General features: G+C 44.4%; 2 protein-coding genes and 1 pseudogene across 2 annotated transcripts in view; 2 read left to right on the plus strand and 1 right to left on the minus strand.

Moving 5' to 3' along the window:
• The first annotated feature begins 31,646 nt into the window (after positions 1 to 31,646).
• LOC115332752 lies at positions 31,647 to 42,435 on the plus strand. Its single transcript, XM_029995196.2, has 5 exons — positions 31,647 to 31,695; positions 34,721 to 34,798; positions 38,432 to 38,493; positions 38,572 to 38,685; positions 42,256 to 42,435. The coding sequence occupies exons 1-5, from the start codon at positions 31,647 to 31,649 to the stop codon at positions 42,433 to 42,435; spliced, it is 483 nt and encodes a 160-aa protein (XP_029851056.2).
• Positions 42,436 to 55,614: 13,179 nt separating this feature from the next.
• Positions 55,615 to 93,093, minus strand: LOC121835669 (annotated as a pseudogene).
• Positions 93,094 to 135,938: 42,845 nt separating this feature from the next.
• LOC8023902 (solute carrier family 13 member 4) overlaps positions 135,939 to 144,179 on the plus strand; it is an 11,377-nt gene continuing 3,136 nt past the window's right edge. Inside the window, exons 1-8 of the mRNA XM_042290115.1 lie at positions 135,939 to 135,997; positions 136,402 to 136,551; positions 138,199 to 138,314; positions 139,355 to 139,500; positions 141,718 to 141,781; positions 142,306 to 142,443; positions 142,715 to 142,834; positions 143,549 to 143,737. Of these exons, the coding sequence (XP_042146049.1) occupies positions 136,432 to 136,551; positions 138,199 to 138,314; positions 139,355 to 139,500; positions 141,718 to 141,781; positions 142,306 to 142,443; positions 142,715 to 142,834; positions 143,549 to 143,737 (893 nt within the window). The 5' untranslated portion in view covers positions 135,939 to 135,997; positions 136,402 to 136,431. The remainder of the gene's footprint in view (positions 135,998 to 136,401; positions 136,552 to 138,198; positions 138,315 to 139,354; positions 139,501 to 141,717; positions 141,782 to 142,305; positions 142,444 to 142,714; positions 142,835 to 143,548; positions 143,738 to 144,179) is intronic.

A 144,179-nucleotide genomic window follows, 5' to 3' on the forward strand; every position in this document is an offset into this window, starting at 1 on the left:
AACCAAAGTCGCATTTCCAATTAACGACACGTCAGCAACCGGCTATGCTGACACACCTGTTTTGGTTCAAAGCATGGGAACGTCAACGCATCAAAACTTGGAGTCTATCCTTTCTGTTGTTGACTGAACGAGAATTTAGTTGTTTTGAAGAGAAGGATGTGACCAGCTGGAGTAGCTAGGCACGCTCAGGCAAACTCTATCGAGCGGCGGCAGACTGTTGGCTTCTGAACAGATGTCTCTTTCCAGCAAGACGGCTGCTCAGGGTACGGTGACGGTGATCTCAGCAGCTTCTACACAAAGACTGCACTAAAGACGCTCAGGAGTTCCGTGAAGCGAAAATCTCGCGCCTTTTGGGCCCGGTCGTGCGAACGTCAAAAGTGTCTTCCGAAGGAGGTTGAAATGACGCTGCTTATACATTGCTTTGTTGAGGTTTCTTTGCCACTTTTACATAATGTACACAATGAAAATTATATTGTTTTAAAACAATCATGCGGCCATTTGTAATCAAAAGTAACGAGTAACGGGTAACGAAATTTGAGAGGAGATAGGGTAAAATAATAACAACGTTACTTTACTCGTTAGTCATTTCGGATTCTAACGAGTACGTTAGAATACGTTAGTAAAAAAACTAACGCGTTACCAGTAACGTCGTTACTTGGAACGCGTTAGTTCTAACACTGCATTTTTGCAAGTGGTCTTTCTAAAAGATAACAGCGCCTTGAAGTTACTTTTTATGTACATTTTTTAAATGTTCAAAAACAAGCCTGGAGCTTCAGATAACATCTTGCGCGGTGTGCTTAGGAGTTATTCACAGCCCCTCTGATTCTTGATTGGTTTTCGGATCTGTGGAAGCTGCTGTAGAAAAAGGATGTGCATTCATCGTGGTAAATGACGTGCTGCTTTCTTAGCTGTGCACTTGCGCACAGCTGTACAGCAAAGCGCCGCACACATGTTTTAGCTGCATTGAGCTCGCCGATACAGACGCTTCTACCCAGGTGTGACTCGACAGTTGCCGGCGAGCAAATGCTTATATCAGCAACTGACACATAGCTCCTCCCGCGTCAAATACGTGGCAATGAAGTTTGTCACATTACGACTTGTACTAGAAACAAAAGCCAGAAATTTTCCTAAACTCTTAAATTGTCGGACATGCCCGGCATATTGAGGCGATTTCTTAATTTGTTCTGTCCAATCTTTACTACGAATTGTTTACACATTTAAGATATCTCGCTGAGAAGCGTATCACGCATTATGCGCATGTGAGTAGCAAAATTAGCAGCATCCTCGAGTAATTCCAATTTATCCAAGTGGTTCGAAGAACGAATTTTCTAACTATAAACCAATATACTTAACAAGCGTACCTTGGTAAGCTCATAAAACGCATAGCATTTTCAAACATAATGAACCACTTATGTACCCACAACTACCTTGTAAACCAGCCCGGTTTCCGGAGGCCCCACTCTTGCGAAGCACAGCTTTTTGAGTGACATACATGAAAACCTGCACTCCAACACAGAAACACACGCCATCGTTATCGATTTGCAGAAAGCATTCGGAAAGTGGCTCATCACCGTCTTATGTTAAAGATCCGTTCATTGAAATGAGACCTCTTTGTTATTTGGTGGATTTCAACTTTTATTTTTGACCATACACAAATCGTTCATTATATCAATAAAGATTCAGCACTGTAAAATGTCAAAGCGAGTGTGCCTCAGGGAACCGTACTAAGTCCGTTCTGTTGCTTATATATTGTTACGGTGAAAATGGGGTTTATTTACAGGTGATTGAGATGGTAGAAAATAGAGGTGACAGTGTCCGTTGCCAGCAAGGCCAAAAAACACCGATCCTCCTCTTCTTCTCTCCTCCAAATCGCTGCCCGACCACCTCTTCTTTATCCTCGTAATACTACCCCTCCAGGTAGAAAACGACGCCTCGTCGTTGAGTTGAAGGTGGTCGTGGTGTCACTGAGTAAGGAATGGTTTCAGGCGTAGGATGTGGACGGTTTGACGTTGTTTGTTGCGGCCGGTGTCGTTTGGGTGGATTGCTTCAATCACGTAGGTGACGTCGCTTAGTTTGCGGTGAATGCGGTAAGGCCCAGTGTAACGAGGAAGGAGTTTTTCGGCTAGTCCAACACGTCGTTGCGGAGTCCAGAGTAAAACAAGGTCGCCGGGAAAGAATGTAACGACTCTGTGAGTCTGATCGTAGCGCGTACACTGGCGTTCTTGAGAATCAAGGGTACGAATTCTCGCTAACTGTCGGGCTTCATCAGGTTGTAGAGGGAGGAGGGTATCGAGCATTAACCGGGGCTCCCGACCGAAGAGGAGGTAAAAAGGTGTGAAGCCAGTTGTATCGTGACGGGAAGGGTTATAAGCGAAGGTTATAAAAGGCAGTGCTGTGTCCTAGTTGGTGTGGTTTGAAGAGACGTACATGGATAACATGTCGGTGAGTGTCCGGTTAAATCGTTCAGTTAAGTCATTTGTTTGAGGGTGATAGGCGGTGGTCACCTCGTGAACTATGGAACAGGACTTCAATACTTCTGCCACGACTCGTGATAGAAAGCCGCGTCCTCGATCGGTGAGAAGCTCACTAGGCGCTCCGTGCTTTAAGATAACTTCTTGTAAAAGAAATTGAGCGATGTCGACTGCAGTGCTAGTGGGAAGTGCTCCAGTTACTGCGTATCGAGTTGTATGGTCGACTGCCACTGCTATCCACCGGTTCCCCGCCGATGGCAAAGGGAAAGGACCGAGTAGGTCTACGCCCAGGCGTTGAAATGGGGTTTCAGGCGGGTGTAGTGGTTGCAGGAGTCCGGCTGCTCGGGAAGGCGGCTTTTTCCGGCGCTGGCAGAGGTTGCAGGAAGAAACGTATCGTTTGACACATCGATAGAGGTCGGGCCAGTAAAACCGTTGTTTTACTTTTTCATAGGTCCGGACAACTCCTAGATGGCCAGCGGATGGGGCGTCGTGTAATTGCTGAAGGATGCTTGTCTGCAGTTGTTTCGGGACGACGAGGAGCCAGGGCAGTCCGTCAGGTCTAAAATTTTGTCTGTAAAGAACTTGATTATGGAGAGAATAGAGGCCGCAAGAAGGAAGATTTGTGCCAGCCGTCACGTCGTTAATGATGCGTTGAAGGATTGGATCGAGACGCTGCTCATGTGCGAGATTGAGGAGGTCAGAGATGGGGAGCACCGGAAGTTCGAACTCATCAGAGCCGATATCGGGTGGGTCCACAGGATGGCGGGATAGGCAGTCAGCATCTTGATGTTATTTGCCAGATTTGTATACTATGGTAGAATCGTATTCCTGCAGCCGGAGTGCCCATCGTCCGAGGCGACCGATTGGATCTTTTAAAGAAGCGAGCCAGCACAATGCATGATGATCGGTGACGATGCGAAAAGGGCGACCGAAGATATATGGACGAAATTTGGCGATTGACTATACGACGACTAGGCATTCTCTTTCTGAAATTGTGTAGTTCCGTTCCGCTGGAGAAAGCAGTCTGCTGGCATAGGCAATGACTTGCTGCTGGTTGTGTTGATATTGCGCGAGGACGGCTCCAATGCCATGGCCACTAGCATCCGCACGAATTTCTGTAGGTGCTGAGTCGTCAAAATGGCCGAGGATCGGGCGTGATGTAAGTGCTGCCTTCAAGTATGTAAAAGATGTCTGCTGTTCTTTGTGCCAGATAAAAGACTGATTTTTCTTGAGTAGCATGGTGAGAGGTTGAGCGATCTGGGCAAACTGTCCTATAAAGCGTCGGAAATAAGAACAGAGGCCCAAAAAGCTTCGGACGTCTTTTGCCGATTCGGGTAGAGGGAAATTGTAAACAGCGTTGATTTTTTCGGGGTCGGGTTGAATTCCGTTTTTGTCGACGAGGTGTCCTAAAATTTTAACTTGTCGGTGGCCAAAGTGACATTTGGATGAATTGAGCTGTAATCCAGCGTCTCGAAAGATTTGCAGCACTTGCGCCAAGCGGTCAAGGCGAGATGAAAAGGAGTCCGAAAAAATAATAACATCGTCCAGGTAGCACAAGCAGACGGTCCATTTTAAGCCTTTTAACAGACGGTCCATCATCCTTTCGAACGTGGCGGGTGCGTTACACAGGCCGAAGGGCATTGCTTTAAATTCAAAGAGTCCATCGGGAGTGATGAAAGCGGTTTTCTCCCGATCGACTTCATCTACGTTGATTTGCCAGTAGCCGGCTCGGAGTTCGATGGACGAGAAGTACTCAGCTCCATGTAAGCAGTCGAGAGTGTCGTCTATTCGTGGGAGGGGATAAACGTCCTTTTTGGTTATTTTGTTCAATCGGCGGTAGTCGACGCAAAAGCGCCAAGACCCGTCTTTCTTTTTAATTAGGACAACTGGAGCTGACCAAGGGCTTGAGGATTGTTGAATGATATCTTTAGCCAGCATGTTGTCTACTTCTTGCTGAATAATGCGGCGTTCGCTCGCAGAGACGCGGTAAGGACGCTGATGAATGGGGACTTCCATACCGGTATCGATGCGATAGGTAACGGCAGCAGTTCGGCCAAGAGGACGATTGTCAAGGTCGAAAATGTCGTGAAATCTGGAAAGTAGGGTGTGGAGTTGTTGTCTTTTGTCTGGGTGCAACTTGGCGTCTATCATATTTGTGAATTGTAAAGAGCCAGGGTACTGCAACTGCTGCGAAGTAGCAGCTTGAGAGCCATTTTGTGAAACAACTGAAATGACACATTGGTTAGTCGGGAAGCTCGTAGCTATTGTCGTACCCTTAGCTAAGGTTTGAGTAGACGTACCAATATTCGTTATCCAAATATGGGCTGTGCAATTACATATAGTGGTGACTGAGAGGGGTAGGGCGAGTTGTTTCGAATAACATTATGTTCATATTCGGTGCAATTACGTAATCACCACTTTCTGCAGGTAGGTTAGTGGTGACGTCTAGGGAGACAGTGGGAAGTGGTGGAATTCTCAAAGTTTCGGCACAACATAATTTATACTCCCTTGGTTTAGAAAGTTCACATGTGTCACCTTCGCCGAGTTTTATTTTTCCCTTTTCACAGTCAATAAGGACTGCGTGTGAAGAAAGAAAATCCCAGCCTAGGATGATTTGATGGGGACAAGTCGTCAGTACCGTGAAAAGAACAAATGCTGTGTCGCTATCGAATGTAATGCGTGCACCGCACATACCGAGTGACAAGATAAGTCGACCGTCTGCGCTCCGTAGATTTTTTGTGTCGGGTGGGGTCATCACTTTCTTTAATTGTCGTCGGAAATCTTCCCTCATTATGGAAATAGCGGCGCCTGTGCCTACAAGTGCATGCGTCGGTATACCGTCAATATAAATGAGCATTCGGTTACGAGCGGTGCCAAAAGAACTGTGGAGAGGATTTTCGGCCAATCCGTGGAATGCAGCCTCACCTCCTGAGGCTGCATGGCTTAGTGTTCCGAGCGCCTTGAAGTGAAGGGTGGCGACGAAGGGCGACGGCGAACAGGCGATAGGGATTGGCGGCGGTGTGGAGACGGCGATCGATGATTATGCAACGGGACATGAAGTGCGTCGTCTTGAAAATTGCGGCGATTGGAAAAAGAAGAAACCCGACCATTGTACGGGCGACGGCTTATAGCTGAAAATGGACGTTGTTGTATGCTCCAATTATTGCGGCAGTAGCGAGCGACATGGCCTGCCCTGCTGCAGTTGAAGCAGATAGGACGGTTGTCAGGAGTGCGCCACTCAGCAGGGTCTCGACGGCGGCGTGGTATAAACACGGGTGTAGCAGCTGGTGAACCCAAGCTGCAGCAGTCGGCCGCATGGGCATGTGCCTCCGGTGGGGTGCGGCACCATGGACGCTGAGACGAGTCATAAAGCCTGTCCAACTCTTTCCTGACGACGCTTTGCACGACGGAGATAGATACAACGTTCGTTGCCGAGTCGGAAGAAGGGGCAACGGTTTCCGACGGCATCGTGGCTTCAAGTTCGCGACGAACAATTTTGGTTATTTTGGTTGACGTTGTATCAGTATCATCGCATGATGATGTCGAAGGGGTGTTAGGCAGTCTCTCGAACTTGTGTGCAATTCGACGACTTTTTGCCGCCTCAAACCGACGGCATTCCTTGAGCACATCTTCGACAGTCGTACAGTCCTTGATGATGAGGAGCTGAAAAGCATCATCCGCAATTCCCTTGAGGATATTGGCAATCCGGTCAAGCTGGGTCATTTCAGGATTAGCTTTTCGGCAGAGGGCGAGGACGTCCTGGATGTATGTAACATAGGACTCCGTGGACGTTTGTACTCTTGATGCCAGTTTTCTCTTTGCAGCGAGCTTGCGTCCGGTTGGATGGCCAAAGAGGTCTTCCAATTTGGATTTGCACATATCCCACGATGTAAGTTCTTCCTCGTGGGTCTGGAACCACGTGAGAGCCGTATCCTTCAAGTAGAATGGTATATTTGCTAGCATGATCGTGTTGTCCCAGCGGTTGTGGGCGCTCACTCTCTCGTAGAGATCTAACCATTCCTCTACTTCTTGCTCACCCGTGCCGGTGAAAGGCCCAGGGTCGCGAGGCTTGGCGAGGACCAAAGGTTGCGTCTGTACAGGGGGTGGGGTTGACCCAGAAGCTCCGCCTTCAGGTGGGGTGCCGGACGCACTCGTCATGCTGGGCGGAGGCGGGAGACGTCGGCTTCGCAGGTCCAGGTCGGCAACCAGTGTACCCCGCACCTCCACCAAAAGGTGTTACGGTGAAAATGGGGTTTATTTACAGGTGATTGAGATGGTAGAAAATAGAGGTGACAGTGTCCGTTGCCAGCAAGGCCAAAAATCACCGATCCTCCTCTTCTTCTCTCCTCCAAATCGCTGCCCGACCACCTCTTCTTTATCCTCGTAATAATATGTAACTGACGTTTCCACGTGTATTCGAATCACAATGAGATTATATTCCGACGACTGCATGATCTATCAGAAATAGAAAGACCGGATGACTGTGCGCTTTTGTAGAACGACCTGACACGTCTCGAACCATGGTGTGAGGAGTGACAGGTAAAAATTAATGTTTCCAATACAAAATTTCTTAACTTTAATACTGAACGCTATTAAGCTAAACCATTTTCAGGATCTACTGAAAAAGTTCCTACATACACTCTTCCTACATGCGCTCTTTTTGTGCGCGAATTGTAAGTACATGATTATTTTATTTTTCCAATAAGGCATAAACAATGGACCTTTTCCACATACCGACGGCACCAAGCGGTGGCTGCACGAACTAAAAATCGAGGAAGTGACCTACCTGCGCTACCAATCGATAATGGGAGCTACGCTACCAGTTTCTTCGCTCTCTGAGCAGCGGCGCCTGCCCAACGCGACTTCAAAGAGGGGCATCCGTGCCGTCCACTTAAACGTCGTGTTTTCCTTTCCGTCGACGTTCTTTTTTTGTGTAACACAATTATATATATGCTGCAGTTACGTGTTCTACTCGCTGATATACAGCGTCCTTCCGAATTTCCTCGATTTTTCGTTCCGACTTCCGCCGCTTGGCATCGGGCGCTCGCGCGTGCGCAGAGCGCTTCTCGGAAAAGGTGCATTGATGATTAAACAAGGAAATATAAAAAAAAATGTTGTCTCGTTTTTTTTTAATTATCTTTGGTTGCGTGTTGTCGTCTGCTTTGCACTCTCTGGTTGTTACCGCGTCTCTTTTCTTGTCTGCAACTTTTGAGGCTGGTTCGGACATCTGCAACGAGCGCGTTATCTACAACTGCGTCCGTTGTGACAAAAAACGGCCGCTCTGCGCCACGCGTACACACTCCAGCATCAACTGCAAGGAGCGCAGCTGGTCGGCAGCACGGTGACCGCTTCTCCGCCGCCGTCAGCTGTTTCAGCGGGTGCATCTAAAAAGAATTTGGCGCTCTGTTACATACTGGCGTAACAAAAGATAGACAAACAATTTTTTATAGCCTCAAGTTTTTTGTTTTTTTTCTGGATATGTTTGCAGGGTAGAGTGGATGAAAGAAAGAAAAGAAAACGACGCAGTACGCCGTCTTGGACGATCACGACTATAACACACAACTTTGCCAATAACATAAACCTCGCCACACGCTTTTTTCTACGATTATAAAACACGATGAATTCTTAGCAGTGATATTGCAACGCAGATATGTGATTTTGTGATCACAATGACTTTGTGAACGCTTAGGATTGCTAAGACTAATCAGTTTTCTCGGGTGATGAAAACGCGTCAAATTTCGCATCCTTCATACACGCCTTTGAATACAGTACGCACCAGCAATACCTTGAATTTGCGCACAAGCATCGAATGAGCATAAGAAGAAATCCGGGCGATGTTCGAGGACACAAATGCTAAGAAAGGACCATTGTGGTCGAAGTAAACAATCACGACGACAGGAGCGTTTCTGCTGTCTTCAGGGCGCCGCCACAACATCGCCGCATGATTCGATGGATCTTCCCTTCTAGGACATGCTAGGCTATTATCCCGACACACGAAGAGAATTCACAGTCAAGGAAAGCGCTTTCTTCGGAACTACGAGCTTCCACCACGCCGACGATCACCACCGACGCCATGTTGATGTTAGCAGAAACCGCGACCGGCATGCAACGCGGGCGGTCGAGCTCTCCTCGATCTGTGATTGGTCAGTCGGTGCTGTGGCTCCCGTCGTTCCCAAACGTAGCGAAAAAAGTTCATCCCGGCTCAACTCCTTGCGTTGCGAACGAACACGAACGAAACGGCCGTTGGATCGCTTCGTTGCTATGGCAACTCGTCGTTCCAACCAGTTGCATTAGTTCGTAAGCGTAGTGGTCATCCGAACGCAAGTGTGTGAACAGGCCGTTATCCGTGCTGTTTTAAGGTGCAAGTCATCTTCATATTGCGCTTAGCTCCCGACGAACGACTGGAGATCGCTCTCTGGTACGAGGAGTGCGAAAGGATGGAATAAGCCCGCCGGCGTTCTCGGGTGGAGTTTCGGCGGCGACCTCCAAGCTGTCCTACCATTCTACGCTGGGTGAGGAGCCTCGAAGAGGAGGGAATTTATTCAAAACACGCCACCGACAGCAGAAGTTCCATCACCGAAGCAGACGCTAAAAAATGCGGCAGCCGATGCCTTCAGGGCTGACTCCCCCCACGCCGACGCGGAGAGCACTGCCGACATTTATTGGCAGTTGCGCCAATCAGACGTCTTTGGTTAGCAGACGGCCACTGCAGGTACAGATATTGTGTTTTTTTTTTGTTTCGAAAATCTTATTCAGCTAAGTTTGTTAAGTGAAATTTTGTACCCTTCATGCACGTTCTTCAGCCATCGCTGTGCAAAATGTTAGCTAGACAGGTTCAGAAACCAATTTTGGCCGTCCTTTCAAACATATACCTATCCATTGGACTCACCCTGTATTCTAGGTGATTAGTTTAGGGAGTAATGATGCATGGCTTGAATTAAAGGGAGATTTATTTGGAAGTATGTCGGGAAGGTGCCTTAAAAATTTGTTCTTTAACTAAGGAAGTCCGGTTCAAGACGAAGGCATAAGCCTTTTTGCCTTAGTAAATACTCGATTTATTCAGTCTCCTTCAAAAGCATCAGAAGAATCTATTCTAGAGGAACACAAGGGCTGCATACCCTAACCTACCTGACTTCACTTGCAATCAAACAAATATTTATATTCTCTCAAGACAAAAGAAAAAAGAAAAGAAAAAGTTGTTATGTCGCATAGTATATTTTTAAACGGAAAGGCGGATGCGGTTTCAACGTAATCGGTATTGTGAAGATGATTTCACCTTCAGAATCGCACGTGGCTCGCTTTTTCGTCGGCAAATTGGTACAGAAGAGGGACTATTGAGCTTAATAAGAATATGCGTTCTTGGAGAAAACTAGAAATAGCGTCATCATTTAGAAAATCATCGTCGCTAATAGACAGGCTGTTTATAATCAAGAGTCGCTAATTGACTCTCCTGCAGAGGGCAAATGCGGTCGATCGTAGCGTTTTAAATTAAGAATGTAGCAAAGAACTAAGTTAAAAGAACAATTCGCCGCCAGAATGCCACCTACGTAGGTGACACCTTTGTGTGGAGACGTTTTGTCATCCCCATAAGTCACTAGGTTTCTTCTGGCCATAACTGTGTTTGATAATTGAGCAGAACGGGCGAAGGCCTCGCTTATCAAGAATGGGTCCACTACTTAAGTGAATACGGCGCACTGTACAACTCATCTCGCACAAAACCAGTTGACAGAGAGCGCTTGATCTTTCCCGTTCCCTTGACTCGTCCTTCATTTTTTTTTTTCTTTTTTTTTTCGCTGTTTTTAGTTGATATACATCACCAACTAACCCAAGTGTCTACTATGTTCTACTCAATTTATTTGCAGCTTCCACGTGCTACTATACCCGTTGACAAAATGAAAACCGTGGAAAAAGTGGTCGTAAGATCTTGCCTTTACTTTTCTTTAATTACCTGACCGAGAGTGCTAAAGTACAAGTGCATGTAGTGTTGACGCGTTTTGTATAAAACTGTTTTTACGCGAACATGTCGAATAAAAAATCCTAGCTGTACAAGCGCGAGACATTAACTTTAGGAAAATTAAGCAACAGTCTAGTGTTTCTAATAGAATAGGATTTTCGTTTGTGGTAGTGCTTGGCCACAGGGAGATGAGATCAGAAACAATTCGTGTCATTTCGCAACGCTAAATCACACTCTTCTTTAACAGAGTTCATACGACACTCCCAGAAGCTCTTTGAATAATTTTGCACCGCAAAAGCGATCAACACACAACTCTTTTATTTTTTATTAATGGGTTTGACTACATAGAAAGAGGGACATCGATATCACGCGGTCTCGGTGAAAGATGTATTATACGTATTTATGCCTCAGATACAGCGCTACCTCTGGGTTTCGTTACCGCTCACGTATATTATTAGCTAGACTAATTTAGAAAAAGACAATGACTGATATTCAAACTAAATCTCCGCGCAGTAGGTTTGCAGGAGCTTTTGTGAGCCGAATACGGGCTCGTTCACGCCGCTGCGTCGACTGCGTTACGCTACGTTGCGTCGTACAGCACAAAGCCTCTCCATCGGCGCATCGTAAGAGTCGCCATAGCAAGAGCTCGACGCAAACACTTTTAACGCAATCAAACGAAGTCATACGCGACTGTCTCAAGCTACCTGAAGACCCACGGGGCTACAGAAAAATATATCCGTTAAATATGGCCGATATTTAAGTGTCGGTTGTAAAGGTCTCGTTTCAAAAACTCTCACAAGTCTAAATGCAATCTAATGTTTATTTTTTTAATAGTGTGTGGCTCCTAATAAATCCTATTTGGATTAGTTTGTTTAGTGCAACACGACATAAACGTTGACGTTTCTGGAATGTGTCCTTTCACTCTGACAGGAATGTACCCTCCCTTATATGACCACCGTCCAAGTGGCCAAGCATGTAATTGCATACGCTTTGAAGATAACCGGATGAAGAAGGTCTACGTTGAGGACAACGCTTCACGAAAATAATATAGTGGTGAGAAAAAGCTCTTAAGGATTTTAACATATTCAACGAAACCCTTGAGGTTTTGCGTTTATGATGTTTGACTTTGAGCTATCTCTTCTAATAAAAAGAAAATAATTTGGTTTCCTCTAAAAATATATTTCTGGAGTTCATCTTCAAATACTTTTTATGTCATTCAGAAGCATATCACCTGATTAGAGCGAACATGTTATCCAAACCAACTTGTTCCATAACAAAGCCCCGTATTCTTTCTTAATCAGGGTGTTCACCAATGCTGTAAAACTAGCCGAAAAAAAAAAAAAAAGAAGAACGATGCTCGCTCATAAAAAGCTTAAGGTATCGCAGCAAGTGCACTGAGGTGGTAAATTTTACCTGCTGAAAGTTCAAAGCTTAACTCAGTTTCTGTACATGGTGAGCAACAAACATACCAGGGTTACGGGCAGACCTGTTCGCAGACGACCCAGTTAGCGATGGCTGTAACTTGTGACGCCATCTTCCTACAGGAGGAGCGAGCAGACAGCAGGGAGTGTCATATACTCACAGTGCCTGTACAGTGGCTTAAAGGGGGTAGTGTAGTTACCGCGTAGCCTGCACCATGCATCGGGAACGGCCGCTCCTTGGAAGACGGTGTAGGTGGCGCTTCGATCCATAGCACCGTTAGGGTGCCTCCATCGAACGGCAGAAAGAGGCACCCTAACACACTTCATAACTAATATAAACACCTCAAAAACAATATTTGTTTCCAGTGAGCTTCCAACAACATGATTTGTGTTCGTAGGTGAATAAAAATGTTAAACTAGCAGACGACGGTGTAGTTGACAGCTGCGAATCGGCCGGAGCCAAGCTGGCCCAGCGGCCAAGCCGGAGCCTTAGCCGGACCGACGGTGCTGCAAGCGTCAGCGCCACCCGCGGCCGTCTTCCAACGCCGTGCCGCTTGTCCGGTTTCATTCGTTACACCACCCCCTTTAAAGGGATACTTCAACGAAATTTGAAAGATATCCGTCGTGTTTAAAAATAGGTTGAATATGATCCACCATATACGTAAATGACAATCGCACGTTTGTATTTTGAGCCTTGTGGCTGTATTTTTTGTTATAAACGGCCCACTCTAGCAAGCGCTCGGAAAAGGCCCAACTTAGAGCACGTGACATCCGACGCAATCGTGACGTAGGTCGTCTCGAGACGAGCAAAGCTACGGTGAGGCTGACGTCGAGGAGATGGCCTAGTCGTTCCAGCCACCGAAGCGGCTGCTTTGTATGAATTTTGAGTGACGGGTTAATGTTTTATAATCTTGTAGGGGCACAATAGCTACTTCTAGAACACACAAAAGAGATTCTCGGGAAAACGGGAGTTTGTCCTTCCACTCTTCTCTCGTCATGGCCGGAGGCGAGACACTCACTGTCACTAGCTGTCAATGATCCTAGACGGGCATTAAAAACGAGGCGTTAGCGACATCCACCAGGTGCTCTTTGCTAATCGTTTAATTCGTTTTAAAATTCCTTTTCGTAACTTTTTTAACAAGATATTGGTGTGTTCGATGTGATACTGCTCATTTGAACACATATAGACCATAAAATAAGCGCCGAAATTTCGTTGTATTATCCCTTTAAGCCACTGTAGCGCCTGTGAGGTGCGTCGTCTGCCCCGCAGAACCTCAGAAATCCTCGCAACTTATCACATGCCCTAAAGCTGCATTCAGGTGGATTCCGAGTACTCGGCGATGCGGAATTCATTTTTCCCGTGGGAAGGATTTTTTTTTTTTTTTTGCTTTTCTTGGCCCTGTATAAACGACACTTAGATGGCTTGTTTTCTTCCTTAAAGGGGCCCTCCGGAGCTTTCTGCGATCGTCTGTTTATATTGTTATATTGCGTTGTAGGTGCAAGTTAATATGTATACAAAGTTTTAGATTACAAAACCGTTTATTAAGCAGATGGCAGAAGAAATATATCGGGACTATTTTCTCTTGGAAGACAATCCCCCATTCCCTGCCCATCGCTAAAACTTGGCCAATGGAAATGCTGCGTCCCGCGGTGAATGCGAACGTTATTATTGCAACACTTTTTAAGCTTGTTGTGAATTCGAGTTTGAGAAAAACGTAAAGTGATTGTGGTGCGGGAAACACAGTCCGCAATTATCGCTCCAAAACCAGCGAACTATGTTTTCTCCCCGCAAGCTTGTTGCTAGGGGGTGATACGTCGGCGCGTCGGCTCGTCTGCTTCCCGGGGCGTCTGCAGGCGTGCGTTTGCGGGACACATGTTCCTTCTTCCCGTGGATCCCGACTCCGAAGCCAGCTTTGCGATCCTTCCACGTCAACGAGTCAAACCTTTCCTTGTCATCTGTGGGATGCGACTGCGTACTGCAGTAGCAGCGCGACGGTGCGGTGCGACGAACGACGACTGCAGAGCACAAAGTCCGGGTTCCTTGACGACGGTCCGCGCGTGTTCGAGAGATTCCTCCGCGGGTCGGCGGTCGGCGGCGTTGGTGACGCGCAGTGACGCCGGGATCCTTCGTTTGCTATTGGCTGACGCGTAAAGAGATGCCCCTCCCGTTTTCCGGGGTCATCTCAGAAAGGGGGGCGTGCCGGGGACTTTGATAGCAATTTTAGTAGGGAAATCCGCCGCGCATGACCGTAATTTTATGATTTTTAGGATCCTTAGGGCCTGCAGATTGAGTTACCGCCATAAATAGACCATCGCAGAACGCTCCGGAGGGCCCCTTTAAGTAGCAATGCCAGTGCGGGACCAGATTGGACACAAGCACCAGGTCAGCGTTTGGCTGAAGCTACTGGTCTCGCTTTTTGAGTTTTAGCTGAAAGCAGCACTCGCGGCCATGTCCCGCGCTCACCTTTTGTAGCTAACGGGGAAACTTCAGCACTATTGTCTTGCTGTCTATTGGCTGTTATATATTTGATGCCTGGCAGAAGAAGGTCACTGCGAATGCACAAAGCAGACTCCACAGCCAGTAGACAAAAATGACTGCGACTAAAAGGAAATTATAATACTGTTCCCTTTTTTTTTAATGTTGTCGTTTATTTACACAGCGGCACTTGAACTATCCACGTCACGGAAGGTCAAAATATCCAATTAGTTTGTGGTTTTGATCGGACATTTATTTATTTATTATTTATTTCAGATACTTCACAACGGTACAATAAGGGTGGAACTTCAAACAAGTAAATGACGCCAGAACGCATCAGAGGAATCACGCGCTGTATGCAGCGAACTCGAAACGTTAAAAACATTGAACCGGATAGCACAGGCTAATGCACTAAATAAAAATACAGTAAGTAAGTAAGATTAAGGAAATAAAAATACAAAATATAATGTTCAAGATGTATAATTTTAATTTGAACAGATTAATTTTTTTTAATTGTGTAAAATATACGCTAATGCAGTTTGTGCTGGTGAGCGTTACGGCCAGGGGGGCATTATATGGGCTGGAAACCTTGACTATTTCAAGTCTGATGATTTAATCATATTTCTTAATTAACTTTTACATTTTAAAAATACACATGTGCTTTCAATGAGAAGCTTGCGGATAACCATCGAAAACCATTAAATCGGTCAATTTTAGAACGACTTGAAGCACGTGGGAAACGCGGGGGTGCACCAAAGTTACCATTCGTACAGCAGGCACAGGGCTAGCGGTAAGGAGACGCAGATGATAATCTTATCACCGAAGTTTACACACCGCTAGCTTTTAGGGCAGTCACACTTTAAGGGGTAAAGAAAAGAAATTCCAGCGCTCATTTTTTAGCGTTAATCTGTTGCATGTTGCCAGCATTGCCTCAAACATACCAGCCTTTCGTTGAAAAGCACAAGAAAACTAATTTTGAAACAAATTAAACGATCTTTCAATGTGCACCTGGTGAATGCATGTCGAGCTTATTTGGGAGGTAATCTAGCAACGTTGGGGAACTTGGTACGTAGTCATGACGTAGCAAGTTCCATCGGAGCAGCGCGCGCTCTTTGGAATTAAACATTATCCTTCAAAGCTTTCTTCCTGAACTCACAAATCGCGCATTGTACCAAACAGTTCAAGAAGACGGACCCTCATCTGTGTGCCCGGACAGAGCCATTCTCCCCTTAGAAGATAAGTTCGTCGCTCAAAATTTTGACAAAAGTTAATTTCCCACACCGTTCAGCCTTAAGCTGACAGTGTTGTGGAAGCTACGTGCTCCTTGGGCCAGCCACACGCTCGTCACCCCACGGGTACTTCGAACGGCTCGGTTGTAACGCGTTGACGCTACTGACGCCACCACAACACTGACAACGTCACCAACGACAAAGCTCATAACAACGCCAGCCTTGCTACGTCACGAATTCGGGGAACTTTTTTTCTGTTTTTGTATGCGCCGGATATTCCATGACACATCGCGCCCTCCGTTCGCTTCTCTTCGAGCGCTTGCTCGAGTGCACCGTTTGGAACGAAACATAAAGCCAGTCGTTCAAAATACAAACGTGTGATTATAATTTACGGTTTTTATCCGTCATGCTTGACTCATTTCCGAACGAAATCTGAATATTTCAGTTTTAGTTTCCGCACCCCTTCCAGACTACCAGTAGGAACTAAAAACAAACCTCGTGTGTCTGTTTTTAATATTTTCAATGTTGTTGATCAAGTAATGCAGGTAAGTATCCAAGAGGTCGGAAACATGTTCGAGAATGGGTTTCATATTGCTAAGGTATAGTGTATTTTTATCCTCCTGAGGAAATCTCCAAGTTTGCGTTTGACCAAGCCTAATTCCCGTGTCAGACGACGTCCTAAAGATCCTTTCCCCTGAATGTTCGGTTCACCGGATGTCCGAATACTTAAAAGGATAAAATCTCGAGAACGGGGACGGAAGCAGGACTTATTTCATTGAGTAACAACATAAAATGGAAAAAAATATAAAACCGACTCCCCCCCCCCCCCCCCCCCCCCCCCCCCCCGCTCCCCAAGGCTCCCACGTTCTCGAAGACGGAAAGGAGAAAAATGTTAAAAAGGAAAGGGAATCTACTATAAATATAATAGTTCAAAAAGCGCTGGCGTCACGACGAGGTCTCACTAACCTAGATATCTCTGGTGCTAGGGGTTAGACCTCTGTCATTTTCAGTGATAATGAGGTTCAGAAATGTTGTTTTTTACAGTACCAAAGGGAAATGTACTATACATTTAGAAGTTTTAAAATCACTAGCGTCACGTTGAGGTATCTGTAATCGTGACGGAGTGGTTTTTAGACTATTCAATATATAGTAAATTTCCCTTTGAGACTGTTAACAACAATATGTATGCACCTTCATTTTCACTGACAATGAAAGAGGTCTAATTCCTTGCACCAGAGATATATACAGGGTGTCACAAATGAAAATTTACACGGTCTTTTTTACCGCAAAAATAAACTAGGCATCGCCGAACGCTCATTCTCCGCACAAAGGTAGTGCTAGAGGTCACAACCAGATGCCAAAGTTTTAGCCCGATCCGATAATTTAATCAAAAGTTATAACTGATTTTCTGAAAATTTCAATGGGAAAATGGAGCCCATTTTTGACCTTTTTCGGTTTCTGGTGCCATAGAGCCCCATGTGTTCGAAAACTCCGTCGGCCGCCATTTTCCGATTGAAATTTTCAGATAATCATTTATAACTTTTGATTAAGTTATCGGATCGGGCTGAAACTTTGGCATCTGGTTGTGACCTCTAGCTCTACCTTTGGGAGGAGAATGAGCGTTCGGCGATGCCTAGTTTATTTTTGCGGTAAAAAAGACCGTGTAAATTTTCATTTGTGACACCCTGTAGATTACTGGTACGTCGTCGTGACGCCCGCGCTTAAAATTATATATTTATGGTATTGCCATTCCTTTTTATCAATTTTCTTCTTTCCCTCTTCGAGAACGTTGGAACCTATGAGGGGCGGTTTTATATTTTGTTCCATTCTATGTTGTTGCACAAAGAAACAAGTCCTGTTTCCGTCGTTGTCCTCGATGTTTTATCCTTTGAAGTATTCGTATATATTCACCAACATGCTCGTTTTTAATTATTACCACTTAAGGTCCTTCCTTTAAAGGAGACCCTGCTACACGAGTGACAAAATGGCGTTTACCAGTGATGTTTACTACTTCGGGGTTGACTACAATCAGATGAAGCCGAAAATGACAATATTATTGCAATACGTTTTTTTTTTCTTTTTCGTAAACAATATTATTCCGTACTTTAAATTATTATAACGGGTTGCTAGATGACATTATGCAAATACAAGCTTTCTATTGGAGTATTTGTTTTTCATAACCAAATTTATGATTGTATTTAGCAGAATGATTAACTGCAGCTGGCAACCACGCTGCCGCTTGTTCCTACCCTATGGTGCCTATACTTCGTTTCACCCAACGTTACTAAAACACTCAGATGGGAAACTCGCCGTCGAAACCTGGACCGCTGGCGTCCACCGAGACCGAGCTAAATACGACAACAGCTCCACTCTTTAGCATTTGTCTGTACTGTGGTCATATCGAGCTTTTAAAAAGCATGTTTTTGTGTAAAAACAAACGGAAAAAGACTCTTTTTGTATGAAATGTCTTGGAGTTTAGTACAAAATGAAGGGCACGTGATGTTTTTATAATCTTTAGTTTGCAAGGTTTTGCGGAACAATTAATATTGTTTTTATACAACCATGCCTCAGCGGTGCTTTCAGGTAGCGCGTCCCGACCTAGGTGCATTTTAACTTCGGTAGTAATTCGCGGCGCGTCCGCTGGGGAGACGGGGGTGGCACCCCTGTAACCTCTTCCGCTGCATCTGTTTCGGCGCCAGAGTGGCCGATTAAAGCCAAAATAGAAGTAACGTGCAGTTCCTCGAGTGGCCGCTGCAGGAGAAATGGCGGCGTCGTGTTCGCCAATAGCTCGGTTCACGAGGACAGATCGGGGCCACTTTTTCAGAGCAGTCTCTATGGCAGTTTCCCAACTGAGTGGTTCTAGTAACGTTGGTTTCACCTTAGGTCCAAGCGCGGCTGATGTTATGAGCGGAAGAGCCAATCACACGGCGCGAAGAGCGCAACGTCATGGCGTGCTCTTTTCGCTTGATAGGACCAGCCGCCGGACGAGCACGCACAGAGATGGCGAACAACGACTGGTCCTCTCAGGTGCAGGGAGCACGTCATGACGTTGCGCCTTTGCGCCTTTTTCGCTGTCTGATTGGCCCTTCGGCTCGTAACATCGGCCGCGCTCGGACCGAAGGTGAAACGAAGTATAGAACGCATCTCCGACCGGCGTGTTTACTGCGTCCAAAAAATTGGTCCCTCGATTTCCAGTTGATAACATCATGCAAATGTCATGCTGTCGACAGTCGCGATTCTGGTGGCGTCACAACAGCTGTGGCGGATGTGACAGACACCTGTTCTGCTGCAGGACGCTCTCCAGTGTGAACGCCCGCGGACGTTTCGACAGCCAGAAGATGGGACGTCGCGACGACAGCGACACTCGCGTTCGCTCGGGCTTTTCGCCGGCATTTCTACGTCCAACATCCAGGATCGCGACATCCGACAGCGTGACGCTCCGGCTTTTGTGACATCATTTGTTGCCACTTTGGGACCACTTTCGATGCATGGGCGGAATAGAACGCTAAACACACCGGTCGTAGACGCGCTCTAGGCAGCATAGCTGTACTTCGGTACTGTGCTAGCTGTTCCTAGTTGCCCTACTTCGTTCGTTTTCCTAAATAGTTTCTTCCTGCGCTTGTCGCTAGTCGTCATTGATTGATTTGAAGTGAATAGTCTTTGGTGAACGTTTGTTGTCTAGAGGCACTGTGCCTCATGCAGGCGCGCTAGCGGCAGTTCCTCGTAATGGAGATGGAGCTAGACTTTATGAGGAGCGAAAGCGAAACTTTGGAGGTGGCGCTCCTCTTCAATCCCTTCACAACAGAGCCGTGTATACAGAGAGTTTGGCGATTCATTGGGAAGTAGAGCAGTCAAATGAGGAGACGCCATTCGCAGAAAGCGTGCTGGGCGTGTTCCAGGGCGTCTTCAGAAATTCGAATGTTGCCAACCAGAAGCCGGATGTAATACCCTGGCGGGCAGTCGCGAGGAACGAAAATAACAGGTGCGTCAAAGTAACTCGGTGACTGAAAATATGGTGCACGTGATGTTTCAATCACGGTCATCCAAAATCATGGAGGAAGAGCGCGACAAGCGGAATGATCGACATAATACGTACGCCGGGCACTGAGGGCCGGGAATCTGGCGTCTGAGCTGCCACACTCTTTTCGAGCAAAACCGAGTTCGAGCGGCACATTCGTTTCTCATACCTTCCTGCATCATTATAATCGAAACATTATGTGTACCCTATTTTCAACCATGAAATGTTACTATATTTAACTCTTGGACGCTTATTCAAACCACATATCTATGATTAAAACTGTCTCTCGCTACCACCGCTAGGGGATTCTTTTCGGCTTATGGTTAGCAAAGAAAGCATGTCAAGCCCACTTTCTGCGTCTGGTGCCACGCCCTGGTTCTGCCGGCTCGTCCCATTGACCAAACCCTTTTAATACACGGCTCTGCTTCACGATGGCAACCCTTGCCGTGGAGGGCATAGAGTTAACTGAGCACGAACTTTGGAGCCACAAGGGGGATTAGAGGTGGTTCGAGACCACCTCAAAGAGACTACACGGCGTGCTTCCGGGTGCTGCCGTGCACCTTTCGTTACCTCTTTGGCGTATGTCGTCCAGCGGTGGGAAGAAAAGAGACGAACATGCGAAACTCATAAGCATCGAGAAGCGTGTTTCGATAAAGCTGTAGAAACTCTTTTCTACTGCCGAGGACAGAACTATCGCCTACCATGTCTGGAGTCGGTCGCTGAACTGAAAAAGATAATTTACCGCGAGTTCTGCGCACCAGTCGTCGCCAACTTAGAGCAGTCTACGGTGACTATAGTGAGCCAGAGTGAGCTGGCAGAACCGCATGCTGGAGTTTGAGGCTGTGCGTGGCTTTCCTAATGACATCGGCGCTTTGGACTGTTTTCACCTGGCTGTGTCACCGCCGAAAGACCAGGATTCTGACTACCACAGTTATAAGGGATGGTGAGTTGCCAGTCAACCATTCACGCCATGCAGCACTTCAGCATTTTTTCTTTTTGTTAACAAAGACATATATATTGTAGTTTACTTCAGTTATTCAAATTGGGCATAGCTGATGCGCAGCTGCTGGAGTACCGTCTCAAAACTGTTTGGTGTTTTGCGGGGATCTACACAAGAATTGTTTTCGGGGAAAGAGGTGGAGGGGTAGGTAAGCTTGATTTTTGTTATCTTTGCATTTAAAATATACAGCACATTGCAAGCGTCACTCAGTTATTATTTTTTGGAAAGGGGGGGGGGGGGGGGAGGAGGAATTGGGAATTGAACATGGCTACTATTAGTGTTTGCAGCTCGTTGCTGGGCCTCGCGGCGGAAACGGGAAGCGCTCTAGCGAAGATCCACCGATTCGCCTGCTCAATGTGCGCGACAGAACTACTCGCGATGATAAGTCGCGAACAGCCATTTCAGAATGCAAAAAATGCTCGTCATTGTTTTAATGTAGTGCTGCAGCACGTATGACGTTGTACCTCACTGTTTTACCGGTTATCCAACGCCAACGAAGCTGGCTCCAGTGAACTCATATGCAAGGGGGTAGGTGTTCCTTCGAACTGGTAAGGCTGAGATTGGCCAAACCACGGCGTATAAAAGTTTAAAAAAAATGTTCTGGGGTATTTTTAAAACTCATACTGCCGCTGCAAAAGGTTGCCGACGTATGATATAGCGTAAGATTTCTACACGTTTTTATTGATAGCGGATGCTAGATAAAGATTCCTGTATCGGCAGCGTTGCTCACTATGTACAAAACGAGCTATTGCAGTTTCGGGCAACGCGGTCGCACAAGTGAAGTTACAAACCAGGTACAATGAAAAAGAGGCTGCAGAAAACACTTCTCTGCATATCTTCGTCAGGTTTCCAGTCTTCACCACTACCTGCTTGCGACTCTTTATTATCTACAAACGCTCAAAAGGCAGCACCATCGTGTCTTACACGCCCGCCTTATGTTTCTGGCGCCGGAGATTAGATGTGTTTTCCTCCCACACTTGGATCAGAGCGCGGTGCTCCCTTTCGGTCTAGTGGATTAGTGTCCTCGGCCTTTGAGGTTTGAGTGTAGAGCATCCTGGCGTCCATGTAAGCCGTCGCACTAAATGAGGTTCGAGAAACGCGCGCGATCGCGTGAACCACGAGGGCGTGAGTGTATTGGCGACGTGCGCGACCGAAAGCGTCGCTGTGGTCGGCCTTCCACGATTGGCCCAAAAGCTGACTATGACGTCGGAAAGGGTATACCATCGACGAAAATAAGAGGAATGAAAGAACTTGAATTTCGACGGTGTTGGCAGTGTTGCTTTGAGAGCGTAATGATTTCAGGCTTCCACCATGCTATTTACAAACACCATCGAACTTGTTCGCAAGGTAAGGACGTCACAAGGGGAAACAATAGGAGGGCGCCACCAAAACATCTCGCCGCTAATACCAAATTATTCCTCGCTCGCGGAGGCTCCGAAAACACAGAAAAATGCTATGGTCCCGTAGTTAAAGCTTGCACACTATCTATTCTCACGTTTTAATAATATATAACAGCAATTTTGTTCATGTCTACGGCACCTACTGTCGAGAGTACTCCCCTACGTTGGTAAAGGCCGTTGGCGAGGTCCTTTCCCGAAATTGACATTTTAGGTGGAAGGGCCCCTACGGCCATGTCGCATGAACTTTTTCCCCTTATGGTAAAATGTTTTTTTCTGCTAAACGAGTTTAGGCTGTCCGTCTGAAATGGTATAACATTCGTTTGCCTTAGCAGTCATATAATCTATATGGTGGATCCAGCAGAGATTGTGGGAGAAGTAGACACCTAAATATTTTACGTGCGCTGAGGCGCTGATGTCGATGTTATTGATGTTGAACCCGCTGATAACAGGGTTTTTGTTTTTGGTGAACCGCACAAGATTACACATTGAAACATACATATCCACACCCAAATGGAACACCCTTGCACTATGCGTGATAACCAACTGGAGAGCCACACAGTCACCAAGTGCACTTACTGCACGATACATAACAAAGCCATCAGCAGAGAGACGTATTGAAGACGAAATGTTTTCAATAATGCCATTTATGCATATAAAGATAAAAGCTACGCTTATATTATTTGCACTATTGGAGCAACCGACCCAACGGCCCTAAAAGAACTGTCGAGAGATTTCTGTAGTTTGCTTAGAACAAACGACGATGTGGCTTTTATGATGCTTCCTTTCATTATACTGGTGGCGACGTGGTGCAGACGGTTTAGAGCAACTGTATATGCACCGTTTGCTGAGCAGAAGATCACAACGGTCTCGAATGTTGTACTGGAAATATTGCGGGAGAAGTGGCCGTAGTGCTGGGCCATTGATCCATTAACCTATCGATTAATCGATTGATGCTTTTATCGGGATTAATGTTTTCAACCGGTAAATTGGTAAAATTTTGATGAACCGAAATAGACTAAAACTAAACACTTTCACTATAAAGAAGTGGAGTGGGGGGAGGCCTCTGTGAAAGGAAAACTGTAGGTGGAATTTTATCCTAAAGTATAAACTGTACGGGCGAGATTTCTAACACCACAGAAGTGCAGAAGCCTACACGTGTCCCGGTCAGGTCAACGCCATGCGAGTGTCTTTTGAACGCTGCAGAGACTATTGGGAACATTCGAAGGTAACCCTTGCCGGAGAATATCAACGAACCCACTTGCCTCATGCAGCTGAAGTAAGAACCTTTGGGTGTGACTATGTTTGGACTGTTCTCAACTAGATATCTAGTTTGATTTATAATCGAAGTTGTGTATTGTGCTAAATACCAAGTTCTAGTAAAGGCAAAAAAGAAAATAAAATGATTTGACGTTTTAAAGTTTGTATTCATAAAAATTAACAAGAACGCGATTAATCGATGAATTAATCGATTAAATTGGTACTCCGGCATTTTCTTCATAGTTCCCGATTCGCGTGAAATTCGCTAAACACACGCACACACACACACAAAAAACATCGCTGATTTAAAACCTAAGTATTCGGACAAAATAAACTTTTTCGCGAAGTAACTCAATTAATTATTCTGGTCCTCCCCGTGTTTTTCAAAGTGAGAGTCCCGACTAGCAAAAATAAAAAGCGACGCCAGGAAAAAGCAGCGGTACACTCTTTGTACTGTAGACTTTTGTTCTCAACTGATTACACGCAGTTTCATGACGTCAAATGAGTGCTTTGGGAAGCTCGCTCCAGCACCTGCGCAACAGCACGAGACAAATGCTCGGCCATTGTTAGACTGCGGGCTCGACCTGCGCGCCTGCTTTCCCCTGACGTCACGGCATTGAATAGCGGGGGTATATTTGAATCTTGGCCTTGGTGCCATGTTCACTTGTCGATTTCGCAATAATTTTACCGAATTTCGCGATACTAAATAGCATACCAAAAAGGGTAAAAGCCGGCGATTCTGAAAATATGGTTAGTTTGGGTAGCCCAGTATATATCGGGAGTACCCCTTTAAAGGTAGCGATTAATCAGGTTAAAATATTTATTCGACGCCCAGCCCTAGTTGTTGTAGGAGAGCAACGGGCGTTAATAGATAAGCTAAAAAATACAAAACAGGGCTGCTATGTTTTCTCCCGGAATATATGTGAAGTAAGAAGGCTGCAGAGAAACGTGGGTCGGAAAAATTGGCGGTTCAAATTTATGTTCCCAATAGCCAAATATAGAACTAGACTAACTAGACTAAATAGCAAAACTCACCTAAAGCAAACCTATTATGCATCTAGTCTGAATCATCATAGTCTTAAAACTGGAGAGTACCGCGCTAGGACAAGCATGTTTGCCAATTCTTTTCTTGTTCAACCGAGTGCCAATGGAATCGACTCGCGGAAGGACACGTGTGCTGTTTGAATGAAGATACTTTTTTTTTTTTATCTCTGTAAACTGTGACGTACTGTGACGCCTCTAAGCGCTGCGGGGTAATTATTGAATAAAAAAATAAAGAAACATTCATGTCCCGATCTTCTTGAGGCAATGCGAAACACGCTTAATATAAGATATCACAACCAGGTTTGTTTTTTGTGGGCTTGCTTGAAATTTTGGATTTAGCCTCTTCTACCTTCTTTAGTTGGTTCTCCGCAGCAGCGATCAGCAACGACAGAGTGTACCCCACTTTTCGAGACCAGAGGCTTGTGCTTCAAGGACGGCTTGCAAGGTGTGAGAGCAGAACGTTTTAGGACATTTGTAAAGCACTGATTGGCTATTCCTCTTTTCTCTGTGGTTTAGAGTGGGTGAACTGAAATTGTAGCAGGGTCTTATTTCCTTGAGGTACGTACGAGCAAAACGTGGCTTTGTATACTCGTTGACTATTTCAGAATAAAAAGGCGCTGACAGTCCCGAGCATCGGATGGTTGATCTGCCGCCAATAAGGCTGCGGTATTGTTTGATAAGAACACCCAAGAGCGAAACGCGAAGCAAGGAGCGTATACACAAAAAGTCATTTCTTGCTGTTTCTTAAGGTCCGTTCACACTCTTGCAATTAAGTACGACCGAGAGGGACGAGAGCTGTTGAAATCTCTTAAAATTGCTTAGGACGAGAGAACACACTGGCACTCTGGCGCCATCTATGTGGGGACCCTGGAACTATATTTCACAAAAGCGAAGGTTTTGCAGGATTTCCGAGGTCAAATGGGCGTTATACCTATAAGAAAGGATCGTTTATAACGTTGACAAAAGTTTTTCGAGCCAAGAAAGAAAGGATAATGCGCGAGAGAATTAGAAAATATGCGGGACCGCCAAGTTTACACTGCTCCCCAATGGATGGCGCCAGTGTGTCCTCTCGTTTTAAGATATATTAAGAGGTTCTATGGCACCAAATTCTAAAAGGTCGCAAATGTGTGAACGGACTTTTAAGCGCAGTGACCATAACAAGCTTACGGCATGCTATGCTGTCAAACTGACTGTAACATTGCTGTAACAGAAGATGTGGTAATCTATTTCAACATTTTTTTTTGTTTTTTACTTTTTAATGTATCCGGCGTTTTTGCGCCGCTCAAAACTCAACGTCGCTGGTCCTGCTCATATTGCCACATGTTGTTTACACCTTTGTTCATTTTGTTGGGTAGGAAAAATAAATACGAGTTCCTATTGTGTATTGTCTGTTTGATGATATATGTTCAGCACAGACAGAAATCACATTATGTGCGCACATAGCCATTGCGTTCTCGATTAAAAATATCACAACAAAAAAGAAACACACCTACGTTAAATTCCAACTGCACCCTTGTGAGCATTCCCAGCAAACGCTCGCAAAATTACGTACACGGTGTTTTTTGTTTTGTTTGTTTTTGTACTTTTGCGCATTTCGTTTACACCGCTGTTTATTTTGTTGGGTGGGAACCAGAGTGTCGAACCGAAATTTTTATCGGTTCGGTTCCGGTTCGGGTTCACGGCTTTTGGTTCAACTCCGGTTCAGTTTTGGCGAGCAAAAAATAACGGTTCGAACCGGTTCGAACCGCTATACTGAAAATATATTTTCCACGTTCTTTTGCCAATAGGCAATACTGCAAGAGTGAAACGAGTAACTATATAGCTTTTTATCATTCGTAGAATGCACTTTTATTATCAGGTACCAAAAATAAATGGAGTTATTTAATTTCGATGAAACACTAAATGAAAAGCTAAATTAACGTATATGACTGAACATCTATTTCTTTTTACCTCAGTCGCATATATTTTACTCGAATCTAAAGGTTATCATTCGGTGAGTCGCCTAAAATGCGGGTGATTGGTACAACTTTGCGTCACACTATTAAAAGTCGAATCTTGCTGTGCTCTTGAACTTAGAAATTAATTACAGTACATACAATCATGAAATGGGCACGTCCTCGCCATATGTATACTAAAATCTAGTTTATAAAATACGTTTCACAATATATAGGATGAGGATGCAACTGAGCTAGGAGCAATATTATTTTCCAAATATCAGGAAAGTTTTAGGGCAAACCCGTACAGTCTACCATTTATAAAAACACAAAGTGGCAAGCAAAACGCTTGCCTTCCTGACCAATATTGTTTAAACTCAGCACCGTGATGCAGGCGAATAATCAGGCAGAAAAGAGTGACCGTCGTACTCAGATTGGATCTGGCCTAAAATAGCGCGCATCGAAGTGAACATTTTCGACATAGCTTGGCGTTTGAGGTATGTTCTTGACAAGATGCCGGTCACTTCAGTTTGCAAAAAAGCATGCCCCTTGCTATTTTTTTTTTTGCTAAATAGAACACAATAGTATTTCATAGTCCACTTGGCATTACAGTTACTTAATTGGTCACTTTCTGGCGGTCTGCGTGTGCAATCGTCAGAGTTCCGCGAAGCGCCAATGTGTACTTTGTTTTCATCCAGCCCACAGACACATAAAATTGTTGGTCATCAAATAAAAAAAGCAATAAACTTTTACGTGTATGAAAAGTTAAATATGTGTGAGGAAAACATGTTATTTAAATCAGCTTCACAAAAAAAAATTGAAGTTTCTCTCAAATAATCGACACACGAGCCTTTCGAGGATAAAAGCGCCAAAAAATATTTGCAGAGCATATTTAAAGGAGCTGTGCAACGATATTCAATTGGAATGTTTTTCTCTCTACACTAGCTTACTGGCACACCTCGGACTCAAGGATACTCACACGCAACACCATTGGCCAAGAAACTCCTTTGTTGTGGTGTAATTTCAAGGACAAAAGCGATCATTTTCATTCAATCTCTCCTTTGCAAAATTTGATGACGTAACTCGGGGATCGCAGTACACCCAAGTGACGATATTTGAATGCGGTTCACAGATTGGACCCGAGCATTGCGTGGGCACTCGACTTGGGCTCGTGACAATTGCTAGCTCGAGAAGCATTCGGGTTGTGACTAGGGCTGGGCAAATGATCGATTAACCAACCGATTAATCAATTAATGCTTTAATCGCGATTAAAATTTTTAACTGGTTAATCGGTAAAATTTAGACGAACCAAAAAAAACTCAAAATTAAACACTTCCATAACGCAGACGTGGACGAATACGCCTGTACGAAGGGTGACCTTTAGGTCAAATTTTAGAACAAGGTAAACTGTACAGGGGCGATATTTTTATAGCATCCGATTAAGTACAGAGGTTACGCATGTCCCCGGCCATTTCAACGTAGTTCGAGTGTCTGTTTAGCACAGTAGAGATTATTGTGAACAATGAAAGGAAGCCGCTCTTTCTAGAGAATATCAACGAACATCTTTGCCTAATGCGGCAAAAGTAATATTTAGCGAAAGGATTCTGATACTCTTCTTAACTACATATCGAGATTAATTCATAATCTAAGTTGTACATTGCACCGTTTATCACAGATTCAGCAAAAAAAAAAAGACTTTTTTTAATATTTTGCAATGAAATAAACGAGACCGATTAATCGATTAATTAATCGATTAAAGGGTGGCGATTAATCGGGTTAAAACTTTTAATCGACGCCCAGCCCTAGTTGTGACCCGTGTCCAATCGCTGCAACGACGACAACAGCCGAGCCGTAACAATGTCTGGAACTCAGCGCGTGTCCTGCGCTTTGCCAACCCCTGCGCGTGGCTATGATCAACACTGGCGGCATATAATCGGCTCCAGATCACGTGGCCGCTTGTTCTGGCTGCGAGTTGAGGGGGTGAACGCCGCTCGTTTTTCTTAAATTTTTTCTGGGACTTCTATTGCGTGGGGTGAAAAACGAACGCGTGTTTCATAGGTCATTAACGTTAGGGATCCGATTTAAGCGGTATTTGTGCACAGTACAAAAATTGTTGCATCGCTCCTTTAAGATAATTTGGGGGTGCATTTACATATAATGTATATCTTTAAGGTGATTGGCCCTTTCTTTATTTTTTGTCAAGTCTTCATGCAGTAATAAAATATTTGTTATTGTCATCAATACATTTGACTGTACGAAGTTGACATGACTGCTTGAGACCGACACAGGTGGACGATACTCGAAGATACACCATTTGTTGACTCTGCGGAACCTACTTTTTTGTTCGCTGTTTGGCAGTGTGAAACACCGGGTCGAGGGGTATGCCCAAAACAACTGTGTGCTCGCGTTATAGATCTGAAGGCAAATACACGAAATGTGCAGAAAGAGACATAACAAATGGTATTCTTTTAAGTAATCCCATACACGACTTCTTACTGCAAAAAGAAATATAGACAGTTGCATGTTTTAAACCTCAACACGTTTGACGGAACTCCGTCTAGTTGGGTCAAAAATGTGAGAAATACACCTTCACAAACCAAGTCCTAGGCATTTAGTGACCCGACGTTTCGATAGGTCGGGCTCAATAGAACGACAGCCGCTTAACCATCGGCGTGTGTCAACGGACTAGGGCACTTGAAGAAGGACAAAAAGATTGAAGCGAACGACACACCGTAGTTAGAAAAGGAGCTGCTGCTCTCCACGTGCAAATAGTCACCCCTGATGAAAAAACCAAATCGGTTTTGAAACGTCGGACTCCTTACTGTTCAGGACTTGGGTGGTTATGTTCCGTATTTTTCTAGCAGAGATGCGTGCAATGATGTTCCTAATTACACATAAATATCGAGAAGAACCGACAATATACTTCTAATTTAAATCATATTTAGACATCGGATTGCACGAGCTCCAAACTTCGCAGAACACTGTCTCGGGAGGCTGAAGTTATATTTCGTTTTACGTGTACTTGTTTTGGGGCCTAATTTTACAATTTTGTGCTTTATCAATATGCGTGCTCTAACATTTAAATAGGCTGCCGCATATCATAGCGAAACTGTTATATATACTGCGCAACTTTATAATTTTGACATTCCCTTTCGCTGCACTTCGTTTCAGCTTAAAGGGGCATTGCAAAGGGACGAAGAAAACAAAATAGTGCTTCGAACGGCGGGCCTATCAGTGTCAAACACGAGAGTTCAGTGGCGACATTGGTCTAGAACGTCGGGAAATGGCGAAATAGAATTCTAGAGGCAGGACTGGCTGAATAGGCGCAAGGGACCCCTCTTGATCCTTTCAAACACGTTACACTCATCTAAATATTTGCTTGCAACACACGTAAATTGGTGGGGCGTTCACACAAGTGGATGTTAATTTCCAACACATATGAAGATCGCGCATGGTTGTTGCACGCTCTTGTCGTTTCGGTTTTCTATCGGTTGAGAACAAGGACGTCAGCAACAAAGAAAATGTGCTCAAAATTCTGAACATCTTTCGCCTATTATGCTCAAAATACGCAAGATTTCTTGTTTATTTTATGTTGAATGTGTTGCTAGAGTCCCAGTCACTAGTTCGAGCGAAAGCAATGCAAATTAAAAAAAAAAAAATGACCAGAAACGGTTTTCATGGCCCCTTCAAGTCCAGATGCAGCCGATGCTATACAAGCGCGAGCATGTGGCCCTGACCACTTGCGCTGGAGGAGCGAGCGTGCTTGGACGCTGAAAGCCCGGAGCTCGCTTTTTTAGCTTCTGCTACGCTCACAGTTAAGTGTAACCAAGTACTGCGTTGAGAACATCACATTCAACCAGATAACTGAACTGTTTACATTGTTTGCACGTGAGATCATTGCACCATGTGCTAGTAATCAGAAATTTCTTTTTTTCTGAAAAAAAAAAAAAATCCCGGTGTGCAAAATGCACGCTGCAGAAGGTGCGCACTCAGTGCAACCCGTGTATTCAGAAATAAAAATTATTCTTGCTTGGTGCAGCGTCGTGAGGAACGGCGCGAGCGTGTGGCAACCCCAAAAACGCGCTTTCTGGCAGGAGTGATTTTACAAACGATGTAGTTTTGCAGGATCACGCTGTCTGCTCCGTGCCGAAGATGCGTAGCATGCAGAGGAACCTTTAAAACACAGTAGGTTTTTAACCCCCTCCCCCCTCCCCCTCTCTTTCCTCCCCCCCTTTCCCGCTTCCCCCCCCCCTCTCTTTTCTTCCTCCCCCCCCCCCCCCTTCTGGCTACGTGCCTGGGCCGAGATATTCTCTCTCCTTTTGATAGAGGGCCACAGAGGGGCACTGGCACACGTGCCCTCCTCACATCGTGATATGTAAAATGCCTCCGTTATTTCCCTCGTCCTTTTGTTGCTGTGTCACATCATTATTGCTGTCTGTTCAAACTTAGGGGTGCACCCACACCTGTCGCAATCAATCACCAAATGACCGGCAGGGGACGATCTCACAGATAATGCATGTTCCCTCAGTCTATTGTTGACGCATCTATCAGACTGTCCCATATACTGCTTACCACACGATAGCGATGGGAACGTGGTGCGTGGTGACGTGGGTGTGGTGGATTCTTCGGGTTTTTTCGGGGCCTTCATGTTTTTCTTACTAAACTTCAGATGTAAGTCAGTGCCTTGTCTGTGTGTATACCCTTCTACTGGTCCGTCGTTTTGTTTGCGCTGTTTCTCATTCCGACTATATTGACGTTCTGAACTGAAGTTGAATTGACGCGGTGAGTCACGTGACTACGCCACGGTGCCACGTAACGTGACATCATTTAAGAGCATTTTTTGACGCCATGGCGTCACGTGACCACGTGACACACGATTAATCCTAGTGTCAATAAAAAAGCGCCACGAAAACCCACAATTTCTCATACATTACAATTCGGTATATGACAATTTGATAACAACAAAGAAATACAGCTGCCAATTTTTTACTTCTCGAACACTCATTTTGTAATAAAAAAATAATATTACCGTGAACCGTTTTGAACCGGTTACCGTCATATTGTTTTCGGTTCAGTTCCGGTTCAGTTCCAAGGGGGCGGCGAAGATTTCGGTTCGGTTCGGTTCCGGTTCGACACTCTGGTGGGAACAATGAATACACATTCCTATTGCATGCTGTTTGTCTGATGATGTACGTTCAGCACCATGACGGAAATGCCATTGTGTACGCACATAGCCATTGTGTTCTCGATTAAAAATATCACACACAAAAAAAAGAGACACGTCTGCGTTAAATTTCAACTGCACCCTTGTGGCGATTCCCTGAAAAATTCCGTACACGTATTGTTTTTTTGTACTTTTACATTTTGGTTTGAGATATAAAGAGCCGACGAAGTGCCTTTCTAAAGGTCATAATAACGGCAACTTTACGCCTTTTTGCCAAGATGCGTTGGCAACTATTAATGTTGACCGTCGGCACCGGCGCAATTTTGTGTAAGTAAATATTTTCCATATTGTTCAGTTATTAATCACTGATTGCACGACGTTCCAAAGTAATTACAGGATTTCAAGCTGCCTCCAGATAGTGTGTCTATGGCTTATTACTACACTTCGAGAGTTTTTGACAATATGCGCACATAGAGGTACTAACCATGTTGAATTAACCTGAGACTTGGGTAGAAAAGAAACACCAAAACGTAGAAGTGACAGAAAATAGGCAGGACGATGTCTCAATGAATCGAACATGGTTTATTTTCACCAGCTCGCCTGCACCCTTACCATATTTCCAAAGGAGTACTGTTTGAACGAGGAGATGCGTGAAAACCATTTCTTCCGGTGAAAATAGGCTGCTTTCTGTTAAGACAGATGTCTAAAACAATATTGTCACAAAACTAGCTTAAGTTGTGAAATAAAAACAACATCCAAAAGTTCTGAAAATGAAAAGGGAAGAAGGTAAAGAAAAGAAAACGGTCCAAGCACTGATTCTCAGCCCGCTGACTAAAGTAAAAGAAAAACGTTTTTGTTTATATCTATATTCACTTTTCCTTGGTGGCACGCATAAGAAAGCTCATTGTGGCAGCTACAAGTTCCTCAACAGCGCGTTTTGCAAATTCATATTATATGAATTATAAAATTTCATGACTTCTGCCCCGTCACTAACAATGCTTAAACTGAACTAAACTCCAAGCTGAAATAACCACAAACCAGGGCATGCTGGCGTACAACTCTTTTATTCACGAGCTCAGCGTTTATATATCGCAGACATGACATCATGGTCAAGCGGTTTTTCTGCGATAAGTCCGATACGCTGTCAGCATGCTACAACGTTTCTTCCCCCTTACACAAAATAGTTCCTTTCCTAAAGTCTTTGGGCTTAACACAATTCGGAGGCTTGCATGCACAGAAACTTCGCCTAAGCGGTTGCTTGTCCACTTTGGCAGACGGCTCCACTGCTATTGCAGTCGAGGGCGTTGTCGGGCATTGCTCTTCGGCGGTGGCGGCGGGTTGACCCGGCTCTCGGTCGTTAGGCGTCGGATGAGCCGTGGAATCGGCGCCAAGGAAGAAGAGTTTGGATGGCGCTTCAAAAACATTTCGGCGGGTAACTTCTCAGTCAGTCTGCTCGGTGTGTTGCACTAACACATAAAAACTGTCAAGACAATCCAGAAGTGCACACAGTTTACCGGTTGCTTCACTTCGAACACCTGCTTGAGCAAAAGGCTTGTTCGCAGTTTGCAGAGTGCATTCCGCTGCGCCGTTCAAGGCTGCGTGGTAAGGCGGACTGCGAATGTGCTTCGCACCGCTTACACATAGGAAATCAGCGAACTACGTTGACGTGAACTGCGGTCCGTTGTCGCTCACTCGTACTTCGTGGAAGCTGTAAGCAGCAAGTGCTTACGGCAGCTAAGCTTTTCAATGGTTTTAGCGGTGGGTATAGAGGTCATAACCACACGTTTTGATACATTTAAAAAAAAAATTCGATGAGCACCATACTCACATTTCCACCGTTTGAAGCAAAATATACATGTACACGGGACCAGCATCTGGCAGGATAGTTCCAAGGTTGAAGTGGTACAAGGCGGGCGGCGGGCTGAACTGCCTAACAGATTGGACACTTCTTTGCATGCTGCTCTACAGCCAGGTCAATTCCCGGTCACCATATAATAATACGTGCAAGAATCTTTGTGCGGCTTGCTCTTGGACGTTACTACTGCAGCACGTTCAGCACGCAGGTACCTTCCGTGTTCTCGAATACGCTGGGCACCATAAGGAATTTCGAAGTTCAGGTCTTGTTGAAGTCACGTTTGGTACCTTTGTTTAGCCGTACTAGACCTGTTCCGTTCGATCTACAAGAGCAGGTAGAGAACCATCCAAGCAGTTTGGTAGAAAGGGGATGCTTCGACAAGTAGCACACACCGTAAAATCCCGAGAGATACCCCATTCTCGAAAGGTGACCCACCCCTATTTTTGGCCTGATTTGCTATTTTCTTTTAAACACCTAAAGATAGCCTACTTCTAGTAATCGTACTGTAGGGATCAATGATGACCTCGGTGTAAATGCGTCTAGTTGGCTGTGGCGGGATATAAGCGAACATTCCCGACTGGAAAGTCATCTTGGCTTCATTGCCCCTCGCCGTGATAACAAGTTTGGTAGGGACACATAATCTTAAAATAGCATTTTTTAATACTTTTCTTGATTGCACACCGAGAGTTTGTCAACTCCTTATTTTCACCAAATTTTCTTCCGATTTTAATTGGGCTATCTCTCAGGATATTACGGTAGTGACTGGGCGACACCGCTTGTCGTCCTGAAGGACGGTAGTCTCAGAGTGTATGCAGACTATACAGGAACGATAAACCTTGTCTTGTAAACGGACCGCTACTTGCTTTCCAGGCCAAAGGGCCTTTATTCTGCCATCGCTGGAGGCAAAGTGTTCTGTGTACTTGACCTCTCGGCGGCGTATCAGCAGGTGCCACTCACACAAGAGTCCCGACCATTTGACAGAACTACCGCTGCAGTCAAACTCTCCGCCTGACACAGTCGTGGGAACCGATCGTGCTGGACAGCCAAGGGCCTTGTACTTAGTCCAAGAAGCGTGGATACTCATAGTGCGCTTTCCGCTTCACCGAGAAAGCAAATTGTAGACTAGGGCATGCTGTCGAACTACCCTTTTATTCACGAACGAAGCGTTTATATATCGCTCACATAACGTCACGGTCACGGTCAAGCGACTCTTCCGCGATAACTACTGTACGCTATCAGCATGCTGCAACACAAGCAAGCCATTGAAAGCTGTGTGAACTTCATACAATTATTTTTGATATTGTCCCATGTTCGCATTTACGTTTACCACTTTATGAAACAAGACATCTCAAAGCGTCAGGCAGCTACATTGCTCCACAACATTTATAACGTCAACTAAATGGCGGGAAAGCATCACAGCAAGCTTGCTTTTTTTTTAACCGAACTGCAATAATTAGGCATAAGGAAGGTTGATACATACCTTGCTCTTTACCCCAGGCGTCGCTGGTGATGGCGAACGAGAAACTCAGAATTCAGCAGAGACCACTACATTTGATTTATCTGATGATTACTTAGGTAAGTTTTTTTGTTTCAAAGCGCAATAAACTATTTATTGAATGAGCTCACGAGTAATTTAAAAATTTACCTACATATGGTAAAAGCCATTGATGCCATATTATATTCTTTCCTGAATAATATTTTCGTTACAGCTACCATGTCCATCTCAGTTCTCATTGAGAAAAATTACATTTATATAAATCCTAGATTAGCCCGGCGACTACGGCATTATGTTTATTTATTTGTCTATACTGCCAGCATTTTTATATACAAGCCAAGGCAGAAAGTGCATACGACACAGATGACAAAAACAAAGCATACGAATGCAATACAGGCAATCTAATTGCCAAAGATATGTTTAAGTAGTGCGTCGTTAAAAATGGTCAGTGATTCTGATTTCAGAACACTTAGGGAGATTATTCAGATCACCTATTGCGTCGAAGAACGACAATTTAAACAATGTGCTTCTACACAATGAGTCGATAATTGTTAGTTCGTGTTTATTTCTTGTAGACCTAGCTAATTGCCGAATAATCGTCCAGGCAAAGTCGCAAATCACCATGAACAATATTTTAAAGAAACTTAATCCGATCTTTCTTTCTTCGTGTCACTAAACCACGCACTCCTGGCAGGTCATATAATTCGGATATTGAAGACATTAAACTGAAGCGAATGTACGCAAACCGTAATGCCTTGTTTTGCACAGCCTCCAGCACCATCATTCGTAAAATACTAAATTCATTACCCCCGACAAGCTTGGTTTCTGTTTTTGATGGCCTGTCATATAAGAGCAGTATTTTACGCTAATATATCCACCATTTAAAGGTATCTCAAATGAAATGACTATGTCACAACCTGATAATGTCGTCATATTTGACAAAATAGGTATTGACGAAAGAAATTACTTCATAAATAATAAGGCGTTTTAAAACTTGGGTATTTAATTATGAAGTCGCACAGATTTTATGTTAATGAGCTTGTGTCACCTAAATATAAGCAAGCATTCTTAATTTAATTTTAATTTTCATAAACTACGGAATTAGAAATTGGATATCATAAGTTTAGTTTCGGGTTTACCGCTTGAAGTAGAAATTAAGCAGGTGGGTGATTCCACGTCAGTGTATGCAATGATATGTTTGGGTCATATTCTTAATATTTCTAGAAAAAAAAAGTAGGCTATATCTTTGTGAGGAATATTACTGTATATATAAAAGCCGTAACTAATTTTTTTACAGAGATATATACTTGAGAATCTCGAGATGTGGAAAATGACAAGATATATTATTTTGTATTTAAATACCTTAAGAACCCTGAGTCAGGCTATTACAGAAGGGACTGGGTTAACAAAATAGCGAGGTTAACATTTGGCGGAACGAATCGTTGTCTTAAACAGAAACGATGGCATGGGACCGGCTGTTCCAATCCACAGATATCACCGGGGAAAAAAGATCTAAAGAATGCTGTATTTCGAGTGAAAGGAAGGCCAACTTTTGCATGGTGATCAATGCGGGGTGATATGCGATTAGGTGGCAAGATGAATGAATTGTGTAGATGATTATCGATGTAAATCCCGTGGAAAAATCATAATTTAGCGACGCGCCTGCGTCAAAAAAAGGGGGTTGGTGATAAAATTGGTTTAAGTTCAGTAACACTGCCAAGCCTAGAGTATTGCGACGTTATAAAGCAAACGATACGATTTTGCACGAATTCTAGGTCGGATACAAGATATTTAAGATGGGGGTCCCAGAGTGGCAATGCATATTCTAGTGTCGGACGTACCAATGTAGCAAATGTAAGTCGCTTCACAGATGAGGACGCGAGACGAAGATTACGGCGCAAGAGACCAAGAGGTCTGTTTGGGTCGGAAATTATAGTATCAATATGGATTTCGCAAGAAATATCGCGAGTAAAGGGAACACCAATATAATTGTAAGTCGACACCGAATCAATAATAAGATTACCAACAGAGTAGGAAGCGTGAAAATGTTGACGAGTTTGATAGGCAAAGAGGCATTGGGATTTTGATGTATTTAGGAGCACACTTTTAGAAAAGCCCGTGAGTCTGCTTTCCCGCACAACACTCGGAGAGCCTATCACCGCAACTTACGGAGGCAGCTCAGGGAATGGCAATGCCGAAACGTATGTTTAGACCAAAAAACGCTGTCTGAGTTGTGACATTATGCAATACAAGCGTGACGTTTTGCATTTCTTAATTTCACAACTCAGACTGCGTTTTTTGGTCCAAACATATGTTTCGGCATTGTCATTCGCTGAGCTGCCTCCGTAAGTTGCAGTGATTTCTCTCCGAGTGCTGTGCGTGAAAGTAGACGCACAAACATTTTTTAGAGTGCATCTACCACTTTGAACACTAATCGTTAATTCGGTTTAGATCAGCCTGTAGGTTAAGCAAATCATCTGTGCAAGCTATCGCTCTGTAGTCTACACAGTCATCAGCGAATAGACGAACATTGGAAGACAATGAAAGAGGGAGGTCATTAATATACACGAGAAAATGTAGGGGTCCAAGAACAGAATCTTGCGGTATACCACGAGTTACAGGAGCACTTCGGGAACGACAGTTGTTAATTTGCACATGTTGGCTTCGAGATGTGATTAATTCTAGCCAATCCAGGCTAGAATTAAAGAGTCAACAGACAGTGTGGACAGCTCTGCTAGTAGAAGTTTATAGGAAACGCGATTGAAAGCTCTAGAAAAATCGAGAAAAATTGCATCAACTTAAACAGTTTCTAGAGAAAAATGAATATCGTGGCAGAAAGGGGCAAGCTGTGTTTCGCATGAACGGTGTTTCCTAAAGCCATGTTGATTGGGAAAACTTATTCTGTTCCAGGAAACGCATAACTTGAAAATGAGCGACATGTTTTATGGCCTCACAGCATAGAGAAGTTAATAATATGGGCCGGTATTTTAGAGAGAAGTGCGCATCGCCACATTTGTGAACCAGAACGACCGTACCTTGTTTCCAGTCGTCGGTAAAATCAGCGGTATCTAAGGATTATTGAAATAATGATGTTAGAAAAAAGTTTATATCGGTTGAGTCATTTTCTATATTTTGCTGTTTATGTTGACAGCTCCTGGTGACGATGACGTTTTGAACGCGTCTATTATTTTGCTAGTACTGTTTTCCGAAAAAGTAATTGGATGCATAGGTGGCACGGACAGGACTGAAATATCTGGCGGCAATGTGATGGTAGTATTATTAAACACGGCAGAAAATGCGCCCAGGAACGTTTCAACAGCATCATCATCAGTAAGAGAAATTTCATTGCCATTTACTAAAGAGACTGATTTATGATAATAAGGATTAATTATGCTCCACAATTTCTGAGGGTTAGTTTTGAGGATAGCGGCAAGATTGTGGTGGTAGAATAGTGCTTTGGCTTTCTCGACGGCTGACTTGTACAGTGGGAAAGCAACATAAAAGCAGGACCACACGCCTGATTGGTGTTAAAAAGTCGTGCAGGTCGGTACAATCCTTTCTTCCAGTTACAGATCGACTTAAGGTCTCGAGTAAACACACGTTTATAGGGGGGGGGGGGGGGGGGGGGGGGGCGCGACTTACAGAAAGGTTTGACTTACAGACCAGAAAATACCGTATTCAATATCTCCCAATGTTGTTTTTTTTCTCTTAAGATGATCTAATACAGAGTCTGGGGCAGTGCACGTACGACTACATCGAATACAACGGAAGAAAGGTGAGTTTTTATTCTCGTTCTAGTGTCATTCCAGCCAAAATACGCGGTGCTTCATCAGACTGCGATATTCGTGTGCAGGCTGCGATAGGATGTACGGCCACCTGTGGACAAGCCGAAACTTCACCTCAAGCTCGTGATGATTCGGATGAGTCCGAAGAAAACACCCTCGAACTTTCAGATAAACTTTGCGTTGTAAGTATGCGAGTATAAATTGGACTACCTACTAATTACTCCTTGAAGTTTATCGCTTAAGATATAGTCGCTAGTTAGGCCGAACGCTTCTTCAGAAACATACACATTATGTTTTGTTTTGTTTTTTGTAAGAAGGATCTGACCTGTGCGCACTTTCGATTGTCTTTACAGTTGATGAGTATTAGACCGAAAAGATTAAAAAAATGTATTAATTAGCGGAGGTCCGTGGAATGTAAATATTACAAATAGTAACGAAATTGAGTATTAAACTCAAATAAAAACAGCATTGTTTTAACCCCTTGGCGACGTAGCACGCCGAAGTGCTAGGAAAATTCCCCTAAGAATAGCCAGTCGTCTTTGAAATTAATTCATGACCAACGTGCAAAATCAATACAGAATGATAACCGCCGTGCTCGTGCAGCCCTTGACGGTGTAGTATATTATATTCCAATTCAGGCTATTAAAATGGTCTCATTATTGAAAGTGGATTTGACCATCTCACCGTACCCCACGTCTGAAGTTCAATATTAGGCAATAAACCAATTGCGTTCCGCTAGAACGAAGCCAGGCTAATTGGCGCCGAAGATTTGCGAATTATTCTATACACAGCAAAGTCTAATGTGTTTTTAAGCGACAAAAAAAGTTGTATGTGACAACCAACGATCAGAAAATTAAGCACGGTGATATACCCATGCCTGAAACCAGGGTTCTGCGTTCTTGGTAATAAACATAAGCAAAACGTGATTTCTCAAACTAAGCTTTTGTCATCATTAAGAAAAAAAAGTGAGTTGATTGGGCGTTACTTAGAGATTGAATATTGCGTTTTTACAGCTTTCATGCTAACAATGTCACTTCCAATGTGTCGAAATACTGCTTCGACCTTTCGACTTGGAGCAAAGAAGTATTAATTAAACACACATAATTCTTGTACCGGTTTGCCATTCGGAGTTTCCGGCAATGTTACACTTTTTTGGGGCCTCACAGGTGCATGGCTTAAGGTTGTTTGTAGTATTTCTGCTAATTAAATTACACTCTCCCCGACTATGTCATATTCGTACTCTACGATTGCCCATAAAATACTTTCAAAATGCGTTCGCGCATCTCTTCCTCACAACTGACATGGCAAATTATTAACTTCGAGCTGCCGTGAAAGTTGAACGAGTGACGAGGCACAAATGGTTTGACTCATGAGCGAGATCGGAGCAAGCAAAACCTGATGGTCATTGCTCCTGTGATTACGCGCGTTCTATCCAAACCGTGTTTTCAAACTTTCGTCCTCTTATAGCCGCGTCCCACTAGAGCGACAGACAGCGACAAACGACAGCGACACACGACAACGAGCGACAGACGACACCGACAGACAGCCTGTTTGTCGAAGTCCGCCGTCCCACTTGGCGGACACGACGCAGAACACAGAGACAAGGAAACTTGTTTCCTAGTGGGACTGGAGTTGTCAACAAAACACTTCGAAATACACAGACAAACTGAGTCTGGCGACGCGGTTTTCCTGTTTTTCTCTTTGGGCATAAAACGCGCCGACAAACACGGTGTAAGAGGAGATGATTACTTTATTTCTTGATTAAAGCATTCACTTGTCTTCATTTGCCGTTGGCGACCTTCCGCAAACAGTCGTGACAATCGACACCAAGCTTTTTCCGAGTTAGAATAACCGAATCGTTCCTTTTTTGAGTCGTTCGAGGAATTCTAGGTGAGCGCCACGGAACTTCACGCCGATTTCGAGGATGTTTATAATCTCGTATCCGAATGATCAAGGGCAGGCGTTTTTTTTTGGAGGACAATAAGGCATCCCGATTATCACAGAACGTGATGACAAGTCTCTCGTCTGCCGGAATGGCTTGCCGCGGAACGTGGTGTCCTACTTCGTGTTGAGAGGTCTTACTTTGGTTAGTCCTCGAACATGAGTGGGTATCCATCCTGATGCAGGGCCGTAGACCTCGGCGTCTTGACGCACCACCTCACGCACCAAGTTTTCGCGAGCAAAACCAACCACAGCAAATTCCCCTTCGCAACCCGACCGCCCGGCGCAAGCAAGCAAGCCGCGCCCGCGACGAGCAATCGAGGGACCGGAACTGCGGGAACGAGGAGTGGCCGCCAAGGGCATTTCTGAAGGTCTAGCGGCGAAGCGAGCCACGGGAGGAACGGGAGGAAAGGTAGAAGGGTGGGAAGGAAGGCAACAGAAGGCACAGCCGGGCGAGGAGGATACGTTTGTCTCCGAGACATGTTCCTCAGTGGGACTGCTTGCTGCGTTTCAAGTCCAACGACAGACAAGGACTCGTCCGTCGTCGATCGTTTGTCGGCGCGTGTCGGCGATTGTCGCGGGCATTGGTCGTTGTAGTGGGACAGCATCGGCGACACGGAACTTTGTGGTGTCGTCGGACAAAAATCGGTGTTTGTCGCTCTAGTGGGACGAGGCTATTACACGGGAGTTCCGACTGCTTTGGGATACTACCCAAGCGACATCTTCTTTTGCGAGTTACCCGGGCATCACTCTTCCCGGCGCGCTATTTTGCATCTTGAAATGGAGTATAGCTTCTGAGCAGACCGTCGGCTGAATGAAATGTTAAAAACAACAGTTAAAGTCTTCAGCATTTTCCAGCAGTGTGAAGTTACTTGTTGAAAAACTTGCCAGTCCAGTAGACAGTCTAAACAAGAAAATATGTCAAACAATTCTTTTCTTGTTGTTCAGCGATAACTGGAGCGAGCCTCCACGTCAATAATTTCGCGCTATCAAATTTTATGTACTGTAAACGACTTAACTTTCGTGAGGACCTAATTTTTGCGAATTTCGCGAATTGCCTACAATTCGCGAAAAAAGGTCCCGCGAACAATTCCGGTAAGTTATAAACACATTGAAAGTTAAATCGAGATCCTACCGCGTCGCGAAAATTAGAACCCGCGAATTATTCCAAAACTTCAGCTTTGACCTGCATCGCGAAATATTGAGCCCGCTAAAAAAAGTTGTTTACAGTAATTCGGTGGGGACAAATTGTACTGCCTGAATAGCGAACCTGTAATAACCACATTAGTCATCACGTTCTTAATGTTGCCAGTAGAGACTTTCAGTTCGAAGTTTTCGCGAGTACCAAATATAAAAATAAAATAGCTTCGTAAAAACAGATTATTTTCACCTTTTAAACGGGTCACTTATTTCGGTTAGTATATTGGCGTTTTAAACCAATGTTGAGGCAAATAAACGATCGTAAAAAATTTACTGGACCGCCTCTTTAATGCGCACAGTATATTACTCTAATTGGCTCACAGCCTGTTCTTCGGAAAGATAGACGATCAGGTATGTTTCAGACATGTTCCATCCACAGGGTGTTTTAGAAAAAAAAAAAAAAATTAAGAGTGTAGCTTTAATTATTAGTGCTACTTTCAAAACAGAGTGAAAATGGGACGAAATTTCTAATTCCTGCCTAAAAAAAATTGCTTTTTATAGTCTTTTTTAAGTATTTGCGCAAGCTTATTTATGATTACATACATATTTGGCACTAAAATGATACATTATTGTGTGACATTCAATTTTTTTTTTTTGTTTTACTTTTGAAGCTCGTTACAGAAAAAACTACTTGCGAGAACGGATCGGTTATCCTAGAAGGCTACATGGGAACCTGCACGGATGGAGTATGCAACGCAAATCAAACGGGCCCTCCTATTACTATCCTTGGCAGTGAAGAGACCCAGAGCGTAGATTTCACTGGAGAAGAGGACGAACAAGAAAGTAAATAAAAGGAAGAAAAACAGCCACAAAAGTAAAAATTCTGAAGCAACTGGAGTAATGAATGCATATTTCTTTCATATCTGTTTCAAACAACATTATAATAACTGAAGCTCAGACGCTTAGTTCTCAAAATTGTTATACGGATAAGGAAACACTATCAAATCAAATATGTAGAGAGCGCCGTGACTACTTGACTTGCATAGCATTCGTGTTTTGGGTGAGGAGGAGGGGGGAAGAATTACTCATCTCTGGAAAGAATAGGCAAAATGGTCACTTTAGCCATGTTCTCTAGATGTCTTTTGCCTGTCAACGTTCTGTCATGCTAGACGCTTAGATGCCGCACTGCATGACTACATCCTGACTGTTCCTTCTCGCATTTCAACCATACTTTGGTACGTTTTGAAGGTTGCACAAGCAGAATTTAAAAGGGAAGGCCAAGACAGCCTGTTCCCCCACCCCTAAATCGGCAATTGAATATATACCGGACAGTTCTAAATCTAGCGCAAAAGCACGTAGCTGGAGTACGCCAGGCTGCATGGACTGTCACGCAGTGCGGCAGACCTTGAGCTCGGGGTTCGCTGCATTGTTTGTGCTTTCTCTAGCTCCTAGAAGCAATGAAGAAAGCCTACTAGCAGAGTTCGAGTATCCCTGCCTCCAGCTTCCTCACCTCGATCTCCCTCCAGAAACCCCATGATCAACAACCACGAAGTAAATAACGACGGGAGATTCTGCGGTGCTGATTTTGCCTAGTGGTGTGAGGAACACCTGAGCTTCGCGCGAAAATATTGCAACGATCGTCACCTTCAACGTAACACCCCACGACCTTTCAAATACATAGAAACTCGAGCTCTCACGCTCGATGAGTACCGGTAAAAGCTATCCAAGCGCTCGCACATCATTTCTCTAAATATTTAGTGTAAAATAATCTGTCCCTCGCTAACAGTGGCGAGGACAACAGCTCTTCCTTGTTGTTTCTCACAGCTAACACCAGAAAACAAGCCTGGCTCGGGTTGTTTTGATCATTCTGGAGGCACATCTATACGGCCGGAGCTGCTACGCAAAGGAGCGGACAGATCGCCGCTCACCGGCTGAACCATCGGCGCGTTCTTTTTTTTTTGTAGGTGTTGAAGGGAGGGGCACTTTTATCGACCGTCACAAATAATTACCCTGTTTAAGCTAACATTTTACTTGAAGAAGTGTGCCTTCGACCGTTTAAAAACATTTTTATCAACATACTTTTGTTCAAGAACAATAATCTATATGTAATATAATTCACTCGAGGGCAGCCAATGCGAACATAGGTGCCTTGAATCCGCACTGTATATATACCTCTAGGGCAGCCAATGTTGTTAGCGATGAAGGGTTGTGTTGTGCGTTATATATCTGTGCGGTTGTTACATATGCGATCATTGCTGTTGAGTGCATTGTGCGCGTAATGTGCATTTGCCATGATCTTCCGGTGCAAATGAATGGAAAGCATGAATGTGCATGCTGGGTATGTTGTAAAACCCCTGGAGTAAAGTATTATATTTTCTTGAAACTATCGAATTGGACGGTAACAGCGCCACCTCGAGTAATTTGCTCAAAGTGCTGGGTAATATTTTTATATCGAGTACTTTTAGAGTTTGCTTCCGCGCGCCCTCCGACCGTGGTGGCTGCAACTGCTTTCCTATTATCGTTCGACTGAAGTTCTAACTGGCTCTACAATGCTTCAGCCGATAGGACACCTTTTTTGGCGAGTTCTGGAGGATCCTTCGGTGCACCGTATCGGTATCGGCCCTAGAGCTCCGTATCCGTTCTGTAGGATTTGCCACGGAGGAATTCCGATATGAGAACGAGCACGGGTAAGTGACGTGAAAGTGACTGAACATCGTGGCTCGAAGGCATATTTTAGTTTTTTATTCACGACGCGAAATTGGGTTTGGGGCGCGAATTTCTTCATCTGCACGGGCACTCGGATTTGCCAATAAATCTCCGACGTGAAAAGCTCGTGTTCTGTGGTCATTTGGTGCTCATCGTACCCTGGAACCGGGAGGCACTCACTTGATCGAATGACGTTTTAGCGAACGCCCACGTTTCATCGAACGACACTTTAGCGAATAGTCGGACGCCGCGAAGCGGCGTTTTCGGGTGGGCCAAATGGGTTCACATTTTTGTAATGAGTTGCCGAAGACTGTCGCCGCGAAGCGGCGTAAAGCGCAGCGCGACGGATGGGTTAACGCGCGCCCCCGTTATTCGCTAAAACGACCATTCGCTCAAATGTCACCGTTCGCTAAAATGTCATTCGCTCTTGTGATATGGACCCCCTGGAACCATAGGCTGGATTTGTGTTGACTTTGTTGCTTCTATACGGTCAACACGGTGCTTTTCTGTCGAGCGTTGCCTAGCAAGCAGTGGCAGACCGCCAGTGAGCGGGAGACATTTGCCTGTCCGGTGACTATCGGAACTTTTTGCGTTACAGTGGAACTGGTGCAACGTCGATGGCGTTCCACCAGTTCCACCAGCCGCCATTTTGAACTGCGTCTCCGAATCGACTGAGGAAAAAAAATTTCCCATCCTTTTGAAGCGGCAAGGTTACTCTTTTTCTGAAAGAACATGTGTCAGACTCGTTCCTCCACTTAAGGAAGAATATGTTGACCCTTTTCTAAGAGTGTACGGCCGAGAAAACCCCGATTACTTTCTTTTTTTGTTCATTCAATCACACGTGCATTAGCTATTTTAATAAGTTCTACAAGACGGCTATCGAGCCGCTCGTGAAAGTTGCTACCGTCGGTTCAAAGTCAGTGCGCTGTACGTCGAGCTAAAGTTTTGGGGTGTATTATGTGAGACAAGGGGTGTAGGAATATTCCCTTTTAATAGTGTGTAGCGGAAGCAGAGAAATATATACAATATCCCGGTCAGAACGGCCACGTTAAGGGCCTTTAGAACGAGCGGAATGGGAGAATCGTCTCGCGATCTCGCGCTCATCGGCGAACGCTGGTTCGCCGACCCTTTAGAGCAGTTTGTTCTTAATGTTTTGAGCGTGCCCGTCTCACCGGGGTTTATAAGTTGACTGAACATTCAACAAGTCTTCGCAGGCTTTCCTGACAGGCGCGGACAACTGGCACCTTCACCAATCTATGCGCACTTAGACACACTCGTTCGAGGCTGGCAACGGGCACGAGACGCCACTATTGCATGGAAGAACCGATTATCAACAAGCCAGTAGATTGTCTTTGATGTTACTCGTTTACTTGGGAATATACGCAAGAAAAGTCGAGGAAAGACAATAGTGATTAAAATAAAGCTTGCATAAATATAGGTCGGTGGAGCCTCAACATTCGGCGTTAGTTCGCCTTTTTATTCTCCCGCCGAGGCTCAATAAGTTTAAATAAAGTGTTACTACTATCATCTGCTCACTTTGGTATCAAAGAGAAAAGAAGCAGAGCATTGAAGTTTCTATGACGCCGCTCCATCGCACATTCCAAAATACACAATCGTCATTCAAATCATTTTATTATCCCGATGAACGTGGGGTTGGCAAGAGGAAAGAATCAGCAGTATTTAATTAGGCGGACGGAATCAACTTTACCAGATCAAAGTCAGTCGACAAGCTTCGTTGAGCGCCTGGCGCCTCTTCGTGGCGCATCTGCCTGCTGGCGCTCGCCGCGCTATGAGCCGTCATGTGGACAGAGGTGGCGGAACCGGTGAACAGTTGGATGCGCATTGCCTGCGTTGAAAAGTGAAAGCTCAGCTACAGCTCTGTTCGACTCCAGGCAGTCGCAATTGAAAAGTGATTCAAGTGTGTCGTTTTTTTTTTGTTGCTGTGATAAACATAGAGTTTGCGTGAAAGTTTACGCTGAAAGAACATCGTTCAAAAACGGTCAGTCTCCGCTGTCTGCACGCGAGAAGGAACTGGCGAATAGCGTTCCTAAAGCCAGCTGCGTCAACGCTTCCGCGGGTACCGGAGAAGAATCGTTTTTGAACGACATTATTTTAGCGTATACCTTTGCGCAAACTTTGTGTTTACCGTAAAAGGCAAATAAAACACACACTCACACACACACTAGACTCACTTTTTAACGCGGGCAATATGCATCCAAAGTTTCGCCGGATCTATCGGTTGACGAGCTCCACTTTTCCGTGGAGCTTGTCAACTGATAGATTTAAGAACAAATAAGGGTGGCGATGTGGGTTAGTTGGTTCATACTGACGAAAAGGCAAAGAACGCACAGTAAACGGGGACTAAATGAAGTGCAAACAGGACAAGCGCTGTGTCCTGTTTGACTTCCTTTAGTCCCCGTTTACTGTGCGCTGTTTGCCTTTTCGTCGATTTAAGAACGTTCGGTGGAACCTCATAACGTTAGCAATGGCTGAAACACTGCGAAAAACTAATTCACGAGTGTGTGGCGCGCCGTCGTGCCTGTTCAGTTGTAGAGCGCAGCTCTTAGGCGCCCGTCTCCAGGTTGAGCGGCGTCGGCGTCGCCTTCGCCGGCACCGCGACCCCCCCCCCCCCTCTCCCCCCCCCCCCCCCCCCAAGGAATTCGGAGGGACCTCGGGAGGACCTCGGGAGGACCTCGGGTTCCTTCGGGAAGACCTCGGGAGGACCTCGGGTACCTTCCGTGGTCTCGGGGAGGGGGGGGGGGGGGGTCACGTGACCCCCCTCCCCGAGGTCACGTGAGCCCCCCCCCCCCCCCCCCCCCGAGGTCTCGTGAACCCCCTCCCCGATGTCACGTGACCCCCTCCTTGAGGTCACGTGAACCCTCCGTACCATTCCCTCCACCTCCTCAAGAGCTCGGCTCTAATTCGGCGTTACAGGGAGTTGTAAACGGCTTTCACTTTTTTTTCCTAGTTCTTTAACGCTGGTGTGTGTCAACGTAAGAATTACAGGAGAGGCTTAGCCTACAAATTTTCCCAGAGCAGCGGTGTTACTATGGCACTCTGTAAAAACTCAACATTTTTCAAGCGCCACAAAAACAAAGGATCATTCGTAAGCGCCCTATTTCTTAAGCTCGAGTTCAAGAAAAACGGAACTCGCAGGCTCAATGCACTTCTAAGCATACGTATTGAGCGGAGCTAAGTTTCTGGCGGGAGCAGCTTCACTTCCAGTTTTTATAAAAACGACAATCGCGAACTTAATAAGTCACTTTGTCTTTGGGAGGCCTTGATAATAGAAACACCTGACGATATCCTTTCGCCACTTGTTTCTTGAGTGGGAATATTTTTAAGTAGCTCTTTCTGCGCTAAAACGACATCATTCCACAAAATAAGAACTAATACACTAATAACGTTTTATTGGGCAAACACTCTGAAAAGACGAAAATAATCCCTGGAGAAGGGGAACAAGAGGGACAAAGGACAAACATAAATCTCCAAACACAGCTAGGCGACTGCTGAGCGACCGAAAAAATCTGCCTGGTCTGGGTATCGAACCCGGTGCCTCTCTCCATTACAGGTGTAATGGAGAGAGGCCTTTTGCCTCTCTCCATTGACCTTTTGCAGGGTTGTCAGGCTCTAATTAAGAACAACCTCTCTTTATTTCACTTAAATGCAAGAAGCATGAAAAACAAAAGCGATGAAATTGATGTGTACTTAGGCCCCCTGGATTTTAGGTTTGATGTGCTGGCTTTTACCAAAACCTGGTATACTTCTAGATGTGACGTGGTTAATTTTGATGGCTACAAATATGAAGGAAGGTATCGAGAGGACAAACTTGGGGGACGAATAGCGCTTTATTTCCGGGACAATATCGCCTTTGATGTTGTGCCTGAGCTATCGGTATTAAACACTCATTGCGAATCTCTCGTTGTAAAATGCTGTGGCACTGTCATAATCCTTGTTTACCGTCCGCCTTCTGGTTCAATTAATGACTTTTGACTTTATATGGAGGACCTCATTGATATAATCTCATTTCTAAACTTGCCTATGGTTGTCATTGGAGATATGAATATTGATTTATCATGTTCTAGCCCAGCGTGTCGACAGTTTTCTTGATGTCATTGAATCCTACAACTGTAAAAATGTGATTGATGTACCAGCAAGAATTACACAAGAAACTGAAACGTTGATTGATCTATGTGTTATTCGTTCACAAGTGAATAATGTAATCTCTGGTGTTTTGTCGTGTGACCTAAGTGACAACCTGCCTATATTTTGTATATTACCTTGTTCAACACCTACAAAGTGTCCAAAAACGGAAATGTTGTATAGATCTATCAACGACGAGAAAATTAATTCATTTTGCCAACTTATGTCTGACATAAACTGGGATGATGTATATCATGAACAAAACCCTAGTCAAGCATATGATATCGTTTTACAAAAGCTGCTCGACTGTTACCACTTATCATTTCTGTTGCTGAAATTACGAACGCACAAGAAGGCAAGGAAGCCCTGGATAACGCAAGCGTTTTATAAACGGATTAGTGACCGTAACAAGTTATACGACAGATTAATTAAGAGCAGAGACAAATGTGTTCGGGCAGAGTAAAAAAAGGTGAGAAATAAGGTTAATTATGAGATTAAGAAAGCACGACTGGAATATTACAAGCATAAGCTTTTGAGCATTCAAGGCAATCCGAAGAAGATTTGGGATACAGTATCAAGCTTTAGCTCGAAAGATGTACATAAATTTCCGGACCAATTAATAATTGATGGTGTCCGGTTCTCTGGTGAACCATTGGCAAATAAGTTTAACTCCCACTTTGTAGCCTCTGGTGCATCATCATTCTCGATCGACTACGATGGAGCGGAATCTTACGTAAGCAGAAATGTACCTGCCTAAATTTTTCTGTCTCCTACTCGTGAGGAGGAAATATTTACTATGATCAATGCTTTGGCTAACAGTACCGCAGCTGGCAAGGATGAAATAAAAGCTGAACCGATTAAAGCGGTGTTTAATTTAATTTCAGCGCCTCTCGTTCACATTTTTAACGCCGTATTAAGCAAAGCCATTTTCCCAGAGAAAATGAAAATTGCTAGGGTGTGCGTGTTGCATGAAGGGGGAGCACCAAATAATCTAAATAATTATCGACCAATATCGGTTTTATCATTGTTTTCAAAATATTAGAGAGACTTATAAACGCAAGACTCACCAACTTCCTTGCAGCCAATACTCTGAACGTTAACCAGCAATATGGGTTTCAAAAGGACAAATCAACCGAAATTACGTTATTGAAGGGAAAAGATAAGATAATCAGCAATATAGAAAATAAAATCTTTAAACTCGGAATTTTTTTTTAAATTTCAGAAAAGCTTTTGACTCGATCAAGCATGATATTCATTTAAAAAAATTGCCAAAATACGGTATAAGAGTTATGGCGTTGGAGCTAATTCGAAGCTATCTAACGGAACGGTCACAGTATACGGTAATAAACGGCGTGCTGTCCAGGCTTCAAACTATTGAGTATGGTGTACCTCAGGGATCTATCTTAGGTCTCCTGTTATTTCTTCTCCCCCTAAATGACATTGTTAATCTGCCACAAACACCTGACATTATCATGTACGCAGACGTTACAAATGTATTCTTTCTCATTTGAACTTGATGGAACTAGAATTCTTGTCGAATGAGTGGCTAAACAATTTATCACTATGGCTGCGGTTTAATAAACTTCAGCTTAACACTGGTAAAACAAAATATATTCTTTTTAAACGAAAAAATAAACCGGTTAGTTATGAGATGAGCATTACATTTGAAGGAACTATTATCGAAAACGTAAGCTCACATAAATTTCTTGGTGTCTGGTTTGATGAAAGTTTGACTTGGTCGCGCCAGGTTGAACACCTCTGCTCAAACCTTTGCCAATCTATTGGCATACTACGCAGGCTTAGATTGCTTCTTCCATGTTGGCATAAACGCCAATTATATTACGCATTGTTATACTCCTAAACCTAAACCACTGTCTACTTATCTGGGGTACAACAGCAACAACGATTCTTAACAGGCTATTTGTCCTACAAAAGAAAGCGATTGGATGCATAGACAATTTAGATTATTGCGCTCACACCGCTCTTTCTTTCTCCAAAGACAAAGTTTTTACAATTCAGCAACAATATAACTTCAAACTAGCCTTATCAATTTATAAGCAGATAAAAAACAGCGAGTCTTCGTTCCTAGATATATATCCAAAGAAAATTACGACGTATAATTTATGGCATGAGCTATTCCTTCAGGAGAGAATTCGCACAAATTACGGATCACAGAAATTGAGCTTTTTGATTCCGGAATATTTAAACAAATGTTCCGAAATATTAGATTTCATAAATTGCAGTTCTTATTTGCGGAGCTTTAAAAAGGAAATAAAAGAGTACATTTTTACGCTCTAGGCTTAAATATTGGGCCGCTGCTTCATGCTCTACAGATTCAGATGATTACTATTTTATGCATTCATTTATGAATTGATTTAAGGCAAGTCATCCCAGTTTGTGTTTAGTTTGTGTTTAATTTATGTCAAAACAGTCTCTGTGAAAACTTTTTCAGCTTGAATTTTCTATGTACGACATGTACACTGCTGCTGCGAGTGCTGTAGCGCCGAAAAGGGGAATGGAGCCTCGTCAGGTAGCTTCGGCAACCTTTTGCTCCTTCTTGAGCAGTACCTTAAATCAGGTACTGCTCACTCCCCACTTAACTACAGGCCCATATCATTGACTAGTGTGCCGTGTAAATTGCTTGAACATATCATTTACTCTCACCTTGTTGCCTTTCTCGAGTCCAATTCTTTTTTTACTAATTGTCAACACGGGTTCCGAAAATTTTTTTCTTGTGAAACACAGCTCGTATCGTTTACTAATGACCTGATGGTTGCCATTGATGCCGGGCTAATAGTTGACTGCATTTTCTTAGATTTTGCTAAGGCTTTCGATTCTGTCTCGCACGACCTACTTCTCTTGAAACTGAGTAAACTTAATATCGATCCTAACATCTTGGGCTGGATTAAATGTTTTTTATCTAACCGCTCACAATATGTTTCTGTCAATGGGCATAATTCTTCTACTACTCCTGTAACGTCCGGGGTACCACAGGGATCTGTCCTAGGGCCTCTCTTGTTTTTAGTCTACATTAACGACCTCCCATCGCAAATTGTCTCCTCTATTAAATTGTTCGCGGATGACTGTGTACTTTATCGCGTAATTACTAATGCCCAAGAGTGTGCTATACTACAGTCAGACCTTGACGTAGTTTCTTCTTGGTGCGCTGAATCCCTAATGAAGCTTAACGTTACTAAATGTAAAAGCATGCGTGTTTCGCGACTCTCTAAAAACACTGACCCTGCCATATACATCCTTAATGATATACCATTAGATGCTGTTGCTTCATACAAGTATCTTGGTATTCACATAACTCATAACCTTTCCTGGAACATGCATGTTGACTATGTCTCTAATAATGCTAATCGTATGCTTGGGTTTTTGCGGCGCCATTTTCGTTCCGCTAATCTTCCCGTCAAACTGCAATTATATAAAGCCTTAGTCAGGCCAAAACTCGAATACGCCTGTTCCGTTTGGGATCCGGGTCATGTAACATTATCACACATTCTCGAATCAGTCCAGAACCGAGCAGCCCGTTTTATCCTTTCTAATTATTCTCGTACTGCTAGTGTTTCATCAATGAAGACAACTTTGGACTTACCTGACCTTGCTTTACGCCGTAAATACTTTCGTCTTTTTCTTTTCCATAAAGTCTATTATTCTAATCCAATTCTAAAAGATCAACTACTTTTTCACCCGTCATATGTGTCACCTCGTCACGATCACCAGTGTAAGGTTGGCACGCCGACATGTCATACGAACATCTATTTTGACTCTTTTATTCCAATAACATCTAGCGAATGGAACCACCTCCCTGCCTCCATCGTTTCCATCCTGGACGTCACATACTTCAAGAAGCTTGCCAACGATTTCATCTGTACCACCCACTCCTCTCTGTAGAGCCTCCGGGCATTGAGAGTATGAAAATAAATAAATAAATAAATACACTGCTGCTGCGAGTGCTGTAGCGCCGAAAAGGGGAATGGAGCCTCGTCAGGTAGCTTCGGCAACCTTTTGCTCCTTCTTCCCCGACATTTCATATGTCAAATAAACTTCAATCAATAAAAAAAAATAAAAGATTCTGGGGGGGGGGGGGGGCGGGAACCATGCCCCCCCTTCCACCCCCCTCCCCCCCGGATACGTGCCCGTGTCAAAGCGATATTTAAGCATGTACTAAATGTTTACATTAAGTTAATGATTCCAATCACCCTGCACACTCACAGCAAAAAAAAAAAAAAAAAGAATCAGGAAAACAATGTTTTGAAGTGTTTGAATTGATGTCACATTCTTCGAACAGGGCTCAAGCTCTACATTTTGCAATAGCACCGACTTGTAGTCGGCGGCCTTAAAGTGTATATTGCCGCGCGCGCAGCTGGCCAAGTAGGCAGCGCGCGCGTGGCCTAACGGTTATCGCGCTTGCTTTCCAAGCTGAAAGCCAGGGTTCGATTCCTGGCCGCGGAGGCACATTTTTTGTTGACTCTGTAAAGTAATGTTCTGGTAAATTCGAGAACCGTGTTGCTTCTTCGAGGTCGGAATGTTCTACACGCCTAACCTTCCACGCCGATTATTCCAGAAGCCCACACGTGTACGTAAGGGGCTCCGCGTGGCGATCTGCAGTCAGTCTCGCCCCAGCGCTCGATCCTGCGGTTTCGCCGACTTCGACACCTGCGACGCTTTGTTATTATCTTTTGTACTCTTTTATTTTTTGGCACAAGTTCGCCACATTAAACGTTTATTTCTTCCTGTTCATCTATTGTTTTTGGTCACCACCCGTGACATATTGGTGGAGGTGCGGGGTAACGCATGCCCGTGCAGCGTTCCCCTCCGAGGGTTCGCAGTGCAAGTCCGACGCCAAGCCCACGAAGAACCGACGAAGGCACTACCGAGATCCGGTTCAGTCGTCGCACCCAAGGCCTACACCCGGAATTCGGACTTCTGCCGCCCAGGACCAAGCAGCCAACGAAGCCGACGATGGCCGACCAGTCGCCGACCCCCGCCGCTCCTGCCGTCGTCTACCTGCCCGCCGCTCCCCGTACGCCGACTCCCTTCCACGGTGAGATCCATGAGGATGTCGAAGACTGGATCAAGCACTACGAGCGTGTGGCGCGGCACAACGGATGGACTGCGGAGCAGTGCCTCCAGAACCTCTACGTTTCGCTGGAGGGTACTGCGAGGCATCGGTTCGAGCATCACGAGGCTTCGCTTACGTCGTGGGACATCTGTGTGACCGAGTTGCAGTGGACGTTCGCCACCCTACACCGACGGAAGAAGGCAGAAGATCTCCTCCCAATTCGAACGCAGGGCCCCGACGAAAGCGTCACAAGCTTCGTAGACGATGTCCTCCGCCTGAGCGCCCGTGCCGACCCACGAGCCACAGACGACAAGAAGCTGCGGGTCCTCATGCGCGGGGTGAGAGACGACATCTTTGGAGGCCTCGTGCGCAACCCGCCGGGCACCGTCGAAGCCTTCGTCACCGAGGCGACAAACATCGAGCGCGCCCTCCAAGCGCGCGCTTCCCACTACCAGCGACATCCAAGTGTCGCTGCAACCGCGCTGCTTGGCGGCGAGAACGCTCCTGGTGCGGACATCCGCGAAATTATCCGGGAGGTCGTCCGGGAGGAACTCCGCCAGTTGCTGCCAGCCGCAAGTCGTCCAGCGACACTCTCCATTGCCGAGGCTGTGCGCGAGGAAGTACAACGGGCGCTCCAACCAGAGGTTCCCGTCACCACGGTGGCACCGGAGGAACCGACGTTGAGCTACGCTGCCATAGCCCGACGAACGCCGCAAGCTACCCGCCAAGCCGCGGCGCCACCCCGAAGAGACGCCCCAACGCCACAGTATCCCCGACGACAGGAAGATCAGGCGCACGTTCACTCAGACCGACCTGCGCCGAGGAAGACAGACGTCTGGAGGACGGCCGACCGACGCCCGCTGTGTTACTACTGCGGGGAAGCTGGCCATGTGTACCGCCGATGCCCATACCGACGACTCGGGCTGCGCGGATTCCACCCAAGCGACCCGCGCCCCAGGTATGGTGAACGCCCTCGGGAGATCGACGAGTACTTGCGACGACCCCAGTCCCCCGAGCTTGCGTCCCGCCGAGAGTTCCGATCGCCTTCACCACGACGTCCAGCTTCGCCGATGCACCGACCCCGACCTGAAAGCCTGTCGCCCCTTGCTCCACGCCGGGGAAACTAGGCGCTGCAACCCCTGGAGGTGGAGTTGCCGAAGACGACCGACGCCAAGATCCTCCAGGAACGTCGGAGGGCCCCCACTCGAACGCTACCGGAGACCAAAACGACGCTCCTGAAACGGTGTCCAACAACCTAAACGTCATCATCGACGGCCACGACGCATCGGCACTCGTGGACACCGGAGCAGACTACTCAGTCTTGAGTGGGAGGCTCTCCCGCCGCCTTCGAAAAGTCACGACGCCGTGGGATGGACCTCAAATACGAACCACCAGAGGGCACCTCATCACACCAGTCGGGAGGTGCACTGCTCGCGTCGAGATCCACGGTGAGACGTGCCCTGTGAAGTTCGTCGTTCTGCAAGACTGTTCGAGGGACGTTATCCTCGGAATGGACTTTCTCTGCGAGTATGGCGCCGTCATCGATCTCGCTGCAAACCAGTTGACGCTTCGAAAGCCCGTCGTGCCGCCGGTGGAGATCAACATGACGTCAACCGCGATCCGTGTTATCACCGACCATGTGAACCTACCGCCGCGGTCGAGTGTTTTCGTCACCGTTATAACCGACGCAGCCATGCACGGTGAAGCTCTTCTGGAAGGCAGCGTCCAACTGCTAATCGAAAAAGGAATTGGTGTCGCAAGAGGCGTGACGGATCTCCAAGAAAGACGTACAACTGTTAACGGAAATAAACAGCGCGCAAAAATTACACAGGACGAAAGGAAGGTGTGAACGACACAAGCGCTGAACTCACAACTAAACATTGTGGCGTTCGCCTTCCGCCGTCCGCCGCAGGTGATCAACCAGACGACTCGTTCCTCGGGGTCAAACAGGGTTTATTACCATGACTCTGGTCCAGACTCGGGGCAACCACTGCCCTCGGCCACACGGGCCATCCCTTTTCTACCCTGTCGGCGCCGGGTGCCGCCCCCCCGCTAGTCGCCGGTTTTGCCGCCGTGTGGCGGGCCGAGCGCCCCACACCTCCCCCCCCTTTTAGAGGTCGAGGTCTAAGATGGCCTCCTCGTGGGCCGGGTCGCGGAGCAGATCCGGGCGGACTTGGCGGAGGATCCGGGTGGCTTCCGTGACCTCCAATGGGCGGGGGGCTGCCGGAGGTGCAGCAGGAGGTGGCGCGGCTCGGCGAGCCCAGTCCGCCGCGACGCGGGCCTGGTGCAAGGCGCCCGCCAGGTGGGTGGGGCGGTGGAGCTCCGGCACTCCGCAGACGGGGCACAGCAGGCGGCGCTCCGCCTCGTTGTATACGGCCGCGGGCTCGTGCGGGTGCCGGTCCTCCAACGTGTTGCCCCGGAAAGGCTCGGGGACGGACTCCGGGGGCGCGCCACGCTCGGGCCGGGGCTGCTCCCTCCAGCGTAGCGCTGAGGCCCAGCCCACCGGGCGGTCCTCTACCAGCACAGTCCAAGTCGCGACGGAGGCACGCTCACGGCGCGGCGGGAAGCGTGCCGCCAATCGCCTGAAATGATAGGCGTGGCGGGAACGCTCTTGGTGGCAGTGACGATCCTGCGGAGGAAATAGAGAACGGGCACACGAAGAAAAAGGACGAATTAACGGGTCTGGTTGTGATGCGTCAAACATGTTCGGAGACACTCGCGAACAGAACAATCCCTTTGTGAAAACAAAGGGCAGACCCGCGGGAAGGAGATGGATCCTCTCCCCCCCCCCCTCTCCGCGAAGAGACGCAGCCAGCCAAAAAGGGATATGAATAGAACAGGTGATGAGTCACCGAGGGCGTAGGTTGTACCGCCTGGGCGTAGTTCCGTGGTCCAAGGGCTGGCTGGGAGCTGGGATGTCCGGGACCTGCGGAAAAACTGCTGGCTCGCAGTAACGCTTGAGCTCAGACACGTGAATTGGGCCGTACTGCTGTGTACCATGCAGTCGTGCTAGGCGGTAGCTCAGCGGGGAAACTGTTTCCGTTATGCGAAAGGGTCCATCCCAACGGTTGGCGAGGGATGCTGCGAAGCCTTTCGACGCATCGCTGAGGGGATGTGTCCGACGAAGTACCAGGTCTCCAACCTGAAAGTGGACATTGCGGCGGCCCTTGTCGTACTGGGCGGTTTGTTGAAGACGAGCGACGTCGAGGTTCTCTCGTGCCTCACGAACGGCCGTCGAGAGTCGGTGATGGACGTCCTGGACGAACCGCGCGTATGGGCGTCCATTCTGCGCAACATCTGTGTATAGAAATGAATTTTCCATTGGGAAGGTTAGCTCCTTACCAAAGTTGAGACGGGCAGGCGTGAAACCAGTGGTTCGGTTGACCGTGGTGCGCGTTGCAAATGCCATCTCGTCGAGTTTGGCATCCCAGTCTTTGTGACGGGCTGTGTGGGAAATCAACATCATTTTGAGGTTGCGGTTGATCCTCTCCGTGATGTTGGCTTGCGGATGATACGGCGAAGTCAGCTTGTGCCGTATTCCAAGCGCAGCACAGGTGTCGACGAAAATCTTGCTTCGAAGGTACGAAGCACCGTCCGTGATGAGCTCTGCAGGAAAGCCGAATCTCGTGAAAACGGACAGAAGGCAGTCCCAGATCCGCTGCGAAAGAAGCTTCCGTAAGGGGAACAGTTCGACCCACTTGGTGAAGTGGTCAGTCACAACAAGTAGGTACTGATTTCCGCGAGGACTACGTGGAAACGGTCCCATGACATCACATGCGACAATCTGCCACGGCGACTGGCTAACGACTGGCTGCATTAATCCTGGTGGTTGGCCTCCGCGAGGTTTCGCCTTCTGACACACTGGACAACTGCGAGCATACTTCAGTACATCCTGCCTGATTCCTGGCCAAGTCGCAACACGACATAACTTATCGTAAGTCTTACTGCCGCTGCTGTGACCCGCTAATGCTGAATCATGGAAGTACCTGATGAATGATTTGCGCAGCTTCCGAGGTATCACAATCCGGAAAGGCGATCCATCGCTGTCGTCGTCTGCCTGGGGGATGTAGCGGAGAAGGAGTCCGTCCTCGCTCAGCAGGTACGAGTCGTACTCGTCGTCGCTTCCGGTGCCGCCTGCTCTTCGTGCCGCAAGCCTCTCGCACACGCGTCGACAAAGTCCATCTTCCTGCTGGGCCTTGCGGAGGTCTGCTCTGCTCACCAACGTCCCCCACCGTGACTCCGAAGCGCGGGCCACGATGTCGGTTAATTCCACCAACTTTGGTTCCGTCTCAGTGGGAGGGACCTGCAAAGGAGCCCGTGACAGTGCGTCTGCCACAATATTAGTTGCTCCTTTCCTGTAGGCGATAGTGTAGTCGTACGCTTGCAGTGTCAGAGCCCATCGTGCAAGACGTCCGGCTGGATTCTGCAAATTCTTCAGCCAGGAGAGCGCTTGGTGATCCGTCTGTATCTGAAAGGAAGCGCCATCGAGATACATGTTAAACTTCTTGAGGGCGAAGATGATGGCGAGACACTCCTTTTCCGTCACGGAGTAGTTTCGCTCGGCCGCTGTCAGCGTGCGGCTAGCGAAGGCGACTGGGCGAAGAACGTTGTCGTGTTCCTGAAGGAGGACTGCGCCCAGGCCGAAGTTGCTGGCGTCTGTTTGGACGACAAATTGTCGGTTGAGATCCGGCAACTTCAAAGAGGCGACGTCGGTAATTGCTTTCGAGAGTTGAAGGAAAGCGACGCGCTGATCCTCCCCCCACCGCCATTTCTCGCCTTTGCGCAAGAGCAAGGTCAGGGGGTTAGCGATCTCGGCGCAGCGAGGGATGAACTGGCGATAAAACCCAATCAATCCAAGAAACCGCTGCAAACTCTTGACGTCGTGTGGCTGCGGATACTCTGTTATTGCACGCAGCTTGTCCTCGTTGGGGCGAAGAACTCCATTGTCCACTACAAAGCCAAGGAGGTTAATTTGTGGTGAAGCGAGCTGCACCTTGTCAGGGTGAATCGTCAGGCCGGCGTTGCGCAGGCGATCGAGGACGATCCCAAGATGCTTCAGGTGTTCCTCGAAAGTCTGGGAAAAAATAACGATGTCATCCATGTATGCCATGGCGAATTTATATTTTGTGTCGCCGAGAACGATATCCATTAAGCGCTGGAAGCTTGCGGGTGAATTGGAAAGGCCAAAGGGGAGGCGGGTAAATTCAAACAATCCTCTGTGGCAAGTGAACGCAGTCTTTGGCACGTCCTCTGGATCAATCTCAATTTGCAAAAAACCTCGACTGCAGTCCAAAGTGGTGAACACTTTCGCGTTGCCAATCGCGTACATAACCGAGTCAATGGAAGGAAAGGGGTACGAATCTCTCACCGTCACTGCGTTGAGGCGGCGATAATCCACGCAAAGTCGTACCGAGCCGTCCTTCTTCGGAGCCAAGACGACGGGGGAGGCCCATGGACTCTGGGACTGTTGCACTGCTCCGGTATCCAGCATCTCCTGTAGTGCTGCGTCTAGTAGGGCTCGCTTGTGGACGCTGAGGGGCCTAGGGTTGCACCCCAGTGGTCGGGCGTCACCAGTCTCGATGCGGTGTAGCAGCACGTCGGTCTTGTCCGGGGTTTCCGTGAACATCGTTGCGAACGGCTGCAGGATGCTCTCGAGCTGCTGCTTTTGCGAGCTGGTTGCTGGGCACGCGTTGAGGGCGTCTCGGATGCCATCAGGAAGAACTGCAGCTGGCCGCGCTGTGTAGTGGGTCGGAAGGGTTGCGCCGGTGACGCAGTCTTCACGTCTGGTGAAGGGGGTCACGTGTGGCTGGTTGTCCAGCCGATACCCGCCGGCAGCAAAGTCGAGCGAAATTTTTTCGTCTGCAATGAAATCTCGGCCCAAGATAACAGGTACGGCCAATCCTGGCAGATAAAGGAAACGCTGACGCCGCGTTTTTCCGTCGAAAGAAATCCTCAGCCTTACTGCGCCTGCTGCTTTTGTTTGCGCGCCTGACGCTAACTGCAAAAGCGTGCTCGAACAACGGAGCTTAACATTTCTTGATTTGCAGAGTTCAAAAACGACGTCGCCGATAAGCGAAACTCCCGCGCCGGTATCGAACAGGGCGGCGAAAAGAACTCCGAGCAGAGAAATCGTTATCCTAGGCTCGATGCTGTGGTTCGTAGGTCGTACTCGACATACAGAAGGAAGTATTGCCGGCGACTTACATTTCCCGGGGCTGGTGGCGGCCTTGGGCGGCGAGGTCTCCGGGTTCAGCGCCGCGGGCCGCCTCGGTTTCCCTGGTCAGGCAGTTCTCGCTGCTCACGGGGCCGCCGTTGTAGGCACTGGCTGCGGAAGTGGCCACGCTGTCCGCAGTTGTAGCAGGAGTCATTCTGCCGCTGGGTTCCCACGTTGCCCCGTTCACTCCCACGTCGCCGGCTGCCTCTCGGCTCCGCCGGGTCATTCCCACGTTGCCAGCCGCCTCTCGGCTGGCGCTGGGGCCTTTCGGCCATCTGAAGATCTCGCCGAGGGTCATGCAGCCAGCTGCTGTCCGGGAACTGCAGCCGGCCCCTCTCGGGGTTTCGCGGCACCCGCGGCGGGCTTCCACCCAAGTGCGGGCCCTGGGGGGACCAATCCCAGGCGCCTGGGGGCTTTTTATGTCGGTGCGGGAATGTATTGATGAAAACGGTGTCATCAGGTTTCAAAATAAGTGTGGTGTAGGAGTCGACAGTTTTATGGAACTACTGAAGTTTTATTTGCAGTCGACATTAATCATGTATGACGATGGCTACTATGTGCAAAAAGAAGGAATTTGCATTGGCTCTTGTGTGGCACCGGTACTTTGTGACATTTTCCTGGCTAAATGTGATCGGGCAATCAATGAAAACTTAGACGAGGAGTGTGTTAAAAAAGTTTTTAGATATGTTGACGATTATCTAGTAGTCACAAGAAGGTCTCGAGGTGCCCCTGAGGACAGGACTGTTAAAGCAGTGTTGGATGTGTTCGCTCAGCATTCTGGGGGGCTAAGGTTTACCCATGAACTACAGGATGGGACACACCTCCAATTTTTAGACCTTAGACTAGATTTTGAAGAAAGTCACGTGTGTTGGCTTTACCAACCACGCCCTAAGAAGGGACTTCTCCCTTATGATTCCGCCCATTCTAAACTAGTAAAAAGGAGCATTGCGTCCTCTTGCCTCCAGACTGCCTTGGAAAAGTCCTGCTACCATTCAATGTCAGAAAGTTCTAAGATGCAGGTACAGCGGCTGACGGATGCCGGCTTCCCAGAGTCAGTTATTCTGGCAGTGGCGCAGACGTTGCTAAAAAAGATTAAGGGAGGGTCAAGTCAGAAAAAAGAGAGACCCGCAATCAGACCCCAGGTAGTCCCCTACATGCACAAACTCTCGCACAATTTGAAAAAGGTAGCCGGGCGGTTTGACGTTCCTGTTGTTTCTTCGGCGCCACGAAAGTTGGCGCAACTCTACCCTAGAATTGCGGATAAGGCTACGGGCAGGAGCCAATGTGCCGTAAGGCACAGGAAAAAGTATGTTGATTGTGTGGTGGGGGTGGTTTACAAGATACCACTAAGCTGCGGAAGAGTGTACATCGGCCAAACTGGCCGATGCATTAATGACAGGGCACGTGAGCATGACTGGACACTCCGGTCGACCGCTGGGGGTCACTTGCCTCTGCATTGTGCTGCCTGTAAATGCCAGCCCCAATTCAATAACATCACCATCATCGGGAGGGGCACAGATAAAACTACCAGGGAATTATTGGAAGCGTATGCAATAACAAAAGCGGGGCAAGATGCATGCGTCAGCCAAACATCGGTTTTTCTACACAAAAAAGAAATTACCTATCTTGACACGTGCTGAAGCGATAGTGCGGTTTATTTCGTTGGTGTTTTTTCAATAAATGTTTAGTTGTGAGTTCAGCGCTTGTGTCGTTCACACCTTCCTTTCGTCCTGTGTATTTTTTGCGCGCTGTTTATTTCCGTTACCATGAACCAACTCGCCTACATCACGACATTAGTACAACTGTTCTTGTGACGAACTTTCGAGAGGAGCCGCAGCACCTAACGAAGGGTACCACCGTGGGCCACATCGAAGAGCTTCAGGCGCCAGCCGTGGGCACCGCAATCTCCGAGAAAACCTCGTCGCCACAGCAGAAGAGTACGACGCCGCCGCCGCTAGACATCGACCCCGAGCTCCCAGCTCCGAAGCGCCGGCAACTGGTTGACCTCCTCGCCGAATACAGTGACTGTTTTGCCACGACATCGAAAGTTCGCCAAACACCAATGGCGAAACATCGCATTATTACTGACGACGACGCACTCCCTGTCCACCAGTCGCCGTATCGAGTCTCCTTAAAGGAAAGGAAGGTGATTCAGGATCAAGTCCAAGAAATGCTCGACGACGACATCATTCAACCCTCAAGAAGTCCATGGGCGTCCCCAGTCGTCCTTGTAAAGAAGAAGGACGGAACCCTGCGGTTCTGCGTGGACTATCGTCGACTGAACGCTGTGACGAAGAAGGACGTCTATCCGCTCCCCCGCATCGACGATACGTTAGACCGACTGCGCCACTCCCGATATTTTTCGTCGATGGATCTGAAGAGTGGCTACTGGCAGATTGAAGTCGACGAACGCGACCGGGAGAAAACTGCCTTCGTCACTCCCGACGGACTGTACGAATTCAAAGTTATGCCGTTCGGGCTTTGTACAGCGCCAGCCACGTTCCAGCGTGTCATGTACACCGTGCTGGCAGGTCTGAAATGGCAGAGCTGCCTCGTCTACCTCGACGACGTCGTGGTATTTTCACGAGATTTCGACGAGCACCTGAGACGACTTCGAGCCGTGCTTCAAGTCATCAAGACCGCCGGCCTGTCACTCAAGCCGACAAAGTGTCGATTCGCCTATGGTGAACTTAAGTTCCTTGGCCACGTCGTGAGCAACAAAGGTGTTCTCCCGGACCCCGAGAAGACCCGCGCCGTAGCTGCATTTACGCCGCCGTCTGACAAGAAGGCCGTGAGAAGATTCCTCGGTCTTTGTGCCTACTACAGACGATTTGTTTGGGACTTCGCCAAGCTGTCCGCACCGCTGACGCACCTCACGAAGGACGCCGTAAAGTTCGAATGGACAGACGAACACCAACGATCATTCGATGAGCTGAAACGAAGACTCCAGACGCCCCCGATTCTTGGCCATTTCGACCAGTTTGCTGAAACCGAGATCCACACCGACGCCAGTAACACCGGACTGGGTGCGGTACTAGTCCAAGTGCAGGACGGTGCAGAGCGAGTTATCGCATACGCAAGTCGGACGCTGTCTAACGCGGAGACGAACTATTCAACGACTGAAAAGGAGTGCCTTGCTGTCGTCTGGGCAATAACAAAGTTTCGCCCATATTTGTATGGAAGTCTTTTTCGCGTGGTCACAGACCACCACTCGCTCTGCTGGCTGGCGAATCTGAAGGACCCCTCCGGACGCCTCGCTCGGTGGAGCCTACGACTGCAGGAGTTCGACATGACCGTGGTGTACAAGTACGGCCGGAAGCACAATGATGCCGACTGCCTGTCGAGGGCCCCAGTCGAGGCCGGTCCTTCCTGCTCCAAAGAGGACGACGATGAGTGTTTCCTCGGCGCTCTGGATGTCAACAACATGGCAGCACTCCAGCGAGACGACCCTGAGCTACGAGCACTCATCGAGCACCTAGAGGGACAAGGAAGCGCCGTTCCGCGCGGTTTTGTACGAACACTGCCAACCTTCTTCATCCAACAAGGTGTGCTCTACAAGGAGAACTTTAGCGACAACAGCACGGCGTGGCTGTTGGTGGTCCCTTCCAGTCTTCAAGAAGAAATTTTTCAAGCCTGCCACGATGACCCGACGGCGGGACACCTTGGTTACAGCAGGACTCTTGCCAGGATACGCGAAAAGTACTACTGGCCCAAGCTTGCGAAGACTGTGCACCACTACACCCGATCTTGCCACGAGTGTCAACGACGGAAGAAGCCACCGACGAGACCGGCGAGACGTTTTCAGCCTATTGCGCCGCCATCTGCCCTATTCCAGCAAATCGGTATGGATTTACTCGGACCTTTCCCACCGTCGACGCAAGGAAACCGATGGATCATCATTGCAACGGATCATCTCACGCGGTACGCCGAGACCAAAGCCCTTCCATCAGGAACGGCTGTTGAAGTCGCGAAGTTTTTCATCGAGTCCATCATCCTCCGGCACGGCACTCCCGAAGTACTGATCTCAGACCGTGGATCATCATTCATGGCCCAGCTGACGCAGGAAGTCCTTCGTCTAAGCAACACCAGCCATCGTCGCACCACGGCGTACCACCCGCAGACCAACGGGCTAACGGAGAGACTCAACAAGACCATCGCCGACATGATCTCCATGTACGTCGACGTGGAGCACAAGACATGGCACGAGGTGTTGCCGTACGTCACATTTGCCTATAACACGGCCGTACAAGAGACCACCGGAGTGACACCCTTTCAACTGGTGCATGGGCGCAAGGTAACAACAATGCTGGACGCTATGTTACCCCACGAACCGGCAGTCGACGCAAGCGACGACGCCCAGGTGGTTGCCCAAAGGGCAGAAGAAGTCCGTCGGCTCGCCAGACTCCGGATTAAGGCTCAACAACGTGTCGACACTGGCCGCTACAACCTTCGTCGTCGAGACGTCCACTTTCAGCCCGGAGAGAAGGTGTGGGTATGGACACCGATCCGCCGCCGTGGTCTCAGCGAGAAACTCCTGAAGCGCTACTTTGGACCCTACAAAGTGCTTCGTCGACTCGGGGATCTGAACTACGAGGTGATGCCCGACGGAACACGGACTTCCTCACGCCGCCCTCCACGACCGGAAGTCGGCCACGTCGTGCGACTGAAGCCGTACTACGCTCGATAGGACTGTGGACCCTAGGTGTTCCAAATGACTCTTTAGTTTACCGTCCTTTTTATTTGCTTTGTTTTGTTTTTGTGTTGCATCGGGACGATGCACTTTTTTAAAGGGGGGAGTAATGCCGCGCGCGCAGCTGGCCAAGTAGGCAGCGCGCGCGTGGCCTAACGGTTATCGCGCTTGCTTTCCAAGCTGAAAGCCAGGGTTCGATTCCTGGCCGCGGAGGCACATTTTTTGTTTGACTCTGTAAAGTAATGTTCTGGTAAATTCGAGAACCGTGTTGCTTCTTCGAGGTCGGAATGTTCTACACGCCTAACCTTCCACGCCGATTATTTTAGAAGCCCACACGTGTACGTAAAGGCCCGTTCACACTCTTGCGACCTCTTAAACCTGGGGTCCTTAAAACTTGTTAAACCAGAAAACACACTGGCGCCATCTATTGGGAAGCAGTGTAAACTCGGCGGTCCGGCATATTTTTTTTTTTATTTCTCGAGCATTATCCTTTCTTTCTTGGCTCGAAAAACTTTTGACAATGTTATAAACGAGCCTTTCTATGGGTATTACGCACATTTGACCTCGAAAATCCCGCAAAACCTTCGCTCTTGTGAAATGCAGTTCCAGGGTCACCGCATAGATGGCGCCACAATGTCAGTGTGTTCCATCATTCTAAAAACATTTAAGAAGTTGTAAGAGATCTCGTCTCTCTCAGTCGTACTCGGTCGCAAGAGTGTGAACGGGCCTTTAGGGGCTCCGCGTGGCGATCTGCAGTCAGTCTCGCCCCAGCGCTCGATCCTGCGGTTTCGCCGACTTCGACGCCTGCGACGCTTTGTTATTATCTTTTGTACTCCTTTATTTTTTGGCACAAGTTCGCCACATTAAACGTTTATTTCTTCCTGTTCATCTATTATTTTTGGTCACCACCCGTGACAATATCTCGTCACCGGTTGAGAATTCGGCCCATCTGAAGTTGCTGCATGAGGCGCGGGTGCCCGACTTTGAAATCATGAAAATAGTCGTGCCATGTCCACTGCCATACATGTTTATACAAAGATGGCTCATTTTAAAGGATTTGCCATAGCAGCAGCTAATAGTCGAGGGCCCTGTGTTTTATTTATTCAACAGTTAAGTGCTCAGTCGACATCAAAAAGTTCATAAAAAACGTGTGTGTGCATAAGTTTAAAAAGATGAACGATTACGTAAAAACGGCCGAACCATTCCCATTTTGATACCAGTATTCTCAAAAATAAATAATTTCCAAATTTTTGCCCTAGTACCTGGATGTGCTCGAGGGCTGTAGATTTTATATTCAACCATTAGGTTGGTATAGGGTTGTCCTCAAGAAGTTACCTGTCGAGGCGCGCGTGCCACAATTTCAATTGATGAACGAATGCGTAAAAAGAGCCGAACCCCCCCCCCCTGGACCTGTTTTTTTTTTTCTTTTTCTTTTTTAAAGGATTTGTTTCGGAGTATTTGCTGTTGTCCCAAGATGGTTTCGAGGGGTCTGCATATTGAATTTCGCCTATAGTTGTACTGAAAACGTTCCCTGGCGAAGCGCGTGTGCCCTTGTCAAAAGGTGAATAAATGCGTCAAAACTATCAAACCATCCCCACCTTAAAAAAAAAAAAGAGAATTTGCTGTTGTACCGGGATGTTCTCGAGGTCTCTACATTTTACATTCTGCCTTGAGTTGTGGACTTATTTGTCCTCCTCGGGTTCTCTGGCGATGCGTGGGCGCCCAAATTTTAAAAGATGAACGAATGCGTAGAAACAGCAGAACCACCCTCAATTTGAGACCAGTTTTCTCGAAAAGGGTTCGTTTTGGAGTATTTGCGGAAGTACCAGGATGGGCTCGAGAGCTCCTTATGTTATATCTCGCCTTTAGTTGGAAACTGGGTTGTCCTCAAAACGTTCCCTGGCGAGGCGCGTGTGACCAAATTTTAAAAGATTAACAAATGCGTAAAAACAGTTGAACCATCCCCACTTTGAGACCGGCCCGTTGGGGGCTATTGGCACATCGGTATCAACCATGTTTACAACGCACGCGAGAAGGACCGAATATGCACACGCTCCGAGTCCCGCACAGCTACCGAGGCTTGCTTGGCTCATCCATTGTCTTCCGTATCGTGCCTTGTACGGCATCGGAGGGCAGCCGAATCAGCCGAACAGTTTGGAAGGCAAGGGTCAACTCCAGCAAGCGTCGGTCGGTGTGCGATACTCGGAGCGTGTGCGCAGGTGTAGGGGCGTCATACTACCCCCGGCTGTGTATTTTATCTATTTCGATTATTAGAACATCAAATTAAATCATTTCCGCGCATCTCTATTAAACAAAAGGTTTTACTCCACCAATGTGAACTTATTCGTGGCCTTCAAAAAGGAAAATCGTTGGCACTATGTAGACCTCGTGAAGATTCCTAAAAATATAAGGGCAGCTTTATACAGATTAACCTTCCAAACTGCGAGCACGTACCTGTGTTGGTTTTATTCTTGCCGAGCTTAAAACTACGCTACGTTGATCTTCTTCTATCTGGTTGTATGGTAATTTAAGGAAGAGAAAGCTAATCTTGCAAATGGATGAACTTCTGATGCATACAGACCGACACGCGGGCTTGACGACACGGCGCTGCGGCGGCGCTGCGATCGCGCCGATGCCGCGGGGTGTGGGCAAAAGGGCGCACGTTTCGCATGGGCGTCATAGCATTTCAGCATGCCGCGAAGCTGTGTTGCCGTTAATTGCACCGAAATGTGCAAGAAAAGTAGCGGAGTGAGCTTCTACAAGTTCCAGGCAGACTCTGAAAGGCATACAAGGTGGATAATATCCATGGATCGAAAATTATGGTCGCCTCGCGCGAACGACCGTTTGTGCGGCAAGCACTTTCTTGGAGGCAAGTGCGACTTTCATTTTAATCTCCGTCCTGAGGCTTGCTTTTGTGCAGGAAACCGTCGTCTGATCGAGACCACCCGGATTTTGTTCCCACGGTGTTCGCGCACAAAGCACCGGCCAAGCGCTTTTCGGAGGCTCGCTACGCCCGTGCTACCCAGCAGAAGGGGATCGGCGACAGAACGGCAGTGTTGTAGGTGTTACCAAAAAAAAAAAAAAAAAGTAACGAAATACATTACTCGTTACCTGCAAATCAAACGTACGCGTTACTGAGCTATGTTGCCTAAAAATAAAAGAAACTCGTTACCGCTACCGATAAAAAGTAACGCACGTTACTTCTGGGTTACTTTTTAAATTATGATTTAACACGTTTTACGGTTTTGACGATACAAGTATGCATAAGCTCATATGTCAAGAAACATTATGTTCATGCAGAAACTGAACATAATTACTTTATCTCTTGTTACGGTTTCACCTAAATACTGACGAGAAAAAAGGCAAAGAAAAACATGGCTACACGCCTAAAAACTTGAAGTGAATTTGTAGTAATGAGTAACGTAACTACGTTACCCGTTAGTGTGTCGAAAAAGTAAAGAGTAGGTTACTGCGTTACTGAGAAAAGTAACGCATTTCTGGTAACGCCGTTACTTGTAACCTGTTACCGCCCAGACTGCAGAACGGACAAAGCGTTACTGCTTGTCATGCCTTGTGGCCATGAGAGTAGGAAAAATAGCATACCTTGACTTGAAGACGCTGTGTGTATTTATTTAATTAATAAATACATATCCGCAGACCCACAGTCTGCTGATCCCGCCGGCAGTGCGGAAACCGACTCGAAGTAATCGTAGGCCTCGAGAGACTTCTACGCCTGCTCCGTGTCGGCCGTGAACGGGCTTGACGAAAAAACTGAATAAATGACGACGTGAGCCGTCGACTTCGGTGGCAGCAACTTCACGTCGGAAGTCCAGCAGGCCGTGTTTACGGCGTACGGATCCTCGGAGGCAACGCCGTCCACGCACCGTTTGTTTCGATACCGCCGCCGTTCAGGCTCGGGTAGCGAGCTCAAGTAGTCCGGCATAGCATACGACATACGTTGTCAGGAAATACGACTCACAAATAAAGCTAGAAGCGTCCCTAGAACGTCAACAACGAGCGCACGCCACACAACGCTATGGCGAAAACACGGAGAGCCGGGTCGCTTTTGACCACATAGCTACCGCGCATGCGCGGCCTTCCGCCCGTGTTGGTAAACAGAGCCGCTCCGCGTGTCGGTCTATAGGGGCAATTGTGCCATTTCTGCCTGGCTGCGGCTTCAGCGGAGAGGCTCTTGCACTGGAACTAGCCAGTGCACTACATACATTGCAAATAATTATCTATAACGAAACACGGAGCGAAGCAGCAACCCCACACCTCGGTGCTTATCACCATTCGCACCAACAGGCATATCCAAACGTTTTTGAGGCACTTTAGACGGCCCTCAGAAAAAATCGGTTTCTCAACTTTTCGCGCTGGAATATACCACAAAGGCGCAGCAGGAGTGGAAGTTTCCAGTGAAAAAACAAACAAACAAGGAATGAACTTACCTCATTCAAAGGAAGAGAAAACATAAACCTATGCTGGGAAATCTACGCCGTCACTTAGCAGACGATGCACTCGTAGTGAAAGGTGCAGTCGACAGATGGCGTGCGCTGAGTCGTGGGAGCGCCGGTTGATTCGGGTTATGATAGCAGACGATCCCGTTAAAGCACCCGAATCGTCCGGCGCTCCCTCGACGTGGCGTACGGCATCTGTCGGCTGCACCTTTCACTACGCGTACATCGTCTGCGAAGTGACGGCGGCTTAAATTGACCAAAACAAGTTTCTGTTTTTTTTTTTTTTGTTTTAGCAGAGCTGTTAGGGGTTAGTTTCGGGATCGAGTCCACCAGCAAAGAAATGATGACACTGAACTCCGGACGGCTACCGCCATCTATGAGCGACAGCGGCAACCAGATAACCGGCTGGTTGCCGCCGTCGCTCATAGATGGCGGTAGCTGTCCAGAGTTCGGTCTCATCATCTATGAGCGACGGCGACGTGCGCACCAGCGCGAATGGTTCCGCAACCGCCGCGAGGCCGCTATCGCCTCAAGTTCCACTTCGTCGAGCGCTTCAGATTCCCTAGCGAAAGAAGAGCAGATCGCTCGCCTGGAAAGCCACCGTCGAGAAGAGAAGCTACAGCTTCACTGCTCTTCCTTCTTCACCAGAGTGGAAAGGCTGAAAATTTTTTTAACGAGTTAAGTTTATTCTTTGATTGTTTCCCTGTAAACGTCAACTACCTGGTAGCACCTCAGTAGTAAATTGCAACGCGATACGTTGAAAAACCGATTTTTGCGGGTCGTCTAAAGTGCCTTGAAAGCTATATTAACATTCAATGTGTTGAGTTTGTTTCATCTATGTCCGTATTTACTATCTTCAATTATTTCCTCACGAAACTTTATATGCCAAACACATTTAGATCTAACTTGCTCTAACTACTATTTGAAAAGCCGCGAGCCAGAATTTACGGCGTGTTTTCACGCTTAAATGTATTTGTAGCCAAACTAGGCGCTGGATGAATGAATACGGCTGACCCCCTTGTGGGAATAGACCCTTTTAAAAGTCCATGAAGCAACATTGATAATTCCATTTTTTATGGCACAAAGCGCGTGATTGGATTCGTGTCCTCGCCGATTGCTGACGCAGCACTCACTTTCAATACGAGCTGTATCAAGATCGCGCCGAACGCTAAGGCAGCCCTCCGGTCCAATACATACTTAGAAGGTAACGGCGCCGACCTTCGAAGATGGTCTATTGCTTGCCAACAATACACGTATAAAATGACGCGGTGTTCGCGAGACTGGCGAACAAACAAGCGAGCCAGTCTACGATCCCGGTAAATTCGGGAGAGACTCATTTATTCAATTTATGTCGTTCACGTAAATATTGTGAAGAAATTCGTAGGACCAAACTTTGGTCGCTGCAAACTACCCGGTGTCTTAAATAGCGGCCAGGCTCTTTAAATCGACCGCATAAAAAATCGGTTTCGTAACCCATCGCTCTACGATTTTGTGCAGCGTTGCCCACAGGTGGCGCATTTTTTCTTTAAAATTTGCAAAAATCAAACTTACCTGAGCATCAATAAAGACAGAAAGAATAAACACAGGGACCGACAGAACCGCACCTCTTTTGTTCCGTCCGTCCCTATGTATTTTTATTTATTTGACAATATTATTTGTCCTCACAACGGGGACCATAATAGGGGTGAGCAACACAATTGAACATAAAATAGCCACGCAGAACATGGTGTACAACATAACATTACCGGCGTACTTTATGGTTATATTATCAGACACAATGGAAACGCACTCACAAAAAAGAAATACACAAAGGACTGTGAGCAACAGATTTGGATACACAAGTTTTACTATAATTTTTGCAGACCTCTCATAAATTGAGGAACGGTGTTGGCTGCAACAGTGCTTTCTGGCAGCGCATTCCACTCCTTTATCGTTCGGGGGACATATGAATTTTTAAAGCAATTAATGTGTAACGATATTCTTCAAGTGTTCTAGTGTGTTTGTTTCGCTTAATTCTAGAGGTATGATGTCTGATCGATCTTTCTTTGTCTAGCAGAAGTGTCCCGTTCAAAATCAAGTAAAGCATTTTCAAGCGTTTACTCCTCCGCCTCTCTTCCAGTAGATTGACTCCTGCCCTGGAATACAGAACTTTCCGTTGTTGAATCTAGCCTCCTATACTTCGAGAAAATAAAGCGCAACGCCAATTTCTGAATCCTCTCTAATTTTATTACTAACTTCTTTGTGTATGGGTCCCACACTTCACTGGCATATTCTATACTTGGTCTTATCATAGTTTTAAAAGCTAACAGCTTAGTTTTCGGAGTGGCCATCTTTAACGACCTTCTTAATGACCAAAGTTTACCTGTAGCTTTCTTAATTATATTATTGATGTGATTGTCCCATCGAAGATCGCTGGTTATTGTTACCCCTAAGTATATAAATTCGTTTACTCCAGACAAACGCTTTGCGCTTAAGTGGTAGTTATGCACCACAGGAGTTTTCTTAGGTGTCATTGACATGCAAACGGTCTTTTCCAGGTTTAAAGACATCTGCCAGCTTCCACACCACTTGCTAATTTTTTGTAAAGAACCGTTCAACTCGATGAAGTCACTGTCATCGTTTATATAATTATATAAAAGGCAATCATCAGCGAAGAGCCTTGTTTTTATAGTAATGTCACGAAGGTCGTCATTTATAAAAATTAAAAATAACAAGGGTCCGAGTACAGATCCCTGCGGGACTCCCGAGTAAACCTCTCGTAGCATCGAATCACGCCCATCAATACTAACAAACTGCTTTCTAGGAGTCAAGAACACTTCAATCCACCGCAGGAGTTTGGGATTCTTTAGCAAAGTCTCTAGCTTAGTGAGCAGCTTATTATGGTTCACCTTGTCAAAGGCCTTCTGAAAGTCTGAAAATATTATGTCGACTTGGCCTCTATTGTCAAGAGTCGAAGGAAAACCATGAATTATTTCCGTTAATTGAGTAGTGGTAGATAAACCTTCTCGAAACCCGTGTTGCTTGCTATCAAGTACTTGATAAACATCTAAAAACGTTCTTATATGCTTTGGAATGACGTGTTCTAGCAAATTACAACAACTACATGTTAACGAAATGGGTCTATAGTTTGTAACTGCGCTTGCATTACCTCTCTTATGTACAGGTATTATTTTGGCGATTTTCCAGTCATCTGGAACAGTTCCATCTGACAACGATCTCTTGAAGACGAGGCTAAGATACTTCGAACACCATTCACTGTAAAGATATAATAATTCGTTAAGAATATTATCAGGAACAGCAGCTTTCTTTAAATCAATACAAAGCAGTAAAGACAAAAATACCTTCTGATATTTCTACGTCATTCATCGGGGGAACATTTTCAAATAAAGAAAACTCCGGTAGGACATGATTATCAGTAGAAAAAACGCTGACGAAATATTCATTGAAACAATTTGCGATTTGTTTCTTGTTTTCAATGACCCTCTTTCCTACTATCACCTTAGTAACTTCTTTTTTACTTGATGTTAGTTGTCACCCAAACCTTCTTGGTGAATATTTTATGAAGTTTTGCATTTTAACATTGAAGAAGGAGAATTTCGATGCCTTTATTTTTGCTTTAAGTTCCGTACTTAGCGTCAGTATTTTAGCCTGTAGCAACCCATCCCTTTTCTCACGCGCTTTTGTTCTACACCTGGTTAAGCGTATTTTGCGATGGATTATATCCTTCGTAATTCAAGGACTATTTGGATTCCGCTTCTTTACGCGCATTGGAACGAACTTATGAATGCATTCTAGTACAGTCCATTTCAAATTAAGCCATTGCTCGTTCACTCCAATCAGGGGGTTCCTAGCAAGGTCCTCAAATGTATCGTAGTTAAAGCCTAGTTGATCAATAATTGATTCGCCATCAGCTTCCTTAAAGCTTCGATATGAAGATATTTCCCTTTTCTTAAGTGTAGCTTCCAGCGATAGTTCGAAGTGTACCATTGTGTGATCAGAAATTCCCGGGTAAATCTTGCAATCGTATGTGTGACGTGAGAGGGTCTCACTGACGAATATTAAATCTATTAGGGATCGTGATTCCCCCTGTACCCTATTATGCTCTTTGACAACCTGTGTCAAGTTGTGAGAGAAGGCAAAATCCAGAAATTCTTAGGAGCACGACACTTCACTGTCCCCAGTTCCTAATGTAGCCCAGTCTATCCCAACGAGGTTGAAATCTCCCATCAAAATAACTTTCTTTGAACTTACTTTTAACTTAAAAAGAAACTCATTTAACTCTTTAAAATATCCAATAGGCATTGGTGGAGGGCCGATATACTACACCTACCATTAATTCACTGTCTTTCAACTTGATCCTACACCATACATTTTCAATACCTGGAGCACCTTCCATTTCAAAAGCGATCAGGGACGATTGAACTATTAGGGCCACACCTCCTCCTCTACTTCCTCTGTCCTTTCGAAAAAAATATTATAACCAGGGGGAATTATCTCACTGTCTAACACTGATGAATCAAGCCAGGTCTCAGTAATAGCCACTATATTGGGGTCATGATCTATTAAGATGTGTTCGAGCTGAAGCGTTTTATTGACAATTCTTCGAGCTCAGTAGAAGGCTTTTTGTTTCCTCTGAATTCCGTTCACGTCATTGTTCAGGATGTGGTACATTGGCCGGTAAATTGGCTGCAAAAAGTTGAACTCTCTGGTTAGTATCTGAGTCCCATCCGTACGTTGCTCCATTGATTTTTAGCTTGTCGTACGATAAAAACACCTTGTCTCCATTTCGTTTATTCGCCGCTGCACTCTCCCCTAGCTTCCCTCTGATAACTCTTACGTTTTTTCGAAAAGTCCTCATTAATAAGTCCCTTTAAGCTTATTGGCATTTCTAAGTACGTTTTGTTTTTCGTTATTACTTCCAAAGCTTAAAATGAATGGCCTCGGCTTTCTGCTAGGTAGCCTTCCAAGACGGTGAATCCTTTCGACAGACGTCACTTCAACACTAATTTTTGTTCTGAAAACAGCTTCAACTACTTTTTTTCTCATGTTCAACTCCGTTTCCTTCTCGGATTCTGCCACTCCATGGATATCAAAATTGTTTCTTCTACTTCTGTTTTCTAAGCAATCGATTTCTTTTCTTGTAGCTTTAATAAGGGCGCTTCCAAATTTGCCACCTTTCTTTTTTGAATAAGGTCGCTTCTAATCTTTTATCAAAACTTTTTTGACTTGCAAATATGGATGATAAACTAACTGTCATTTCTTTCTGGCATTCCAGTATCTGCTGCATTGTAACTGTGTCTGGGCCAGGATTTTGTTCGACATCCCCGCACCTTATCAGCGCAAGTGCCTCCCAACAATAATCAGCAATGGCAGCGAAAAACAATTTCACACGCCTTGGGCAAGGCAACAGCAGTAGACAACGATCGTCTGAGCGATACGAGCAGTCACAAAAACTCTCACCTACCTGCACGCAAGACAAAAATCTGTAAGACATGTCGCTTCTGCTGTCACCTTGCCCACTGGCCATCAGTCCGTTGGGTTGTTCCTTTATAGTCTCGAAGACTGACGTGGATGTGCCTCCGCGGTAGATGATTGGACGATCAAGCACGTGGTGGAAGATCACGTCTCTGTGCAGATTTTGATGAGGTGTCGTCGGTATCTGGATGACTGGCAGCTTTTCGATCACGTAGTTTTGAAGAACGGTGGTTTTGTGTCGATGTCCGTACGCGCCTTCACGTGCCGGTGATCCGTGATGCGATGATGTTTATTCTTTCTGTTTTTATTTAACTTCACCAATGCGCTCACGTCGAACTAAATTACCGGAGGAAAAAGTAAAAAAAGAAAAAGTCTTAACTACTATAAAAACGCAGCGAAGCCACCGGTCTTCAAACCATAGGGTGCCCAATTATATGAAGACCGGTGGCTTCGCTGCGTTTTCATAGGCGTCAAGACTTTTTATTTCTTTACTTTTTCCGCAGGCAAGTTCGATCGTTGCAAATTTTATAGAAAAAAATGCACCATTTGTGAACAACGCTGCGCAAAATCGTACCACGATAGGTTAAGAAACCGATTTTTGCTCTTGATTTAAAGAGCCTGGCCTCTATTTGAGGCACCCGGTATTTTCGACCGGGTTGTGTTCCATCCGAAAGAATCCGAAACGACTCTAGACTTTTCGGGTCTAGGCCACTCGCCCCTACGGTGCCTCGCACTAACTCAACTCACCAGGAGGAAGCAGCAAAGAGAAATTTCCTTGAAGCTCCACCTCGCCAAGTGTTATGGAATTTATCGCAGTTATTCCTAGAACGAAATTTAAAAAAAAATATATTTTTTTATTGTTAACTAGAGAGGGGGCGAAGAAGGGATTGGAAAAAAAGAGTATACCTGTGAGAGTTGGTCGCCAACAAAATAATCATGGAAGATTTTGATGTTCTCGGAACAAACGAACGATCGAGCGTGCCCATTTACAATCGCGGTAGGCTCGTGAACGACTCATCTCTTCGGTTCGTGTCATTTATAGAAATACTGTAAATAAATTCGCATGACTTGATCTTGGTCACTATCATTTTAAATCAAGCGGCGACTGAAGCCGGTAGTCAGTTTATAAAATATAGAAAGTTATTCTGTAGCTAATGTACAAAACATCACGCTTAAGTATTTTAATAGCAATACACGTAGAAATTAAGGTCCCCGCAACGAAATGCGTGACTCTAGAGGCTCTTCAGGTAAATGACACCGGCCTCTAGGCAGACACGTTAATGCGAGAATGAATTTCTCAAGTAGCACATTGGCGTTGTCGGTGATTTTCGGTCCAGTTGCAGCTCTGGAACATCGTCAAACTTTGTACTAAAGTAAACTTCTCTAGCTCCAAGTATTAAACAAATGAGTTTGTGTGTTTTTGCTCACTAGCACGTGAGTCCCGTTCTTTAATAACTTGAGTTGTACGCCTTACGCGCGAAATATCTCTTTAATGAACCCAAAATGACTAACTGGCATTAGGTCCGTCTGCCTGTTCACTAAATTGATTGATTTTTTTCTAAATTAAACCGGCTTGATTGATTTATTGATTCATCTACTCGTTCATTCATTCAGTTATCAGTTCATTCTATGCGCTCCTAGTGAGTGGCCGTGGAGAGACGAGGCCTACATTTCCTTGGCAGTAAGAAGCACTGTGGTTGTTTGTATTTATTTTTCTTACTCATTACTACTGGCCTATCGGATTCTAAAAACGATTTAACTTGCGAAATGTTTATAACAAGGTTGATCTGTGATTCTGATGTATTGGGCGTTCGCAAAACAAACTTAACAAGATTTGAGAAGCTGTATAGAACTGATAGTGAAACAGACAATAAATATCGCTGAAGTAAGGTTGGAGTGTATATTTGCACCCTAGGTATTCTCACTAAGACCCGCCATCTATACCTGTTTAAAAACCCAAAATGACTAACTTGCATTAGGTCAGTCTGTCTGTTCGGTAGCTTGAATCATTCGGCAAAAGAAGACTCGAGAAATAAAAGACAATTAGAACATGCCGTTAATCTGAATGCAGAACTTTATAAGATTATCACCTCGTCTCCTGGCTTCGTAAACATCCAAAAGACGTATATATACAAAAAGCTTTATAAAACTGATGATCAGCATGCATCCATCATCTGTTTTACCATAATTAAGAGCCCGCAGTCAAGGGCTGGATGACGGACAGGTACAGACACACATCCTGAAAGCGCAAGGTAACTGCGTATACACACTGCACCATATTGATTTAGCCGATTATAATAGATAGCGACAAGAGACAAGTATCGTTAGGTTGCATTTTTAGTGTCACTATCACCTAGTAGCATCGGCTGTTTTCTGACGTAAGGTGAGGGGAAGTTCAAACAAGGCATATGAACAAACTTTGGCCATAATTCCCTTGAGCTATCAGAATTATACATCCTATATTCTAATTCTTAATTAGGACGACATCGGTCTATTCAGATCATTTTTAACGCATCGCCAAAATAAACCACGCCAGAAAAAAAAAAAAAAGTTTTTCTTTGCGCAGAACCGCATCCATGAAAGAGGCAGAACTGGTTTGAGGGTGGTGCCAAGAAATGTAAAGTTCACTAGGAAGATATATTTTTTTACGTTGTGCAACATAAATACTTATTCATTTTTTCCCAATGTAAGCTAGAGGAGCAAAGGAGCATTGGTGCCACAAACATAAAAATCAGGGCACCAAAAAAAAAAATAAGTCATGCTATTCGCTTTTAAAGCTGCATAAATAATAAATGCAAAGAAAAAAAAAAGCGGCCGATTTTTGTTATGTTAAGGCATCTTTCTTTCCTTCGACGTCGCTTCGTCGTTTCTGGTTACTTTCTAAAATTACATAATTTTACACTTTCGAAATCAACCAAATTTTAGGGGCATTTGAGTATTTATAGAACTTAAATAAATGCTCTACATTGGCGTGAATATGACATGTGTTGGACCATAATTATCATAGTTCAAAATTTCCAGTAAACCACACAGATTTATTGATACATCGCATTAACTTAGTGATAAGACGCGTATTAAACGAGCGAAGAAATGAAACATATTGCAATGGTTCAATCAATTGTCCAGAATCTCCGTTAAATAACAAGAAATATATAGTAAAAGCCAACGGAGAACCATGTAATCCCTTTGCATCGCACAAGCGCTACCCCTTTCATCAAACACGGACGAGCCTACAATCATCCCAAGCAAAAAATTACAAAAAAAAAAAAAAAAAACGAAAAAAAAAATATTACACGTGGATTCAGTATATTTTTAGCTGCGTTGCCGGACTCCAATTAAGCGCGGCGGCCGTGGCGGGAACTAGAGATTCCCCCTGTAAACAAAAAACGCACGATCAAAGATTCGGATACCCGCAGAGTCAGCGTCGTCTAGGCGTCACTTTTTCCTTGTCGCGAGCAACCGAGTGCCGTGTTTGTGGAGCAGGCGATAGATTTCCCGGTATTCTAGACCGCGCTGCAGCACGTGTCTGCTCTCGCATCTCGCAACAAGACGTCATTCTGTCGCCCGCAATCAGCGCTGAAAAAAGGCGCGCGTGCCGTGTTTGGGGCATACCGTGTCTTGAGACACAGTTCCCCAGAATTGGGGCTTTTCTTCTTTTTTCCTGTTTGTCACCGTTGCGGAATGACAGGAATCGGACACGGCGATGTCCGACACCAGAGACGACCTTAACAATTGTGACGAGTGATTTCTTTTTTTAGCAGTGGCAGTTTATGGGGTCTTGGGTAGTTGTTGTATTTCCGCGTCTTTTTTTTATTTTAAGGGCCACCAATGGCTATTACAGTACATAGATCGATTGCTACATGACCTAAATACTCTATAGTATTGTTAGGTTGCATTATACGGCGTCCCCCATTTTATGTAATGCCCTAATTGGCAGGATCTAATGCGAAATAAATGAGAAAAAAAATAAAAATTGCGCATAATTGGTTTTCTTTTTTTTGTCGTATATTAAGCATGACCCACTTGATTCAGAGATTCGATTAAAAAATGACAAAAAGAAAAAAAGTAGGTATACCCGAGGTTTGAAACCTTTTTTTCTCAAACCGTCTCTTTTGTCACGGACACAATCTGTATATAAAAGTACTGAAAATGCCGAAATTGATATATTCAGTGAGATTATGGTGTTCGTGAACAAGCGAAAGTGCTTGTTGCCCGATTGTAAATTGTGTGTGTGTGTGTGTCTTATACCGCTTTGTGTTTGAACCGTTTTCGGTGCACCAAAGAAAAGACCTGCTTGTTGTTTCTGCGCACCTGGAAATCAAGATTATTGTCTGTATATAAAACTAGTTCTTTAATTACTTCTGGGTTTGTAGGTACTGATCAACAATGACCACAGCCTCAGGTAAAAGCCTACAAGCAAAATTTAGTTAATGGACGTTCAAACTTCTTGAGAACTTAGAACTGAGTATCATACTGCAGCCAAAAATAGGCATGCTTAAAATGAGGTATGCTAGGGACACTGCACTAACACATGCCAATGTTAAAATCAGTCCTTGAAGCAAACTTTAATGAATCCCTGTAGTTTTGAATTTTAAGTTTTAAATATTGAAACCGCTAAGAGTTTGCGAGACATGAGTACAAGAAACTCTTCTCGAACAGCATTCGTTTTATTTAACCCTGAGCACTCTAGTTACATTGTGAAAGTTCAGATTACTTATTTTAGTTAGATAAATAGTCCTTTTATGTTTCCATTAATTTTCCTGAAAATTTATGAGCGCTCAAAAGACCTTGGACTTCCTTTACATTTCCTTAGAATTTCCATCAACCATCAGTGTTATCCAGTTTTACATCCACATCTGCTCCTATGACAAGGCCGGAATGTTGTTTCGAAATACCTTAAAACATTAAAACTTCTTGGATGATTTCACATATACAACCGTTTTTCGTAGACACCATAAACTGAAATACCCGATCCGTGCTTTTTCTTCTTCTGCGGCTCTCACATGCCCTATGATCTCTGAATTTGTCAAGTAGTCGGAACCAGTGGAACTCGATCAATTTCGCATTGCAGTCCTTGTTCGAACCACAGCTCTTTCGAAAACACTGACCGGCATCAATCCTTACCGCATAAGTTAATGACTCGAAAGCCTTTCGTGCCGCTGGTAGTTTCAATTGGAAGGGAAAGAGGGAAGAAGACAAGGTCATGGTGTTTATGTGCTGACAGTTTCGCGCAATATACACAATGATTAGTCTTGGCTTTAAGTAACAAATTATACATTTCTGTCTCGCGATTCAAAATATACTGCTTTATTCAACTGCTATAACAGATTTTGAAGTTTACTAGTTTATTGGTTTGCACATTTTCGGTACGCCCATTCGCTTAGCTTAATTAACTATTTTTCTGAAACTCCCGTTTCATACAAATCTCTTGAATCACACCATTCTCTTGGCGATTTCACCCAATTGATCCAAAAAATAGAAAAGTCTGCATTCCCCGGCATTTTAAGCAATAAACTATTTGTGCTTCAAAATTCCAAAGAAAGGCGCTGAATTTTATTCGCGCGATTTTAATTCATAATATTGTTTGGTGTGCAGTAATTCTGTTCATGAACCTTTTAATTATGTGTTTTATTATAGTATCTTTAACAATCGCATTGTTTATATTATATATATATATATAGTTAGCGTGCTGATATTGTTCTACCTTTACTATCTAACGTTTGATTCCTATTGAAGGTGCTTGGTTAAAATCCTAAACTAAGCTGATCACCACTTAAGATCACAAGCGCGATTTTCGCAGGCACCAGTTCCTTAATCTGAGAAAAGCCAGCTTTTTAACTTCGATAGTACTTCACAGCTGTCAAAATGGCTTTCAAAACGTTCACTAATCGATAATTCAGCGGTTAGCCTCTGCATGAGTGTGCATGAATGTAACATCGATACAAGAATAAATGGCTGCATTAGACGCATTCAAAGTCATTCGAGCGCCTTCTGCTTAAATAGACGGTCAGAGGTGCTTCCTCAGACCATCTAACAAAGGGATCCTTAATTTCACATTACAAATTTAAACCTAAAGTAATAGCCTTAACCTCCATAGCATTTGTTATACAATATACACGTGCAAATATGAAATACATGTTTTTTTCGTTTTTATTTTTTATTCGAAAGATTTAATAATTTTAGCATTGTTTAAACTAAGTGGTACGACTGCTCGCAGAAATGTGGCTACGCTACATTTATGAAAATTGTGCGTAATTCATCGGCGCTTATTTAGAACGAAAGGAACTTTACTTTATTGGTATTTGTTCTGCATGGTCACTATAGTCACTGGGAACTCAAAGAACGTCGGGCGTAATTTTTAACGTTCACATTTCTTGTTTCGTAATTTGTTCTCCGGCCTTCTTATCGGCTGATTTGATTGGCTGCAGAGCTATGATACCACGCCCTGCGATATTGAAGCAGTCGCCGACCTAAGTATAAAAGTCTACCGTACACAAAATGTCGTTTGGTTTTCTCCTTACATTTCAACAGATAGTCTGAGACGGTGGGTATCTTGAATGAACCACGTATATGTTTGTAACGTACTGCGAGTGTATGCCTGAAAAATTAAAAAAAAAGGTGAAGTGACGCTCAGTCAATTAGTTCATCACACACAAAAAATGCATTGTTCCATTTTCTCAGTGATAATCAATTTAGCTTTCATTTGTACGTTGTAGTTATAATATACACGAAATTAGAAGCCACGTGTATAGGCCCGCACAGGGATGGGCAGTATTTGAAATACAAGTATTTGAAATACGTATTTCAAATACTTTGTGTATTCTGCATTTATATTTAATTATAAATTGGGTAATGTATTTGACGTTTGTATTTAAATACTAAAACGAGGGTATTTCAAATACACTTGTAATTAAATACAATTTTTTGGGCGAAAATACATCCCTCAAATTTATTGCGACTGTCCAGAGCAAGAAGGAAACTACGTTCTGCAACGAACGCAGTGTCTCTCAATCAAGCACGAGCGTTTAGTGACTTTGTGATTGCGGCGCTAGTCCAGGCCCGGGCAAAAATAGTGACGGAATCGACGTTCACAGGCAGACTGGTTAAATAAGTGCTTGTAACAACTTGTGATGCTTTTCAGCCTGATTTCCATCCATATTTTTGCCTGGAACATTCTAAATGCGCGGGTCGTCCAGATTTTCGTAACTGGTGCGAGTTGCAACAATAAAAAATTCTCTAGCTAGGGCTGGGCGTCTTGGTCGTCTCGGTTCTTTGATGGTCTATACCAAAATGTAATTGACAAAAAAAGCTGCTTGAAGTTCTGTACTTTTTTCACCTATTGCGTCCAAGCCGATTACATTTTTATTATTATATTTCTATTACGTTACTAGAGCCTCGCACACTAACTCCCGAGTGTGCGATGCAAAATTAAAATGAGATACCCAGAAACCCGTTGCAGGTGCCCTGAAGTCGCTGACGCAAATTGTGAGGAATGTATTTTGAAAAGTATTTGGAGGAGAACAAATGCATTTGTTTGTATTTGTATCTTGTACTTAAATGCTTTTTTGGAAATGTAATTAGATTTGTAATTAAATACATTTTTGACGAAGTATTTTGTATTTGTATTTCGATACATATTTGCATGTATTTTGCCCTTCCCGTGGCCCGCATAATTGTTTAGACATGAAAAAAAATATTAGCTCCAATGTTGGAATGTACGTACACGTAAAAAACAAAGCGGAGCGTAGTACAATACCACCTGGCATGGACGAGCACAAACCCAAACTACGCAACATCAACGAAAACATTTCGAAGCTTAAGGGGAATTGATATCTGACTGCTGAATGTTAATATTCGCTTCTCTAGACGTATTAGAGGTCTTTGCCCGCGCGACCAGGGAGGAAACGTCAGGCCACATTCCTGTCGGCTCTCCACGCAGATCCAGTTGTCAAACGAAAGCGCTCTACGACGCGCGCCAAACGATAGACGGGAACAAGGTCAAGAAAAGCATTTACCACTAATGATACCTAGAATCAACGTGGCGCAAAAAAAAAATATGAGCGTGGAAAGTAAAATTAACTCGGCGCTCTTTGAAGCGCGTCGTGTCGACTGTGGGACTGGTTGTCGTGAGAGCAGTTGGGCAATACATCCTACAAGACGAGGCCTGCGCGCCTTCCCGTCTAAACGTCATCAGCAGTGGACCCGCTCAGTGCCACCTGGCTTGCGTCAGCATCGCCGACTGCGTGTCCTGCAGCGTCTCACTGGGGTCCGGACACCATAACGCGCGTTCGTCCTGGCGTCGCCGCGAGCGCGTAGTGAAACGCCCTGCACGACGCCCTGGCGGCGATGCTGACGCGAGCTAGGCGGCGCAGCGTGGGTCCCACTACTGATGACGTTCGAGGGGAAGAGGTGCAGGCCTCGTGTCTTGGGTTGTATTAGTTTGGACGCCGAGTCCTCGTGCCTATCTGGTAGTACGTGAGACGCGTATAAAGAAGTGCGGCTGTGACTCACCATTCAAATGCAACTGTAGCCACGCTTCCAAGTAAAGAAAGAATGAGAGGCGGGGTTTCAGCGGGGTATACCCAGCTTCATAAGCTTCCTTCGTACATAATGTCGCTGGCGGCGATCGTTTGAAGTATTTTATTGCTGTTTTTATTCATTTTTTCCCCTGGGCGTCAGACCTGCCCGATACGACCTTGGAGAGGATGGAGGCGGGAGTGAACGACATCTATCGAAGCGGACGTTGTCACCGAGAGGAAGCGACGATGCTGAATGTTTTCGCTAACTGCCCCGATCAGAGTTTGACGTAGCGGTGAAGGCGAAGTTATGCTCACATCCTAGAATATGCAGGGCGTGACTCATTCTATCCGTGACTCTAATCATGATGTTTAAACTGTAGGACTGGGAAGGAAACTTGAGGATATATTAGAAGACACAGAATAAAGGTGACAGACAAGCGTCTCGAACTCAGTTAACAAAACGTATTTCATACAGCGCTTTTCTACCCTTCTCCCAAGATCGTTCACGTCAAAGAACACACACACATGCAGACACTTTCTTTTTTTTTTTTTAACGGGACTCAATTCTATGTCAGTTGGTTCTGAGCACATAAAGTCATGACCTGAAATAGTAGGCTTAGGAGGGACCCCCAACTGAAACAGGGTTCTCTCCTTGGCCTACTGTTTGGGTTCATGTCATTGTACGGTCGGAACCAACTGACTTAGGATGGCGTCACCTCAAAAACAAACTGTCTGCGTGTGTGTTTCCTTCTTTACTTTGTAGACCATCTTGGGAGAAGGGTGTAGAAGCGTTGTAATGAAAAAAAATTTGTTAGCCGAGCGAACACAACGTAATAATTCAGGCGAGCTAGTCAAAGTTACATCTTTCTTCAATCCAGGACGCAGGCTACAAGGAGAGGGCAAACACAAGACGTCTCAATTGAGACGTCTTTTGTTTGTCCCCTCTATGCAGGCTTCGTCTGGGGTTTTAAAAATATTGGTTAGCTGAGTTTAAGACATTTGTCTGTCACCTTTATTCCGTTTCTTCTAATATACCTTCAAGTTTCCTTCCCCGTCTAAGGGTTTGAACATCATGATTCATACCAAAAAGCTCCACTGGCACGTCGACAATATTTTCTATGTTTCTGTTTCCATGATTTGTTCCTCGGCCTTCTCATCAACTGACGGCGTGGTCTCATCGGCTGCGGATCTCCAATACCTATCTCGGGACATGAAACGCCCTACGTTTCTAAGGTTAGAGTTACTGTATGAAAAAAGGGGCGTACTTAGGGATCATGGTGGACCGATGGGAATGTCCAAGAAGGCGACCATAAAATTCCTACATGTATTGTCCTACGCTTAGATAAGGCTTGCATTTTTACTTTCTTTGTAAGAACGCGCTATAGCTATTTAATCTGGCCTTGGTAGTGTATCTATAGGCACTGACATGTTGTGAAACAAGAAACGTTTTTGTTCAAGCCTCGTGCTTCGTGATTCGTTGTTTGGCGCTGTTATCGGCTACTGGCGAAATTTGTAATTCTCTGTAGCCACTCAATGCATGAGAAACGTTCTTCCTTTCTTACGCTGTCAATGACTATATTGATCAAGAAAGATTTAATGGCTCCGTCGATTTGTTCGTTGTCTCTCATTCGCCCCCCAAAATTACCTCGAGGCTTTAACATACGTGGCAGAACTTGGTCCTAGAATTTTCTGTCAAAATATCGTGTATTTAGCGAAGCTCGCGTAGGAAAAAAAGCGGGAACATTATCAGACGTGCCTTTCGTTTCGTAATCTGCAACTGACTATGGTTACTTTATTGAGAGCCGGTAAGCTCTGAGGCAACAATGATTGAAAAAAGGGGAAAAAAAAATGAACGCTAGTTTGTGCATACCGTATCGCACTTTGTACCTTCCCTTCTTCAACGTATATGGTGCAACATTCAGTGACAGGGGTTTGCCTTTACTAATAGAGCTATATTCATTTTCGCTTAGCACCTAAAATTCACCTAATTCTGAGAACTCCTCTTTCGAGCGAAATTCTGAATGGGCGGGAAACTAGAGGTTGACGACTATCAGTGATGTTGTACGAACAAAAGAGAATCTGAAATTCAGTTTGTGTGCGAATAGCGACCGGGGCGATTGTACAATTAGCGTGGTACTTCATTTCACCCCGCCGTTGCAGACGCCGTCGTCTTGTGAATCTCCGGGAGCTATTTCAGTAACTTCAGTCATTTGCATAGACAAAACGCGTTGGTGATAATAAGGTACACGCGCATAGCTGCGCCTGCTTATTTTCGTTTAAATCCGTAAAGAACGATGCTGTACACTTTGACAGGGTTTCTCCTCACTGCAAGAGAATTGCCGTCATGAAAGACAAGACCCCATTTTTCGGTGTTATCCAATTGCTACCGAATGAAACGAAGTGCAAGCGAGCTTGGTTGTGAACATAGGTCGCAAGTTTTAAGAGAACCTGGGTAATTGTAACCGACATGTAACCCTCCTGAATAATAGTAAGAAAGGCGATTTGTGCAACATTCCAAAGCACGTGGTTCCGGCGGTGAAAAGCGTGAACACTTATTTTCATAGAGGCTACGTGACTAGGGAGGCATGATGCTTTCACACTTTCTCTTGACTGAAAATATTAATTTGCAGGGCAGACATTTGTTTGCGGGCCGTATCGCGGGGCAGTATACTTACATGCTCTTTAAGTTGTTTATTCTACTGTCAGTTTCTTGCAGAGAAAATTCGCAGTGCTTGGTTATTGAAGTTTTGCTGAGTGAACTCAAAAGTTTGGGATTCCAGAAAGAGGAATTGGGACAACGAAATAGCAATTAAGGAAAAATGTAGCTTAATATCCTCTAAAAGTTTAAGTGCTGCGACTCTCCACCTCAAAATTAATAATCTAAGGTCAGGTTTGTAGTATTTGTAGTAACTACATCTGGCGGGGCGACAATTTACTGATATAAGCTCAAATGCATTGGAATTTTAATTCCTTCCGAAGCAGCCTGACATCGAATAAAGTTTGTTGCCGACCCCGTTTGACATGGTGTTTTGTCTGCTTTTGTTTCAACACGTGTCGAAGAAGACCCGATTTGAAAGGAATCGATTAAATTGAACGGCAACAATTTTCTGTTCAACGTCCTTAGATTCTAAATACTTGTATAGGGATTCCTGAGGACATTTTAACCTCACTTAACCATCTCAATTGAATGACTCCAGGAAGCATTCTTCTCTTGAAAGTGTTCAAATGAAACTTTCCCGCATAAGGACACTTAATGAGTTTTTATTATTATTTGCGATTTTATTTCAATTGAGCACAGCAAGTTGATTTCACCATGCTTTCCGAGAAAGTGCGTTCACATAAATGTTTATAACATATGTGCCAATTTTTTCACTGTTGTATTTTCTACATATATATCTCGTACTGCGACAATAATAATAATAATATTAATAATCATATTTTCATTCAATTTACTAAAAAAAAACATAAATAATGCTGGCCTTCAAAATCAGTATCCTGCTTGTGCGTAGGACCAGAAATTCCAGCGAAATACATATCTATGCAGCATGATAAAAAATCGAACGAGTGTGTAGTGGCCATCAATACCAACATTAATACAAAACAGAGCCGAAATTCGGCACAAACCAAAATTGACACAACTAATAAAATCATTATGAGGCAAGTATACAAGGATCAGAGTAAAGCACTGTTTATGGAGGTAATGAGGGGGACACATATTTTATTTCTTTTTTTAGTACTTTCATTGGATTTATTTTCATTAAAGGCTCAGTGAGCTTATTAAATAAGGTGGGAATGTAGTGAGTTCTACATCTTTTTCCGTGTCGTGTGTATATTCTGGGGATTTTAAACCTTTCTTTATGCCTTAGGTCCCTAGGCTTGTCCACTGGAATCTTGAACGTAGAAACATAGAAATGCTTTATAAACGTGACATATCTATGCAAATTTTCGAAAAATAAAATTTGGAGCTTCTTTGTTTTATCTTCCATAACTAATGTTCCGTACGGAGTTCCGTAGGTAATGTTTTTCACCATATGTTTTGAAATTCTCTCTATTGAATTCGTATTGTTTGGAGAACAGTGCCAATATAATGTGGTTCCATATCGTTATACACCAGTAGTCTTATCTTTATGCTGCAAAAGCTTCTTATCCAGTACAAATATGCTGAAACGGCACGTAGTCTGTTAGTCACAAAATCCACATGTTGATTCCATAATAAATCTTCGTCCACGTATAATCGTAGATATTTTGCACAATTATCGTGTGGCAAAGGCTTACAAGTACAATTATTACACGGTGTCGAATGAAGTAAAATTCTAGGTACATATCGTTTCATCTCATGTCCGCTTTTTTGCTGACGACTGTGTCATCTACCGTAACATCTCTTCTAACACCGACCGCCAAGCTCTCCAATCAGACCTGGACTAGTTAACCACGTGGTGTTCTTCGTGGCTAATGACCCTCAGCCACAACAAATCAAAACATGTCGTTGACCAAATTCTCCTCTCAGACTCCAACTTCCTACCTTCTGAATAACAATACTGTCGAACTTACTTCTACATATAAGCTCCCTGGGTGTCCACTTTCAGTCTGATTTGTCTTGGCACTACCACATTCATCTTAACCTTGCTTCCGCTAACTGTTCCCTTCGATTCATAAAGCACAATCTTAAACAAGCACCTGCTCACTTACAAAAACTTGCATATATCATTCTAAACCGCCCCAAAATTTAATATGCTTCTGCCATGTGGGATCCTAAGCAAGCCTAAATTATAGGTAGGGTTCCGCGTTTTCGGTTTCTATTTTTTCAAAATTCGGCGTACTTTTTTCGGTGTTTATTTTAAAATCATATTTTCGGTTTTTTTTCGGCGTATATTTATTTCCACAAAATTTTATCGGCTTTTTTCGGTGAATATGAAATAAACACCAACGTATACCGGATATGATGTTCCTTGTAGCTTTGATATTTGTGATCACTCAAAGAATAGCGACACAGATGCATTGAAAAAGAAATTGACACTTTATCTGGCAAATGTGTGCAACTGTAAAAGAAACAAAAAAACAACAGAAGTACAGACAAGTTATATATTAAGCCTATGCCCAAAAAACATGGAACTTTACCTTCTGCACATCCAGATTACGTGATCTTATTATAGTACACACACGCGTTATTACGCATGTTCTCGTTGATTCGCACTCTTTATTTACTGTTAATATTACCCTGAGCTTCGAAAATGCTCTCTCAACGCTAACACTGGACACGGGCAGGCTAATGAGATGGAGCGCTGCCTGAGCCAAAATAGGCCGATTATTCAACCAATTGTGACCACCAAAATAGACAGATTGCGACGTTTTGAAGCACAACGCCACATGCAGAGCTTGCATCAAGTCAGTCTTCCTTACAACGATTTTGAAAAACATGCTCGCACACAGGGGCGGATTTGGAGGGGGGGTCCGGATGTCCTGACCCCCCTCTCGATTTCTGTATGTGTAAAATTTAGGGCGTAAAACGAAGAAGGGGGGGGGGGGGGTTCCTAAACATATGCTACGCTGACCAACCCCTGACCCCCCCCCCCCCCTCTGCCCCCCCTCAGGAAATTTCTGCATCCATGGCGGAGTCATGGGGCATTGCGCACATCACGTTTCGATTGAAACGTTGTGATGGCATACGTGTATCCCATACATTCGGACTCGTTTCGATAGACACTGTCGTTCCACTTTTTCGCCTCGACTCTGCGGTACGAATGAAGGTCAAAGTGACCTTTTCCGGTTGAAACTGAATTTTAAAGACTGGAATCGACATACTTTTATCGTTTTTTATTGGTTTAAATCGGAACTGCTGAACCTAAAAACTGACCTTTTTCGGTTAAAACCGAATTTCCAAAAATGGATTCGGCGTACTTTTATCGGTTTTTATCGGTTTAAACCGAAAACTCCGAACCCTAATTATAGGTAACATCGAGTCCCTGCAGAACTATGATGCGCGTTTTATTTGCTCTAACTACTCTGCATTTTCCAGTGTCACCACATTAAAAAATCAAGCTGAGTTGCATGACCTATCACGCCGCCCATAAACATACCCGTCTGTCATTATTTCACAAGCTCTATCACCATGCCTCGCTTCACGACGATTTATTTTAAAACAGCCCCCATTATTTTTCTACGCCGCGATCATTTACTCAAAGTAACGCGCATCACATGCCACTCATCTAGTTACGAACGATCATTCATACCACGCATCATAATCGACTGGAACAACCTACCGGCTCACATTGCAACTGAACAAGTTATGTCTAACTTTCAAGAGCTCGTGCGCAGTTATACTAATACTTAAGGTTCTCTGTTATTCCTTGTTCTCATATTGTCTTTGTGTAGTTTTTGTGTTTTATTTCTGTGCTGTGGTATATTTGCTTGACCCCCTATGTAATACACTCATACAGAGGGCCTTTAGGGGTATTTTGAATAAAACAAATCATAAATAAATAAATATCACACGTTTATGAGAATTCCAGAAATGCAGTAACTTAGCTTCGGCAAAATTTACTGAAATGGTATTTGAGTTCCACCAACCTGTTAGTGCATCCATATTTCTTTGGAAGACTAAAACAGCATCATCATAGTTTTCATAGTGTAATATTAGCACCATATCGTCAGCATACTGAAATAGCTTAGGTTGCAGTGGTAGAATATCCAAATCATTTATGTAAACATTAAATAAAATTGGTCCCACAGTGCTACCTTGTGGTACACCACATTCGACTTTAGCTGTAGTCTGTCGTTAAAGTAGTTATGTAAAAGTTTTAAAACTGTTCCCTGAAACCTAATCTGTAAAGCTTTTGAAGTAACAGAGAATGATCAATGATAACAAAAGCCTTCCATAGATCTCTAAAAAGTGATAGGGCTATCTTGTTATTGTCTAGTGCTTCGTTTACACAGTCAGAAAAATCTTATAAAAGTATAATAGTACTTTTTTGCTGTCGAAAACTGTATGGCATGCTAGAAAATAAATTCAATTTATTCCGAAAACTGATCTTTGTTAGTTGCAGCCACTTTTCGATTATATGAGCTAATGCAGGTAGAAGGAAAATTGGTCTATAGCTCTCCGATTCCTCTTTTCTACCCTTTTCATACAGTGGACGTATAAGAGATGTCTTCAAGTCTTTCATACCGGAAGGATTCTCCCGCTATACAAGGTGAAATTTATAATTTTAATTAAAAAGTGTTTTAATTTATCTAAATTATACAGAATATTTCGTATTTTAATACTATCAAATCCTGGTGTTCCAGTTATTGGCATAGCATTTATAATCCTCAAAAGTGCGCTCTCCGTCATCTAAGGTAAGTACGCCGAACTAGAGCATCTGACCTGTGGAGTGACATGATTGAGACCAATCCGTGAGATGTTACTTTTTCTTCTTACGGAGTCAACAGAACACTTATTAAATTATTCTGATATCGTTGAAGAAGAATCTGATCCAGGGAAACTTTTATTTCAAATGTATCATCCACGCTATTTTTAGATGTGTACCAGTTAATTATTTTACTAGGTTCCATGTCTTTTTTATGTTTCTTGTCGAGGAGGTGCACTGATTTAGACAATGTTTTCCTTTTTGTAAACGTATTTTTGGTGTAACTTTATTGCGCACTGCACGAAATTCATTTCTTAGTTCTGTGTTCTCGGGATTTGGCTTATATCTGCTCCAAAGCCTTTCCTTTTGATCACACAATTCTAATATTCCCTCTTTTATCCTAAATTCTCAGGTTTTCCTTTCTTCAACTTTATTTTTCTGGTACCTCTGGAATAAATATTCTGAAACGTGTCTACTAGTTTACCAAACGCTGCAATCTGATCGAACTCACATAAAGAATTCCAATCGAACGATTTTATTAAGTTATCAATTTTTTTAGTATCTAATATAACTTTGTACCCATTTTCTGAATCTACATTTTCAGCAGCAATTTCTCCTAATATTGAGATTACAGTAATGTAATAGTCAGCTACCCTTTAGTTAATGTCTCCAGGCAGTGTTTTTAAATTTCTAATTCTTATAACTATGTGGTCGATACGTGATTTTGTAATTTTATCACCAAAATATTCCTCCCTCGTATAATTTTGAATGACATTTTCTAGACCAAAAGACGCGAGGGTATTAATATAACACGCGGTACTCCCTGTTTATTCTCATTTAGAATATGCATATTGAAGTCTCCAGCCAGAAGTAGGTATTGGTTTTTGTTAACTTCTTGAAAGATTTGGTCTAATTCATCACAGAATGTAGGTACATTTGAACTGGGTGGCCTTTATACAGCACACAAAACGTAAGAAAATTTCATTTTGTGAACAATAGCGGCACACACTTCTGCTTGTACAAATGAAACATCTATTTTTTTCTGATAAGCATTCGTCGTTTATGGACATCATAATTCCGCCACCTTTTCCTCGTTCTCGGCACAAGCAGAAAACATGAAAGCCTGGCAAGGAAAATGTAGCGCAACCTGCCTGTTTAGCATTGACCTCACTCAAGATAAGTACGTCCAAACGTGGTGGTCGCGTGTTTAAAAGTAACATTAACTGATCCCAATATCTGTAAGTACTCCTCACATTTACATCAATTAAGCTTAGTTTAGTGTCCGCGTTACTTACTTCCACCCTAGAAATTTCTGTATATGCGTCCTACTCACGGAACGATTAAAAAAACGATTCCATGATTACTTGATTTTGATTAAGTCTCGTTCGCTCTCAATCCGAATCACAGCCGCTCCCTCCTTCTGCCTTACGAATATTTTTTTCCCGTTCTTTATCCAAGTATACATCTACTCTTTTTCCTTAGCACATGGCTTGGCGGACCACAACAGATTTTTCAACGCTCGAGTCAAGTTTTCATTTATATAAATGTTCTCATATCTAAGAGTAGTTCGTTTTCGCACCCACAGGTCCCTTGTACGCCTCTCGGTGAATCTTACCAAGATAGGTGTGATTCTTCCTTCTTTAGCTTTTAGCCTGTGGGCAGCCTCGATGTCATTCAGAGTCACTGGTGCCAGATGAAGGTTCGTTGCCACTTTAAATGACGCCGCAAAGAAGCTGGGTCTCAAGGGACGTAAAGAAATCTTGATCAGATCACCAAAAACAAAATACGTATCACACTTCCGCAACGTGTAGCTTGTTGGTGTGTTTGCTCGTTGTTTTCTTGCCCTTTGCTCGTTTTATTGCGTGTCAAAAGCCCGAATCATATTCTAAACGTGAATGATTGCCCATGATGTAAGTATCAAGATACTCTTCTCCTGAAAAAGAAAGTCATCACAGTAGTGTCTGCCGGAAAATTGTGCGAGGCAAAATATAAAAGATCGCCGAGAAGTAAACCTCCGCTGGTGGTAAACATCACGCCCCGCAAAAAGATGGTGGTTTAGTTTGTATTTATCGTTTCTTGGTCACTGCGTCGGACAAGCGTAGTCACTTTCCTCCTATAGACGCATACAACCGTCTCAGAAAGCTGACCATTAGAGGTTCCGGTTCACCTGGATTTCTCCCAGAACTGAACCAATTCGAGCTAGACAACAAGGCCTGCACTTTTCATCCCTGACGTCATCACCAGTGGGTTTACGCAGCGCCGCCTTACTTGGGTCAGCACCGCCGGCAGCGCGTCTCGCAGCATCTCACGACGAGCGCGCGACGCTCGCACGCGGCTACGCCAAGACGGATGCGTCTGCCGCTTCGCGGAGAGTCTCGTCGAGCTTCAGCGCGTTTGCCGCTTGGGCAGGGTCGGGGATCCACTAATGATGCCGTCACACGCAGGCCTTGACTGAGCACGTCTGCTAATGATTCACGTTTTCTGCATTGGGTAAGATGGCTCCAAGCATGATCTCAGGGGTGCGTTTCAAAGGCCAATCTCGGCTGTTATAAACGGTGGTGTGGAAAGTGCGGGCGACGTGAGATCGCGTTCCAGCACGCCCTGACCGCTTGCAACTGGATTTCGTCGAGGCAGGATGGGGATGGAGAAACGGGATGTTTCGCTTCAACTATTTCTCGCGCTTCAAGGTCCTACCAGAGAGAATCTCGGCGAGAAAGGAGTCAACAATTAGAGTCATCCAAGTGTTTTCGCGGTAGGGCTTGAGACATCTGATTCTGAAGGCAAATTTTTACTCGAGTTAGGCCTTCTCGAGCTCTGAAGAAAACATCGCGGTACCTTGATTTGCCCCAGATCTCCAAGATGGCTAGTTTGGCTAGCTGATTGTTCATCTTTTTAGGTACTACGCGGAAAACCGCGAACCGCGAACTAGACAGGAGAGGACGACATGACGTGGCGTATATGCCGGGCCCTCTATTTCTCTTCTGTCTTTTTGGCGTTGTACGTAACATAGAGTTATTATAATGTACACTAGAGGTCCAACTGGTGCTAATGTGTTGACGTAAAATGAAACAAGCAGCAACCAGTCGAAAAGTGACTTCCGGTAATGCATTTATATGGGAAAAAGCGAGTGCATTTTCTCCCTGCGCTCGATCATAAGAGCAAATATTCCGTATAATTTGTACGAACTAGGTAGCTTGGAACATTTCTCTGTCAGGCAGACGAAATAATTGGTCAGTTACGGCGTTTTTCTTTCAAGCTCATTGCATTGAAAACGGTGCTAAAACGGCTTCGTACAAGTATTTTTGTGCACTGTCGGATATTGTTAACGCGAACACGACGTCTGCGCAACCCTGGATCAGTAACTGCCCGTGCATGTACGATCAAAATAAATTGAAGGATTTTAAATAATTACTTGTACTGCTTTATTCTTTCTGCTCTTTGCGAAGATGCTTGTTCTTTGTTGAAAACATCACCCGCACGCTTCAAATTTTTGAGAACAAGTGCCCGATATAAGCTGCCCGGCAGAGAAAACGATACAAAGAGACAGCTTTCATACCCCACCTACTTTATTCTTTACGTCTTGAATGGTTTTATTCTGTCGTAAAGATGCAAGATGCATATTGTGGCAGGACTGACATATTAGCAATATAGAAGCGTCATCGGAATGCTGGTGAACCTTGAACACATTTTAAATTCCTTTCGATTGTAATTTAGCTTTGAATCGTTGATCGTTTTACACACCTGCTGCGGAACACATGTTTAGGACTAAAATGCAGCGAAGTCCTTCAGTCCTTCAGTGTCCTTCAGTGAACATCGTTCACTGAAGGGCAAAATGCGCTACCTCAAGCAATTACACTTTTGCAATGGTATAAAGGTACCTACTATTCGGTACAAGCGAAATGACAAAAGTTATGTGATTTTCTGGCGAAGAGACAAAATGCACGCGCGTTTTTCTATAGGAATGCACAGAACGACCGCAAACGTAGACTGGTTGCTGTCTGCTGCATTAGACCGACCTCACTGAGCGTTCGGCGCATGCGTGACGCCGCCATAACTTTAGTTCTCAGGAGGCAGACAGCCGTGCACGCGAGGGCTCGTACCTTTTCGTGCTTTACACACGCAGTGCTCCAGCGAGGTTGTCGCAAGTGCAAAAAGACTAAAGTTCCCTCGATGTATTGCGGCAGCGGTGGCGTATAGTCAAACTGGCTGGTGAGATCGGTCTATTTGCGTCACGGAAGTCGCATAGACACTAGCGCCGGCTGAACCTCTAGCGTACATTATGATAAATCTATTGTATGTAACACACAGACTTGAGCGCCAACTTCTGCAAAACAGAAACCAGTGCCGGCTGCCCCGCTGAGACTGGAAGAAAGCACTGCGAAGGCTGACATGGGGCACGCGAGCGTCTTGAGGCACGGTTTCTTTCCTCCAGTGCCAGCTGAGACGCTGCTTCTCTACAAGCCGGCCCAGACACAACCATCTTTTTTCCCCGCATCTAGAATGACATGTGTTTTGTGTCATCAAGAATGTGGTTATTGCAGATCTGTAACTGCAAAACTGATTACGCTGAACTCGCCGGAAGAAAATCAATAGGTCATTGACATGCTAAAGCGCGTTTATAAAGCGAATTTTTCCAGCGCGACAACAAACAAGAAAATGCTGATGCGCTTGAAGCGCTTTAATAATATATTATTTTTCAATCATTTAGATATGCAAGATTCTTCAAGTTCTAGCTCCGCTGAGAATGGCTGTAGCGAGAAGTGAGAATATTTAAGATGTATTAATTGTGTTAGAAATTTAGAATGGTGCGTAAATTTTCATTTAGATTAATTTTCACTAACAACACCGCGCATCGTAGTGCAGTCACTATACGATGCACAAAAATCGAGTTATATTTTAACTGATTAATCACTCTCCTATGTCGCACTGAGTAAGGTTTTGGTAAGTACACAAATGCTCGGTTCCTTCATATATATTTTTATACTGACGAATATTGGCCTCGAGATTGGCCTAGAGGTGGCACTACTGTCGCGCGATCATCATCATTAAAGCGGAGATAGAAGCAATAGAAGCATAACCGTCCCATAGGCTCTCCACATTCGTGCGCGACACGGTGTAGATTCTTGCGTTTATTCTGTCGCAAAGTATCGGTGGGAAAACAATTTTAGCGGAAAATGATGCGGTGTTGTTCGGTGTTTCAGTGAAGATCGATTCGTGTGACCAGCGTACTGCCCAAATTTAAATAATCGCTCGTGTGGATGCGTCGTCTGCTCTAGGCAGACGTTGGGAAGCATGGATCAAGACGATGGATGCCTGTTTCTGGGTGAACTGAACTATTTATGCTAAATATTTGTTGTTCTTAAAAGAGATGCATCGGCTGGCTCACCAGGGTGGATATTCAAGAAAACAAGGAATTCCAACCCGAATACTTACATAATACTGGTACTGTGGGTTGTGGAATCGCAGGTTCTACTCATTTGTTTTCCTAACTTTTAACTTTTGCAGTAATATAATAATATTTCATTGAGAGACGAGAAGTTAGTGATATATTGGAAATTACCGAGCTATTAAGTTTCGCTGAAGCAAATGTTCCCCTTCACTGTGTCACGGTGTGGGTAAGCTCTTCGGAGTCGGAACAATCTACCACCTTGCGGTGAGGAGAGAGTGCCATCTTTTTGTTACGATATGGAAACTGTTCGGTGGCAGGACAAGTGAAGCAAAGTTATCTAATATATATGCCGCAAGTATAGACAAACACGTGGAACCGACCAACGCAACAGCGTGCGCGTTATTAGATTCTCTTCTAGGTAGTGTGGGTTCACCCGCTTCAAGTTTTTTGGGGAGGACCGCGGATGTCGAGAGGCTAATATTATAAATTTCTGGCTAAAAAAAATCTTCTATTCAAACGCCGTAGACTCTGCAACTCCAACAAGCGACGCTCACCATGACACAAACAGCATCGGCCGCAGCGGCACTCTTTTACTGATGAGGGCTAGCGACCCTTACGAGACTTGCCGATAACCCTCCACTCTATAGCCTAATGCACATCAGGACTGAGCAGTTCATCGATTTACCTTCAGATTATTCAAATGATGCTTTTATTGCGAAATATATTTTGCCGTATTTTTGGAATATTGTGCTGGAGAAAGTCAGGAAGAAGAAGTAAACAACTCCAGCTTTTAATATTTCTGTAGAGTAGATTGTTGGGCTAGTTGATATCTCTGACGTCTTTATTTCTTTCAGGACAAAGGCTTGCTCGGTAAACCACTTCAGCATGCTTGTGATTGTCATCGAGGGAGAGTACCCTGTTTAAATAATAACTTAAAAATTACCTCAATTTGAGAGTCTTCCCGTGTTCATATGTCTCAAAGAATCACAACGTGAAGTTTAGAATGGGACTACAATATGCCATCTATGACAAGGTGAAAATAGTAAAAAAAATGTTGTTTTCACGTCTTCCACGCGATATGACTGGAGAAAAATAAAAGAATATATGTATCAATTGATTTGTCTACTAAATGGTGGCGATCAGTCGGGTTAATTTTTAATCAAACCACCGTTTTACGAAATCAACCTTCAATGTTTTACGAAAGCTATGATTTGTGCGAAACAACAAAATATGTGGGACCAGCGGTTCTATACAAACCACAACACTGCGATTATGGAAGCATCCGACTTAATATTAATCGCTTCGCTGAATTTCCACGCATAAGTTTGCAGCCAAAATCATAAAGCAACTGGAGTATTTATTCTGCAATTGCTTGGTTATCAATAAGGTGTAGTACTCTAAACATAACTTGCGGTAATTTAAATCTCACTAACTCACGTTCGAAAGTCTGCGGCATGATAGAAACATTATACTCGTTACATTCTTCAGTGCACACCATATTTTAATTCACAAATTTGTAAGCTCATCCTCCTTTTTTATTGTTCAGGGTCATTTTACGCTTATCAATCACATTGTAGTTGTGCATTATATCAGTAATTATTTTAATCAACTTATGTCCGAACTGCTTGTTCATGCAGAGCGGAGGTGGGGAAAGAAAGCGAAAAATAAATGCAAGTTTTTTTACATCATTTTTCTAATTAGCAAAAACGACGTCGCACAACGTTACTGAACAACTCGACACACCTTAGTATTCAATGCACTGCTTGAGAAAGCGATTTTACGATCGATCAATGGATAGAATTTTATGTCATAAGCCCCTTCCTGAACTTGAGTTCCTGCTGAGTCCATATAAATAAGGGATGCGCTTTTAACCAGGAGGAGTTGAGGCGATCGTGTTTCGAGCACAATCGCTTGTGCTGAAAGGTCGATGACAGTCTCGAGTGTGACCTGGAAGTGAGTTAAGGGGGAGGAGGACAGGGGGGGGGGGGGGGAGGGACTCTATTTTGGAGTCCCTCCGCCCTGAGCTTCCCCGTCTCGCAAGCATCGCAGACTGCAGCGACTTCACAACCCTCATAAACCGATCGCATTCCACAGACTCGAAACGCCAAGAAAACACACAAAGAAGCCCAAAGAATGGTCGCACAGTTCTCTCCTCAACTGCCCAAAAAACGCCCAAAAGTGCCTCCTATCTATTAGCGCGTGACACCCGAAGCTATATTTAGGTGGAATTAGTTTCCTAAACTGCAGCCAGAGGGACTCCTGCAGCGCCAGCGGCGGCGTGGCGGCGGTCGATATCTTTCCCTTTCCCCCATCGCCTCCTCTCAAGAAAGTTCTCTCTTCCTCTTTTTCTCGATTTCATTTCCCGGCGGCCCAACATCATTCAGCGCGGATCAAGGGGAAAGGGGAGCCGAGCAGCCGTCGTGCCCCTTTCCACGCCTGAAGTGGAGAGGAGGCGACCGGCAACAAAAGCTAAATAAATATGGCGGCAGCGAGCCTGCTCTCTGCACAAAGAGTCTGCCCAGGTCTGCTACCGGGAAGGGGCGAGGCGGCTGAGGCCTGCGCTGGGCTGCGTGTGCTACGATCACCGGTGACTGGTTTTGAATTAGAGGCGGACTTGGAGCTTCCTTTGCGCTGACGGATGCGAGTGCTGGAAACAGCGGTACTTCACTCGGAGCGCTGAAGCCAAACAAAAAAGAAGAAAAGAGAGATCAAGGAAAAGAAACAACTGTGATTATTCTTTTGCGAGCAACGCTACACCTTGAAGAGACTCGTGCTGTGGGCGGCTCGAGATGAGAAGCTTGTGATTCGAAGAATTGCCGGCTTCGAATATATCCCAGGTGAGAGGATCGTTTTGGTGCACCTAGGAATTTCCTCGTGCTTTTTTTTTTTTTTCGTTATTTCTCGCCAGAAGAAAAAAAAATATATTTCAGTGTCTCATTTTATATTATTTCGCGCTCTGTGGTGGTTGCAAGATTAGACTCCGGGAGAGGTATAATGGCATCTGGGTTCTCGCCGGTTGATCAGGCGGACAAGGTTGGCGGGAGCCCATCCCCGCTAACGGATGGCGGACTGTATTTTCAAAGGAGCGATAGTAAAAGACACGTGTAATTGAAAACACAACCTAGCAGTTATATGTTCTATGCAGGCCTAAAGAAGAACTGAAGTAATGTGAGCATTCGTCAATGTATAAACATTTTTTTTTTTGTTTTTAATCTTGAACAAGAATCCGGAAGTTCCGACCATAATGGTGTCTTCTTTCCGGCGACCCACGTGGTTGCGCACGCACCCTAGAGTTGCAGTTCCAAGTTATTCCGCGTGAAGCTGACCTAGGGAACTTAAAATTGTTTGACGTGCACTAATTTTAACAGAAATAATCTTTGGTTTGTTATCGTGAGAACGTAAGGTCAAAAGATGATGACACCGTTCCATATTCGTCTCCTTACGTAAGAATCTATTGATCAATTGAATGTCCACAGCAATTCTCTTACCTATTTTGCAATAAAAAAGTATAAATAAATCAGAAAGACATATGTTAACTCGTGCAAAACTTGATTGCACGTGAAGCTGCTTGTAGAGTTGTAAATTGATATTTTTTAAATAAAAATAGAAAGTAATTCTATGCAGAAATACTTTATATGAATATTAATATATGGTCGCATTTATAAAGGCCTAGAATACTTTGTCGTTCTATAACAAAACACTTTGCAGTGTGTGCATTCTTAGCCAGCAATCAAGTACCCGTCGTATTACCTGTCACTTAAAGGCCATTTACTGACTTGGTAAAATAAATGGACACCTTGGCCGTTTTTATTTTGTTATTCTAGTTTTTCCATGGTATTAATCTACATTGTATGCAACGACTTTATCTTATGTAAACTGAGAAACTTCTCAAAGTAACACATTTATTTTCATCAATATAAATATTTATTCAGGCACTCTATTCAGAAGTGCTAACAGTATAAGCCGGAAACTTTATGATGTGGTTTTAAGTAAATAAGAGCACCTTGCTAAGTCTTCTTAATTTTTTTTTATCCATGTTGATATGTTACTTGGCTAAATATAAAGACCATGCAAAATAAACTGAATCGAAGAAAATACGAACTTGATCTTTCTTACTTCGACGCGCATCTCTATGAGTAAGAGTAAATACAATTTGGACACACAATTGGCTTACCTAATGCTTCTAAAATATATCCAAAATAAACAATTTCCTTTTTTGAATATTTCTATCGGTTTATTTCCGAGAATTCTAATATAGAACCTACACTCTGAACAGTGACGTCAATAATGTTAGCCTACTATAATAGTGTCGCGCATTTTTTATTGAGATTTTTTGGCGACCTTAAATAATATTCGGCGTAGGTTGTTCGGTAATGCGCATATCATTGTCTCTTCCCTCTTCTAAAATAACAGGAACTTTATAATCCTTTCTTTCTGAAATAGTGGCGAGATCTTTCCGCGGATTTAATATTCGGTTTTACTTGCATTATTAAAATACGCAGGATATCGTGTTTTTTTATGTTTAACTTTATAACCTTGTCGAATTTTATCTTTAAGTGGATATTTCACCCCGAGGCGGCGTCTACTTATATAAGCAAACGAAATGCACAACAGCCAACTCGCTTGTATCATGCAGCTACTCACAACTTCAATGCTTGAAGTCAGCTTGGGCGTCTATACGTTACCGTATTTACGCTGGCGTGTGCTTAAAGTGCGGTCTCTTTTCTGTCGTCAAAGTGAATGAGGATTTGGTGCGGAAGCGTCAACGCGCCCAACCAAACCGCTAACATACACGAATTTGTAAGCCCAAAACCAACATTTCAACAACATCGACCAGGTTTTCACGCTTGTGTACGTGCGACTGACCGAATCATTCATTAAAACAGCGAGTGATGCTTGTCAGTTTAAAGCACAAAATGTTTATTTTTTTTTTTTACTTAACTCCTAGTAACAGTCTTTTTATTCATCCCTCCGTCCATCGGTCCGTCCGTGCATTTGCCGCTAAATTTAGCGGGAAATGGATGGTACGAGAGCCTAAACACCAATTCAGTTTCCCAAATTTTAGCGTGAAACTTTATGTCACGAAACCTAAAACTACGTGACCTTTGCACCAATTCAGTTTTCCCGCTAAATTTGTCGGGCAATTTGATGTCATGTGACCTATGAGCCAGTTTCCCCGGTAGCGAATAAATTGACGTGACGGGACCTCACGTGACGTCGCCTGCATGTTTATATATTCTAAAGCGACTTAATTTTCGCGGTATCAAACTTTTCGCGAATCGGGCCAAAGCTGTTTATTTACTTTTTTAATTATTCGCCGTCTCTAATTCTCGCAAATCGGGGTGGTTTGCAATGTATATGCTACCCTATGGAAACGTACGTATTCGCGAGAGATGTTTTTCCCGAATCGTAGGTGATTCGCGAGAACTCTGTCCTCGCGAAAATTAAGTCGTTTAAAGTATACATGTATATTGGTGCTACGTGGTCTCTACTGCAGCAGACTGTATATTGTCTACAAAACAAATTAAAGCAATCGCTCGTTAAACAATGCATTTTAACCGTTATAGGACTTTGGAGAAGGTATACCTGCCAATTTTTTACTTTCTGTTTTCTATTAAAGCATTTCAGCTCATCGTTTTCAGCTGGTTCTGCGAATTCTATGACATAACTCTCGACGTTAACAGCTGTCACGGCAAACTTGCAATGTCCGATGAAAAAAAACAACAACAACACAAAAAACAACCGTACACGCCGGTGTATGTGCTACATATTACAAGTGGTTTGGCTTCGCCGACCTTCACAAAGCGCACCTGTGCTCCTCAATCAACGTAATTCACTCAACTCTAGAACAAAACAAGCACCACGTGTGATCCAGATAAAGTCTGTATGCACGATGATGCTCCAAGTAGGAATTTAAAATTTCCGATTTGTTAGCTCCCGTTTGTTTTCTTGGCGAAAATAATGAGGGGTATTATGATGATATACAGGATGACCTAAGCATCTGCATCGCCATTAAATAATTCGCAGAAATCAATGAATGCGAGGGAGAGAACCCGATTTTTCTTTGGAAATTGCGAAGGATAGATTCATCATCCTAAGCACTCTACAAGCTGCTGTATGTCTACTTTCCGGTGAACACTCGGCCAGCCAATTTCTGCGTTCTGTGGTAACTGACGGTCTAAGAAATTCAGAGCGTGGCCTTTTTCAGTTATATTTTCGCTCCGCAGCCAATGGCATTGTGCCTTTAGTCGCTAAGAGCGCCGAGGAACCAGTGACGAAGCAAGAAGCGTTGACCATATTAAGCTACACCCTGTGTTTATCAAGCTGTCACCATGGTTTGAAAACGGAAGCTTGGTGAATGGCGAAGGTGGAAACGAGCTTTGACATAAAAACGTCATCTGCGAGGAGTTTAGGAAGGAGTTTAGCATGCTACACGTCCTGCTCGTTGTCCTACCGCAGTCTTCACTTCTAAGTAAAACCCTTCCGTGGTTGTCGGTCGCCGAGCATCGATTCTTAGTAGATCACAGTAATTCGCTGTTCAAGTTCCAATGCGAGAACGTAGACGCATCGGCAAGTTTGCAGTGCGGTGTTAAATCACCTAGATTAATTTTCTACAACCACGCTCTAAAAAAATGTTTGTACGTCTATTTTCACGCACAAAACTCGGAGATCCAATCACCGCAACTTGCGGAGGCAGCTCAGCGACTGACAATGCCGAAACATATGTTTAGACCGAAAAACGCAGTCTGAGTTGTGACATTACGCAATGCAAAAGGTCACGCTTGCATTACTTAATGTCACAACTCAGACTGCGTTCTTTGGTCTAAACATATGTTTCGGCATTGGCATTCGCTGAGCTGCCTCCGTAAGCTGCGGTGATTGGCTCTCCGAGAGTTGTGCGGGAAAGCAGACTCACGGGCTTTTTTTAGAGTGCAAAGGGTCAATCCCAGAAAGCGCGGCTTTGTGGGTATGCGTGTTTTAGCGGAGTAGCCTTATAACCTCCTCTTTGTCACGGTTTCTCTGAGGGTAGTCTGGATGTTCGAATTTCGGTTCTCAATGCGCCGTATCCAAGTAGGATCGGGTCAGCGGAGATGACGGAACCAAAATTCCCTAGCTAATAAAACCGTAGCGACGAATTTTCGGCGTCACCCAGAGAGGCTGAACGCAGGGCAAAGGTGAGACTCGTGCTAGGCCAGTGAGAACAACAGCCGAACTCGGACGCAACTGTAGCGTCCAAGAAATGCCCCTCACTGGCCTTCTTTATGGGGACACCGAAAATGCAATACCAGGGCTCAGTTACATATACTATGGTTTACCTGACGTGGGTAAACCATAGTATACAAGTCACTGATAACATCCAGTATGTTATCCGAAATGTTTGACCCCTAAAGTGAGGCTGCAAAACAAATAAGCAAGTACAGAAGCTGCTAGCCTGCATCCTGTCTGGTATTTACGCTATTAGCAACCACTAGCTGAACCATAGTTTCTTTGCGTCTTGGAGGGTAAGCAAAGTACGGATATTGTAGATAACATCGAACATTACTTTGTGAACGATCAACCTATATCGTAAATTACAGGCTCCTTAGTAGTAACTGCACTTTTTTTTTATAATATCTACCTTCCTCGGCATAAATATAAAATGTTCTTTTCAAATATTTTTTTATTGAGGATGTATTGACAACAACTGATGGTATTTAGAGTTTCCCTTTTGGGCTTACCTGAACACGGAAAACTGCAAAGGTGCGTGCCTCGGAAAAGAGAAGCGTTTACTAATATCTGAGAGTTTTTCTATTAGAACTTTCTGCTTGTGCACTCAAAGAATCTCCCGAGTGTTCTTGTCCCAGGACACAAATTGCGTAACTTCTGTCAATTGGAACCAAGAGCGATTAGAGTCATGCTCCACTAGCCATGCGGTTTTTTATGGCACAAGCGGAGCTGCCTTTTTATGCCTAACGGCTCTCTGATTCGCCAAACTATGCAGAGCACAAGTTCGTCTGCTTCTTTGCAGATGTTGCGATGATGTTAGAACGCCGAGCTCTGATTGGCTGATTTAAAAAAAAAATAGTGGGTTGACTTCGAGGAATCTAGCATTGATGTCCACCCGTCATCCTTTCAATCAAAGCGAATCAGGGCTCGGCGTCGTCCTGTGCTAGAAGCAGACGACTTTCTCCCCGCATTAAAGGCGGGCTTTTAATTAGCGTTTCCATAATAACTTCAGTAGACCGCGAAACGAAAAAAAAAAAAACAGCTTTTTTATACATAAAAACTTAGGGATTTTACGCGAAAAAAAATTAATTTTAGAGCAATATTGACGGCGAAAGATTTATTTGAAATTCTTCGCGCGAAGTCCGTGACGTCACGGGTCATTCCGGAATGACCATCTCGGTCGTGAAGGCGAAGCCGATCCACCTCTCCTCCACGCGCCCGAAATGCCGAGAGAGAAAACAAGTGGAAAGGAGGTGACTGCCGACTAAATCGCGTCTCGCGCCGTCAGTATTGATATAAAAATTGTTTTTCGCGTAAAATTACTTTTTTGACACGCGTGTCCCAAACAAAAAAACAAACAAAAATATGTATATTTTTAGGTGTTTTTTTAAAGAAATGCCAGTGCGTGCTTGTGCTCATGAAGGCTTAAGAACTTCAGAGTGTTTTGTACGGCAATTGCTTGCTGTGCAGCTGAGACGCCACCTGACACGCGGCTGTGCGCTGGTGCTAAAGGTTAGCTCCCACTAAAACAAACTGTCGCGTAGTCTCAAGCTAACAGGACAATGGGCTAGTTCTGATGTATTCAGGGCCCACAGCTGCGCTGAGTTCCATATGTTGAATGATGACGTGTTAGCGCGTGATTTTCACCATGTAAAGCAGTCCCGCTGTGCGTTAGTATACACATGGGCGACTATGGCCAGCCGACTCTTCTACGCAATATGGGCATCGCGTAATTTCTTAGGTGTATACTTTAAATACAAATTGCACAGAACTATTTCTACGGGTGAATTCGTAGTTTTATTTTAATTTTAATGCGTCCATTCTCCAATAATTGGTGACCCCTGACACGCAATTTTTGTTTGTACAGGTACATTTGTATGTGTTCATTTTTCAATCATTGGTGATACAGACGTACAAATTTTTCTTTGCATTTCATTGCTTGCTTGTATTTTTGCCTGAAAACATTGCAGTCTTTATTTCTGTTTTCTTTTTTGCGTTTACCTAATTTTGTCCCCTCATTTCCTTTGTATGAGCCAGGGCTGGGCAGTATCGCTATACAAATGCATCCCGATCGTGGGGAGTTTTTGAATAGCGCACTCTAAAGCTTTGCGTGCGCAAAGAATAGCGTCGTCGACACTGAGCATGCGCCGAGCGCTAACCACGTTTTGCGCTTTGTGTGCGTTATATTAGCGTACGCTATTTTTCGGAAATTGCGTGCGTACGCAAAGAGTCTTTGCGCTCCTCCAAGATGGATTCGTAATGAGAAGTTGGCTAAAGCCAAGTCCAGCAGAGTGTAAACATGGCGGCTCCGAGGACCATGGCCACCATGGCTGCGGCCACTTTGGCGCCGTCGTGAGCGTGACGTCGGCGGCAAACTCGCGACTGCGATTTTCAATACGGGACGAAATTGCACTCGGTTTGGAAAACCCAGTAAGGGGGGCAACGATCGCCGGCCACTTGATGCTTGCGATGCGCGAACGTTTCTCGGCGAAGCTACGTTGTGCGAAGGTCAGTATACACGAGACCTCTCTTGCCGATGCAACGCAGGCGGACACTGCCGGTCGACCGGTCGCGCCGCACTCTCACGTTTAAACAAACCTAAAATGTTGCTCTAAAAAAAATAATAAAATAACACTTTTTTTTTTGTTGCTTTTCAGGCAACAGCAATTTGTGTGTGAAATACAATTGTGACTATCTTGGTGGTGTCGCAAGCGCGCGATGCTTGAGCTTTTGTGTCACGGCGGTGAAACGCTATTCTAAAACTCTCTTCCATAGTGTGCGCTAATGCAAGCGATAAATTTGGCGCTAGCGTGCGCAAAAATTGCGTACGTTATTTTAAACCTCCCTAGCATCTTAGAGATACTTTCGAGTATTTGTATCTCTGCATCGAGTTACTTTTGCAGAATGTATTTCTATTTCAATAGTGAAATTCATTTTCAATGTCTCGCTTGTATTGGGGGAACTTGCTAGGCTTAGGAATCTCGTTACATTTATAGTCATGAAATAACTGTCGGTTTTATACAATTAAAACTATTTTGGGTGCAAGGAGTTTTAGAATTTGTAATGTGAGCTCGGCGCATAATCTCACCTAGAGGAAGGAACTTGGAAGCCTGCTTGCCTAAACTGTCACAAACAGACACAAAAAAGGTGGTTCGAAAAACAGTTATAATATAACTGAAGAGATGCGAGAGTTTGAGGTAAAGGGGGGTGAATAGACCTGCTTAGGGATAGGAATACAGTCACCATCATTTGCGTACTCCGCGAGCTGCACCCTCACCCTCAACCACTGTCCGGGAAAAACATGTACTTTTGTATGTATTTGTATTCCGGAATACCTTTTTTTTGTAGGTTTTGCAGAAGTACCTTCGGGATATTCCGTTAGATGTGAGACACATGTAGCTCAGTACCTGCCTTTAGGCATTTAAATACATGTATCTCAGTACTTGTATTCTAGAATACTTTTTGTAGTATTTGTGCCCAGCCTTGGCATGAGCCCTCAAGATGTAGTAAATGATAATGCAGATGGGAAAATAGCATCGTTTTGTATCGAAGTTATTTCTCAAGCAAACGACCTTAAAAACAGCCCCTGCTGATTGCAAGGAGGAAAATAAGTAAATCTGCTTTCCTCGGGCCTGTAGACCACATTTAAAGCTCTTCAGTGAGTATCTGATTATAATTTAGAGTCCACATGGAGACTGTCTTGCTGCCCGAAGTGTATATAATCATGCTTTCTATACGTATCGTAAGGCAGAACAAAGTAATGGGAGCACAGCGTACAGTGGTGCTCCGTAAACACCAACTATGGTATTATTTGGATCAGTTTAGCCAATTAGAAAGGTCATCGGTATTGAGCTTCAACTGCCACGCGATCTCAGGGGCAAAAGGTCTGCGCCCATTCTTGACGCTGCATAGGAATTTGAACACAAGCTTATTGGTTCTTACCACAAGCTTAAAGGATGCTGGACCAAACATTTCAAAGTCAATAATAACATTGTCTTTCCAGGAGTCAATAGCCGTCGGTGTGCGCGAGCACACGCAACGAAATTGACGTCATCATATCCCCCATTCAAGCTTATTAAGCCTGAATGAAGGATATGATGACGTCAATTTCGTTGCGTGTGCTCGCGCACACCGGCGGCTGCTGACTCCTGGAAAGACAGTATTATTATTGACTCTGAAATGTTTGGTTCAGCATCCCTTTAACTAACTTAAAAAAAAGACCATTGAATCATGCTTTTTAGAGGATTGTGCGGTAGCGTGCGAGTAGGAGTTTCTGAGAGCCCAAATTGAAACGAAGGGTCCCGCATGTGAACTGGTACCGGCAATGAAACCGGCCGGTTGAAAAGTTCGTCGTCGGACTCAGTACGTCTGGACGCACAAGATCTTTGCACAGCGACGTCGAGCCTCGGCGCAACGCAATCCTCTAAGCGTCACCGGCGTCAGTGGGGATATGCGAAGGAATTCAATCACGACGCCACGAACGTGACGGCGGCCGCTTGGAACTCTATCGGAAATTTAAGAGTGGAGAAATCGAAGATTAGGTGCGTGCTTCGGGGATTTTATTGATATTCGTCGAGAAATTTACGTAAGGCCACAGGGAATTGCGGAATGTTTTTAGGGGTCACAGCCGCCGTGTTGTTTCCCTTTAGGTTCTAGTGTAGATTTCATGATTTACAACCAATAAACGACTCAAATATTCCTAACATGCTTGGTGACAAGGTTGCACATGTATGTATTTGTGTCGACAAAAATCTGTGTTTCCTTTTCAAGTACAGTTTTGCGGTATGCTGAGATGTTTACTCTTTGTCAAATGATCTGGTTGCATTCCACTCAATATTATTTGTTTAAAAGCTGAGAAAGTAGGTTCCCTCGTTTCCGCTTGTACGTGAATATACCCCTTGTTGCGACAAGTGATTGGTTTGAATATAGAGTAATAGGGTTGGCAAGTTTGGCATGGCTGTTTGGCTGATCCATAGCACGTGTCTTTTCCCAAGCACGAGGAAAGCTTCTCTAAAACCACGGTCTTTGTGTGTTTTGTTTAAAAAACAGAAATTATTTAGCCAGATTTTGCATCGGAACGGGAATTCAAACACTTTTCGTCGCATGACTCAGCTTTGGATCGTATCTACTTTGAATGCACTCCGAACTACTCAGTATATTTATATTCACTACCGTTCTAATTAGTTAAAAAACGAGCTCAGGAATAGCGTAGAAATCATACGTTATTTCATTTAGTCAAACTTCAGCACTGACACATACTTCACTCGTGCAATCTGTGAGGCTTTTATTTCAGGGTTCCCGAAGTATCAATTAATTTTTGTCCGTACCTCACTGCCGATATTAACAATTAATGTGCGTGGGGAATTTAATTACTATCCAAACTATTGTCCCTTTTGTTTCTTGAAATTTCCGAACTTCGACGAAACTCTCAGGTCCCGTACCTTAAATATTTTTTTTTTAATTACATGGTCCGCATAATTACCCTAGCATTCAAGTCACGGACTCTTTAAAAATGGTCTGTAGGAATCGCAGAAGTTGCGAAGGTTACTCGAAGATGATATGGTTTGGCGGATGCTTGTTGCCTGAACGGATATCCTTAAACGCTTCATGATAGAAAAAAAAAAAAGACGGAAATGTTTTTTTTTTGTTTGTTTTTTTTTGCGATATTGATTACAAAACAACACAATATCCTTCCGGTTGTCCCGAACATGCTATGCTCAATAACACCGATGTTCGCGCCCAATAAAAAATTATAAGACCCAGCATGGATGGGCGTAAAAACCCCACGATAGGCATAATCTGTTGCAAGGATAGAAGAGAACAATAGGCTCAGCCCTCAAGTTCCTAAGTAGAAAGGACCTTATTACATCACCTCACTTACAACTCAAGAACCATAATGAGTCACGCCCTGCGCTTCTTAAGTTTTCGGTGACTATATAGTATTAACACACGAGTTATGGCACGTCATAAGAAGCGAGGTGCACCCGTAAGAGCGTTTTTTCAATAGTGGCGCCCAAAACGTACTTCTAATGGGCCAGTGCACGTCGGTGCATTGGCCTCCGCTTTTGTGGGCAGGAGCCTGTTGCACTTTGGATGTAGCAGCAGACTCTACGATAAGTATAACACTCTAGAACGGTGCATGAGTCCTCTTTATACACTCGGCACAAGCGAGTTTTCGAATAACGCAGCCAAAAGTTTTGTGCACGCCAGCATTAGCGTCGTCGCCATGCGCCAATCCAAAACGCGGCTTGTGCATGTGCAGCGGGGACGACTCTATTTCTTGGTACACAAAACTTTTGCGAACGCTATTTTAAAATTCCCAAATGTTGGCCAGTTCCTCTTCAACCCGGTAAATTTAGTCCTAAGAAGAATCTGTGACGCAGCTAGGTTCCAAACCTCCGCGCAGCTGCACGGGGGAAAAGAATGAGAGTGATATGTGCCGTGTCTTGTTTCGTTTTTTTTTTTTTTTCAGAGCGTAACGCGGTGTACTCTTTCCTTCTACGGAGTTGCGAACATAAAAAAAAAGCAGATCTAGCGAGCCTGTCAATCACCATGAAGGCGAGATGCGTCTGTTGCTTGTGAAAGCGCAAATTGACATTTAGAGTACGGGTTAGACCCTTCGTGGTCTTGAATCGTGGCTGCTGCGTAGGTAAACTCTCTGAACTTTGCTTCCATATGCGAAGGTTTTTTGTTTTTACACTGCAACGATTTTACAGCGTTTGACTCCATCGCCCTACAGCTGACTTAACGGCGAGTACCCATGTGTGCATGCTAACCAAGTTACGCAACACACGTCATAACTAAACGCAAACAAACGCAAGCCCCGCTGTATAGTCATACAAGGTTATTTTATAAACTACTGTTTGAACGGGCCTCCAGGGTAGATTACTCAATTTCGTTTTGAAGCCAATATTCGCACGTCTGATTTTCCTTTGACCCCCCGGACTTGTAATCCTTCGACGAACGAACTTTGTCGCGCCGAAAATTAAAAAAAAAAAGTAGAAAAAAAACGAAAAAACTTTTCGACCGAGAAGTATGGTGTTTATGGTATCAGCCGGAACATTGCCACCCCCTTGTATATTTCCCCATGAGCCCTCAAGGAAAAGAAGTGATGATGATGGTGATGACGTGAGAACATGAAATCTCATCGCAGACCATATTTTTCGGTGAAACTTCCTCCAATATTTTTTGTGTGTGTTCAAAGTGACTGGTTGCTTAAGCGCACTGCGTGAAGTTATATATCACTCTAATTATCGCTTTCTGGCAAGCTGCCATCTTTGTTTGCTGGGCTGTGTAACGCGTTCTATCCATGCGCTGCAGCCCTGTTCCGCGAAATGCAAGACGCCGCTCAGGCGCCCACAGCCCATGCAGTTGGCGCTGTTTACCCTAACGAAACAAATTGGAAAGGTGCATCGACGGCACTCGAGAGAACGTTTCACACCGCTTTGCTTTGAAACGTATTTATTTAACGACCAATTCAGACCAACGACATGAGATTGAAGCAGTCTGATCATTAACACCACCCTCTTGTATCCAACATGAGCCGAGACACTGAGGGAGATGAGGAGACGAAAGGAGGCGTCAGAACACCGAGCTCTGGTTTGAATGGTTAGTGGGTAGACCTAAAGCTAGCTGCCTTCTTCTCAACTGCACTGGTCGAACGCGCTCGAATGCTAGATCCAGAATCCGGCGTTCCTCGTTCTGAAGCGTTTAACGAGCGAAGAATCATTCCAACCAGAGCTCGGGTGTTCCGACGTCCCCGCGGTCTCTTGTCTCCTCTCGCTGAGTTAGTCGGCGCATAGATTTTCCCCGTGGCATGCCGTTCACTTCTTCCCGGTACACCATGGCCGTATACCTGTAGCCGGCATTTACTGCTGCTCAAGTCATACAGAAGTTGGTCCACTCCCCATAGGCGGGACCTTTCGTTCGAAGAAGGTCTTGCAACTGTACTGCTCTCACGTTGCACTCGTCATTCTAATTGAGGTTAGCAAACTATACCAAATTTTACCACAAAAAAAAAAGAGAAGAAGGCGAGTCGTGCACATTTGTTCATACGCCGCGTGAAGTAGTTCCTACACTACTGGGTTGTTGGAGGCAGAAACGATGTTTTTAGCGTTTGAAACGTGTACGTCTTGATGAGATGACTCATATACCTAATACAAAATTCACCTACATTTATCTTTTTTCTTTTTGCATAGGGAGAGAAATTGGTAATGCTCCGCGAGGACCCGGACTTTTTGTACTACGGTACCTGAGGTGAAAACGAGTATAGAACCCTGCGGTGTGAGTGGCAAAACGACGCTCTCCCTTGTTGCTTCTCAGATATCAATCCACTTGTTTTGTCAGTTCAAGTAAGCTGCTTGCATTGCGTCTTCGACTCATGTGTGTACTCTCCTTTTTTTTCCGCCTCTGCCCCAGAAATGGTTCCATAGTGGCAACAGATTATGTCACAGGAGCCGCTCTGTCATGCTCTGGTATAGCCTCCTCTATCGACCAACACACTGTTTACAAACAAACCCGTCTATGCCCACCGGGTGAGGGCACTGCGCGCGCGCAGAAACCAAATTCTCCCGAGGCAAAGCATCTGCGCATGCGCAGTGCCGACAGCAGCACCACGGCATCGGCGTGACGTCGGAGACTTGAGTTGGTCTATACTGACAAAGCCTGGCAGATCGCCACGAGAAGCGGCCAGCGAAATGGAAAAGGTGGAGCGGCAGACGTCGGATGAGAGGAGATCCGCCTGACTCGCACCCCGCTGCGGCGAGACGCCGAAACACACTTCTCCCGAGCGAACAAGTGTGTTTCGGATCCTCGCCGCTGCAAAAGCTGTGCACTGACGTCCAGGTTTCCCGAGAAATGCTTCTTTGATGCTTTGTGCTACCAGATCCTCGCGCTCCAAATCTGCAACCGGGCACTCTATGGCTCCGGCGTCGAACTGCCAGGCTTTGTGTGAGTATAGAGGATGCTTATGGCTCTGGAATGTCGCGCTACTGGTGGTCGGTCGTAAAAGTTCCGCCCAAAAAAGTCGAGCGAACGCTAGTGTCGTTGGCGTCGCAGCGTTCTAATTCGTGGCTGTTCATGTGTTTGTCGACTGCCAAACCGGAAAACTACTTGAAGCGGAGCAGCAGCGTAGACTGCCCCTCTCTACTGCTGCGTCACTTCCAGGATCGCGGCAGCCAACAGCATGGCACTTTTATGAGGTCATCGGGCGGACATTGAGGGAGCACACTTAAGGACGCGGTAAACATGCCAGACAGAGACGTGCTCCGAGCATCGGACTTGAAGCTATTTAAGAAAAACCAACGATTGGTGTGATCAGTGTATACTGCGGTGCGGTCAGAACACTGTCTGATAGGGTTGTGCGAATAGTGGATTTTGAGTTAGAATCGAATTCGAAGCGAATAGCGATTTTGACCGAATATTTTCGAATCGAATAACGAATACTTACCATTGAAAAAACATTGGCTGCAAAGTGGCGTGCAAGATAATTATTGCATACGTGCAATTATTAAGTAGACTGATTTTTGAGAATGAGATCACAATTTGTTCAAGTATGACTTATTTATTAGAAGACATACATTAAAAAAACCTCAATGGGTTTACAGAGGTGAAAATGGTGCAAAGAAGAGATGCACTAAAACTGTGTCTGTTCAGTATATATTGCACGCTCTAGTATTCTAACATGTTGCAGTTTCCAATGAGAGCCGAGTTCGATCAGTTCTCGTGAAAAAAAAAAAAAGAGGTTGCTCGACATGCTCCGGAAGCAGGTGCTCCCTTCTGGCCGTCAGAATATAATATTGCCTGCGGTTGAGAACACCCTTTCACTGGCCGCCTGGGTAGATGGAATGGACAGATACCTCTGCGCCACTGTAGCCACAGCAGGGTAAAGCTGGATGCCCAGGGTCCACCACCACAGGAGGGGATCCTCTGACCGGCCAAGCAGTTGGGTTTTCACATACTCATTCACTTGCTTCTGGCATTGAGATATGCCAGCCGACTGCCGTGTTTCTTCCGAAGCCATTTTGACTTTAGAGAATGCAGTCTACACAGAGTATGCTTCTTCTGTGGTGCTTGCAGCACTTCCATGCTCTCTGGTTTCCGCTGTTCCAGTTGAGTGCACTTTCTCAACTTCCGAAAGAAGCAGGCTACTCGCCCACAACTCTTGGCTTGGTGTGGAGTCTGCGGAGTGAGAGACTGCCTTGTAACGAGGATCGACCAGTGTTGCCAGTAGCAATAGTGGAGACATCTTCACATCCACGAACCTGGTCTTGAGACTTTCGACAATGTCGATGTCATTCACTCGTCTTGTCGCTGTAATAATATAATATTCTTTCGGAATATTATAGCTTAAATGTTTTAAAACGCTGTTTATGAGTTTTCTCGCGAACAAAAGTTTCTGAGCAATTATGCAGGTTATGAGACATTTTAAAGGTATTTATTTTTATCCTAAACTTGTTTTCTAACTTTTTGTCTGGACACGGCGGTGGTAGAAAAGAGTGCTGGCAACCAGGGCGCCAAGATTGACAAAGATGGAGCCGGTGTCTCTGGAGCTCATTGCCCGGTTTCATTTGCCCGTAATTTAACAAAGTTGATAAAATGACTACGATAAATATATTTGAAAGGTCCCACCATAATATTTATTCCGTTTTCTCGAACTTGTGGGCATAGTTTTGAATCTAAAAGTTGTTCCTTACTGATTTCAGACAGTAAAAGAACTCGTAACCGTGAGTTTGCCAACACTTCGAAAAGCACGAATATTACAACTGCTCTCGAAGCGAATATCGAATCATGTAATATTCGAAACTACTATTCGAGAAATCGAATATTCGCACAACACTACTGTCTGAGACTTGTGAGAGTGTTCTGCTTTAATGGAGCGGTTGCGAAACCTCTTATCTTAGTATATAATCCTGACTCTTATAACTATTCTCCATTTCGTGCGTACAATGTACATATATATGCTGCAGTTTTTATGCGCCGAACAACCAAGGGATAGAAGGGGACGAGAAGGTGCGGCGACATCGGAATGCCGACCTCTGCTTGGAATGATTAGTGGGTAAACCTATAGCTATAGCCAGGGATGGGCAAAATACATGCAAATATGTATCGAAATACAAATACAAAATACTTCGTCAAAACTGTATTTAATTACAAATCTAATTACATTTCCAAAAAAAAGCATTTAAGTACAAGATACAAATACAACCAAATGTATTTGGTCTCCTCCAAATACTTTTCCAAATACATTCCTCAAAATTTGCGTCAGCGATTTCAAGGCACCTGCAACGGGTTTCTGGGTCTCTCATTTTAATTTTGCATCGCACGCTCGGGAGTAAGTGTGCGAGGCTCTAGTAACGTAATAGAAATATAATCACAAAAAAATGTAATCAGCTTAGACATAATAGGTAAAAAAAGTACAGAGCTTCAAGCAGCTTTTTTTGTCGATTACATTTCGGTATAGACCATCAAAGAACCGAGACGACCGAGACGCGCAGCACTAGCTAGAGAATGTTTTATTGCTACAACTCGCACCAGTTACGAAAAACTGGACGACCCGCGCATTTAGAATGTTCCAGACAAAAATATGGATGGAAATCAGGCTGGAAAGCATCACAAGATGTCACAGGCACTTATTTAGCCAGTCTGCCTGTGAACGTCGATTTCGTCACTATTCTTGCCCTGGACTAGCACCGTAATCACAAAGTCACTAAAAGCTTGTGCTTGATTGAGAGACACTGCATTCGGTGCAAAACGTAGTTTTCTTCCTGCTCTGGACAGTCACAATAAATTGGAGGGATGTATTTTCGCCCACGAAATTGCATTTAATTACAATTGTATTTGAAATACCCACGTTTTACCATTTAAATACACACGTAAAATACATTACCCAATTTGTAATTAAATACAAATGCAAAATACACAAAGTATTTGAAATACTGCCCCATCCCTGGCTATAGCTTTAAGTTGCTCGATGCATGGCAGCCGGACGCGCAGCCTGAATTCCTCTACCGGGATCTGAATGTTCAGTTTTTTGAAAGTGCTCACAAGTGAACCGAGTCGGTGGAAAGCACCGTTCCGAGAGCCCGGAAGTTGGCTTGTTTTTGATCATTACGTTTTGTCGGCAGTGTTTGCATTTTTCTCTTTCGGTAGTGCAGTAATGGTTTCTCGCTAAACCTCTGTTTAGAAAGCAATCACCATTCATTTTTTTATTTTACTCACGGCGTTTACGCGCCAGCAGTGCATCGCCGCGAACTGCGAATGTTTCTGTTCGGGTCAATAGTCGTTCGGGAAACGCGCTTCATAAACAAACCATTTCTTCTTCCGCCATTCTCGGGCCCTGATTGACGTCACTCGGAACATTTCGGGCTGAACTTTCGAAATGGTCTTGCTATTTTCAGCCTCAGGTCGATGTGTTGATATCCACGGGGAGCTATTTTCGAATCGAGGCGTGCCGATTGACGCAATGTTATATATTTTGCGAGGTTAAGCTTTTCTTTTTCGGCGGATATCGATGACTCGTGCAAGAACGTAGTCCGCCTTTAATGATCGTGTTTACTTTATAATCGCGTGACAGGTAAAGCTTGTATTCTTGTTCGTTTGTTTTGCTTTACGCAAAAATAACTGCTTGTTTGTTTTAAAAAATCCTCATAGTGCGTTAATTTCATTTTATGTGCGTGCACAAGGTCAAACTTTGAAAATTTAAATAACCCAAATTTGAACACAAAAAAGCAAAGAGTCCTCCCGGACCTTTTTCCGTGCACGCCAAGAGCAGCATGGTACGCTTATTTCGAATATATTAAACGCCACAAAACGTTATGGTGCCAACTCGCGCGACATGGCCAAGCGACGTCATGTGACCACCACGTCACGTCATGTTTCACAGTGTTACATGACTCCATGACCTCGCCTAACTTTACGCGTCATGAGCTATGCGCATAAGCACGGGCGCATGAATATACAAAGTTCTGGAAGTAGCGACTTTCGTTGTAAAGCATTGCAGTCTTTAATATTAGTCTCTTACAACTTCATTCATCACAGTCCTAATAATAATTTATTTCAGCTTTACGCTGAGGATTTCAAGCATCAGGATCACATAATTTAAATATTGACAAAAAGATTTTCAGGTTTTCACACACTGACCTTCAATCCTTCACAGGCATATAAGCCCGCAGAGGATGATACCCTTTCATTTTGAGCGAACAATGGCTCCCATCTACCCATTGTTCTCGGGATTTTGTGATATTAGCGATACTCCAATGTCAACCAATCTGTATAGATCGCGTCTCCAACAGGGATTCGTACGTAGCTAACCGAAGCCACTGCGTGCGTCATTAACATAGCTGAGCAATATCATTACAGGTTCTCGTTTTAACAACCTGAGAACACGCACCGTTTTCCCGTATTTTGCTTTAGGAGATGCCTCGGAAGTTTAGTGTTTCGCAGTCGATATCTTTTCGCACGATCCGACGGCGTATAAGCGCTTATATAATGTTAACGTATGAGTTCTTATCTTTGACAGCGTTACCGGATATGTTTTGCCATAAAAACAAAAAAACACTTCTTGAGCTTCTCCAGACAGAGACACGAGACTACGGAGAAAAAGTGGTACCGATCCGAATACGGATCGGTACCACTTTTTCAGAGCACTGTCTATGGAAGTTTCCTAACTAAGTGGTTCTAGTAACGTTGGTAACAGGCATCCACCATTCAATCGCAAACGATCTCGATGGTTTCAGCGACTCCCTCGGTTAAATTTAGGCTCTCTGATAACGGTCGCTGTGCCGATGATTCGCAAGTCAAGGCAATAGAACGATCAAAGCACGCATTCCCGAACTGCGGGGTGCTTTAAGGCGGCGACGCGCACGTATTGCGAAACTAAGCGGAACAGCGCCAAGGAGTCGTTTGCAACTATGTAGATGCGACGCTGTTTACAGGAAACCGCCCATCAATCACGTTGGGGTAAATATTGCGTACTTCGTTATCGAACACCACCGTGTTTACGGCGGGGAGAGTGTTCGCGTTCGAATTTCACGCGTTGTCTCTTTTACAAACAAACAAAAAATGGCGTGAATCTCTATGCATCGCATTTCTCTCAGATTAACGCATATATGCGCTCCAAAGATAACCCGTAATCCCGTGGAAAAAACGGATGCAGTACATAAATACACTGATTATTTCTTCTGAACAACGGAAAACATCGTACTTAAAAGTAGAGAAGAGGCCACTATCAGAGTCGTATATGTAGAGAGTTTGGCTATTTATTGAGAAGTATGGGAGGCAAATGAGGAGGCGCCATTAACCAAAAGCGGGCTGGGCGTCTTCCAGGGCGTCTTCACAAATTCGAATATGGCCAACCGGGAGCCGGAAATAATACCCTGGCGGCGGTCATGAGAAACGAAATTAATAAGTGCGTCGGTGTAACTCTCGGTGACTGAAAATATGGTGCACGTCACGTTTCAATTACGGTCGCTCAAAATCATTGTGGAAGAGTGCGACTAGCGGAACGATCGACATAATCCGTACGCCAGGCACCGAAGGCCGGGAATCTAACGCCCGAGCGGTCACACCATTTTCGAGAAAAACAGAGTTCAAGCGGCATATTCGTTTCTTATATCTTTTTGCACCATCAAAATCGAAACATCACGTGCACCATATTTTCAACCATGAAGAGGTACTACATTTAAGCCTTACACTCTTATTAAAACTGTTTCTCGCTACCACCGTTAAGGGATTATTCTCTGCTTTTGGTTGGCCAAGAAAGCACGCCAAGCCTTTCATCTGCGTCGGGTGCACGCCTTGGCTCTGCCCGCTTTTCCCATTGGCCAAACTCTCTCTATCCACGGCTCCGGCTTGTACAATATACTTCTATTGGGCTGATATATATTTACCAAATGTTTCCTTAGTCGCTGAAAAGTGGAGGAACGCTAGGTGTGGCATTATTGTGATCATGCTTTTTTTCTATTCCTGATTTGCTCATCGGCATCTTAATCAGCTGATATCACAATGTCATAAAAAGATTTCCGGTACTCGCCAAGCCAGGCGTTTCTGAGGCTGATTATGGAGAACGTTCTGTTTGAGAGGTGAAATGAACCTGCATAGGAAAGACACGCCCCACTTCGCCAGAGAGGAGAAGCCGTGAAATCAATTCACGTGAATTGCGAACATATCAAATGAATATCCCGGAAACATCTGAAGCAATTTAATTACCAGTCACCAGAAGCCCTTCACTTTTTTTTATTATTTTACATTACATAACATAAAAAAGAAACCGACACAATGAGCCCAATTACTGTGAAGGTTTCCAGGTACTATGAGTTTCAAAGGGGCAAAAATTCGATTTTCGTGTTCGGATTAAAAAAAAATATCTCACAAGAAAAGTTCCAGTTCAGCACCGATTCGCCCTAATATTGTTGGGAATAAAATATCGCCGCGCCTAAAAATAGCGAATGTTTGAAAGCAAGCATTGGGACTACTTTCGTTTTTTGAAACAAATACGGGTATTTTAAATCTTGCAATTGAGCACATCTGCTTTGAGATAACGCAATCCGGTGCTGGCCAAACTCTTCTCAATGGTCAAAAAGTGTTCCAAAGAAAAAAATAACCTGAACAACTACACCCTTCCCAGATGTGAACGAATCCCAAAAACGTTTTCTCAAAACTCGTCGCTAACTAGACGACGTCTTTGCAATTAGGCAATAATAAAACATTTAGATTTATGATTTTATAATCCCATAAGCAGACTTTTCTCTTTCTTTCTGTTATTGCTCTGCAGCCTAGAAGCCATGGAAACTTCGACAGTAATCTAGAGTATCCTTATATTTTATGAACTATATGTTTCATTTTGTACACACCTCTGTAAATGTAATTGAATGGACTATAAGTAGATTCGAAACATATTTTTAAAAAAGTAGGGACACCAATTTTGAGATTCGCTTGTTTTACTCTTAAATTATTTTTATGGTATTTCTAGTCATAGGAGCACCACGTTGATCACGCTAAGATGTCGTAAAGAACTTGTTATCGCGTTATTTGAACTTCGTGCTTTCGGTTTCGGTTGTTGGCAGCCGCATATTGATTGACGACAAAGATTAAAGGGCGATGCAAACATTTTTGTACTTACAGTAAATAGTGCTTAGAAGTATTCCTTGGAATTTGCAACCTATGAAACACGCGTTCATTGTTGTTGTCGTTGTTTTCTTCCTGGTATTGCAGTCACAGAAAACAATTTAGGAAAATCGAGCAGCTTTCACTGCCTCAACTAGCAGCCAGAAGAGGCCACGTGATTGGGAGCCGATTATATGCAGTCAATGTTTACCGTAGTTACGCACTGGAGTTGGCTAGCGCCAATGAATAATATACGCTTCAGGGTAACGACACTCACCCATCCTGGTGCTTCAAATCATGGTTGACAGTTATGTGAAGCTTTATCTGAAATCCCAGGAAACGTTTTTCCGTCCTCCACAAATGTTCAAGCAGTTCGCGACAGAGCAAAGCAATATTACACGAGCTTCCTGATACCAAATTTTAATGCTGACGAAGTTGCACTTCTGAATCCTGACAATCGGCAGTCGCGTCTGCTCCATATAGTAAGCATCAAGATGGCGGTGCCCCTAACAATATCGGGGAACAAAGTGCCGATTCTCTAAGGGCAGCTCATTTAGTGGCCGTAGAGTTAGCAAAGCACGGGGCACGCGCTGAGTTCTGCACATTGTTCAGGTTCGGCTATTCCCACCGTCGTAGTGATTGGGCACGGGCCACTACCCGAATGCGTGTCGAGGCATTGGTTGTCGCAATTCCAAATGAAACGGTCACGTAGTTCTCGCGTTCACTGTATGGACCGCAGTGGCGTCAAAAGGGGGGTGCGAGGGGGGGGGGGGGGGGGGGGCAAGGGGGGGGGGGGCGGGCGCACCGCTCCGGGTGCAGCGCTCCGGGGGTTGTCGCGGCGGGCCAAGAGAAGGGGGGGGGGGGGGGCAGGGAAGTCGCGGCGGGCGACGAGTGGAGGGTGGGGGGGTGTTGCGGCGGGCAACGAGCCGGAGGGGCTGTCGCCGCGGGCCACTGCCCGGGCTGCCACTGTCCCTAGTGACGCCACTGATGGACCGTATTTAAATATCGCCTTCTCGGGGGTCGCAAAGTTAATGACGAAATCCTGTGGTTCGCATGCTTACACACAGATGCTTATACTTACTGTTTGAACAGGTTTGAACAGTAGGTATAAGGCAAAGTTAGACAGCTTTCCGTCTGCCCACTAACCACTCCAATTAGAGGTCGGCGCTCCGACGTCCCCTCTTAACTCCTCCTCTCTCTCTTTCTCTCTGATTTTACTCGTATAACCGAGTTCGGAGACAGAAGTCTCAGAAGTAACTCATCGTTCCAGCAATGCTCCAAAATGATGCCCCTTCGCGTACTTTGCCGTAGAGCACTCGAACAACCTGGACACCCGCCACACACAACGTCAACATGAAAAAAAAAAAACAAAAAAAACACGTTTTTTGTTTGCGTCTGACGCGATTGGCGAACGTTGTTCCAGGCATTTTTTTATGTAGATACTTGAAACACCTGCAGCGTCTATTGATTACAATCACATCGCGCGTCGGATTTTGCTTTTCGTAATAAAAAAAAAATTATGAGTGTTGCTTATGGATCGACGCAAACATGCAAACTGGGTTCTTCTCGAAGGATCCTATATGATGATTACGGAAGTCTTGTCACGCTAGCATTTCGATCGCCTTTGAAACGCGCAGCTCGTGTAGGTTTCGCCACAACAAAGACCTGACGCAGAGATTCTAAAACGTGACCATATGGTTTTACTGCATAAGCCTCATGCATCGGTCCAGCCGAGGTAATGCTTTCTTATCTTTTTTATTGTTTCCTTCAAAGAGTCTTTTGTTGGACGTGCTCAAAGTGACTCCTGCTTTTCAAACCTCACGCGATGGCTTCTTTCGGTATCGTGATAATCCAGGCATTTCACCGTGGAGTACCGACGCAGCGAATGCTTCTTGTTTTAGTGGATGCTCTTGTATTGACCTAGTAGCGGTTTGTCGCCGTGATTCCAATCTTATTTCAACACTCTTCTTAGGAACTACGCGAAAGACACACCTCAACATGTTGCTGAGGTGCCAGCGATGGGCAGGCAGGATACAAAACAAAATTGTAAGCCACTAGGCTTTAGGTATAGAGTTAGAAATGCCTAGAATGCGTTAGTGTTCAGCCCTTCATTGTGCGCGCATTGTTGCACGTTTGTTAGTTATGTATTAGGCTATTGGGCACATGGGTACACACACACATATATATGAGGAGTGAGCGAGTGAGCATTGTATAGTATATTTTCTTTCTAAATTTGGCGGTGCGGTTTCTTTCAACATACATTATTGTCAAACTTCCAAAGCCAAACTCATAGTGCAACACATTCTGCATCAAAACAACGCTGACGCCACATTTCATATCCCCTTGCAAGCAGAGGTTCACCAAATGATATTGGAGAAATTAGCGCAGACAGAACAAAGCTGGATAATATGACTTTGCTTTGCGTTGTTCCTGCTCAGCGCGCACCCATCAAATTTCCATCACAGAAAGATGTGTTTCGATTTCCGCTTTTCGAAAAAAAAAAAGCAGCGCCACCCAGACACCCATATTGAAACAAATCCCACATGCAAACCACCCTTGGCGTTATAAATGTTGTTGTGGTCGTTGTTTTCCCACGTATAGCTTTAGAAACTCTTTTGAGAATCGCGGCTCGCTCACGGCCCTCTGTCATACGCTTGAAATTCATGGAATACTATGTCTCGCAGATGTCGATGTAAACAGCACACCTTGGAGCATCGGATTAACGTAATAGTGGAACCGAGCAGCGAAAACAACGCAACCTTCGTGCTATGTTTCCGCGCGAGAATCTAATAGAGGCACGAAGCTATATCGGGGACGTATTGTCCCCCCTCTATTGTTGCACTTGTGGTCCATCGCGACAAGGCGTGACAAGGATCCATGCATCCCTTTCTCCTCGACGGCTCGAACGGTCGGCGGTATGGTCCTACGCGTCCAGGAATCATTATTCTCCATTGTGCGCGTCTCGGGTTGGATAACGCGTCGCGCGTGTCTCAAACCGTTGCCGTACCGTCGTTCTCGCAATTGTATGTTCTCGTCTTTATACGGAAGTTGTTGATCACCGCGTAACTGACAGTAGGAACGGATTCCCTTCGGAATCGTCACATTATGTTGGTCAGTTGTATGCGGGAACCCCGCTTGGGGGGGGGGGGGGGGGGGGGGGTGATGCATTATCAAAATTGCGTTCGTCGATGTGATTCAAAACTTTGGAACAAAGTTTCGATTTTCTTTTTTACGCTACTGACGTCGAGTTTCAAGGAGCATGAAGGTCTATGTTAAGGAACATCAGCTCGTAATAAGAATAGGACTGGATTCCTTGAAATGGAACATAAGGTTCCATTTGAATGAACATAAGCCTGTCATTAGATCTAGAAGGTTCACGACGTTCTTGCTCCAAGGTTTGGGGGTATAATCTGAAGCGACAATAGAGGGTATTAGAATAAGGGGCATCAAGTCATCGGGTCGTCCGAGCAGCTGGGGCGTCATACAAAGCATGTGCGGAACGTCCGCCCATGCGCAGTTTGACACCTCAAGGTGCTTGGAGATTCCAAGGAGACGGGTACTCATATTCTAAAATGCACTACAATGCAATACATCTTTCCGAACAAACTATTACAGACGATGTTTTCTGGCCAACGAAAGCAGCATTCTGCTTGTTTGTGGGTCCAGGCAACCAACAAATATGCAATCAAAACGCGATAAAGCAACAGAAAAAAGTACAAACAGTCTGGAAAAAAGAAATAAAACCATCACAACCTAACAGCATTGAATAAAAGGTTATACACCTATATGACAAAAAAATGAACTTTTGATATCAGAGAAAACAGTTCATACATAGCAAAGGGAAGAAAGGGTGATATATATAAACAAAAAGTGTGCCATATATATATAAAAAAACGTCTAAATTGATTAGGCTACCTAGCTACGGTTTGCAGGTTTGGCACTATTTTTTAAGGTCTCGTTTTATTATTCTATTGGATTCTAATCATCAAAGTCTCTGGAAGTTCATGAAACGAAGAGAACGTTACCTGCAACTCTCACGGCAGGCCGTGGAACGTGCAGGTAACGCCGTGGAAGGTGCGGGTCACGACACGCGTCAGCGAGCGTGTCGTGATTTATAATAACACACTAAAGGCTACGCTATTACGTGCCCGGGCCAAATTTTAATATAAAATGTATTTTGATGGCAGGTAACGCAGCTAATAAACATTCCTTTTTAAAATTGCGCAAAGGGTCTCAATTCTGTGCGTGTTTTGTTATTATTTTTAGGTCTTTGTATATGTTGGAAACTCGAAGCACTTAGAATCTTCACGGCCCGGCGTGGGTGGCGCGGGTCGCAAAGAGGAAGGGGTTTGGACGTCCGCTGTCCCAAAAGACGTGGGCTCAGGGGACGTAGGGGACAAAGGCAACAACACTACGGCGAAGAGGATAGTAAACCCATTTTAATCCCAAAAGATTATTCTGATAAAACAAAACGCACATAGAAAACTAAGCAAAGATTAAAGCAATAACGGATATACCGATACGAATGTTTTACAAGTAGAGGGCCAGGTGAGTACAATAACGGGAGAGAGAATAGGCATAAAGTAATTTTTTGTAAGTTATACCTAGTGGGATATTACACAGAATCTTCTATCGAGTGAGCTACAATATTTTAAACTGTTTTGAGCGCAAAAGAAAAAAAAGACAATGCAATTTTTGTAGTTGCCGGCAACACGCACTCATGGGCAGCATACAGAGAGATCGTGGAAGAAAAAAATGATGCCGTGGGGCGGGTAACGTTCTCGAGCCGAGAAAATGACGAAGAAAAAGAAAACTCGCAAAAGGAAGTGGTTTGATGTCATCACCATAAAACCCACACGTACGGGTGAAGGCAATGAACTCAGTATATTGGTATGACTTCTACGAGGAAGATTAATGCCGAGCGTATGCGGGCATGCGCTCAGCAAAAAGAGCTGTAGGACGAGGCTGACGAGACAAGGCCAATCCCGAACATGAGGGCCTACCTAGAAAGCAACTAAAATGTTAAGCTTGTCGTGAGCATACTGACAAACTCAGTGAGGAACAGACTATGTTATGAATGAGATGGACACATTCTGTGTGTGATCGCGCAAGCCCCGCACGACAAAACCAAAGCAGGCTTAGCAAATTCTAGAAAATCATAAAAAATCTAATCACACCCTAACCACTAATAACTTGCACAACCACACAATGCATGTGCCCGGCTCATTCACAACAGATTGTTGCGGATGAACACGGATAAACTACGATTTTACCAGTATGGTCGAGACACTCGTTTAAATATTTTAGTGTGTTACGATCTAAACAGACTTAGAAAAAGACGGAAGAAAGAACCAAACTCCAACGGAACCAGGATGACCTTTTCCCACTAAGCTTCTGCGCATCCGTCCCCCCTCTATTCAGGCCTATGTTCCCGATGTCATTTTCGGAGGGCACCGTCCCGCATGACCATCATTCTCAACATCTATCTTCTCGTGTATTTAGTCTGTTTTGCCGCTTCGTTTTTTAGTATCGGTAGTATGGAGTATAAAAATCACTGAAAACCGACACAATAGCACGATGCCAAAGTGTTCTGAGGGGCGGAGGCATATTAGGCTGCCCTTCATTTGTAGTTCGCAGACAACTCCCCACGCGGCGCTCGTTACTGGAAAAAAGTTCGTTTTAAATACGTACCCTTCTCGTAGCATATTGCTTTTGGATTATCAGTCAGAAGTTTAACGTGCAAATCCGTATCAAAGAAGAAGCGAATTTTTCGACAAGTGATCATTTTTAAATAACTTTTGAGGTCACTGTACGGAGAGTCCTTGTTAACAATAACGTTCCTTTGTAAACACTTAGGTAATCAGCCAGATCTTCTAAAGCAGAATAATTTTGGGACGGTTAAGTCAACGCTTCAATACAATCCTTTTATCATCTGGTTGTGTTGAGATTTGTTTTATTTGTAATGCTTGTATTTTTCTTGTGCTCTTATATTAACAAATCAAAACTGAAAAAGACAGGGTGACAAACCGAACCCAAACTCAAAGCAAAAGTCAGATGGAAACCGTTGTTCTTTACCGCACGGGAAGCAAACCACAATCTCATGTGGCGGTAACTGGTTCACTGAAAACGGTTCGGCCCATCAAAATTATGTTTGATTTTAGCATTCTTGTCTTGACCTAACGATTTGAGTTAACATTTTTGTTTTATTTTACGCACGGATTGCATTTAATAATAAAATAAATTGTGACGCGTTACCAAAAGCTTTGATTTTAAAAGGCACGACATCCTTTCTATACTGTATTAAAAATGACGAACAACAATATCATGCAAAGCAACAGCGCTCGTGAAATGCACGGTGATCCAGCGCTATTAGCCTTTGATGAACGGAACTAAAGTCACAATTCGAATAACGGACTCGCCTTTTGTTTCGCCAAACCGTTCCGCAGTCAACCGAAAACCGCCACATAAGATCGTGGTTTGTTTTACGTTCGGGTTTATTACCACATGTTCGACATATAATTCGGTTTTGTTTCGGTTTGGTCAAAACAACGGTTTCTTTCCGGTTTTCGGCTTGGGTTCGAGTTCGGTTCAACAGCCTGGTAAAAACGTCAAGTTAGCTGCGTCTGGTATTAAGAACTATGTTTTTTCCAACTGTGTTTTTTCCGCTTATGTTCGACTGCTAAGTAATTTACAAAACAAACTCAAAGTTCAGCCATAACAAGCAACAACTCGAGAACCAACAAGAATAGCATTACCCGACGCACCGGATGGAGACTTCACTGTACTACTACCGAACCCCGGTAAAACGTTGAGGAATTAATTCAAAGGGCTCGGGGAAATAACCAAATTGGGTATAATAAAACGACGACCAGACGGATAAGAAGCTTCAAGGATCACAACAAAAGAAGAAAATATGACAATAGAACCATGAACTATGGAAATAAAACTACGTTGGTTCTGCCTAAGCCTCATGATTTATTATTTTATGCTTATACGTCAGCCTTCTCGGGTGCGCTCAATCCATTTTGCCTTTCAATGTTCATTTCTGTTTTTGCTTCAAAGCACACGGGAGAAACGCAGGGAAGTCAGCTTGGGGAGAGACGATTGAGGGAGGATGAACGATGAAAACTGAACCATCCCCCGGGTCATGGACAAGACGTGCACAAAAAGCGCAGCCCTATGACTAAATATCCTCAGCGATTCATTTTGAACGTTTTTCGTTCAGTATTTCCCTGACGTGGTAACAATAGGCCTCTAGAATGAATTTGGTTTCCCAGCGAAGTTTTGATCTTTCTTGCATCTTCTTTCCCCTTTCTTTTGTTCCACGACGTTAGCGCCTATTGACCGCGGTTGTCGGGCTTTGTTTTCCTTTTTTATTGCATCAATGCTCTCGCACAACACGCAGCACGCGGGCACAGAAACAGACGGACGGTGAGAGGAGAGGGCACAGGCGGACCGTGGCAGGACGGTGAAGGGAGGGACGGGATAGGAGGTCGAGATTGTGATCGACGCGCGAAGCTACGTTTCAAAAATGCCTGAAGGTCTGTACTCTATGAGTCGCTAAAATCTGACACTAAACCGGCCATCCATGTCCCCAAAGTTGGTCTTGCTAATGTTATCTATTCGAGGTGATTTAGTTATTGTTATTAATTGTATAATATTCTAAAGATCGTTTTCGGTCATATTGTAGGTACGTTGAATGTGCATGGTTAATGTGGGGAGTGATGTTTATTTGGGTGGTGGCCGGTATATTACTTTTGAGGACATATACGGAATCAATGAAACTTCAGTTAAAAGTACCTGATAGATAAAGCTTTGTAGAAAGTGATCTCGTAAAAATGCTTTTGTATTCTATCATCAATACTGTTTGTAACTTTCCGAACAATTAATTGATTAAAGAATTCCAGGTTTTTTCGTGTTTCTTTACGGGGTTGTAAAGTAGTGCCCATAATGTTTTCGTTTTGTTCATTGTATTTCTGCTGTGACTTCGTTACACATTTTGTAAAATTTTTTTTAAGGAGGTCATCTCCTACTTTTTGTGGACATTTGCTTCAAAGCAGGCCCTTGCGGTGACATAGTCCTCGAATTTCATTTTTAATCTAAATATCCTAGTGTCTTCTTTGTCTCAACTTTACTTTCTTGGAGGAATTTGAATAGACATCTTGAAACGTGTCAGCCGCCTTATCCTAGATTGTTAAGTTATGAGAACCTATTTTTATAGGTTCTGACAACTTATTTATTAATTTATTTATTTATGCAACACCCACAGCGCTAAATCAGGCATTACAGTGTGTGTGTGTGTGGGGGGGGGGGGGGGGGTATACGTACGAAAAAGCATACAATGTCAGTTAGACGTCTGCTCCAAAGCAGATGAATCATTCAAACAAGACAGGCCTAAGAAATGACACAAGAAATGGAACTGAATAACGGTTAAGAGTTGAGCTTGTTGGTACATACTTGTAAATATATCAGCTTGAACTTTAGACTTAAACTAGAACACAAAGAAAGAAAAAACAGGATAAGACACACAGATGTGTGTCTTATCCTGTCCTTTCTTTCTTTGTGTTGAAGTTTAAGTTTAAAGTTCAAGCTAATATATTTACAAGAAATGGAAGCTTATAAACAAAACATCTAAACAAAGCTTATAAACCATACAAGGAAATGCAAGCTAATAAAAAGAGCCTTGGGTTGCCAAAGGCATGGTAGCGCTTTTTTGGACGAGGACAAAAGAAAGAAAGACAAGACAGACACGAGCGCTGACTGCAACTATTTAATCAACATGGAAATGAGGCATATATACACGCTTGTTTGACTCATGCTCTCATAGCCTCAACATCAAAAACTATCGGGATGGCCACCTTTCAATGCATTGCCATGACTGCGGGTGCAAGCCCTTGTTTGACTCATGCTCCGTACTCGCTAGACATAAAAATAGAACTGTTAGGGAGATTATCGAAGAAGACGAAATAAAAAGGGCAGGGCTGGGGTGTGTCAGCGTTGCATCTATCGACCTTTTCGATAAGGAGGTGCAGTTCATGCAAGTGGCGGCTAGGCCTGGGGTTGGTTGATTGATAGGATCGAAGCGTGTATATATGCCTCATTTCCATGTTGATTAAATAGTTGCAGTCAGCGCTCGTGTCTGTCTTGTCTTTCTTTCTTTTGTCCTCGTCCAAAAAAGCGCTACCATGCCTTTGGCAACCCAAGACCAATACCAACTAGCCGAACATACAGCTTTAATAAAAATAGGTCAAGCTAGATTTAATCCAACATGAAAAAAAAAATCACGATTTGTTGGTACACCAACCACAGACGGAGATAATCCATTTCACTCATAGATAGTTCTTGGAAAAACAGACATCCTGAAAACCTCTGTTTTGAGCGAAATGTCTTGCACCTTTAAACTATGGTCAACACGCTCCGAGTGATAGTGGGGCCGTATTATATACATGTCTCTTTGTATGCCAACTGTGGAATGATAAATGCCGTGAAACAGCTTCAAACGAAGTCTTCTGCTGCGAGTTTCGAGTAATTCCCATTTGAAGGTATCTTTTGTGCGTATCGCGCTGAAGTCTATTGTATAATAGTTCCCGGTAACAAACCGAGCGGCCTAGTTCTGCAGTCTTTCTAGTTTTATTTTGTCATCTGCTGTAGGCGGGCCCCAGACAACACATGCGTATTCCATAGCTGATCTGACGTATGTTCTATAGAGCAGTTCCCGAGTATCTGCAATGAAGTTTCTAGCATTACGACGGAGAAACCCTGACGTTTTACCAGCCTTGGCCACTACGCAATCAACGTGGGTATGCCATTTTAAGTCAGTCGTGTAATTTACCCTAAGATATTTATAGTTAAGTTATAACAACTTGATAAAATATTGTTATTCATGACATAAGAAGCAGCGTACAGGTTTTTTTTTATTTTTTATTTTATTTATTAAACCTCAAATGCCCCAAATAAGGGGTATTACATGAGGGTAGTACGAAGCACCAAAAAATTTCTTCGATGAATGCCTTGAAATGGGCGGGGGTTGGAGTGGAGCACGGCGTCGGTGGGCAGATCGTTCCAATCCTTTGCTGTCTGGCAGAAAAATGAAAAAAGATGCGCAGTGCAGTGTTTTTTTTTCCTTGTGAATGACGTAAAAACAGTTTTCCCTAAATTTAACTGCATGTGCCATTTGAAGCACCACTCGTTAGTTCGGTTAAGATCCCGCTGTATAATTTTATCATCCTCAACACAAGCCACAGCCCCATATACAACGCAGTCATCTGCGAACACTCTCATCTGCGACTCTACTCCTTCAACGATGTTATTAATGTACAACAGAAATATTGTATCAAACCATTAATCTGTTTTCTATCTAATATAGTCTTATAGACATTTTCCACTGTCAGGTTTTCTTCTAATCCTTCCCTAGAACTAAAAGTAGGACAACGTAATGGTCGGCAGCTTTTTGTTTGACCGCTTGGGCTAATGTATTTAAATTACGGATCCTAGTACCTATATAATCAAGATATGCTTTGGTTATTTAATCGCCGCAGTATTCTTCCCGGGCATGCTCATAAATTACATTTCTGACTCCGAAAAAAGAAAGGGTGCCAAAGTAAAACATCACTTCATGTTGTTTTTGTTTTTTTTACATTGGGAAACGTCAATATCGAAGTAACCTGCGAGAACTAGATATTTATTGTTAGCAAATTTTAGAAGTATGTCCACCAATTCCTTAGAGAGAGAGGTCCACAAACAGCATATACCACGTAAGAAAAAATCCACGTTATCGACAGTTGCCACGCACATTTCTGCATGTTATAATGAAGAATCTAATCTAAACCTTAAAGCAGCTGTTGATATACAATATGATCCCCCCGCCCCCCCCCCCCCCTCTTTCCACCTTCATGGCATACGCTATGGGAGTTAAAGGCACGCAAAAAACTGCCTTGCCCGCGTTAACTTCTGTCAAAATAAGTATGCCCAAAGACTCTAGCCGACCAGCTTAAGGTATCGTTACCTGATCGAAATATTTAAAATGCTCATCACGTTTTAGAATGCTCATCACGCTTATATGTAATCAACTAAGATTTTTATTACCATAGTTTGCTTCTGTCATGGAATTGTTTGCATAAGTATTTCACTCGTGAAACGACTGAAAAGAAGACTCCATTATTACCTGATTTTATTGAGGTCTCTTTCACGCTCAATCTGAGGAACGACCGCTCTTCCCTTCTGCTACACAAACATCTTCCCATTTTTTATACATATGAACCTATACGCTTTTTTTAACGCGTGACTTGGGTGCCCAAAATTATTCTTGAGTGCTCCGGTTGAGTTTTCGTCGATGTAGATTCTCTCATTTCAAAGAGTAGCACGCTTCTTTGACCACAGGTCTCTCATGCGTCTCTCGGCGCGTTTCTCCAGAATAGGTGTTGGTTTGCTTTCCTTCGCTTTTAGCCTATGAGCATACTCAATGTCTTAGGTTTCTAGTTGCACAAGGTCTAGTTTAGATGCAAGGTTGTTAAGTATGTCCAGCATGTTTTAGTTGAGTTGTTGACTGATACCGTGAATTTCAGTGTTTTGTAACCTGGAATACTGTTTTGCGTTGTCTACTGTCTTTCCTAGCTCCAAGATTTCTACTTCCCTTTCAGATATTTTTTAATGCTTTAGCGTTGGTACCTACATGAAACGGAAAAGCCTACGGCGTCCGTCTGGGGACCAAAGAGTGGAAAGGGAAGCAGGTCGCATAGGGAGGAGGAGAGCAGTGAAGGACGAGGGCGAGAGGGAGGCGACGTCACAAGAGGAAACCATCTGCAGGTTAAGACTCGTATGCATTGGTGTGTGCTACAAAAGGGAGTGTAAACCAAGTACTAGCGGTGGTCCAAGTAGACGGCAAAAGAAGGCGGATCGTGAATGAAGGAGACGGGATACGCAACATATACCATGTCCTCCAAGAAAGATACACAGCATACGTCACAAAACACCCTTCCAAAAGATTTCGAAAAGAAAGCCCCAAAGCCGGAGACCATCGCAGGGGTACTCCGGCGATTTTTTGAGCAACCCCAACTAACTATGTTTTCGAAATCACCGTCCTTTACTCTTTCCGGTATGCTATATAGTATCGCGAAATTCAGAATAGTTATTGTGAAATCGGCAAATGAATATGATGCAAAAACCAACATTTAGTCATGTTGAATAAACCTGGGACTGGGGCAGAAATGAACATAAAAGTCGAAGGAACAGAAAGGGACAGGACGACGTCGTCCTGTCACCTTCTGTTCCTTTGACTTATATGTTCATTTTAGCCCCAATCTCAGGTTTATTCAACATGGTTAACATTCACCAGCTCGCGTGCACCCTTACTATTTTATCGCAACATTTAGTATTACCGCGCTGTTCATTGCCGTGACGTAACGGGATGGCAGGTTTGTGTTTCGAGCGGGCAGTCAAAAAATGAACTATGCGGAGCATTTGTTTTGGGCTGCTGCGCGGGAGCTGAAGCGACCTTCCAAAGCATTCAGTTGACACCATGAAACTTTGTAAGTAGTTGGGAACAAAGTCTACAGCCCAAAGACGTAAGCCGTGCCCTCCCATGACGCTTCCACACAGAAATATTCTCCGGGGCCATGGACTTTACTGCCTGTGTTTGTTACTCCGGAACATGTTCGCGTATTTTAGCAGCTCGTACACTCATCACCTAAAAAACACGCCATATGTTGCTACTGGTTACATGCTTGATAGACAGTCGGCTGTCTCAACCATTGTAACAAGGAACACTCTAAAAGTTGGCAGGCCAGCGAGATGTGCACACGCACACCCCTAAGAAGAATGAGTGGAAGCAAGGCTTACCTACGAAGCCAGGACCATAGTGTTCGTGGCCATGCGCTTCGCTGGTTTGTGACTCAAAAGTGACATCAATACTTTGCTCTGTGACTCAAAATTGACGCTAATACTTTGCCTGCTTTCACAAATGATTTTTTTTTTCATGTTTGTGTGCACGGTCAATTCACAAACTAGAGAGTGCATTCAGGTTACAGCATATATAGCGCGTTCAATAAAATTCCTTGGTATATATATGGTGGTGATATTTTGGTTACTTAAAAGCCTTATCACTTTTTTAGTTTTCAAGTGCGCCCGCACTGTTGGCTTTCGGAGCAAGCGCGTAGGCGCTGCCAGTTCATGGCTGTTAGTTGAGATCCCAAAGTTTATTTCTATATTTACTTGGGCGCGCGCTTGCAGTCCTGGATTGTCCAATGGATGCCTCTATCTAGACACAGGAAAACATTGCATACCTTAATGTTATCACTGATGTCTGACCAACCTATAGACCTTTCCAAAAATCGCCTGCTGCGCGCTGCCATCCTTATCTGCTGGGCTGTGGAACGCCTTCTGAGCATGCACTGTTGCTCTGCTGTGTGGAATATCAGATGTTGTGCGTGCGTCCACAGCTCTGTGACTCAGCATTTTTCGCCCGGGGTGATAAGCGATGAAAGCGTCTATATGCGATCGTGGAATTGTTTGAGGACAGTGCTAGACATACAGTTATTGATAAGCGTGCATTCACCTGCCCTTCTTATCACGTTGACATAAAAACTCCTGTCGCTTCTAACTTTTCAGTGAGTCTCTTCACGGCACCCAACACGTTCCTTTATTAATTATCTTGTTTCGTGGCGCTATTTTTTTCATAAGTATTGCGTTGTTTTTTTTTAGACATGCTTTTGTGGCGAACAATATAGTATGACGCCTTCCTGACGTGAAATTACGCGGAAATTAGCTGTTTAATTTGTAATTCGCAGTTATGAAACTTGTATCGGTTTTCCGCATTCTCGACCGCTGGTCTTGTGAGCGGCCTGGCTGGGCGCCAGCAACTCGCAACTGGTGCCTGCAGCCCTTTCTCAGTCGGCTCACTTCGGAGAAACGGAGTTAAAAAGAATAGTAATATCAACCACGTTTTGACTGCGGTTCTCTTTCAAAATCCGCGTAAACGTAGGTGTACAAACAGATAATACGTAAAAAAAACGATGTCATTTCGACATCGTCTCAGAATGTGTAATGCTTCTCCTTGTAGAGATTGTGTTTCCGAAATTTGTTTGGCGACGCATTTTTTATCTTTTTTATGAATGCAAGCTGGAGCATGTCCGTTGGGTAATCTAATTGAATGCGTTCGCCTAAGTCATACGCTCTGTATTGCCATGCCATTTTACCCTGAATTTCTCATTCTATCAAAACATGCTGCGTAAAAAAAAATGCAGTGAACATGCCATGTGTTTTTAAAATGCCTTGTACTCTTATAATTGACGTTTTCTTTTACACCAGGCAATGCATTCTCATTTCATAGAAACTAGCCAATTTGGTAGCGTTAGAATACAATGTACATAATGGGAATATACGGCTTAGTAAAACCAGACGCACAAAAGAAGCAACCACGACAGGACAATTCTGCAGCACTCGCAGTAAAGTGAAATAGATCTGACTAATCAAATGATTTGGCCTGTTTTCTACGTGCCATTTTTGCCTATTAAAATTCAGTTGCGAGTATAGCAGTGCCCTTTCGTGGTTGTGTCTTCTGTTTATCTTCGCTCACTGATCTGTTTATCGGCATCTCGTTTATATGATTAGACTACTAGGACTGCCATAACTACATACGCTCAGCTAGTTCTACACTAAGATTGTATTTAATCAGGTACAGCTCTTGGCATTACGTACTAAATAATAAAACATTTATTCATGCAAAAGTCTGTAGTAAGTCGCTTACGGCTGCCTGCTATGCAGTAGCTTTCTTCGTAGGCTACTCCTAGCTCCCCATATGTCCCGAAACGTTCACCAGTTGATTGAAATGCCACCCTTCTTGAGCGCTGAGGGGGAAGGGGAGGGGGGGGGGGGGGGTCTGCAACAATGGTTTAGGGAGCTGCCGCAGCGAGCAACAAATCTGGAGTTTCAAGCAACTCTTCAGTAGAACTGCAATATTGTAGAAATATGAAGACAGAGTTGTAGAGGCTCCCGTAAGGAAGCATAAATGGGAGTGTTCCAAGTAGGGTATAGACTGTTGGCACGTTGGTGATAGCACCGCTCACCGTAGGCAGACTTGATACGCAGGATGCAACCGCTACAAAATGCTGTCGTCTTCCCTTTTCTCTAAGCCTTCCTCTTTTTTTTTTTTTTTCCTGAAGTTATTTATTGTATATATCTCATCTGGCATTCTTCCGTTGGAAACGGAACTGAGTCGAATCCCTCCTTAGCAAGATACGTTTATATCACCCCATCTTGCAGAACATATTTCAGCCACCAGGAGATCAGCACCTTATCCAGCTTTAATTTGAGTAGTCTATCTGGCAAATGAAACGCATGGTGTTTTTTTTTTCATTGTTTTATTAATAGGCTGGCACAGGCGAATTCGACGCTGAAGACCAACCCGAAAAACCCGCGGCGCCTGCACATTGATGACTCAAGCTATCACCGAATGTGCACTGAACAAATCAGTTTTATCGTGTGAAATTTCAAGGCGTAGTTTCCTTCCTGTAAAAAAAATATGAGAGTGACAAACTTGTCAGTCAGCGTCGAGCGCGTTCGCAGACGACCAAGCTGGTGACGATATTCACTTGTGGCGCCATCTCCCTATAGTCGCAGCGAGCAGACAACGGACTACGTCGTCCGCTCGCTACGCTTGTCAGGAGATGGCGCCAAAAGTCAATGGCGTCGCTAAATCGATCGTCTGTGAACGCAGCCGGCGTTAACTTTGCACAATATGTCGCTCTCACGTTTTACAGGAATAGAACTGCGCCTTGTAATTTGACACTGTAAAACTGACCGGCTCAGTTCACATTCGGTGAACAATCAATCTTTCCATGTGCAGGCGCCAATTTTTCCCGGATGTGTGATCTTTAATTCGAACGAATTAAACAAGGCTAAGATTTAGGGGAGTGCCGTCTTCACCATGTATTATTCTATGTCACTAATTAACTAAACAATTTGTTCATTAACTTTTTAAATATTAGTATTAGGGGTGATGTTGGTATTGCTGCATTGACGCCAATTACCATTAAAATCTAGAACAATAAAAAATGACGTAGGTGTAATGATTTCTTTAGATATTAATCGATAAATGTTCGCGGTTTATCGCCCGATTTTAGAATTGCGCGTAAAGAGAGCGCATCAAGCCCTGCCCACAATGACGCTTGAAACAGTAGCGTAGTCGATTCAATTATGTCGTCACTTCTGTCGTTGGCGCACCCACCAAGGACATGCTGCCGAGATAGTGACGACATGCTTCGAACGACGACGTCACTCTTCCAAGCCTCGCTTCGACAGGGCTTGCAACGCTCTTTTTCGATGCAAATTTGAATTAGGCAAAAAAAAAAAAAACACGAAAATTTATTGATTAATATCTAAAGAAAACATCATATTTTCACAAATTATTTATGTTGGCATGGCCTCTAATAGTAACTGCAGTCAATATCTCAATTCTAACATCTGTCCTAACCAATAATTCAAAAGTTAATTGAGATAATTTCGTTCATTCCGTGGAGAATTTCCCCTCATCTAATGTGTGCCGAACCTGATAAATACATCGTGAAAAAAGAACTCGTGTAACTCTCACCCCCTATTTTTAAGAAAAGTCTGTTCGAATTAAAATCACATGCATCTTGTATATTACTGTGTGGTAAGATGGTCTCACCGGTGCATTGCACAGACGGATATCCGGCTTCTGAAGAAGCGAACATTTTTTTTTACCCAAGTCAAGGGCGTTTTTATGCGGATAAAACGTCTGGATTTGATGTAGTATAAACTATGAACCCTTGTTTGGTTTTTGAATGACAACACTGCAATCAACCACTTTGTGAGTTCGCCGTCGGCTTCCGTGCCGAAGAGCGGCATTTTGATTCGTTCAATGCGGCAACTAATGTTCCGATGGGGGAAAGGTATTAATCCATTTTCCTCGTTCTCCGCTCGAACGGGAAGCTCACTTTGTGTTGCCATGTCTCTCGTTCTCATCCAGGATGGAAGACAAGATCCCCGTTCCCCGATGGAAGAAGGCGCTGAAACCCATTCTCGCAACCACCACGCCGTTGATCCTTCTGCCAATTCCCCTCAGCATCGGAACCGATGTGAGTCGCTACCTTTTAAATCTACTTTTTCTGAATAAAACCTTGCTTTTTTTTAAACACCATTGGTTTTAAACTAAGCTGTACACGCGCCTCCTACCCCTGAGAAAATTAGCAGCGGCGTGTTGTTTCTAGGGACCAAAGCTAAAGCTAGGTAATCTTTTGTGATAAACCATTCTTTATAGTTCCGGCTACCTCATTTAAAACGGCCTCGCACCATAACGTGCCCAGCATGGCATGCTAGCGCATAATCCAACAAGGCCAATCAAGCAGTTCTGTTTAGTTCCGCTGCACGAGCGCTACAGGTTAGATGAAGAGTCTGCAATGGAAGAAACACAAAACTGAGTGAGAGGTTCGAAGGCAAGGCAAACAACGTACTATTGTTTTTTTTTTTTCGCGTTTTTCAGGCCTCCTGGGTTGCTTTCGTTACCCTCTGGATGGGCATCTTCTACGTCGTGGAGCCAGTACCCCTCTCAGTGACCTCCTTACTACCCATAGTAGTACTACCATTCCTCGGACTGCTCTCCACAGAAGAAGTGGCTTCATTTTATCTCAATGTAAGTGTTGCCTTGACCGTTCATAGTTCCTAAACATTAGTTTCTTTACACTTAGCCATGCACTCGCTATATGCATTAAGCATTGCCCCAATGAAACTTCGGACAGCTTAGTACAGCCGCTGTTCACCGTACCAAAATGAAAACTGTATTTTTTACTGAGGCGACGAACTCCTCGGAGTGGCCCGTGACCTGTTCTGAACACGTAAACACGCTTACGCGCGTACTTTCTAGTTGAGTTCTTGCTTAAATAATCACCGCGATCTTCGAGCTTGACCAATGACCCAGGCCAAAAAATCGTTTGGACCTAACCAGGTCGGAAGTAGAGCGCAAAGAAAATGAAATCGTACTCAAATCTTCATCAAATGTATCGAGGCAGATACTGTGGCCAGTTGGTATGTGCCGAGAAACTGGGGGTGAGGAGGAGACCAGAGAGGACGTCGGAACGCCGAGTTCTGATTGGAAGGATTAGTGGGGAGACGTAAAGCTAACTAATTTTGTTTCCTCAGCGCTCGTCAAACGCGTTAGAACGCGGAACGCCGGCGTCAGCCCTGTGGCTCTCGCATTGTACCGCGTTCGACGAGTGCAGTGGAGACAATGGCAGCTAGCTTTAAGTCTACCCACTAATTGGTCCAATCAGAGCTTGGCCTTCTGGCACCCCAACGCGCTCTCGTTTCCTCCGGTCACCCAGTTTCTCAACGCAGTCTGTATGAAAAAAAAAAAACAGTCTTATATTTTATGGCATTGATACTGACGCCATTTTGTGGTCCGACATATTCCGTAATACCCCGTACCGCGGCGAAAATTGTTTCTCATACGCCGTCATTCACAAGCACAAAGTTTTACGTGTTTTGTGGTAAATTCCCTTCACCAGCATATTTTAGAGTGTCCTCGCTGAAGGTCGTGCTCTGCTTTGCTCAAGCTCTGACCAATCTACGGTTCATTCGTCAACGACAAGCGTGTATTTCATTGGCGCTCTCAAAGTAATTTAACCATTTTAGTCAACGCAGAAAGCGTGCATTATCGATTCCCGATGATGGTGCGTTTTAAATTTAAAAGAGCACCTTTTCTTTACCCAACTCTACAGTAGTTCTAAGAAGAAAGGAAACTGCTCAAGTTTTCACAATCAAAGGTAACATTGAACATTGGAAGTACAAAACGGCTAACCCTCTTCACTTCCTAAGCTGAATAATATATGGTCTATGTTCGGCGCTTTCAGTATAAGGTCTCAAACACCCAAAAAGAAGAAAACACGCTGAGGGCGTACCAGCTTTTTATGGACAAAGCATGTGCATTCTCGTTTCGGAGGACACGGAAAACCACTAGCAAGAAATAAGAGAAGAAGCTTATGAGAGGGCACTGTACGTGTCGAAGTTACTCGGCAATGCGACAATGAGAATGACACGAACGTGCCATCACAGTGCTAAATTTCCTGGTTAAAACTTTTTGTTTTCAACATTCTCATTCTTCGATCTCTATTGCGAATGAAACTGATATACTTGGTATGCGCTTCACGGGGAATTGAGATCAAAGAGATTTTTGGAGTGGAGATATTTTTAGAAGACATTTCCAGCGAGCTTGTCAGGATCATGGCTCTAGATGTGTTCATTCCGACGCCGCTTTCGTAACGATTGTTTTTGTTAACACCAGAACACCGGTCTGCTGTTCATGGCATCGCTGATGATCGCGACGGCCATTGAGTCGAGTGATCTTCACGAGCGGCTTGCCTTCAAGTGCCTCCTGACCGTCGGCACCAGCGAGGGGAGGTCAGTCGCTGTTTTGGTAAATTTTCTTTATCGACCCATGTCGCCCGTGTATCTCTGCCTGATGTCAACTGGTAAAGTAAGTCTGATTGTTAGACATATCCGATTAGGAAATAATCTGGCTTAATGTTCCGCTGTTCAGCTCGCATAAACTGATTCTAACCTTACAAACCTTGCCTCGCTGTATTCCACCGGACCAAAAGATTGTACCCGCACAACCTTTCGTTACATCGTTCATAAAACTGAGACAGGCTACAATCACGCGAGCAGAAAAGGTGAAGAAAATGGGAAATAAGCTTAACATAAGCTACTCAGTTCTCCCCAGTTATAAATTCTTCTTTTCAAGGGTTCTATGGTCATGCCTGAGTCTTTGCAGGTTTCGGCAGGAGTTTTTGTTTTACCTTTGATTAAATAAACGGTGTATTGCAGCTTCCTTGCACTACGGAGCCTTTCGGGAACTCGTAAATTACGGTTCCTATAGTAAAACCTGTATATTTATTAAGCTCAATAACTCTTACAAATTACTGTGAGACAGCACCATCATCATAGGCAGTTAAATTGCAAATCAAGTGCAAAGTGTGCAGTGTATAGGTGGGATGCAGCATGCGCGATCGCCAAATTGTATGAGACAATTAGCATTAAATTAAGCCACTTGAAAAATCTCTGGAGTTAGATATTTTCTAAACCGCCGTAATATTGTTTTAGGTCTGTTTTCCTTTAATTTTGTTTCTGATATTGATCCAATAATTTAGAATAGTTCAGTAACCTCTTTGCCTAATTTGGACACGGGAATTCGGTTGCACATTGCAACTTTAAAGAAATATCGAAGTAAAATGATATCACAAAAAAGAACAGTTCGCAGGGCTGCGTAAAAAGGTGGTCTGGAATATTCAAATTTATTTTTTCAACGGTGTACGCTTTGTTGTATGTATATCTAAACTTTCAAGATCGGCATATATTTCATTCCGTGCAGAGCTATAATATATAAATCACACTTCTGGGACGAAGGTCACTAAGAACTTACATCTTGGCTGCTGATGCAGGGTGCTGCTCGGTCTGATGTCCATCACCGTGTTCATGTCCATGTGGATGCCCAACACCGCCGTGGCCACCATAATGGGGCCTATGGTGATCGCACTGTCTGCCAAGATGGTGATGCCTTCTTACCATCAGGTGCCAACCCATGACTGTAAGTACGTCCGCTGGCGGCTGGAAATTATCCCTTAATGACAGCGTTTCTGTCAGTGCGTTTGGTGGCACGAATGATGACGACCTTGAAGGTTGTTCGCAGTGAAACATACGACAGACGCCTAGTAACATGGCTTGATGATCTACATGTAACAAGAGTAGGGAGAAGGGAAGATTTGGCAGCGCCGCTGGTTACATGTAGGGGTGCACGAAAATTTTTCTAAACCGAGGTTCAACGTCGAAGCTCCGGGTTCGACTTGTACGGCGAACCTTGGAACTTTTGAAAACTTCCGACGAGGTTCGACTTATGAAGAGTGTTGCTCGGCTTCTAAACAAAGATTTCGAATTTTGGGGAACAAATAATTTAAAAAGTTTATTTTATATTTTATAAACGCATTACCAATGTTTACACAACATTAAATAGGTACGTTTAATGCTTTCGTTAGTAGCGTGAGCCAGTAATGCAATACACTCAACAAATAATTCACTTTTCCTCCGCCAGGTCATGTCCAGCTTGTTTCCAAATTTTCGCACATGTGCAAAGAGATGAACTTCAATCTAACTTTTGTCCACCATTACGCTGAAAGTTTGAAAAAGTCGAACTTGATTAAACTCGAACATGGGGAGGTTCGCGACATCCCTGCTTACGTGACAAGAAAAGTTCGTCTCAAAGTCATCAAACCTTTACGTCAGAGTAACATACACTAAGAACGACGCTGTGCGTTGTAAAAAAAAAAAAAAAGAAGAAAAAAGAAAAAAGTCGGTAGCAGACTTTATTTTCTGACCCTCTCCGCCGACAAACAGGACACGAGGAACACCGCAATACGGATAATTTAGATATCTACAACAAGCAACATTGTGGAAGAAATATACCTTTCTTTCGACCGCCTTCGGAGTTCTACCGGGAAGCTTACTTTTTTCCTCATCCCTGCCCTTTATAAAACATGTCGGGCTTAGGTAAAGTCCTCAGCAACGCGCGACTGGAACGCTTTCTCAAGATTATTTGTGTAAATCCCCGGCCAGTAGTAGAGCCAAGAGCTAATCTCCTGACCCGGTGTTCAAAAGCATACACCGCTGTGCCGAAACCCCGATTCACCGAGTACGGGAAATGCGGCAACTATCCCGCCGCTTTATTTGGGTACTCACGACAAAAACACTCGTGTCGCAGAGTCGAAGCAGCCTACCGTCATAAAAGTGAGACCTACTTTTGCAGAGGATTATTTTAAATCCCGCCCCCGCAAACTCTTTTAAGTAGTTGTGATCCTACATGTAGCCTATGTGGTCCGTCTACTTTTTGCAACGAAAAGTCATGCTCAATGACACAGCGCATACTGTTTTTTGAGGGCTACACATGCATTCAGCCTCGTCCATTTGCTAAGCCTTCCCCTAGACTGCAGGGATCGGTTCTTCCAGATGTTTCGCAAGAAGGTATACGCGCCTGAATGTTAGAGTTTGATGAAAATAATATAATTGCAGGAACACGCGATGGAATGCCCTTTAACCCTAAAATGGCACAGCAGCGTTGTCTCGTGTTATGGGATTAGGCCACATGGATATCACCGTAGAAGCACACAGAACGTTTATCGAGTATTTTATTCCAGCACTGAAGGACATGTGTTAGTGACAGCAACGTGTCTAGCAAATGCTGTTAACCCAAGCTATAACATAGCCTTAGTTTGAAACTAGACATATTTCCTTTGGCGCTTAATCCACTAAACAAAAATATAAAAAAATGAGATAAACGAAACGATATTTTACGCGCGTCGGCGAGCGAGCGCGTGAATTAGCTGAATGGTTACTGCGCCTGACTGTCGCGCGGAAGGTCTAGGTTCGATCCCAGTCAGGCGGAATGATCTTTTATTTATTATTTCAACTTGGCGTTCTCGTAAGTTCAAGAACATTGTCCTCTGATCGAGTTCCGAATGTTTAACGCGCCGAAAGTTCTGCGCCAATTGTTCCAGAAATCCACATGAATACATAAGGGACTCCGCATGTCTAGCGGAGTCAGTCTCGCCCCAGCGTTCGATCCTGCTGTTACGCCGACTTCGACGCCCTTTTTGTCTTGGGCACAAGTTTATCCCAGTAACTGTTTTAGTTTCTTCATTTATTCTTTGTTTCGTCACCTCGTCATTCGTGACAATATTATTTGAAAGTTTATTACCAAATTGAAAATAGTTTCTAAGTTTTTTAATAAACGATTTTGCCTATTTTCACCTAGATGTGAAGCAGAATGGAGATGCTGGAGGAGACCATTTCGAAGTTTCTATTGCTGGCGATGCCAGGTAGGCTCAAAGATTTTTACGAGGAAATTAAAAATTGTTAGAGAAATGTTTGTAATTCTTCTTTCTGATACCTTTCTTTTTTACCTCAAAACTAGCAGGCGTATGCCAATTTTGAAAAAAAAAAAAGGAAGTCGTCTAGTGAGGGCATTACGCCAACTTGCGGTCGTTTAATACGTCTTTGAGGATGTGATGGCCGCGGCCTCAAAAACGTAAGCTCTGGAAATCGATCACGTGGATATGTGTAGTATATTCTATATTTAGTATAGCGAGGAATTGGGTGCATTTTATTAATTCCTGGAAAAAACACAAAACAAGATTAAACTATATAGAAAACGCTTGTAGTTAATTCTGTTGTCTTTAATTAAATGAGGGCCTGGCGTCTTGGTAACTAATTTTCTTGCTGCACCTTTTTAGGGAGTTTTTATATATTACATATCTGAATTTTGATCACGTTGGTCTCACTGTTTCCTCTAGTGCAGCTCTATGTAATTAAAGCTTCACAATGTCCTTTTTTTCTGCCCTAGTGGTGCTTTGATAAAGAAGAACCGTGACTTGCTGAAGAGGATTATGCTGCTGTCAGTGGCTTACTCGTCTAACATTGGAGGAACAGGGTCTATAATCGGATCTTCAACAAATATTCTCTTCAAGGGAATTCTAGACGAGTAAGTTTCTTTCGGTTTGAGACCTTATTAAAACATGCATACAATCAATTTTTTTGTCTTTCATATTGTTTTTAATGTTTGAATTATCGCTAAAGTTGGAACAAGATAGTTGAAAGCAATTTTTGAAGTTGACTAGATAGAGTTACGTTTTAAGTGTTCAGGGGTTATTCTTCATTTCTTTTCAAACACTTACTACAGCACTCTTTTTGTACTTCGCACGCAGCAAAATGTGTGTAAGTTTACGCTCCACGGCTCTCTCTTTCTTCGTCAGGCTTTTCCCTCATTCTACAGAACTAACATCAGCCACTTGGATGTTGTACAACGTTCCGCCGATGATTCTTTGTACCGCCATTGGCTGGATATACCTGCAGCTGGTGATGAGGTATTGCAGGTAAGCATTTCAGAGATGTTTAAACGGAATTGCTTTATTCTATCAAGACATTGCCAACATAAACTGTCTCATATCAACTCTCACAGAACTGTGTTTAACTTTATGCATGCTTGTTCAATTTCTTGAAAATGTGAATACTGAGGGCATGTTATATTTTATATCATTAGATGACCTTGTTTAGAAGGCATTCTATAAAATGAACCAGCATTTTTAGTCTTAGATTTATTATTTACTTATTTAGGTTTATTATTTACTTAATAATACGCCAAAAAGTGGCAATAAAAATAAGTAATCGATTATGTTTTAGCCTGTCATGCTACCCGGAACGCATCGGACCACCCATATTGTTTTTGTTGCTGCTTACGTTGCTGTCATGAGTATTTATTTATTAAGAGGACGAAGCTGTGCTGGTGTAGGTATCTACATCCTAAATAGGAGACGGAAAAAGGACGAGGACGGCAAAAGTAAAATTATAAATTTGTTATCGATTATATATTTCTGTGTATTTTGTTTTCGTTGTCTTTTGTCACCGCGGTTGTTTCTGTTGCTACTCTTTATGTTAGTGGTGCTCTCCTTTATATTCATCTTGTTAGTGTTGCAATGGAAGGGATTCCTGTTGTTGCTTTGTTTTCTGAGATCAAGCTGATATGTAAGTGTACTTTGACATACATCGGTGTGTCAGAGGTTCTTGGAACAGCGTGTTCCTCTTCGCAGGAAAAGTGAAAGTTCCATCGAGGCAGAGCGAGACATCCGGAGGGACATTCAGCAGCAGTATGAGCGGCTGGGTGCCTTTAGCTTCGCAGAGTACACCGTCCTGGCGCTCCTCGGCACTCTGATCTTGGTGCTCTTCTTCTACAAGCCGCAGTTTATGACCGGCTGGGGTGACCTGTTTCAATACGGCACGTGAGTGTGGCTTCGCTCGGCTTACTAAAAATCCCAAATGTAAACTTTCTGAAACTTCGTGTATACTCATTTTTTAAGTACAACAATTACCTTTAAATTATTAAAAAAAAGGCATAAGTTGCTCGGGTATTGCGCTTGGTATGTTTAGAGAAGTCTTCAGGCGAGAAACGTTCTTGTGCGCGTTGTGATTCACGCAAGTGTGAATTCAACTTTTTTCTCAATGCACTTTGCGTTTTTTTTTTTTTTTTTTTTTGTTTTCTCTCAACAGCTGCGGTCGCCGACGGTCATGCGCATATATGCAACCAGCTGCTTATAATGGCACAATTGTGTCTGTTGCAAAGTCATTTCTTTGCTTCTGAAACTCTAAGAATATGCGCAGATATATTACCATTGTCTGAGATGGTACAAATAGATTTTGAATACGTGTGAATTAAAACATTGA

Source organism: Ixodes scapularis, unplaced genomic scaffold, assembly GCF_016920785.2.
Source record: "Ixodes scapularis isolate PalLabHiFi unplaced genomic scaffold, ASM1692078v2 PGA_scaffold1__304_contigs__length_218370807, whole genome shotgun sequence".
NCBI classification, from domain to species: Eukaryota; Metazoa; Arthropoda; class Arachnida; order Ixodida; family Ixodidae; genus Ixodes; species Ixodes scapularis.

Bases quoted from the DNA above. Each gene is read 5' to 3' on its own strand.
- LOC115332752 (XM_029995196.2), top strand. From the start codon at position 31,647: ATGCGTTGGCAACTATTAATGTTGACCGTCGGCACCGGCGCAATTTTG. The intron at 31,696-34,720 runs GTAAGTAAATAT...TCTTTACCCCAG, and splicing joins CGGCACCGGCGCAATTTTGT to GCGTCGCTGGTGATGGCGAA. The intron at 34,799-38,431 runs GTAAGTTTTTTT...TTTTCTCTTAAG, and splicing joins TTTATCTGATGATTACTTAG to ATGATCTAATACAGAGTCTG.